The sequence below is a fragment of the Eublepharis macularius genome, chromosome 1 (genome assembly GCF_028583425.1).
Source record: "Eublepharis macularius isolate TG4126 chromosome 1, MPM_Emac_v1.0, whole genome shotgun sequence".
In the NCBI taxonomy this organism is placed as follows: domain Eukaryota; kingdom Metazoa; phylum Chordata; class Lepidosauria; order Squamata; family Eublepharidae; genus Eublepharis; species Eublepharis macularius.
Genome location: NC_072790.1, coordinates 197,487,768 through 197,631,946, shown reverse-complemented (window position 1 = coordinate 197,631,946; position 144,179 = coordinate 197,487,768).

The window sequence follows — 144,179 nt, the reverse complement described above, 5'->3', positions numbered from 1 at the left end:
GGCGGAGGGGCGCTCCTCCCTTCAAACAATAACGGCAGCAAACCAGCCCATCGCAGACCTCTTCTGCCCTGCCACTCAATCGTGGCCCATCGGCTGAGTCCAAGCTGGGACCCCATCTGTGTCCTCTTCGCTTGGTGTGCTGCCCAGAAGACCATACTATGGCCACATATGAGGATCTGAACCCTCTCCCGCCATGCCACAGCACCTGAAAAAGAGACAATGTCAACACAATTGGCCTCCCAACAGAGGCATAACATATGATTTATAAGCAGCAGAGCGCCATCATCCAACCCTCTGAATCTCAACACCCAAATACCCCATAGCTGCGGCTGTGGAAGCTGCGCCTATCCGAAAAGAGCGGGTTCCAAATTTTACCCCACCCAAACCCAACTTCGCAAGCGCTCTGCCCGTGACAGTCCAAAATTGGTATTTTGTCAACGGGGAACCATTAACAAGGCAGAACAATGCCCCAGGCACTGCACCATGAACCTCCAAATATTTTTTCAAGGCAACTACTGGGCACAGCTCACTGATGTCACAGCGGCCGATCTCCAGGTCCATCCCTTTTTGCCGCTGATCAGTCTTGGAGCACCTAATCGGAATAACCACATGATCCCCATGAAATTTAACATCATTCGCCGAAATGGCACGGCCAGAATCATCCTTAAGGGATTGGGTGACCAACTCGCTAACTCTAAGCGCTCCAAAAAATGCTATCAAGGAAGCGGCATGGAATAACAACTCTTCAAAGGGTGAACTACAAACCAGAGGCTACATGGCGTTCAGACCCTGCAAGATACTTGGGGAAATGGGTTGCCTAGCATCCCCTGGGGCAGCAGCCTCCCTAGACCAACCTTCCAGCATTTTTTTAATGTGGAAGTCTCTGGTGGGGTCAACCAGGCCCCGGGCCTTTGAAGCGAACTCCAAAGCCGCCAGTTGGCTGCGAATATACTTTACCCGGTGCCCCTTACCTTTTTGAGTGACACAAAAATGTGCCAAGTGTCCCACCAGGATAGGCCACAGCTGGGGGAGACCCACCTCCTGCCTGAACTCAGCGAAGTGCCTTACCGCCCTGTCGTAGGCTTGCCTGGTACTAGGAGCCAGTGCTAACTGGATGGCCCTGAAGGCCTCGGATTCCCAATCCTCCATAGCTCCTGAGGAACCTGGGCAGGCAGCAAATCTGCCTCTGGGGCAAGTTGTCAAAACCAGTCCATCTGAAGATGAGACAGGGTGTCTGCCACCTCATTGTTTACCCCAGGTATATGCCTGGCAGAAAACAATATATTAAGGTACAGGCACCTTAACGTAAAAGCTCGGACCGGTCTCATTACCCTAGGCAATTTAGAAGAGAGTGAGTTCACCACCTGCACCACCGCCATATTATCACACCAAAAGTGCACTGAGTGGTTTGCCAGTTCCTCACCCCATAGGTAAACTGCTACTAAGATTGGAAAAAATTCCAGGAACGTTAAGTCCCTGCACAGGCCAGCTTCAACCCACTCGGTGGGCCATTCAACCGCACACCAGTGCCCCCTGAAATAAATCCCATACCCCACCGAGCCGGATGCGTTGGAGGAAACTTGCAGTTCCCCCTCCAGCAACAGCTCCGGTCTCCAAAATGAGACCCCATTAAAGCCGCACAGGAACCTGCGCCAAACTTCCAGGTCCTCACGCATCCCCGGAGAAATACGCATCCTGTGATGTGGGAGCCTAAGGGTCCCCATTGCCTCACAGAGACGCCTTAAGAAGGCCCTGCCCGGTGCCACAACCTTGCACGCAAAGTTCAGATGGCCTACCACCTGCTGCAGCTCCAATAATAAAACCTTCCATTTTCCCAAGAGGGTCCACAAACGCGCCCTCAAATCATGGAGCTTCTCAGCAGGCAACCTAGAGGTTTGCTGTTCAGTATCCACCTCAATACCGAGGAAGGTCAGGACCATCGCCGGGCCCTCCGTCTTTTCATGTGCCAGAGGGACCCCCAACTCTTCAGCCAAACATATGAAATCCTTCAAAAGCTGGACACATTGGCTGGTATGCAGGGGCCCCACCAGGATAAAGTCATCTAAATAATGGGCAGTGTCACGGCAACGCTGCCTGCGACGTAGGGCCCATTCCAAGAACGTACTGAAACGCTCAAAAACCATGCATGAAATAGAGTACCCCATCGGGAGGGCTCTATCCATGTAAAATTGACCCTCAAAAGCAAACCCGAGGAGTTCAAAATCCTCTGGGTGTACTGGGAGAAGGTGGAATGCCGACTTAATATTGCATTTCGCCATCTCAGCTCCCGGGCCACAATGCTTAACTACTTTGACCGCTTGGTCAAAGGACGTATAACGCACCGAACATAAATGCTTGGGAATTGCGTCATTAACTGAGCCACCCCTGGGGTAAGACAGATGGTGAATCAAATGAAATTCACCTGCGGCCTTCTTAGGTACCACCCCCAGGGGGGAAACCCGCAAACAAGGAATGGGAGGGGAGGGAAAAGGGCCTAAACCCCTACCCTCTGCACATTTCTTGGATATTTTCACCCACACCACGTCCTCCATGCCAACCACAGAACGTAAATTGGATGACATGAAGGCCGACCTAGGACCTTGAAACAGAATCCTAAAACCTAACAAAAAACCCTGTAACAAGAACTGGGCATCAGCCCTATTGGGGTAATCAGCCAGCATGGCTTCAAGTACCCTCACTTTTATTGGGCTGGGGCCCTTTACTAGGCCTTTGTTGCCCTTCCTTCCAAATGGCTGCTTCTTCTTGCAGGCATTGAGTGGATGTGGCCCTCTGCATGTCGGACACTCGTGGCCAAAACGGCAGTTCTTACGGCTGCAGACCCCTTTTGAGGTAAACTCGAAGCAAAGCAGTCGAGGCTGAACCGACTGCCCCGCAGGGGTGCGGGAGCCATAAGTAGCCTGGGGGAATCCCCAAGAAGCCGGCGATGAACACTGGACGATATGGCCACTATCCGAACAGTCACCACCGGTAGACTTAGCCGGGGTCATCAGCTGTAACCACAAGTGTTGGTGAACCTGATCCCAAGGTAGCGACGGGTTAAGTGTGGCCCGCATACGGAATTCTTCGTCATATTGCAGCCAAGCTGCCCCTGCAAATTCCGAACGAGCCCTGTATATAATATCCATATACTGGAAGAGCGGGGCAGCACGCCAGGGCTGTGCCCACGTTATAACTCCAGCATAAATCAGGAAACCCGGCAGCCAATTCGCCCAGGTCCTGTCTATCTTACGGCGTTTGAGGCGCTCCTTATCGCGATCCTCCAGGTCCTCTTTATCCTTCTTCTCCAGTTCCCTGAAGAGAAGGGTAAAGGCATCCACATATTCCCCGCACAAAATCTTTCCCCTTGTAGCTGGGGTGAGGTGATCGCCCAACGGCATGGCCGTATCCCCCACTGGAAGAGCCCTGTAAGGCACCGTTCCATAATTAGACCAGGGAACACTGAAATAAGTACCCCAAGGAGGCACTAGCCCCATCCCTAGTTGTGTCTGGGCCGAGGGAGTAGTCCAGCCATGCGAACCCGGCATCTGGCCAGGTACTGGTGGCTGGCCCCAATGGCCCCAATCAGAAGCCATCCCGTCCCCAGGAGTACCTGCAGGGGCCCCAGGCTGTGAACATGTAGTGTGCTGTGAAGGCTGACTCGTTTGGCCCCAGGGCCATGCACCCTGTTGAGGCCAGGAACACTTACCCTCATTGTCTGGGGGCTGAACTACCAGGGCCACTTGGCCAGCATCCTGAGGCCACAGCCCTTCCATCTCAGACGCCGTGGGATCCACCGCTTCCTCCTCCATAGCTTGACTACTGGCTGAAGTCGATGGAGCCGTGGCACCTTCCGCGGATGTTCCAAAGCGGCCAAACGAGACAGAATATCATTAATGGATGCAACCTTGGAAGCCGCCCTAGCTGGTCTTTTACTAGCAGTCCCTGCTTGTGTGGGGGCGGATGGCCTAGCCTGTTCCAAAGCCACAATCCTAGCCAAAATATCATGCCTTAGCGAGCCCCCATCTTCCTCATCCGAGGACAAAGCAACAGCAGGGCGTTTGGGAGGGCGCCGAGCAGGCTGCTTGCCCTTAGTGGTGCCAACACCCTTCTTTGGACCCATCCTGCTCCAACTATATACTAAGGTACTACCGATACTAAATGGGTGACTTTTCAATAAGAAGCCCAAGGAAATTGCCGAAAGGCCACTAGGGGAACAAGGCAACGAGTGCTGATTTGCACCCCAACTACTTAACCACTATACCCAAGTAGCCACCCGCAGAAAGGTGTTAACAGCCAATAAGACCACTCCACACCCGCCCAGGTCCCCCAAGCCACCGATAGAGGAGCGGGGGGAAAGCCGGGTTCCAGGAAAATGAGAACAAAAAATGGCCACCGCCACCCAACACCTAAGATGGCCACCACCCCATGGGACCCTACTAAATGCTAATAATGGCCCGAAGGTCCACGGGGCTTTTCTTTTTCTTTCCTTTCTTTATTATTATTATTATTATTATTATTATTATTATTATTATTATTATTATTATTATGTTCTTATTTAAGCTGGTGCCAACAGAGGGCTACTCAATGCCCCTGTGACGAGAGGGTGTAGTGAGGCAGCCTGGTACAATGCAGCTACCTGCTGTGTAATGCACAAAACCAGCAGCGTGACGCAACGCACGCAGAAAATAGCCGTGCTGGAGCCTCTAATAGGGTGTCCGGCCAGGCAGCCACGCACTCAGCCATGCTCACAAACCCCTGCAAACCGAAACTGTGGGGATGCGGTGAGGCTGGAACGAAAGCGGCGCGGCTGACTGAAAGACAGCAGCGCGGCTAAGGGTCCCCCCAAAGCCGGCTCCAATAGTGGAGCGCGCAACGCTGCCCGGCCGGACAGTCAACCACACTCCCCAATCCACCCCAAGCCAGCAAACTCCACAGAAAAAAGTGGCACGGCTGAAAAGTGGTGCGGTTGGAGCGCGAGCGCACGGCTGGCTGGGGAGAAAGTGGGTGGCTAAAGGGGGGCCCACCAAAAAAGGCCGGCTCCAGTAACAGAGCACCGCACTACCCCCAACACCGCCAGGCCCGCCCCCGCTCCCAAGAAATCCCCGGCAGGCAGACTCCTGGCTCCCCGCGGAGGGCAAACCTGAGGCGGGGGACGCTGCTAGAAATACTCTGTCTCCGACTGGCAACGCTGCAGCCTGTGAGCTGGGAAGACTGCACTCCCTCCCTTCACCTTGACAAAGCTGTCTGCCTGGCCCAGGCCTTGTGCAAGGGAAGCAAGCAACACGTCCTGCTTCAACCGAGCACGAGGCGAGACTGGAGCCTCGGGGGCGGAGGAACAGCCAACGCAGCAAGACTCCGCCCCCTAAGCTAAGCTTGTATGTCGGGCCAATCACCTGTCTCCCTCCTTCCAGGGTGGCAAACTGCTGCCTCCCGCCTAAGCAGCCGATGCCACTGGCTTGGAGGCAGGATTCATGAAGGAAGAAGAACTCTGTTGGCTCAAACGGTGAAAATGTCTCTTCTTTTCTAAGCCAAATGCAGAGCTAAATGCATGATACATTTATTTATTTATTTTTATTTACATTGTTCATAGTCCACCTTTCTCTCTGATACTCAAGACAAATTACTCAGTGTATGTCAATATGATCTGTGACGGGGGCATTCAATAAACAATGTAATAGTGTAAGGGTAGCAGAAATTTGAAAACAGACAAATCTGATACAGAGCTGGAAAAAATGCTGAAACAAAGCATAAGCAGATTAATGACATACTAAGCAATGTGCAGGGTCAGCATGCCCATTGAGGACAGGTAGGCGGTTGCCTTAGGGCACAGACGCTGGGGGGGGGGCACCAGAGGAGGTGCTGGGGGCGGGAATGTGTGCCATGGAGCTGCAGCCTCCCAGCCCTCCCACCCTGTGCTGCCGCCGCCGCCAGCACACGCCCCCTGCCATGTGCAGCAGCTGTGGGCAGGCGTCTGGGGTTGTGCAGGGCAACTGAGTGAGAGAGCTGGGAGGCCACCCGCAAGGCGTCCCAGCCGCCTGCTGCAGCAATCGGGCTGGTTCGTGCGCACACCTCTGATGATATCACACGTGATGTCATCATGCAGGCTGAAGTGTGTGCGCGTGCGTGCATGCATGCATGCACACACCCGGCCGGCGGACCATGGGCGCCGGAAATCCTAGCACTGCTCCTGGCAATGCGGAACTATTCAGTAGGATGATACTTGCAGCAATAGGCAGTATACAGTAGTATATTATGGAAAGTACACAATCGTATACTTTTACCAACCTTTCTCTACGAACAATTTCTTATAGCTCTCTCTGAATCATTTCCTTACAACTTAGCCCTATTACTTGGGTATAATTGAATCCCCAAATATTTTTTTTTAAATGTAAAGGAACTTGAGGAGGATGCATGGGGGTGCTGCTTTTTTCCCCACATGCACAGAGTATTTCATGTGGAGCAAGAAAAAAAGGAAAACAAACCTACCTCCTGTGCTATTTTGACATGGGGGAACAGCTTGTGGGGGGAAGGAAGAGCCCTTCCCCCACAGAAGCATTCTGAGGCCATTTGGGCTCACCTTTTTTTTTTTCCTAACAGCCATTCCCCAAAGCTGCTGCATGGCTGCATGGTTCCCCAGACCCAACTCTTTAAAAACCTGCATATCTAGTTTGCCCCTTTTAATCAGATGTTCAATGGGAGTTTTGCACCTCTCATATTCACATGAACTCATTTATCCTCACAACCAGGGCTCATTTCAAGGGGGAATGCACCGGAACACCATTCCGGTAGTTCCCCCTAGTCAGGTGGCCCCGCCCACCTGTCTTTCAAACATTTTGGGCCATTTAGGCCTTGATTGGGTCCAAAATGGCTGCAATCGGGGCAAAAACAGCCCGGATTGGGTTGGTGCCAGGCGGGGGAAGCATCTCCCGCCTGGCACCGACCCGATGCCGGCCGTTTTGGCCCTGATCTAGGAAGAAATAGGTGGAAAATGGCCATTTGGAGCCATTTGGAGCCTATTCTGGGGCCAAAATGGACTGGATCAGGGCCAAAATGGCCAGGATAGGGTCGGTGCCGGGCAGGGGGCCATTTTGGTCATTTTGGCCTGGATTGGGCCCATTTCGGCCCGGATCTGGGCCAAAACAGCCCAAATTGGATCGGTGCCAGGTGGGGAAAGCCTCCCCCTCCCGGCATGGATATGGTCACGGACGTTTCGGTCCCCATCCTGGACGAAATAGGCCCCAAAATGGCCATTTTGGACCCATTTTGGCCCAGATTGAGGCCAAAAGGGCCTGGATCAGGTCGGTGCTGGGCAGGGGAACCATCCCCCGCCCAGCACCATCCCATTCCCGGCCTTTTAGGCCCCAATTTGGGCTCAAATGGCCCCCAAATGGCCATTTTGGCACTTTGGGGCCCCTTTGGGCCCGGATCTGGGCCAAAACAGCCTTGGTCGGGTCAGTCCTGGGCAGGGGAGGGTTTCCCCTCTTGGATCCGACCAGATTTGATCCTTTTCGGCCCTGATCCTGGCCCAAAAGTCCCAAAATGGCCACTTTCAGCCATTTGGGCCTTTTTCTGCCGGGATCGGGGCTAGAACTGCCAGGATCTGGTCAGTGCCAGGTGGGGGAACCCTCCCCTGCCCAGCACTGATCTGGTCCAGGCTGTTTCAGCCATGATCCGGGTCGAAACAGTGCCCAAATGGCCATTTGGGGCCCTTTTCGGCTGGGATCAGGACCCAAACCACCAGGATTGGGTCAGTCCCCTGCCCTGCCTGGCACCAACCCAATTTGGGCCATTTTGGGCCTGATCCAGGCCAAAACATGCCCAAAATGGCCATTTTGAGCCATTTTGGGCCTTTTGGCCTGGATTGGGGCAAAACAGCTTTGATCAGGCCACTGCCAGGTGAGGGAACACTCTCCCATCTGGGACAGCTGAATCTTGGCTGTTTTGGCCCAATCAAGGGGTGTGGCATATGTTAATGAGTTATGCTAATGAGTTCCTGTAGTTCTTTTTCTACGAAATGACCCCTGCTCACAACCAAGGTGCATGAGCAGAAAAGGCTGCATCCTTTCTCTGGGTATTATTTTCTCCTCTTCAAAGTGCCCTATGGAGCCACTATTTGCTCTGTTCGAAAACTTATATGCAGCTACATAAGTAGTGTGATTTCACAAATGGATCCACGGTTGAGGTTTTTGGTTAAGAGCAAAACTGCCCCACAGCCTCATTTCCCTACTCCCCTGAATAGAAAAGTTTGCACATGTGCCACCAACACTCATATTTCCCAATAGAGATGGGCACAAACAGCAATACGAACAAAAAAAAGTCATGAACAGCCCAATCTGCTGTTCGCGAACAAACTGTTTGTGAGGCGCCATTCTAAACAAACAAGTGGCCGTTGCAAGCCTCATTCATTGCGTTCGTCAGCTGTTCGTCAAGCCAGACAGTATGGCACCTGCAGTCAATTCCCTTCACAATTTAGGCAGGGATTGTCTGAACTCTGTCTGGACTCCTGCTGTTGTCCTGGAAACCCCAATTTAAGCCCAATTTAGCTTGATAGGCAGGTCTTCCTTCCAAGTGTGGTGCTCCAAATTTGTTACAAGGGAGCAAAGAGCAGGGGGGAGGGGTCTTCTGTAGCCATGGGAACACCAATCTCATCCCTCCAAACCCTGTTAGGCAGTTCTGACTGCCAACCACAGACCTCCTGTTTTGCTCTATGGTACTGCTGGTTATAAAAGGCACCATGCTCCCAGCTCTGGCTTTCAGATTCAGCAGACAGTGGAGTGGGAGACAGCTGCTGTTGACATTTTGAGAGAGAGACAGGGAGAGTACATTGGAGCTTGAGTTTTTTTGTGTGTGGTGGGATAGGGATCTACCCCTTCAGGTTCCAGTGCTGCTGCCAGGCTCTGGAGCCAAGCTATTATTTATTATTGGTACCGTTCCTGGTGCCTGCTCAGGTCAGGTTTCTGGGAGTGGTGCAGTAGGTATCTTGACCAAACTTGGATGATGGTTGGAGGAGAGTTTGCTGGCCCCCACGAACATCCAACCACGAACATGTTCGTGAACACGTCATGTTTGTAAATGTTCATGAGTCCCCGTTTGTGGATGGCAATGAACAACAAACATCATGTTCGGGTTTTTTTTCTGTTCGTGCCCATCTCTATTTCCCAAGAATTCTTTGGGGTCTGGAAACACCAAACTCCATTGTTGTATGAGCTCTCAAACTCAGTGGGTTGATGGTTTAGAGGAAGGACCATGTTCTTGGAAGGTTTAGTAAGTAAGTAAGTAATTTATTATTACAGCACTTGGCCAGTACGTTAACCATAAAATTTAAGTGCACATTTTACAACCATTTGAAACATGAAGCATATAAGTATATACAATTTAAAAACATAATTTCCTAATATCTATCAAAATTTGTAAAAACCAGGAAGTCAGCATAGTTCTAAGCAAGCAACTGAAATGGAGGCCTAGGCTCTAATGGGCTTAACGACCAGAGCACAAAATTTCGCTATCTGGTGTAATACAGTAAAATCGGAGTTTGACAGTAGTTTCTCTAATTTTTTCTTATCCGAATGTTCAGAGATACCATCCAGAAAGGGAATAATAAATCTCATACGTGCTTCCTTATAGAAAGGGCATCTCAGGAAAACATGTTCCTGGGTTTCGACCTCCCCAAGTATGCAAGGACATAGTCTCTCATTCCAAGGAATCTTGTTAAATCTGCCATCCAGAACAGCAGAGGGTAAGGCAGAACATCTGGCCAAAGTAAGCGCTCTCCTGAGATTATTTACCTCCAGAATGGATAAATAAGAAGCAGGTGCAGAAATATATCTGTTACTAGGAGGAGCTATAAAAGCAGGAGTGCCTTGTAAGTCGGATTGTCGTTCAATATCATCTATCCTTTGCCTAACCATTTGCCTTGCTTGATCGCTTCCCATCATGAGAAGTACTTGAGGGGAAAATCCTATTGCCCTGATTTTCTGTCTAGTGGCAATCATCCACTTGGACTGAAAATCATCAGTTAAGATTAGGGGTAATAAACCACAAGGATTTAAATTTATCCTTATCCATAGGAAGATGGAATGCAGGGTGATCTTTGCTTCAACTTTCTGCATGCCAGTCTCAAGGCGAACCATTGCATTAGAAACACACTTTGGAACTTGAAGGAGCGCTCTCAAAAATTTCGATTGAACTAACTCTAAAGGTGCAAAACAAGAAGTTGGTGGTCCAAGAAGTGACCCGTATAACATCTGAGTTAGTGATTTGGCCCTAAACAATTTTAAGGCTGCCGGCACAAAATATCCCCCTGAAGTGCGGAAGAACTTCAGTATACTTTGAGCAGATCTATCTCCCACACATGCTGATGCATGACTATGCGCGACCTTGGATCCTGAAGCTTGGATAATCATTCCGAGATAACGATAATGAGTAACCTGCTCAAGAATATGGCCATTTATACTCCAATTTCTACTTCGAGGTCTCTTACCGAAGGCCATCACCTTCGTCTTTTGATAATTAATGTCCAGTTTGTAGGTATTACAATAACTGGCAAATCTCTTGAGTGTTCTCCTTAAACCAATAGGAGTTCTAGAGAAAATGACCGCATCATCCGCGTACAGGAGAATGGAAATGGGACGCTGTGCCAATTTAGGTGAGTGGAGATCAGCCCCATTTAGATGGTCCACCACATCATTGAGATAAAAGTTAAAAAGAACTGGGGCTAACATACACCCCTGCCTAACTCCTTTAAAAGTGGGGATTTTATCTGTTAAATGTCCCTGACCAGTACATCTCACCCTCAATGAGGTTTGTTCATGAAGAACACGTATAAGAGCTAAGAGCCTCCTGTCTATAGTAGAGGCTTCTAATTTGTTCCAAAGAATAGATCTGGAGATGGAATCAAAGGCCGCTTTAAGATCAATAAAAGCTGCATACAGGGAGGATGGTCCCTTACCAGAATATTTTTCAGTGAGGTGCTGGAGTATGAGACAATGGTCCATTGTAGATCTACCCTGCCTAAACCCAGCTTGTTCCTGGACCATTATATCATCCTGCTCCAACCACGATGTAAATTTTTCCAGGAGATGTTTGGCATAAAGCTTGCTGATGACACTTAGTAAACTTATAGGCCTATAATTTGCGGGGTCTTTTCTACTGCCTTTTTTATAAAAAGGAACTACCACAGCCATTCCCCAATCATTTGGGATCCTTCCCGTTGCATCAATATAAGTAAACAAGTGTGCTAAAAAAGGGGCCCACCAATCGATATTTTCTTTCAAAAATTCAGGAGAAATACCATCAAAACCCGGCGCCTTGCCCCTTTTAAGCTGGCTAATAAGCGATGACACCTCTTTTGGCGAAACCGCAGGCCACAGAGGTAAATCATTGAATACTGTGGACACGAGAAGGGGAGGGGGAGTATCATTATACATATTTTGAAAGAAAGAGACCCAACTATCCGGTGAGATGAATGATTCCATGAAGGAGCTCTTATTCCACCCTTGACCTGAGACCATACTCCAAAATAAAGCTGAATTTTTTTCTTTGGCCGCTAGAATTAAAGCCTTCCAAGATTCCCTAACATATTCCTTCTTTTTTAGATTGATTAAGTACTTATAAGTTCTTTTCTTTTCTATTAGAGTTAGGTAAGAATTTGAATCCTTCCCATCATATTGGCTAACATAGTTGACAAATGCTTGGGAAAGCACCTTTTTTGCCTCCAAGCAATCTCTATCAAACCAAGGTTTTGACTTGAAGGGCTTTTTGCCACTCTGGTCTCGCTCCTTTAGCAAAAGGGGTATAAACTTCCTAACAAGGTCTGCATATAAGGTAAGTGGGTCCTCATTTGAGCTTAGATTTGTAAAAGCAACTACATAACTTTGAAGATCCTCTGCTGCCAGAATTTCTTTTAACTGACTATCCAAACAGCTTGACCACCTAACACGGCATCTCTGTTGTTCTAAACCGGTCACCTGAATTGGATAGTGGGTGTCAAGATATAACTCCTGAGAGAAAGCCGATATATGCAGACATAAAGGAAGATGGTCTCCATCCAAATGGGGTAAAATTTTAAAACTCTTAACCCTAGGTAAAAGGGACGTACATACTAACATATAGTCTAGAATACTGGCTGAACCCCCCGACATATAAGTAAATCTACCGGGGTAATCATCTATAGTAGAGCCGTTTAGAACTTGTAGGTTCGTTTTAAATATTAATTTGGCCAAACAAGACCCTGCATAGTTTGATCGTCTATCTTTGAAAGATCTGGGTAACAGTAAATTATCAGACCTCTCCTCTTGATCTCTATAAGATAGTTTAAATTTAGCATTTAAGGAGGGATCATCAGGTCCCATACGAGCATTTAGATCACCCAACAATAAAATCATTGCTTGAGGGGTTGCTTCAACTACCGATAAAACATACTCCTCCAATGCAGCCCAATTTCTATCAATATCCACTTTCTTTTTTGAAGGTGGTAAATAGCTGTTTATTAAGATCAGGCAACTTCCCTCCCAACGGAGGGTTATTGTCATAGCGAGGTGTTCAAGGGGCTGCAACTCCATACACGAAACCTTTAGGGCTGTTGAAATCAGAATGCCCAGGCCTCCCTTCATCCTCCCTCGTCCCTTTCCCATAACAGCCTTCATACTGAATGAAAGAAAACCATCCAAATCCAGGGATGAATCTGTCTAGGTTTCTTGAACAGCCAAAACATCTACTGATTGATGATGACAAAGGATCTTAGGGCATCTAGATAGCCATTGAGACCAACCCGCTATGTTCCAAGAGATCATTTCCAGAACCTTGGATGGCTTCCGATAGTGGCTGTCTAAGGCCAGTCATGCTGGGGCCACGTTGGTATATGAAACAGGGGACATGATGTTATTAGACCCCTGTGCCAAGGCCTGTGTATCTGACCTCAAGACTGGATTGGTTTCTGATAATGCCAAATGATCCCCATTCAATGTCGCTTCGCCAGCCCTCTCTGATGACTTCTCTGGAGTAAGGAGGATAGCAGTTTCCTTTTCGGGAGATCCCTGGCACTCTTCCACACAGGTGGTCTCCCATTCTTGTACTCCTATCTCTAGCAACTCCTGAGCCAGAGATTTGTTGGTACTTTGCTCTTGAGACTCCTGATAGGAAAGAGCGCGAAGAAGAACTTGTGAGTCCCAGTCATAATCATTTCTATTGCTAAATTTAGGGGATGACACCAAAACTTGCTCTGATGCTTTTACTTGCTCTTCTCCTGGTTGACCATCTTGAGGTATTTCTGATTCATGCTCCGTCAGCTCTATGAGTGCATCGGCTGAGGCCTTTGGCTCCAAACTCACATCCATTGAGGAGTTGTGAGAAGATTCTAGATCTGGCATGGAACCATACGTGGTTGAGTTCACTACCTGTGGCTCCGATGATGAATCAAGTACTATCAGTTCCACTTCTCCGTTGTCACCATGTGGATCTGGAGACTGAGTGTGAGTTGGGTTTGATGGCTTAAAGGAATTTCTGAAGTTTTGCTTCGGCCTCTGCCTTGTGATGTATTGACTTAAGGTTCCATGGCAGTGATGAGTGCCTTTAGACTGAACTAAGGAGTTTCTTCCCTTATCCCCAGCTTCGCCGACCACCCGAGGTTCACTTCTAGAGTGTGTAGGGTTAGAGTTTCTCCTGCATAGAGGGTGACATTCTGTGTCAGCAAACATTCTCATTGGGAAGATCAAAAATTTTTCTAGATGACCACGTCTTTTTAAGAGCAGTGAGGGAAATTTATCTGACCCAAAGGAGATGACAATTCTTTTCAAAAAACTCATGCTTGGCAGCCAATAGAGATCTTCAATATCGAGGTCAGTACATTTGCAATTCAAGATCTGGCTAAGAGAGAGTTTAACTGCCCTTTTATTACTCCATCTGCCAAAATTTGCTTTCTGATTTCCTAGCAGTATAGCCACTTTCCTTGGTTGAAGACATCGAGAAGGTTTGCAAAAGGATTCCTGAGGGATTAAAGGCTTCTTTTGAAACTTTTGTGCTGTGAGAGAGCTCTTCATGACTTCAGAGTAGAGCTTCCTTGCTATTATACAGGGCGCTTTAGCATCACCTGTATCTTTCTTCTGGGTCTTAACTTGCATTTCCTTACTATCATGCCTTGGGGAATTAATAAGCAGCTTCTTTGAGAGACGATTTAATGTTGTTTTAAAAGAGTCAAGTTTTCCATTTATTTGCTCCAGTTTACTGAAGAAGTTTGCAACCGTCTCAGTAATTAATGAGGTCTGCTTAGCTAAAAGTTCCAACACGTTTACTTTATCTTTTGAGCCTAAAACCTCCTTCCTTGAGGAGGGCTCAACACTTGTTGGAGATAATTCCACAGCAGACAACTGCCGAGCTATTTCTTCCTTGTCTGGCCGGGAGAGTTCTTGTTCGCAAAGATATTCTTGGTATTTCATGTTCTTGGAAGGTTTAGTAGAAGAACTGTGATTTTGGTGCCATTGACTATAAAAACAACTGTCCAAAGAGCCTGGATGCCCTCATTGCAAAGAATGGGGCCAAAACTCAAGATAATGGTGGGGGAAACCAACCCGAGTTATGATGTAACACTGATGTACACATTGGACTTTAACTCTGAAACAAAGAGAGAAACACCTCCACTATGCTGTCCTATCATGCTTCAAAGGGTAACAGAATAGCCATGACATGGCTGAGACTACAAAGCTCTTCACAATTCCTCCTCCCACAGTAAGTGGCATGTGGTACTCATTTGGTATGCCCTCTTCTACTATAGAAGAAAAGTTCCACATTTTTATGCAAACATTTGCCATTGCCATATGTTGGTCCACCCAACGCTGTAAGGAGTAAGGTAGGATCAGCTGGTCAGTTAATGCAACCAAGCAGGAATTTGTGTGTGTGGGGGGGAGGGGTTTGACTGAATTGGCAGGCTCTTTTTTCTTGCCTGCTTCACATTGTTCATAGTGTTAGGTTGAAATGTACCAAGGCGCCTCTATGCCATAATGAGGGTGGCAGGAATACTGCAGGTTTTCAGAGTATTTGGAGAGTACTTGATGTATCTATGACTGAAGAACCATTTCCAAGCCTCCTATCACTTTCATTGTGCCTTCTTCATAATATGGGAAGAAAATAAGACGCTCAAATATTTTCTCCACTGAACAGTAAAACACTTGGAACATTTTTAACCTTACACTTGCAAAATTACGGTATGACAACAATACTATCTAACATAAAACAAAACATCTAAAATAGTGGACTGTAGAACTTCATTAAAATCAGCAGAAAGAAAGAGGCATTATAATTAAAACAAACATTAAACAAGATAGAACAGCTATTGGGAACTGGAAACAGAAAGCTGAAGTAAAGAACAAACTATAAGCAACATCCTAAGAGGGGAAAACAAATCAAAATAAAATTTAAACCCCCCACTAATCTTCAGTTTAGCAGGCAGAAAAAAACAGGCATTTCATGGAGCCCCTGGTAGACTGCCATACATAGCTGTGGCCTGCATTTGGCTTGGTAGGTGACAAGCTGCGCATGAACCAGAAAGCTGGGTGGATACTAGAAACAAATCAAACCAAATGTTCTCTGCTGAGCAAATCATTCAACTTCCTCAGTCATATACAAACTATGGATGAATAGAGTAATGGGCATGATTGAAGAATTCCAATACACCCTCTCTTATTGTAATATGAACCACAGCATCATCCAGCTTCTGATTCTCAGTGTTTATTGGCTCCTTTCTGCTGCTTTTGATCTAGGCATGTTTAGAATCTGTCAAAGGACATTTCACCACATGGTCCCTGTATGTATACAGGGGTTGGTTGGGCAATTCATTTGCTTCCACAATAATATTTCAGCTCTCTGCCATTCTTGGTCCATATTCCATTGAGAACTACATTTAATTTCAGCTGACACCAGACTTCAGTCCAATAACAAAACATTGGGAGGTTTTGCAAAATGTTAAGAAAAGTCTAAGCCTTCTCCTATGATGGAGACAGCGGTTTCCTGCACATACACAAATGATGTCCCATCCTGGCTTTTCTGAAGCACCTCCTGTTCTGATGAAGCAGAAGGAAGTCAGGATTCACTCTCTGCTCAAAAGAGGAAGCAAATTATCACCCAGGAATATATTGGCGGGCACCATGCTACCCATGGGCACCACAATGGGGATCAGTGAGTTAGAGTGCCAAATAAGGATTAGAGACTTAAGGTCAAATATGTACTCTTGCATGAAGCTCATTTGCTGATGTCAGACCAATCTTTCTATCCTGTTTGGAAGGATGGGGGTGGGGGAGGCATTTATGCCACCCTGAGCAGGAGGAATGATGGGATAAAAATAAAAAAATCTATATACTAGTTGAAGCTCATTTATATTTGCAGTGTGCAAATACTCTGGATATACTTTCCTGCAGCTGTCCACATGGAAGATGAGTTGAATGCATGCAAGAGGAGTTAACCTGGGCAGGCCTGAAATAGGCTCAAAGCTGATCAAAACTGGACAGATCATGTGGTAATTCCTGCCCTATAGCCCAACACCAGTCTGGGCTTGCTCTGTTGAACCATCTGTTTCACATACCACCTAACGTCAACTTGCTTTTTTAAAAGCTTACTCACACACCACATTGCAAAGCCTAAGTACAAACTTGTGTTGTGTTATTATAGGTTTCAAACACGTAGGGTATCATTTTCTTTATTGCATGATTCTCTTAAGATACACTACACTGTGAAATTCAGATGGAGAGGCATGTCCACAGCTTTAGGCTTGTTCCCAGAGTTCGGATGCCAGCAGTGGTTTTACTATTCTCATTCAAGTGCTGGGAGGACCCAGAGTGATGTTTCAGTTTACAGCAGTGTTTTGAGCACTGCTACATTTGGGGCCAGGCTAGGCATTTGGTGGCAGACACGTGGCTGGGAATCTCAGTTACTGCCAATAGCTGCTGGGGATTTAGGACTAAAGGAGAAATGGGGATGGGCAAGGAGACGAAGCTGAAGTTGGTTCCCAGTTCCCAGTTCCTTATTCGCAGTTCCTAGTTCCTTATTCGCAAAGCCAAAGAAAAATCTTGGGGGGAAATTGAAAAGCTCTGAACCCCAAAATGAAGTTTGCAGGGGCACATATTATACACCTCCAGATTCAGAAGTCTCAGCACTCTAAGTGGACCTATACTGGGTCATCCTACAAAACCCAGATCTTGAGTAAACAGCTTCAAAATAGAATGCCCCCAGAACAATTCAATAAGAAGAAAGGGGCGGCAGCTGCAGCAGAAAAAAACTTTGGATCACCCCAAATCACACACCCCTGTACTCCAGAGACTGTCCCCTACAAGAGGACATGTGCTAGTACTGATCCAGTCTCTGGTTCTGGACCTAAGGCCTCCTATGTGGCCCAGCTAGAAAAACCTTGTATTAGACATTGCTGTGAATAAGGAAGTGGGGAAGTATGAGCCCTCTGAAACCCAAAACAATCTTTGGATCACCCCAAACCACACACCCCTGAACTCCAGAGACTGTCCCCTACAAGAGGACATGTGCTGGTTCTGATCCAGTCTCTGGTTCTGGACCTAAGGCCTCGAATGTGGCCTCCCTCCAAGCACCCTGTATTAGACATGGCTTTGAATAAGGAAGTGGTGAAAATATAAGCCCTCTGAAACCCAAAACGATCTTTGGATCACCCCAAATCACACACCCCTGAACTCCAGAGACTGTCCCCTACAAAAGGACATGTGCTGGTTTTGATCCAGTCTCTGGTTCTGGACCTAAGTCCTCAAATGTGGCCTGCCTGCAAGAACCTTGTATTAGACATTGCTTTGAATAAGGAAGTGGGGAAAATATAAGCCCTCTGCCCCACAAAACAATCTTTGGATCAAATCACACACCCCTGAACTCCAGAGACTGTCCCCTACAAGAGGACATGTGCTGGGTCTTTTCCAGTCTCTAGTTCTGGACCTAAGGCCCCCTATGTTGCCTGCCTGCAAGAACCTTGTATTAGACACTGCTTTGAATAAGGAAGTGGGGGAAATATAAGCCCTCTGCCCCACAAAGTGGTTCTGGAGCTGTGACCTCCTTTTTCGGCTGCCTACAAGAAGCTTGTATTGGAAACAGTTTCTCTCTCAAAGCAGCCCTGGTCTCGGGTCTGCTCAGATTTGGAGCCAGGACTAGAATGTTAATTTGTATCCCCTTTCCTATTATTCTCAGTCAGATATACTGTAAAACCAGCACATGTCCTTTTGTAGGGGACAGTCTCTGGAGTTCAGGGGTGCGTGAGGGTGATCCAAAGATTATTTTGGGGTGCAGAGGGCTTATATTTTCCCCACTTCCTTATTCAAAGCAATGTCTAATACAAGGTTCTTGGATGCAAGCCAAATAGGATGCCTTAGCTCCAGTACCAGAAACTGGATCAGAACCAGCAGATGTCCTCTTGTAGGGGACAGTCTCTGGAGCACATGTGTAATTTGGAGTTATCCAAAGATTGTTCTGCGGTGCAGAGAGCTCATATTTTCCCCAGTTCCGTAATCACAGCAATGTCTAATACAAGGTCTTAAGTCCAAAACTAGAGACTGGATCAGAACCAGCACGTCCTCTTGTAGGGGACAGTCTCTGGAGTTCAGTGCTGTTTTGGGTTTCAGAGGGCTTATACTTCCCCACTTCCTTATTCACAGCGATTGTTTCGGGGTTCAGAGGATTTATATTTTCCCCACTTCCTTATGCACAGCAATGTCTAATACAAGGTTCCTGCAGGCAGGCCACATAGGAGGCCTTACTCCAGAACCAGAGACTGGATCAGAACCAGCACATGTCCTCTTGTAGGGGACAGTCTCTGGAGTTCAGAGCTGTGAGATTTGGGGTGATCCAAAGATTATTTGGGGGTGCAGAGGGCTCTTATGTTTCCCAGTTCCTTATTCACAGCAATGTCTTATACAAGGTTCTCGGAGATAGGTGAAATAGTAGGCCTCAGCTCCAGAAGTAGAGACTGGATCAGAAACAGCACATGTCCTCTTGCAGAGGGCAGTCTCTGAAATTCAGGTCTGTGTGAGTTGAGGTGATCCAAAGATTGTATTGATGCATAGAGGGCTTTTATTTTCCCCAGTTCCTTATTCACAGCAATGTCTGATAGAAGGTTCTGGGAGGCAGGCCAAATAGGAGGCCTCAGCTCCGGAAACAAAGATTGGATCAGCACCAGCACATGTCCTGTTGTGAGGGACAGTCTCTGGAACTCAGGTCTGTTTGATTTGTGGTGATCCAAAGATTATTTGGGGGTGCAGAGGGCTCTTATATTTCTGAGATCCTTATTCACAGCAATGTAAAGTACAAGGTTCTGATAGAAAGGTGAAATAGTAGGCCTCAACTCTGGAACCAGAGACTGGATCAGAACCAGCACATGTCCTCTTGTAGGGGACAGTCTCTGGAGTTCAGAGCTGTGAGATTTGGGGTGATCCAAAGATTATTTGGGGGTGCAGAGGGCTCTTATGTTTCCCAGTTCCTTATTCACAGCAATGTCTTATACAAGGTTCTCGGAGATAGGTGAAATAGTAGGCCTGAGCTCCAGAAGTAGAGACTGGATCAGAAACAGCACATGTCCTCTTGCAGAGGGCAGTCTCTGAAATTCAGGTCTGTGTGAGTTGAGGTGATCCAAAGATTGTATTGATGCATAGAGGGCTTTTATTTTCCCCAGTTCCTTATTCACAGCAATGTCTGATAGAAGGTTCTGGGAGGCAGGCCAAATAGGAGGCCTCAGCTCCGGAAACAGAGATTGGATCAGCACCAGCACATGTCCTGTTGTGAGGGACAGTCTCTGGAACTCAGGTCTGTTTGATTTGTGGTGATCCAAAGATTATTTGGGGGTGCAGAGGGCTCTTATATTTCTGAGATCCTTATTCACAGCAATGTAAAGTACAAGGTTCTGATAGAAAGGTGAAATAGTAGGCCTCAGCTCTGGAACCAGAGACTGGATCAGAACCAGCACATGTCCTCTTGTAGGGGACAGTCTCTGGAGTTCAGAGCTGTGAGATTTGGGGTGATCCAAAGATTATTTGGGGGTGCAGAGGGCTCTTATGTTTCCCAGTTCCTTATTCACAGCAATGTCTTATACAAGGTTCTCGGAGATAGGTGAAATAGTAGGCCTGAGCTCCAGAAGTAGAGACTGGATCAGAAACAGCACATGTCCTCTTGCAGAGGGCAGTCTCTGAAATTCAGGTCTGTGTGAGTTGAGGTGATCCAAAGATTGTATTGATGCATAGAGGGCTTTTATTTTCCCCAGTTCCTTATTCACAGCAATGTCTGATAGAAGGTTCTGGGAGGCAGGCCAAATAGGAGGCCTCAGCTCCGGAAACAGAGATTGGATCAGCACCAGCACATGTCCTGTTGTGAGGGACAGTCTCTGGAACTCAGGTCTGTTTGATTTGTGGTGATCCAAAGATTATTTGGGGGTGCAGAGGGCTCTTATATTTCTGAGATCCTTATTCACAGCAATGTAAAGTACAAGGTTCTGATAGAAAGGTGAAATAGTAGGCCTCAACTCTGGAACCAGAGACTGGATCAGAACCAGCACATGTCCTTTTGTAGGGGACAGTCTCTGGAGTTCAGGGGTGTGTGATTTGGGGTGATCCAAAGATTATTTTGGGGTGCAGGGGGCTTATATTTTCTCGACTTCCTTATTCAAAGCAATGTCTAATACAAGGTTCTTGGACTGTCGCCCGAAGGCAGCTGGGCCAGACTACTAGACCCTTCCCGCTTCAAACCACAAGAAGAGCGAGATCGAGGCTCTGAGAGGAACAAGCCATTTTATTGAAGCAATAGAATTACACAGGCCTGTGGGTGCCAAAGAGGAACCCAGAGGCTTCCTGAACAAGGATTTTTATAGACTGTAAATCATCACTGATAATTGACAGATTTCAAGCATCCTATCCTCGTCCGCAATTTCCCTCTCCCTTTCCCCATTGGCTGAGGTACTTGGGAGTTACACCTTTCCGGTCTTCGCCTAAAACTCCGCCATGGGCCAAATTCACACTACCTTCGTTCTGGTGGCAGTTTTTCGCTTCCGCAGCACCATTCCTTAATCTGTTCACACGCGTCGTCTCCGAAGCCGTCATTAAATCGGCACGGTGTCGCCACAGCCCATTGCACTTTTGTTGCAGGTTATCTTGTGACGAATAACCGCCCTCTGTTAATTTCCTAGCCTCTCTTGACCCGCCTCCAAATTAAGGAGCAATTCCCTGCCCTGCCTTTGTTCCCACCCCTTTTTTTAAAAAATAAAAAAGTACCATGTCGAAATGTCGACATCTCATCATATTACTTTCATTTCAATCTAGCGGACAGACCTCAAATATCAGAGGAACAGTTTAATATGTTTATTAAATTCAGTAATGTTTAGTAATCCTTGTGACACTGCAATCATGGCTCTTGAGACGGACGACACGGACTGTGCTGCCGAGCTAGGCATAGCTGTCAAGTTTCCAAAGACAAAATGAAGCTCTGCCCTGGGATGCTGCTGCAGGTCATCGTGACCGATCACCCATCCCATGCTGATTTCACCTGGCAAGCAGGCTGTGAAGTTCCTCGCGTTCATCAGTACCATCAGTACAATTTTAAAGCTGTTCAAATTTTGCTGCCTCCACGGGGATCCAATAACTGACCATTTCAGAGGCCGAAAATTAACCAATGACAGGCAAGGGAGGGAACCCGGCTTCGTTGATTCAAGATGATTACACGTCGATATAGCGTCAATTTGTCCTTTTTAAAAAAAAAAACAAAAAAACGTGGGGCCATTCGGGTTTCTCCCGCCCCTTTACCCGTCTTTTTGAAAGGGGATGTGATCAACGGATTGCGCAGGAGAAGCACTATTCAAAGGGTGATGTGGACAAATGAGCGAAGAACGCGCAATAACAGATGGAGCAATCATTGCACAAGAAAAGTGGGAGCTAAGGTAGTGTGGAATCGGCCTTAGTTTACACCTCCCATTACTCTGACGGCAAAACCCCCTACTCATATTTCTTTTATACCATACATAGTTTGTCACACATTAGCGCACACACACATGTCTGCAAGTCTAACCACAAAGGTCATAGCCCTTAGTGCATCTGCTACCTTACTTCCTATTTTATATAGCTGAGCGCAAGTATCTGCTACTTACTTCCTATTTTCCATGGCTGAATACAGCTATATTTATCTTGCAAAAACCCACACACCTTTCCTGTTTCAATGAGACAGAAAACAGCTATGTATAAACTTCTTTATAATCTATAGGTAAGAAAAAGGTCATAGCGGGCAAGCAAATGGTTACTTTATCTAACCCCTTGCATATATATAATTGTAGCTGAACCTGTGAGCAGGGCAGGGGTCTGAGATATATCTAGGGTTTGCAGGCAGGGTGAGGGCCTGAGACAGGAGGGGGGCAATTATGGATTTTCTCTTTTTGGTGCTGGCTTACAGGTTTTCCCCCCTTTGCTCTCCTTCTGGATCAGGCCTCTCTGTGTACCTTCCTGCCTCATTTAAGAGGTTCAGCAGCTGAACTTGTTTGGGCAGAAATGCATTTATAGTCATTAGAGCTGCAAGGGGAATGGAGCTCCCTTTTTGAAGTGGTTGTGCCAGAGTTGCAACCATAGTCATGTTTGAGACAGTACTTTGTATCAATCGAGTTATGCAAGGGATACAGCATGGGAGCAGAATGATTCCAGCTAGGGCTAATGATTTAGGGGTTACTTCTGATGCTACCTACGGCCATTGTTCACTCATAAGGGGTTTCTCACACACCCAGCAATTGGAAACATTTAGGGAGGCAGCAATCTGTTTTGCTAACGTTAGAAAGAGATTTCTTCCTGGGACCGGGACAGGTTATTCCAGCCTTAGAACCTGTTGTGGTCACACTATGATGTATTGCTTACCGGTGTGCTGACAAAGAGCTGGGTTTTTTTGGTAACACCGGTCATTAACAGAGGCAACTGTCTGGAATACTCGGAGATTTCAACGGAAGCCATAACAGTGGGAACAGGAATCCCAATAAAAAAAAGAAGGCATGAGGATGCTGAAGCATGCAAGGACTATCATAAGTGTGGCCATAGTTGCACAACCAGGCAATGAACAATTCTACACAGAGATAGAAGATAAACAACAGCATTAAATGCAGTTCTTAGGCGCTGGGATCAGGATCCTTTTGGAACAACAGTTTGAGTCCATCAGTAGGATCTCCGTCAACTTGGCGCACTGTCCATTTTTCGTGTGCAGGGACCTTTTTGAGTCACGAGTGGTGGATCCAGGACTTGAATTCCTCGACCTTGGCGGCTGTGTTAGTGGTTAGCAGGACTCAGGCGGGTGCCGTCTACCAGGCCTGGAGGGGCTTGGTGTCCCAGATTTTGACTGCGACCCAGTCATCAGCGGCAAAGTCATGTATGGGCCCATCAAGGCTGAAGGAGTGCTTAAGCAGTGCTGCAGAACAAAGAACAGACAGGGTGCGAGACAACGACTGGACATGCGCTAGTAAAACTCTATTCCCGATGTGGACTTCCCCCCTTTGGCCTATAACAAGGGGCCAGGGGTGCCCAAAAACCCTTTCAAAAGGAGACAGCTTGAGTTTACCCCTGGGGGCTGAACAGAGGATGCTAAGTGCATGTGGGAGTGCGTGTGGCCATTTTAGACCTGTTTCCTGTCCTATTTTGGCTAGCAGTCCCTTCAGACAGCCATTTAGCCTTTCGACCATTGGCTTGCAGATGATATGGGGAATGAAATTTTCACTGGATCCCCAGAGCCTGACTAACTTGAGCTAAGACTTTAGAAGTGAAATGGGGCTCCTTGATTACTATCTATCCCCTTGGGGGACCCCCCATTTTGGCTCAAGGTTTTGGAGCAGCCACTTGGTGACTTCACGTGTTTTGGCTGTTCGGGTTGCAAAAGCTTCTGGCCAACCAGATAATTTACAAATGAACACGAGAAGATATCGGTACCCTTTTGTTTTTGGCAACTCAGCAAAGTCCACTTGCCAAAATTGTCCTGGGTACAGTGAAGGGTTGTGCAGATGCTTTGGGGGTCCTGGTCCTTCTGGTCAGTTTGAGGGGTTGTTGGCTTGGCAAATGGTGCAGGACCGGACCTCTGAGGCAAAGAATGCATGCACTGGTTCTACAGTGTGGAAGTATTGCTTCCACAGAGTGAGGAGGGATTCCTCTCCTAAATGGTTCTTCGAGTGGATGCGCTGGAGCAGAGGGTGGACCAGTGCTTTGGGGATCAGGATCTGGCTTTGCATGTCCGGTAGGATAGCCCATCCCTCAGTATCAAAGGTGCATGCTAAGTCAATGGCATACTGGGATTCAGTAGCGGAGTTTTTGGGATGGCTTGGAAGTTCAATGCTAGCTAGGCACACCTCTGCTTCTGGAATGAGTAAGAGAGCCACCTGGCGGGTGGTGGCATCTGCCGCATGATTTCCGGTGGCAACTTCTGAACCTCCCCTCTGGTGTCCACGACAGTGTATAATAGCTAGGGCACTGGGCAAATAGATGGCACTCAACAAACACCCGATATCAGGCCCATGCTTCACTGGGGACCCAGATGCCGTGAGGAGGCCCCTTTCTTGCCACAACTTCCCATGGGCATGGGCAATACTCCAGAGATATTTGCTGTCTCTATACAGAGTGAGTGACTGTCCTGAAGAGAGCTCAAGGGCTTGGATTCCTGCTCTGAGTTCAGCCCACTGGGTGGAGAAGCTTGGGGGCAGGGCCCCAGCCTTGACTGTTTCCCCAGCTAAAGTAACCACTGCCCAGCCCGTGTGACGAACTCCCTCAGAGACAAAACTGGAACCATCAGAGAATCAGACATTCTGCAGATCTACCAAGGGCTCATCTTGGAGGTTTGGTCGGGCTTTGGTCTGGGTGTCTACTACATCTAAACAGTCATGTAACAGCCAGACCTCGTGTGGGTCCTCAGTTGGAGGCAACAGAGTGGCTGGGTTCCATCGCTCTGAACGAACCACAGAAACCTAAGGGCTTTGAAACAGAAGGTCTTGAATCTTGAGAAGCCAGCCAGCAGTTATCTAGATGGATCCTCTGGCATCTAGTAGGGTCTGGATATTGTGTGGGGACACTACTTCCAATGTGCCCCCCAAGGTGAGCTTGATAGCTTCTGGGACCAGAAGTGCTGCTGCTGCCACTATCCTGAGACAAGGGGGCCATCCTTTGGCAGTCATGTCTAGTGGCCATCTGAAACAGTGACCGGAGAAAGTTTATAACCTCTTGGGGTTTCTTGGAGAAGCCTCCAGACATCTTCTTAAATTTGGCAAAGTCCATTGGACTCCAGGGATGGTGGTTTCACAGAGACACTGGTGGGTTGGCCCCCCTGGGGAACAACAACTTGCGGATTCATATGTAGTGGGTACATTGAAGCTGAAGGTGTACTTGATGCTGCTGTCTGCGAATTTGGAGGTGGGGGTCCCCCTTTATCTGGGCCAGAGCTATCTATCTGTGAAAGTCCAGGATATACTCGGGGTGGCCCCGGAGGAGTGGACTTGACTAGTGCCAGGGCCTGACCTCGAGTCTGTGGTGAGGGGGCGCAGGGCAGGAAAGCATAACATCCCTCGCCACCTGATGGAAAGATTTCCATATATCTAGCCCCTTCAAATTTCCCTACATTAAGCATCCAGACATACCATGGGTTGATCAGGGTAAGACGGAAAGATCCGCTGGCATCCCACTGATCATAGTCATCTACCTTATATTGTGGCCAGATTTCTGTACAGTATCTGATCATCTTTTTCTTTCTCATGTCCCTGTCGGCTACCAGATCCCAATACTTAAGGACACACTCTAAAGGGGTTTCTCTACCAGGGATCTTGGAACTGGAGCTTCTCATCCCTCACTCAAGAGGTTTTTGTCGGTCGTCACCGAGTACTTAGATGGGACTGAGCTTTTCTTACTGATATCTAGCTGTGGAACGGGGGCCCCTTTCTTTCAATGCCGGCTTCACATCAACACACACACAGACTCTCGCTGTGAGGTGGGGTTTTTGCCAGTGAAACGCTGCTGAATCCGATGTGTCAGGAGCAAAGCTCGCCTGACCCTACAGTCATCGCCCGGCAGGGCTCGTATAGGTGTCGTGTTGCCCCTTCGTTTGCACTGACAGCAGAGGCCCTGGGCACCCCCGGGATAATTAGAGGGAAACACACGTGTCAGTTTCAACCGGCCAACCAACAACTCAGTCACACAAGATATTTACCAAAGATGCAGCAGTGGCCTCGGGAGTAGCAGTTCCCCAGGCACTAGGAAAGTGAGTTGTCCCTCTCAGTCTGCCAGTCTCTCCGCCTCAGGGTCCGGTTCAACAGACGAGCGGTCGAGGCGCCCATGAAGCAAGGGGTCGTGTGCCGGCTGGCGAGTCGTCCGTGGGTCTCACTGTAGGTCAAGAGTCGGGAGGGTGGCTGATGGCCTCAGAGTGGGAGAGCAGTGAGGTCCCCAGGAAGAGAGTTTCCCGGGCATTGGCACCAGAAAGCTGTTGCCTGAAGGCAGCTGGGCCAGATGACTAGACCCTTCCCGCTTCAAACCACAAGAAGAGAGAGATCGAGGCTCTGAGAGGAACAAGCCGTTTTATTGAAGCAATAGAATTATACAGGCCTGTAGGTGCCAAAGAGGAACCCAGAGGCTTCCTGAACAAGGATTTTTATAGACTGTAAATCATCACTGATAATTGACAGATTTCAAACATCCTATCCTCGTCCGCAATTTCCCTCTCCCTTTCCCCATTGGCTGAGGTACTTGGGAGTTACACCTTTCCGGTCTTCGCCTAAAACTCTGCCTTAGTTTACATCTCCCATTACTCTGATGGTGAAACCCCCTACTCATATTTGTTTCATATTTGTTTCTTGGGACATTTCAGCAGTAATACTACTGACAAGAGTTTGTCTCTCTCTTTTTCCCTCCTGCAATGTATCAATTGTGTCTGTTGCTAAGATACCTAGGGGCTTGTCTTTTGCTCCCCTGGCTTCAACTTTTAGAAAATCATCGGAGTCAGTGCATATTTGAATTCTTGCTTTTGCTCCCATTACATCTCTTCCCAATATTACTTGTATTTTCTGTTCTTTAATAACTGCTACAGGAAAATATCCTTCCTTTCCTTTCCAGTTAATTTCTAGCTGGACTAGTGGCACTCTTTTAGAATTTCCCCACACACCTTGCAAGGATATTTGCTTATCTGGAATCCGGTTTTTCTTATCAACCAAATCCTCCTTGACCAGTGTTACTGAGGCTCCTGTGTCTAGAATGGCTAAAGCATTTCACCCATTTATTTGTACCACCTCTCTCAGTTCAGTATCCTGTGCAACCTTATCTATCTTTACCCCACACAAATAAACTGTTTCTTCAGTGTTTATGGGTAAGGCAGTGTTCTTACTAGATGTTTTGTTTGGTTTGTTGAGCTTTTGGAGTCTCTAGGTTCTTTAATCTGATCATCTGAGTCAGTTCTAGTGACCCTCCATACATGCTCAAGTGTTGTTGGCCTGGATTGGTTCTTTAGACATTTGTAAGCTAAATGCCCTTTCAGATCACATACAAAACATCTTCTATAATTCCAGTATCCATCTTGGTTTCTTTCTGTATTTTTATCCTGACTTGTGTTCCTTTCCTTTCTCCCTCTTGTCCTTTACTTGATTTAAACTCTGCTTTATAACAATAGTCTTTCTTTTCATGGCGATCCCAACCTCCTCTATTAAGTGTTAATTTATCTGCTCATTCTGATGCTTGGTTGACATTCTCTAGAAGTTTATCTTTAACCAGAAGTCTGGTCTCTGAAGGAAGTTGAAATAAAAACTGATCCAAAATCATTAGATCCCTTATTCCCTCTTTAGAGTTAGCTTTGGCAGATGAAATCCACTTATCAAAATAGTCTGTCAGTTTGGCACTAAAAAACTTAAATGACTTCTCTTTCTGAGGCACTAGACTTCTAAACTACTTTCTGAAGTAATCAGCACCTAGCCTAAATCTGTCATATACTGCCTCTTTGTATTCAGCATAAAAAACAGGTTTATCTGAGGGAAATGTGTTGTAGATCTCAGCCAATTCCCCTCTAATTAAACTGGCTAAATACTTCATCTATTGAGTCTCTGGCATTCCTCAGTTCTGAGCAGACCTTTCAAAAGTGGATAGGAAAATTTGTGGATCTTCTCCTGACACATACACCATAAAATCTTTTGGGGTAACTCAAGGTAAATCCGCTCTGGGTTCAAAGTTTCCCTCCTTTTTGTCCCCATTCTTAAGTCTCTCCCTTTCTAATTGTAATCTTTCTGCTTTCAAACTAGTTTGTCTTTCCATCTCTTGAACTCTAAGTTCCATTTCAGCTTTCCACTTTTCCCTCTCAAACTGTTTTTGTTCTATTTCTTGAGTTCTAAGTTCTGCTTGAGTGTTCAATTTTTCCTTTTCAATCTGCTTTTGTTCATTCCACTTTTCCCTCTCAAACTGTTTTTGTTCTCTTTCAACGTTCAACTTTTCCCTCAGAAACTCTAAATATTCTGGACTACGGTTGTGCAGTCCCTCAGGGTCTCTCTCCTCTGCCATTCTATTAGGCTCCACATTGCTTTGTATCAGTATAACTCTCAGTTCTTCGACACTATTCCCCTTATGAGGTAAATTTAACTCTTTGCACTTCTGAATCAGAGCCTCCTTTTTCATACCCAGAAACTCTAATGAAGCTGAAGTTGGTTCCCAGTTCCCAGTTCCTTATTCGCAGTTCCTTATTCCTTATTCATTATTCGTAAAGCGGCAAAGCCAAAGAAAAATATTGTGGGAAAACTGAAAAGCTCTAAACTCCAAAAAGAAGTTTGCAGGGGCACATATTATATACCTCCAGATTCAGAAGACTCAGAACTCTAAGTGGACCTATATTGGGTCATCCTACAAAACCCAGATCTTGAGTAAACAGCTTCAAAATAGGATTCCCCCAGAACATTACAATAAGAGGAAACGGGCGGCAGCTGCAGCAGAAAAATACTTTGGATCAGCCCAAATCACAAAGTTCTGAACTCGAGAGATTGTCCCCTACAAGAGGACATGTGCTGTTGCTGATCCAGTCTCTGGTTCTGGACCTAAGGCCTCCTATGTGGCCTCCCTCCAAGCACCCTGTATAAGACATGGCTTTGAATAAGCAAGTGGTGAAAATATAAGCCCTCTGAAACCCCAAACAATCTTTGGATCACCCCAAATCACACACCCCTGAACTCCAGAGACTGGCCCCTACAAGAGGACATGTGCTGGTGCTGATCCAGTCTCTGGTTCTGGACCTAAGGCCTCGAATGTGGCTTGTCTCCAAGCACCCTGTATTAGACATGGCTTTGAATAAGGAAGTGGTGAAAATATAAGCCCTCTGAAACCCCAAACAATCTTTGGATCACCCCAAATCAAACACCCCTGAACTCCAGAGACTGTCCCCTACAAGAGGACATGTGCTGGTGCTGATCCAGTCTCTGGTTCTGGACCTAAGGCCTCGAATGTGGCCTCCCTCCAAGCACCCTGTATTAGACATGGCTTTGAATACGGAAGTGGTGAAAATATAAGCCCTCTGAAACACAAAACAATCTTTGGATCACTCCAAATCACACAGATCTGAACTCCAGAGACTGTCCCCTACAAGAGGACATGTGCTGGTGCTGATCCATTCTCTGGTTCTGGATGTAAGACCTTGAATGTGGCCTCCCTCCAAGCACCCTGTATTAGACATGGCTTTGAATAAGGAAGTGGTGAAAATATAAGCCCTCTGAAACCCAAAACAATCTTTGGATCACCCCAAATCACACACCCCTGAACTCCAGAGACTGTCCCCTACAAGAGGACATGTGGTGGTGCTGATCCAGTCTCTGGTTCTGGCCCTAAGGCCTCGAATGTGGCCTCCCTCCATGCACCCTGTATTAGACTTGGCTTTGAATAAGGAAGTGGTGAAAATATAAGCCCCCTGAAACCCCAAGTTGGCAACTACTGTAAGGAGGTGCTTCAGACACTCAGTTGCCAATACCCAATACCACCATTGTCTCCAATTTAGGTAAAATAGGACATATGGAGTTCAGCTGAAATGGAAGGAGATCTCCAGGTACGGTAATCATAATATGGAGGGTCCTCAGTGGGGTATAATTTGTAACTCTCGGAGTTCTCTAGGTGGGTTGGCATCAATTGTCAGGTAGTACCTATGTGGGGTATAATTCCACATAGGCCAGCCTAAGAAGCCTCCATGTCTCGGAGAATGTTAAAACCTGTCATTTGGAGATCAGTTGTAATTTGTGGGGATCTCCAGGAGGGTTGGCAACCACAGTGTCATCAAGCCAGGCGGCCTTAGCATGGACCTGCCTGCCTGGTAAGGGCAGAGGCATGGACCAAGCACAGGAGCGCATGCCTGGCAGCCCACGGCCTTCCCCCTGCTGAGGAAATGTCAGGAGAGCCAGTACAGGATCTGATCTACTCCTCCTGAGTAGCAGAGATGAGCCAGCTTGGAGCAAGAAGCTTAATGAACCCAGCCTCACCTGCAGGAGAAACTCCCTTTATAAGGCCGCAGCTAGCATGGGATTAGCTAGTCACAATTGTGGTATTCTGGACTTGGCTGTTGGTGAGCTCTTTGGTTCTGGCTGCCTGAGCCTTGGTGGGTCACAGTCTTTGATTTGGGAATCTGTTACTTGACCATGGAGTTTGACCTGAGAATCTTTGTTGTTGGCCCTGTTGTCGTCAGAACTTGCCTCCAACCTGGTGAGCAGGATACTTTTAATCCTTCTGTTTCTATTTGTTGCTCTCCATTATACTCTTAGATTATGTTGCTGCTGTTTCTGTGGGTTTGTCATGAAAATATGGTTTAGAGCACATTATACTAAGTGATACATGTGTATTCTAATGAACTTTGTTTTAGAATTTCATTAGGCTGTCTTGGTTTGGGGCATAAATTGAGCCAAATGTGAAAGTTTGGTTTTCTATAGTGCCTTTAGTAAATATGAATCTGCCTTTTGGATCTCTTAGTGTTTCTTTACGTTGGAAGGGTAAATATTTTTACTTTACCCTTCCAACATAAATTTTAAATTTCAGGCATGGGAGAGACGGAGCTCTTTCAATGTGCTCTTTCAATTCTCTTCAACACCGACACCACACCCTCCGCTTTTCTCCATTTCTCAGCTTCTTCTGGTGGTAGCTAGGATAATTCACCCCATGAAGTAGGTTCAGGTATTTCTGCTGTTCTTAGTGCAGAGGTAGTCAAGTCAAGTTTATTATTACAGTCTGCGACCAGTACATATAAAACCATTTGCAAATCAGTTTAAAAACAGTCGAGACTGGATACTGGGGAAGAACGATGAATAAATATAAGAGTAAAAAAATAAGATCATCATAAATTAGTAGTTTAAGCTGCCTTATGCGATTTACGTTGCTTGTAGACCTGGGCCCAGAATAAGAAGAAAGGGGCGGCAGCTGCAGCAGAAAAAAACTTTTGATCACCCCAAATCACACAGATCTGAACTCCAGAGACTGCCCCCTACAAGAGGACATGTGCTGGTGCTGATCCAGTCTCTGGTTCTGGACCTAAGCCCTCCTATGTGGCCTGTCTCCAAGCACCCAGTATTAGACATGGCTTTGAATAAGGAAGTGGTGAAAATATAAGCCCTCTGAAACCCCAAACAATCTTTGGATCACCCCAAATCACACACCCCTGAACTCCAGAGACTGTCCCCTACAAGAGGACATGTGCTGGTGCTGATCCAGTCTCTGGTTCTGGACCTAAAGCCTCGATTTTGTGGCCTGTCTCCAAGCACCCTGTACTAGACATGGCTTTGAATACGGAAGTGGTGAAAATATAAGCCCTCTGAAAACCAAATAATCTTTGGATCACCCCAAATCACACACCCCTGAACTCTAGAGACTGTCCTCTACAAGAGGACATGTGCTGGTGCTGATCCAGTCTCTGGTTCTGGCCCTAAGGCGTCGAATGTGGCCTCCCTCCAAGCACCCTGTATTAGACATGGCTTTGAATAAGGAAGTGGTGAAAATATAAGCCCTCTGAAACCCCAAACAATCTTTGGATCACCCCAAATCACACACCCCTGAACTCCAGAGACTGTCCCCTACAAGAGTGATGGATATAGATTTGAAGAAAAAGGATTATATATATTACTTTTATATATCACTTATATGCCTTGCACTTTCTTCCTATGCTCAGGAGCCAATGTAATACTTGTAATGCAACCTGTAAGAATATGACACTTGTGTCAGGGCTTGCCGCCACTGCCGCTGGGCGTGGCACTGGGCGGTCTGCTCCTGACGTCACAGGGGGGCCAGGGAATCTGCAGGACCCTGCTCTGTGGAAGGAGGGGCGGTATACCTCACCCAGACTCCCTCTCAGTCCACTCGCTGGCCTGCTCAACCTGGCCTGCTTACCCTCTGCATCCTCCTTCATGTCCTCCTTCCAGGACTCTCCTCCAAGCCTCCACCCTTGCATCTTACTGCTCTCACTCCACATCATCACTCCTCACTCACACCCACCACCCCAGGGCTCTTCCCAGCCAGCTTTTATAGGGCTTCCTTCTACTGCCCCACCCCTCTTCCAGCCTGGCCTTTGGCTGCACCAAGCAGTTGCAGCTGGGGTAGCTGATCTGGCCCCACTGACCAGCACCAGCTGTGCCTTGTTCTCTGGCTGCCAAGCCTCCCTGCCTTGGCTGATTGCTGAAGGCATGTCCAGCTGCAGTCCCCTGGCTAGCAGCCCGGCCTCCCTGGCTGAGCTGATGGCTGAAGGTGGGTCCAGCTGCGGCTCCTTGGCTGGTTGCCCAGGGCTTCCTGCAGAGTGCCTCCAATAGCCCCACCTGGAGTGGCTTGGCTTTTGGCAACTCCTGGGCCAGGCTACTATTTTCTAGCTGGGGTGTGGCTTTGGGTTGTTGGGGCTGCTGCTGCTTCTCCTCCTCAGGTAAGGTCTTTGGGTGGGTGACTGCTGGGCTTCCAATCCCTCTGCCCTTGCCCCCTTCCACCTTGCCTAGCCCCCTTTCCCTCCCTAGGGGAGTGGGACTCGCTGGCCTCTCTCTGTCTCCCCCTGCCTCCTGAGGCCCTGGGCTTTTGCCCCTTGCCCCTGGCACCGGCAGGTTCTGGCTCCATTTGCCTGTGGGAGGGGCTGACCTGCTGTCCCCCAGCTGCCCCCTCTGCCTGCCAGTCAGACTACGTTGGAAGGGTAAATATTTTTACTTTACCCTTCCAACATAAATTTTAAATTTCAGGCATGGGAGAGACAGAGCTCTTTCAATGTGCTCTTTCAATTCTCTTCAACACCGACACCACACCCTCCACTTTTCTCCATTTCTCAGCTTCTTCTGGTGGTAGCTAGGATAATTCACCCCATGAAGTAGGTTCAGGTATTTCTGCTGTTCTTAGTGCAGAGGTAGTCAAGTCAAGTTTATTATTACAGTCTGTGACCAGTACATATAAAACCATTTGCAAATCAGTTTAAAAACAGTCGAGACTGGATACAGGGGAAGAACGATGAATAAATATAAGAGTAAAAAAATAAGATCATCATAAATTAGTAGTTTAAGCTGCCTTATGCGATTTACGTTGCTTGTAGACCTGGGCACAGAATCTTGCTACTTGATGTGGTGTCTGGCGATTCCGATCAGACAAAAGATAATCAAGTTTGATTTTATTTGAACTTCCAAGGAATCTTTCTACTAATGGACTGATGGTTTCCGCTCTAATTTTACTATGACTTGGGCAGTTGAAGAAGATATGCTCCATTGAGTCAATTTCTCTTAGGGGATAGGAGCAAAGCCTAAGAGAGTAATGGACAGCTTTAAACTTTCCTTCCAGGATGGCAGAGGGTAGAGTTGAACTTCTAGCTAAAGCAAATGCCCTTCTGGAGTTAATGGATTCAAGAAAGTAAAAATAGGCTGCAGGAGCGGCAATATATTTAGTAGTATCTGAAGAAATAAAACCTGGTGCTCTAAGAAAATGTTTGTCTTTCAATGTCTGTCACTCTCTGCTTAATGAGTGATTTTGCTCGGTCTAACCCCATGACTCGCAAACTTTGAGGGGAAAGACCCAATTTTCCCAGGGATTTCAGAGTCGCCTTTTGCCAATTAGATTGAAATTTGTCTTGGAATAACAGAGGAAGCAGACGTTGTGGGTTTAGATGTCCTGACAGCCTTTTGAAAATTGAAAGGATGGTGATTCTGGCCTCTACCCTTAACATTCCTGTTTCCAGTCTAACCCATGAGTTAGGCATGCATTTGGGCACTTGTAATAGGGCTCTAAGGAATTTGGACTGCACTCTCTCAAGTTGAGAGAAAGAGGAGGATGGCAGCCCCAAGAATGATATAGTAATTGGGCCAATGGTTTGGCTTTAAACAATCTGAGTGCAGCCGGTACATACTGCCCCCCTTGTGATCGATAGAATTTCAGTATACCGTGTGCTGTTTTTTCTCCCACATCAGCAATGAAGCTGCTATGTGTTGTTTTGGTACCTGAGGCTTGCAAAACTACACCCAAATATTTGAAGCTGGTAAGTTGTTCTAACTGATGCCCCTGAAGCTCCCATCGTCTGATCTTTGGATTTTTACCGAAAGCCAGGATCTTAGTTTTTTGGTAATTAGTTAGAAGGTGTTCAGTATCACAGAATTGGGAGAATTTTTTTAGAGCTCATTTCAGCCCTATGGGGGTCCTAGAAAGTAATACAGCATCATCTGCATAGAGCAGAATGTGCCTATTTGCTAATTTGGGAGGGTGCAATCCAGGGTCATTCAAAAGGTTTACCAAATTGTTGATGTAGAAGATAAACAGAAAGGGGGCTAGAAGGCACACCTGCCTGTAAGTTTGAATGGGGTCAGTCAAATGCCCAATTCGGCTGCACCTTACTCAAGGCAGTTTGCTTGTGCATAGCCCCCCAAAGGAACAGCAGTCGCCTATCAGTAGAGGAGGCCTGCAGTTTCCTCCAAAGTCTATTTCTAGAGACTGTGTCAAAAGCTGCTTTTAAATCAACAAATGCCCGGTAAAGTGATGCTTGGTCTCCTGTAGCGTATTTCTCTACAAGGTGTTGCATTACTAGGCAGTGATCTATTGTTGACCTGCCAGCTCTAAACCCAGCTTGCTCATCAGCAATTATATCCTCCTGTTCTAGCCAGTCTAAAAATTTCTCCAGCAGATGTTTTGTAGACAACTTGCTAATGCTTAGTAAGCTGATTGGTCTATAATTGGATGGATCCTCCTTCTTTCCCTTCTTATGGAAGGGGACTACTATAGCCATTCCCCAATCATTGGGGATGTAGCCGGTTTCATCAATATAAGTAAATAGGGAGGCTAGGAAAGTTGCCCACCAGTCTTTATTTGTTTTTAGTAATTCTGGAGATATTCCATCAAGCCCAGGGGGTTTTGCATTCTTTAACTGGCTAATATAAGCTTTTACCTCTTCGGCATGAACTGGGGGGCATTTGGCCAGATTTTCTATTGTTAGGGCAGGAGGGGGTTGAATAAGATCATCATACATTTTTTGGAGAAAAAGTCCATTTATCTGGGGGGATACAGGAAGCCAAGGGGGAGGCGGCTGTGGAGGCGCGGTTTGACACTAGTTTCCAGAACACCACTGAGTTTTTGCTCGTAGCTGCTTCAATTATATTGGCCCACAGTTTTCTGGTATGTTCTTTCTTACAGCGGGCAACCAGTGATTTATATTTCTTTTTTAAAAATGAAAGAGAACGATATGCATCCTGTCTGGTCTTTTCATCAGCTCTCAGTGCTAACTTATAGGCATAGATTAAAGCATTTTTAGCACAAATACAGCTTTGATCAAACCAAGGTTTAGATGACAAATTGGTCTTGACCAGTTTTCCCTCTCGAGCACCTACCAAAAGTGGCCTTAAGGATTGGACGAGGTCATCATAACTCTTTAAAGGATTTTCAGATTTTGAGGAAACCTTAAAAGCTTGACTATATAGTTGTAGGTTCTAGTGCAGAGGTATTTTTCCCTGCGCTTGTTCCTCTGCAGCAAGTATGCTCTGCGCATTGCTACAGCAGAATTTCCCTACTTTTCTCCCTTTTATTGCAGTCATGAAGCTGACTTTCTGCCCATTTCTTTCCAGACACAGCAGAATAGCTGTGAAGATTTTAGTGTTTTCCACTCTGCCTCTTCTCTTGGTGTTGCTGGGATACAGTTTGCTCTATGAAGTGGGTTTTTTTCTTCACTCTGGAGGCAGTTTCCCACCTTTTCCCTTTTGTTTTCCTTCTCACTTCTTGCTTGGCTTCCTCAAGTTGCTGAAGTTTCTTTTTGTAGCATTGGAAGCTATTTCCCCACCTTTTTCCTGGCTGGCACAACAGAGTGTCTTCTACTCCCACCCCCTTCTCATGTTTGCTGTGAGACAATGAGAGAGAGAATTATGTTGTACTTGAAAAGGAGATACTTTTGTATGCAGTTACTTAGTTTGTTTGCTTTCTTCTTTTTAGCTGGCTCTCTGGAGAGCTAAAAAGGAGTAGTTTCAGTAAGGATTGTTCCTCTCATGTTGACTGAGACTTCTGAGATAACTTTGAGTCTCCTAGACTATTTTGAGATGCAGCAATGACTGGCAGTATTATCTGAAAGCGGGATGATATAACTCATAAGGTTTGCCTTTTTCGAGAGTTAATGATCTCATATTGCCTATCCAAAGCCATACCATACTGCTGTTATTCAAAGAACAATATTCATTAATCGCTAGCATCTTTTTCACCTTAATAATTACTTCAACTGGTCCACTTTGTTGGGGGGGAAAGTTAAAAAATAGCTTTTCTTCAGAGGTGCAATGGATCTTGAATCAATAGAGAGTCAGCACACGAGTTTAGCTTTTAAAATCATTTACTTCTAAAGGAAAAAAGGTTAACAGGATTGCCTACAAAATAACAAATGCCTGGAGCTACATTCTCACTACTGGTTACAAACAAAGAGCTGTGATAACTGAATGGAGAATCTTCTTCTTCCTCTGTCTTCTTGACCCTGAAAGAAAATCACCTGACCTGTTGACCAATAACAGTTTACAAACACTCTCAAGTTTCCCGGGCTTGCAGATTATTGGCTTTGAGCCAGGTTCCCCTTCCAGGTCAATCTAAACAATAGCATGGTAGGTAAACACATTAACCCCATAATGACTGAATCTCAGACCTTGTAACACACATATATTCCAACACATTTATGGTACAGATTTCTCCTATTTGTTTTACATATTGGGAAATGTCTTGTTGGGGTAGTGGTGCTCATTCGAGAGTCTTTCTCCATCAGGCTGCTCCCCTTGCCAAAGATTGCTGGCATTGGTTGTTGTGGGTTTTCCGGGCTGTATTGCCGTGGTCTTGGCATTGTAGTTCCTGATGTTTCGCCAGCAGCTGTGGCTGGCATCTTCAGAGGTGTAGCACCAAAAGACAGAGATATCTCAGTGTCACAGTGTGGAAAAGATGTAGGTCATTTGTATCTACTCAGGAGGGGTGGGGCTGAGCTGAGTCATCCTGTAAGAGTTTCCCAGGGTGTGGAATGCTAATGGCGGGAGGCTTCACTGTATCCTGAGGAGGTTCTTTTGCATATGGATTGGTACTTGATGTGCTAATCTTCTCTGCAGGGCTATTGTCGGGGATAGCATGTTTTGTTAGCCTGGTGTTTTTCAGAACTGGAAACCATGCTCTGTTCATTCTTAAGGTTTCTTCTTTCCTGTTGAAGTTTTGCTTATGCTTGTGAATTTCAATGGCTTCCCTGTGCAGTCTGACAAAGTAGTTGGAAGTGTTGTCCAGTATTTTGGTGTCCTGGAATAAGATACTGTGCCCTGTTTGAGTTAGGCTATGTTCAGCCACTGCTGATTTTTCAGGTTGTCCAAGTCTGCAGTGTCTTTCATGTTCTTTTATTCTTGTCTGGATGCTACACTTTGTGGTCCCGATGTAAACTTGACCACAGCTGCAGGGTATACGGTATACTCCTGCAGAGGTGAGGGGGTCTCTACTGTCTTTTGCTGATCATAGCATCTGTTGTATTTTTCGGGTGGGTCTGAATACTGCTTGAAGGTTATGCTTTTTCATAAGCTTTCCCATCTGATCAGTAATTCCTTTGATATATGGCAAAAACACTTTTCCTGTAGGAGACTGTTTTTCCTTGGTTGTTTGATTCATCCTGGGTTTGGTTGCTCTTCGGATTTCATTTCTGGAGTAGCCATTTGCCTGAAGTGCGTGGTTTAGATGATTCATTTCCTCATTGAGAAAGTGCGGCTCACATATCCGTCTTGCACGATCCACTAATGTTTTCATTATGCCTCTTTTCTGTCGGGGGTGGTGACTGGAGTTTTTGTGTAAGTACCGATCAGTGTGAGTTGGTTTCCTGTAGACCTTGTGACCTAACTGAAAGTTTGCTTTGCGGATGACCAAGGTATCCAGGAATGGGAGTTTTCCCTCGATTTCTTTCTCCATTGTGAATTGTATGTTCAGGTGGATGTTGTTGAGATGATTCAAAAACCCCATCAATTCTTCCTCCCCATGGCTCCAAATGATAAATGTATCATCCACAAACCGGAACCATACACTAGGTTTGTGGGGTGCTGATTCTAGAGCTGTTTTTTCAAAATGTTCCATGTAGAAGTTTGCTATAACTGGGCTGAGTGGGCTCCCCATGGCCACCCCATCCATCTGTTCATAGAATTCGTTGTCCCATTGGAAGTAACTGGTTGTCAGACAATGGTGGAATAAGGCTGTTACATCCTCTGGGAAAATCTGATTAATAAGTGCAATAGTGTCTTTTACTGGAACCTTGGTAAACAGGGATACAACATCAAAACTGACAAGTATGTCTTGTGGATTGAGTTTCAGAGGACTGATTTTGTTGATGAGCTTCCCACCAGCAATATAACACACAAGGAGAGAAATGCCATCAAGACCCTCAATGCAGATCCAGACATCATCATTCTACCAGCTGATAAAGGCAATGCTACAGTGATCATGAAAACAGAGGAATACAAAAAGAAGATTAAGGAACTCCTGGACCCCTCCACCTACAAAAAACTAAAATGAGATCCCACTTGCAAAATCACCAGGCTAACAAATGCGCTGATCAAGAATTCCTCACTACATCCCGACACGCACAGAAAACTATGCAAGACTGAAGCACAGCCACCTAGACTATATGGACTCCCCAAAATACATAAGGATTCAGTCCCACTCCGACCCATTGTGAGTGCCATTGGTTCACCGACATATGAATTAGCTAGACATCTGGCAGATCTCCTGCAGGACCACATCGGGAAAACCTCGTCTTACATCAAAGATTCAGCAGATTTCATCAACAAAATCAGTTCTCTGAAACTCAATCCACAAGACATACTTGTCAGTTTTGATGTTGTATCCCTGTTTACCAAGGTTCCAGTAAAAGACACTATTGTACTTATTAATCAGATTTTCCCAGAGGATGTAACAGCCTTATTCCACCATTGTCTGACAACCAGTTACTTCCAATGGGACAACGAATTCTATGAACAGATGGATGGGGTGGCCATGGGGAGCCCACTCAGCCCAGTTATAGCAAACTTCTACATGGAACATTTTGAAAAAACAGCTCTAGAATCAGCACCCCACAAACCTAGTGTATGGTTCCGGTTTGTGGATGATACATTTATCATTTGGAGCCATGGGGAGGAAGAATTGATGGGGTTTTTGAATCATCTCAACAACATCCACCTGAACATACAATTCACAATGGAGAAAGAAATCGAGGGAAAACTCCCATTCCTGGATACCTTGGTCATCCGCAAAGCAAACTTTCAGTTAGGTCACAAGGTCTACAGGAAACCAACTCACACTGATCGGTACTTACACAAAAACTCCAGTCACCACCCCCGACAGAAAAGAGGCATAATGAAAACATTAGTGGATCGTGCAAGACGGATATGTGAGCCGCACTTTCTCAATGAGGAAATGAATCATCTAAACCACGCACTTCAGGCAAATGGCTACTCCAGAAATGAAATCCGAAGAGCAACCAAACCCAGGATGAATCAAACAACCAAGGAAAAACAGTCTCCTACAGGAAAAGTGTTTTTGCCATATATCAAAGGAATTACTGATCAGATGGGAAAGCTTATGAAAAAGCATAACCTTCAAGCAGTATTCAGACCCACCCGAAAAATACAACAGATGCTATGATCAGCAAAAGACAGTAGAGACCCCCTCACCTCTGCAGGAGTATACCGTATACCCTGCAGCTGTGGACAAGTTTACATCGGGACCACAAAGTGTAGCATCCAGACAAGAATAAAAGAACATGAAAGACACTGCAGACTTGGACAACCTGAAAAATCAGCAGTGGCTGAACATAGCCTAACTCAAACAGGGCACAGTATCTTATTCCAGGACACCAAAATACTGGACAACACTTCCAACTACTTTGTCAGACTGCACAGGGAAGCCATTGAAATTCACAAGCATAAGCAAAACTTCAACAGGAAAGAAGAAACCTTAAGAATGAACAGAGCATGGTTTCCAGTTCTGAAAAACACCAGGCTAACAAAACATGCTATCCCCGACAATAGCCCTGCAGAGAAGATTAGCACATCAAGTACCAATCCATATGCAAAAGAACCTCCTCAGGATACAGTGAAGCCTCCCGCCATTAGCATTCCACACCCTGGGAAACTCTTACAGGATGACTCAGCTCAGCCCCACCCCTCCTGAGTAGATACAAATGACCTACATCTTTTCCACACTGTGACACTGAGATATCTCTGTCTTTTGGTGCTACACCTCTGAAGATGCCAGCCACAGCTGCTGGTGAAACGTCAGGAACTACAATGCCAAGACCACGGCAATACAGCCCGGAAAACCCACAACAACCATCGTTCTCTGGCCGTGAAAGCCTTCGACAATACATTGCTGGCATTGATTATCTGGGCCTGGTGTGGGATGTCGAGGAGAGTATAGCCATCTGTCTGGTGTACCGATCGCCCAGCGCACCAGCAGATGCTGTGCCTGGCCTGTTAGAGGCGGTGGCTGGCTGGGCCTTGGAGTACCCCAGGCTTCTGGTCTTAGGGGACATCAATGTCCATGCCGATGATGCTACCTCCTCACAGGCCATGGACATGATAGCCTCCATGGCAGCATTAGGACTCTCCCAGTTTGTATCAATGCCCACACATCGAGCAGGACACACACAGGATTTGATCTTTGGGTTCGGGATACAGGTGGATCTGGATGAAGCTATAGCAGTGCCATGGTCAGACCACCTCATCCTGAGGGCTTGTCTGGGCACCATGACCCCCTCCTGCTTGGGCGATGAGCTGATTTATGCTCGCCCATGGAGTCAAATGGATCCAATTGAATTGCAGAACGCTCTGCAGGATCCGATGCCCCCTGGTGGCTCATTGGATGAGCTGATAGAGGACTGGAATGCCCGTTTCTCTGAAGCTATTGATGAGATTGCTCTCTCCGCTCCCGAACTAGAGTAGCTCCTTGGTATACTGATGAGCTACGACAAATCAAATGGGAGCTGAGACGGCTAGAGCGAGTGTGGCGGCGACTCCATGATGAAGTGACAAGAACATCTTATAGGACGTTTATGAAGGCCTATGAGATGGCACTGAAAGCTGCAGAGACTACTATGCAGCTTCCACTGCGTCCACTAGTTCTCGCCCAGCACAACTTTCCAGAGTGATTTGGTCTTTAATGTCCCTCACACATGGGACAAATAAAAATGTAAATTAGGTAATAAGCTGTGAGGCTTTTGGAGACTATTTTGCAGATATCTTGTCACTCCGCCAGGATCTGTCCACCACAGTTGATGCAGTATGTGTACTGGAGGCCCCTTGGTCGTCCTCAGGGTTGACATTAGATCAATTCAGGCCACTCTCCCAGGAGGAGGTGGGCAGGGTCCTGCATGCTGTGAAACCTACCACGTGCCCACTGGACCCGTGCCCATCATGGCTGGTGAAAAGTGGTGGTGATGGGATTTGGGCACCATTAGCTGACATCATTAATCTTTCTCTGAGTTCTGGTTTTTTTCCAGACTCACTGAAAGAGGCAGTGGTGCAGTCCTTATTAAAGAAACCATGACTGGATCCTGCTGATCTAGCCAATTATCACCCAGTTTCGAATATTCCGTTCCTGGGTAAGGTAATTGAGAGGGCGGTAGCAGAACAGCTGCAGGTATACCTGGGTGATGCCTCTATCCTGGATCTATTCCAGTCCAGCTTCAGGCCTGGCCATGGTACAGAGACGGTTCTGGTTGCCCGCACAGATGATCTGCGGCGACACCTGGACCTGAGTGGTTCGGCACTGCTGATACTTTTAGATCTTACAGCAGCATTTGACATGGTCAGTCATAATCTTCTGACCCACTGCCTTGCTGATGTGGGGATTCGTGGAACAGCCCTGCAATGGCCGAACTCCTTCCTTCACAGTCTAGGACTGAGGATGGCACTCGAGGAACAGATGTCTGCTTACCATTCTTTGGTATGTGGCATCCCTCAGGGGGCGATTCTTTCCCCGATGCTATTTAACATCTATATGTGCCCCCTTGCCTGGTTAGCCCGCAGCTTTGGGCTAGGTTGTCACCAGTATGCGGATGACACTCAGCTCTATCTGCTGATGGATGGTGTTATGACCTTTCTTTAGGGTAGATTTTTCTTTTAATCTATCCCTTAACTCTCTGGGTAGTCTGCTGCCACCAGGAATATTTTATTCCAAGATATTTTATTTAAATTTTCCCTTTGGTAACGTTCCTAAGCGTCAGGCTCCTTCGTGGTTCTATGTGGCCCTGAAGATAGGAATGGGATATAGCAATGACAGCTACACTGGGATATAGCAAAACAAAAATAAACTTTTATTTAGTCGAGAAGCGTATCGGTTTCATAAACGTAGTTCTCGGTTCTTAAAGTTACTTCATTTACTCTCATTCACACAGCTGGCCTCTCTTTCCCTGACTGAGTGTCCTTTCACAAACATGCTCAGTTCAGGTTCCACACAGGTTATATTTCTCTCATAAACACTTCAACATATTCAGGCAGCACACAGCTAGCCTGCTTTCTTCTGACTAAAAATTTTCTCTCTACTCTCAGTCTCAGACTGCATTCACTCCACCCACCCTCTCAGTCCTCAACCAATCATATTGTCAGAAACTGTTTTAACCTAAGTAATGCCATATTTAATCGTGTAGTGTTTAGACTTCTTTCCCTCCAGGCAACACCTGCAAGGAGCCAATTCCATGGGAAAGGATCCTGTCTTATCTGCTGTTCCAGGCAACACCTGCAAGGAGCCAATTCCATGGGAAAGGATCCTGTCTTATCTGCTGTTTCGACCTTGGCCAGCTCAGCGCACCTCTGAGAAGTTTTGCTGTATGAACTCGGGGGGGAGGCTGGGCTCCAGGAGTGTGAAATGTAACAACCTTTACTCTATGTTTCATTCCTAGCAACGCTTTGCTCGGCCAGGATCTCTAATCCTGGAATATGCACATCTGGGCTTGAATGCTGTCTTTCACAATAAACCTTTCGAAATCAAAAGACCTCGTCTTCTTGCAGAAGGGAGTGAAACAAACTATCAAGTCTGGAATGCCATAGCCTGACACATATCAGTCACTCATCGATCTCCTTCACCCCCCCCCCACTCTTCACCTATCTCATCAAGCATTTAAAGATACATGCACACATTTACTTGGAATCATTACAGATGGCCAGTCCGATCTTGCTTTGGATTCCTTGGTCAAGGGTCTTGAGGCTGTGACGGTATGGTTACATCAGAGTCGCCTGAAATTGAATCCCCTGAAGACAGAGGTTTTGTGTCTGGATCATGGGGCAATCGAGCTGGGAACCGGCTCCCAGCCATTGATGGGGTACAATTGAAACCTTCCCTGATGGTGAGGAGTCTGGGTGTGACCTTGGATGCTACACTTTCAATGGAGGCCCAGGTCATGACTGTTGCCAGGTCTGCCTTTTTCCATCTTTGACAGGGCAGGCAACTGGCGCCCTATCTTTCACCACAGGACCTGGCCACAGTAATCCATGCAACGGTCACCTCCAGGCTAGACTACTGCAACTCACTCTATCCTGGACTGCCCTTGGGCCTGACCTGGAAGTTACAGCTGATCCAGAATGCAGCGGCACGCATCCTTACCAGAATGCCCATCCAAGCGCACATTCATCATGTGCTGTGCCAGCTGCACTGGCTTCCAGTGGAGTTCCAGATCTGGTTCAAGGTGTTAACCTTGGTATTTAAAGCCCTTCATGGACTGGGACCTCCATACCTGCGGGACCGCCTCTTCCATTACGTCCCCTGCAGGGTGTTGTGCTCTGCAGACAAGCAACTCCTGGTGGTCCCTGGCCCAAAGGACATCCATCTGGCCTCAACCAGGGCGAGTGCTTTTTCTGTCCTGGCCCTGGCCTGGTGGAATGCTCTCCTGCTGGAGATCTGTACCCTGTGGGATCTGTTACAGTTTTGCAGGGCTTGTAAAACGGAGATGTTCTGCTGGGCCTTTGGCTGAGTGCCAGTGAGTGTCCTTCTTCTTCCATCTAAGACCACCATTTCTTCCGGAGCTGCCCTCAGCCATCTGCCATGCCTGTATACAGACTCCCAATATTTGTTTAAATAGCCTGCTCCTGGGCTATTTTAATCATTTTTAAAAAATATTATTGATTTTATGTTTCTGTGATTTTAATGTATTTTTTAATGTTGTTAGCCACCCTTAGCCCATCTGTGGGGAGGGCAGGGTATACATCAAATAAATAAATAAAGTTACGGTGATGGTTGTTGGGGGTTTTCCGGGCTGTATTGCCGTGGTCTTGGCATTGTAGTTCCTGACGTTTCGCCAGCAGCTGTGGCTGGCATCTTCAGAGGTGTAGCACCAAAAGACAGAGATCTCTCAGTGTCACAGTGTGGAAAAGATGACGGTGAGCTTTTGAGCTGCTTGATGTCTGTGGACAGGACCATTTAGGGGGTGCTCAATGGGTTTTCTCAGTTGCATTTTTTTCAAGAAAGTAATCTGTATAAAACTATGCCCCTCTTGAGGTCTGTGCCTAAGGCGGCTGCCTAGTTGGTCTAATGGTAGCACCGGCCCTGTCTATAATTATGGCAAACAGAAATGGGGAAACGGGACAGCTTTGTCTAGTTCCCCTTGCTATATGGATATCTATCGAATGTACATTGTTAATCCTAACTGTAGCTTTTGGAGAAAGATAAAGAGCATTAATGGCATTTTAGAATTGGTCGCCAAAACCCATTTTTTGAAGTAAAAGTTTTAGATATGGTATTTCCACTTAATCAAATGCCTTATCTATATCAAAGGTCAGAAGTAATGCAGGGGTTTTGTATGCTACACAGAAATTAATTATAGTTAAAGGGTTACGTGTATTGTCAAAAAGATTCCTTATTGGCATAAAGCCAGTCTGGTCAAGGTGAATGTAGTTGGTTATTTAAATTTAGACAATGTTTTGGCAAATATGCTTGTAAAGATCTTTTGGTCTTGATTCAGTAAGGGTATTGATTGAGAAGATTTAGTATTTGTAATATCGTTGTCCTTTTTTGGAGTAACTACTATTTCAGCCTCTGACCAAGATAGAGGGATGCTACCTCCTATCATAACAGAGCTGCATGTGGCAGTTAGTGGAGTTGAAAGTAGGTGAATGTATTTTTTTGTAAAAATTGGGCAGGGAATCCATCCCTGTCTGAAGCTTTGTTATTTTTTTCAAGGATTTGATAGTGACTGTAACATCTTCTGTTGTGACTGGCTGGTCCAGATATTGTTTGTTCTTGTGAGTTTTTTTCGAAATTTCCTGTGATGATAAAAAAATTAAAATATAATTAGTGTCAGGATTGTCTGATGAACAAATGGTTTGGTAGTATTCAGCAAATACATCGGCTAATTTTACAGAATTAGTTTGAGTTTTTCCTGGGTGCCTTTAATAGCTTGTATAGAATGTGAGGAGGTTTTTCCCTCTAATTTTATGCAAGTAAGTTTATAGATTGGGTGGCCTTTTTTGTGTTCATATTCTAGTTTTCTTATTCTAGATATCATTTCATTTCTAATGTTTTCTTTTTGCTCTTCATGACAGGAGGCAATGGAGATCAATTTCCCTCTAAGTACCACTTCCATAGCATCCTACACATGGATTTGAGGAATGCCACATAGTTTGTTTCTATTGTTTAATTTCTAAAGAGACTTCAGAAGAAATTTATTTGTTAAATAAAAGTGATTTATTTAGTTTCCAATTTGTTTGATGCCATTTATTCTCAGTGTACATTCTGTCCAAGCATAGTCTGTCCACAACTTGTCACCAATCCTTGATGTAAGAGTTTGACTAATTAATTTAGGAGATAAGGATATGTCATTTAAATATGTAATTTAGAAGATAAGAATATGTAATCAATCCTTGTGTATATATTGTGGATAGAAGAGAAGTATGTATAGTCTGTTACCAGTGGGTTTTGAAGATGTCACTAGATCAATAGATAAAGCCTAAGAGCCATTAATTGATCTTAGCAGCTTAGTAACTGTATTGTTAATTTTAATTGCTTTGACACGATAGGCAGTAAAATTTAAAAGGTCATTCAGAGAGGAGTGATACAAATGTTTACTGCTGACACATTGATTTACCCATGCTGAACGAAAGCAGAATTGAAAGCCAAGAGAATCAAGGGCACTCTACATGAAGACAGCTCGCCAGGTTGTTTTGATCTACAAGCAGCTCTCCACACTGAAAGCAGTGAAAGCAGCTTTCTCAGTAATCATGCTTTGCGGTATTATCCAATACAATTTTTAAAGTTTGTATATGTACACTCACCCATTATGCAATGCATTTATATTTTGTATCACTTTCATATTTATCAAAATACTTAATTTCACAGGTCAAGGGATGGTGTCATGGAAATATAAATAATAATAATAACTGTGCTTATATACCGCTCTTTTACACATATTAGCGCCTCACCCAGAGCAGTGAACAAGTTAGTGTTATTCTTATCCCCACAATGGAGCTGGGGCTGAGAGGAGTGGCTGACCCAAGGCCACTCATGTCAGTAGTGGGATTCAAACCAGTAGACTGCTGATCATGGTTTAGAACACATACTTAGTGAAACATATGCATTCTAAATAACGCTGTATGAACTTCACTGTAGTTCTTTTTCTAGTATGGGGTATAACTGGTGCTTCTTTATCTTTGACAGCCAATTAAAAATAGTGAACAGTATCAAATACATGTTCTTTAATTGTTAGCAGAGACCAAGGATGATCTGGTCATGTAACTTTTCCTGTCATTTTTACTATCCATATCTCTTATCTTGCAGCTGGGCATAGTTGTACTTTTGGCTAGGTAGAATGTCACATGATTGGAAATAGTAAATAGTGGTTTGATATTTATCTATGTTATCATATGAAAAGATGTTAGATTTCTGCATAAGATAATATATAAAAATGGTAATCCAAATAGCAGATCAGAGTTTTGGCCAAAAGAAATCTCATGAAGATCTAGGCAGGAAACTTACCCTTGTAATATGTGCTACGGTAACTTGAATGCATTTCATCTTTAATCTGACTGAGTTAGATTTCATTAAGAAATGTTAGGAAACTTAATTCTTGTTGTGTTCATCTGTTCTATTTTTCTGTTTCATTTAAATGATGATTTATATTTTGATACCTCACTTAATGAAAACAGCTAGTGTTTGTTAATGAAAGAAGCCATTAAACTCTTAGGAGGAGTCTGTCTCCTGCTTGGGAGAGTGCAACAAAAACATACATCCCATTTATTTTGTACTGAAAAACGGTTTCTCTAAAACAGAGAAACGTGTTTTCACTTCTTACTTGAAGGTTTCAAGCTGCTCAGGATTTAAGATAAAACCTTCAACCCATCTTTACCGAGTATTTAATACTTTTTACTTAATGTTTAAAAGTTATGTTTAATATTTATGCCTAATATGATTATAGAAGCAATACTGTTAGAATTACCTATATACTTATTTGAGATGGATTGTTAGTAAATTTACAATTTTATGAAATTTTTAGCATTTTATAACATTACAACTTTGTGCCACAAAAGTTTTGCTTGTAGAAGAGGCTGCCAAAAATAAAATCCCCCATCCCGGGCGGAGGGCGGAGGGCGGAGGGCGGAGGGCGGAGGGCGGAGGGCGGAGGACAGGGACAGGGACAGGGACAGGGACAAGGGACAAGGGACAAGGGACAAAAGACAGCCGGGCCCCCGGGGGTCGCGGCTGCGCCGCTCCCCCCGACGCCCCCCGCCCCGCCTCCGGCGGGCCGGGGGCCCCCGGGGGTCGCGGCTGCGCCGCTCCCCCCGACGCCCCCGCCCCGCCTCCGGCGGGCCGGGGGCCCCCGGGGGTCGCGGCTGCGCCGCTCCCCCCGACGCCCCCCGCCCCGCCTCCGGCGGGCCGGGGGCCCCCGGGGGTCGCGGCTGTGCCGCTCCCCCCGACGCCCCCCGCCCCGCCTCTGGCTACAAAGTGCCGGGCAGGAGCCTGGCTGTGCGGGCGTGGTGGTGTCATGCGGCTTCCTGGTGCCCAGCGGCGGGACCGGTCTGGTCCAGCCACCATTTCGGTTGGCCGAAATGTAATCTGGAGGGGAGGGATAAAAGACGGTGGCTCTAGAAGCCAGGACTGATGAGGAGAAGTGCAGAGAAGGGTGAACGAGAGAGAGAGACAAACAAGCTGTGCTGAGAAGGTGGCTGAGGCAATCCAGCTCATGCCCCTTTTATTCTGAGGCCCATTAGGGCAGAGCCCCTGCCGGCCTTTGGGCAGGAAGGGAAGCGGCCGACAGGGCGGCCAGCGTCAGGAAGGAGGCGGACCTTTTTGGGGCGGTCAGGACGGCCACCCCACCTCCGGCCGTGCAAGCACCCCCGTCGAAACCTGACACCTTTTTCTTAAACAATTCTTGAAACCTGGGACAAGTACAGAATTAAATTAGTACCAACTATTTCACGCTTTGCTACTATTTTTTTCAAAAGAGGGACCTCCAAGTTTCTCTTTGATTAACAAATCAGGAAACAGAGATCAACTTAATAATCTCCGCCTAATACATATTGCATCTAAGACGGGTCTAAAGGAGAAGCATAAGTTGGAAGAAACTATAGGAAAAAATATACCTTGGTTTCTTTACTTTCAATTAGTTTATTTTGTTAAAGATATTAAATTAAAAGTATTAATGAGTAAACAGAAAACTGATTTTGAATAGCTTTGGATACACAAGGATTTGTGCGTAAGGGTCTAATGTCTAAGATCTATAATCTACTACTTCATGCATTAGACACTAAAGGCCCAAGTCCACACTTAAGATGGCAGAAAGAATGCAATATTAATATTTCAGAAAGCGATTGGAAACAAATTTGGAACTCAAGATTATTTAATTCTAAGGCTATTAATACTATGCTTCAATCTTACAAAATTGTTAATTTTTGGTACCTTACACCCCAGAAACTATCTAAAATTTACTCAAAACAGTCCCCTTTATGTTGGAAACAATGTGGGGATATAGGTAGCTATTCAAATTGTTGGTGGGAGTGCAAATGTGTTGAAGAATTTCGGAACAAGATCCTAAATCAGATACAGCTTATTACTACATATGAAATACCTCTAAAACCAGAAACTATTTTTTTAGAAATCTGGAATGATCAAAGTATACCTTCCATTAGAAGAGACCTAATTTTCACATTGCTTCAAGCAGTGAAAACCTCATTAGCCCTATACTAGAAATCAAAAGAAATCCCTACGATCAACATGTGGTTTAACAAAATTTGGGATCTACTTTTAATGGAAAAAATCACAGAAAAATTGTATCTCCAAATTAATCCCACGGGTATCTCAGACTTCTATACTAAATGGGAACCTTTTTTAGAATTCCTTTCTAAAAAAGACCTTTTGTTAACAAAATTGCCCTATTAAGATATCCTAGATATGGAGATGTGAGGTTTGTGGTAGTCTTACCCAGATAAAGTTCTATTTAATATTGCTTTTGCTATAATAACATTGCTAATTTAATGTAAGTTTTTTTTTTTTTTTTTGAAAAATTTTTATTGGGTTAGAATCCATTATTTCCACATTTACATTCAATTTTCCCCAATTTTTTCATCTCTAACCCCCTCCCTTCCCCCCCCCTTTTTGTTGACTTCCAACAGCTTTTCCAACCCTTTGTCCCCTTTCCCTTACTTTTATTAGCTTCCTCTATCTAAAACAAATATATATTCTCCATTATTCTAAGCAGTACATCCTTAACTATTTTTAACATTATATGCCCAAACTGTAAGCCTTTGTTTCTATCTTAGATAAACAATTTATCCCAATTTTTCAATTTCAGGTATTTCTATATATCATAAACCATATAGATCATACATTCGTTTATATCAAACAATTTGACTTATTCTCTATATATATTACTCATTCTATCTTTTTATAATAGTTCTATATATCTCTCCTCACGTAGTCAATCAATTTGACCCATCTATATCTTCAGACATTCAGTTTGGTACAAAACTTGTCAGAAAAAAAAGAAAATATTGTTAGTTAATCGCTCCTTATATTTAGTCCTTATAATTAATTATTTTCTCTATGTTCTGTTTGTTAACCTATATATATCTATATATATGTCAATCTATTAATCTGACTGCTTATTAATTCACATTTATCTCTTCTCCCCCCGGTAAAGTCTCCCCCCTCTACTTCAATACTTCAGTAGTTCTCAAACTGCCACAGTTTTCCTCCCACCTCCCATTTCTTCTCCAGGTATTGTTTCAGCTTCTCCCAGTCTGTGTTGAACTGCCCTGAGTCCAGATCTCTCAATTTTCTTGTCATCTTGTCCATTTCAGCCATATACAGCAATTTGTAAGTCCAATCTTCCATAGTTGGCACTTCTTGTACTTTCCATTTTTGCGCATACAAAAGTCTAGCTGCTGCTGTCATATAAAATATCAACGTCCTGTGTTGGGCTGGAATTCCCTCCATTCCCAAGTTCAGTAGCAGGAGTTCTGGGTTCTTATTAATTTGAAATTGTAAAATTTCACTCATTTCTCTTATTATTTCCCCCCAGTACTGCCTGGCTACCTCACACGACCACCACATATGATAGAGGGAGCCCTCATGCTTCTTACATTTCCAGCATTTATTAGAAGTATTCAAATTCCCTAGCGCAATCTTCTTTGGTGTCATGTACCAACGATAGATCATTTTATGAATGTTCTCTTTGATATTAATACATGTCGTTGTCTTCATTGTAGTTTTCCACAAGTATTCCCATGCTTCCATTGTTATTTCTTTATTAAAGTTTATAGCCCATTTCACCATTTGTGTTTTAACTATCTCATCCTCGGTATACCACTTCAACAGTACTTGGTATACCTTGGATATTCTTTTCTTATCTTCTTTAAGAAGGGTCTGCTCTAGTTCCGAATTCTCTATTCGTATACCTCCCTTTACAGAGTCCGAATTATATAAGTCTCTGATCTGTCTATACTGGAACCAATCGTAGTTAGGTGATAGTTCCTCTTGTGTCTTTATTCTAAGTTTGGATGCTTCAGTTTTAGTTATTTCTTTATACGTTAAACATTGTTGTTCATTATCAACAGCTCTCGGGTCTATCACCTCATATGGAACCACCCACAAAGGGGTTCCTTCTTGTAGATAAATTCTGTACTTCTTCCAGATTATATATAGACTTCTCCGAACAAAGTGATGCAGGAACATCGAGTTGACCTTTACTTTGTCATGCCATAAATATGCGTGCCATCCAAATATTTTTTTATATCCCTCTAGGGCTAATAGTTTCTTGTTCTTTAATGTCATCCATTCTTTCAACCAAACTAGGCAGATTGCATCATGATAAAGTCTCAGATTGGGCAGTTGCATTCCGCCTCTTTCCTTTGCATCTTGTAAAACTTTCACTTTCACTCGAGGCTTCTTGCCTGCCCAAACAAAATCTGATATTTTCCTCTGCCATTTTTCAAATTGTTTGGAGTCTCTGATGATTGGTATTGTCTGTAGCAAAAACATTACTCTTGGTAACACATTCATCTTAACTGCTGCAATCCTACCCAACCACGACAAATTCAATCTATTCCATTTAATCAAGTCTCTCTCTATCTGAGTCCATAGTTTTTCATAATTGTTTTTGAATAGATCTATGTTCTTTGCAGTTAATTCGACTCCCAAATATTTCACTTTACTTGTTACTTCACAATCCGTTGTTTCCATTAACAATTGTTGTTTCTGCTTAGTCATATTTTTGCATAATATCTTTGACTTCTTTTTGTTAATGAAGAAACCTGCCAAGTCTCCAAACTCCTTGATCTTATCTATCACTCTTGGCATGTTCTCCAATGGGTCCTCTACAATTAACATTATGTCATCCGCAAATGCTCTGACCTTGTATGAATAGTCCTTTATTTTTATTCCACGAATTTCATCATCTTGACGTATTTGTATCATCAGAATCTCCAATACTAAAATGAACAACAATGGAGATAACGGGCAACCTTGTCTTGTTCCTTTACTTATCGTCAATTTCTTGGTCAATTCATCATTCACCACAATTGCTGCAGTCTGGTCTCTATAAATTTCCTTAATTGCTCTGATGAATCTTTCTCCCAATTGTAGCTTTTCCATAGTGGCAAACATAAAGTCCCAGTTTAAATTGTCAAACGCTTTTTCAGCGTCAACAAAGAAGAAACCAACCTCTTTGTCACAACGCTTGTCATAATATTCAATAGCATTGATCACTGTCCTTAAGTTGTCTCTTATTTGTCTGTCTGGCAAAAAGCCTTCTTGTTCCTCCTCTATGACTTCCGAGAGCCACCCCTTCAATCTCTCCGCCAATATCTTCGCAAAAATTTTGTAGTCATTGTTGAGTAGCGATATAGGTCTATAATTTTTCACATTAGTCAGATCTTGGCCCTCTTTTGGGATCAATGATATATTCGCTTCACTCCAAGTTTCTGGAATCCTTTGATCCCTTAAAACCCCATTCATCACCTCTTTTAGGAATGGTGCCAGTTCATTAGCCATTGTCTTATAGAATTTAGCCGTAAGTCCATCTGGCCCTGGCGCCTTTCCTAGATTTGCAAATTGTATTGCCTTACTTATTTCCTCGTCAGTTACTTCACTATTCAACTTATTTCTCCAAGCTTCCGAGATTTCTGGAAGTTTGGTTTTCTCCAAATATGACGCTATTGATTCTTTGTTTACTTCTTTTTTATTATACAGCTTAGCGTAAAATTTATAAAAGGCTCTACTAATGGTAGCCTGCTCCAAATACGTTTTGTTATCTTCGCAAATTTTATTTATTATCTTCTTTTCCCTTTTCTTCTTCAATTGCCATGCCAGGTACTTCCCAGGTTTATTAGCACCCTCAAACGCTTTTTGATTCAGTCTTTTGAGATTCCACTCCAATTCTTTATTGCTCATTGCTGTTAGCTGTTCTTGAAGTATTTTAATTTCCTGGTATACCTTCTTTTTCCCTGGTCTCTTTTTTAGCTGTGTTTCTTTGGCTTTTATTTTCTCCTCAATCTCTTGTCTTTTCTCCTCTTTCTTCTTTCTTGCTCTACCATTTAAGTCCATTAGTATGCCCCTTACAACCGCCTTGTAAGCATCCCAAACTTTATTGGTTGGTACTTCTTTATTCACGTTGTATTGTATAAAAAACTTTGTCTCTCTTCTCAGTATTTCCATATTCTCTCTTTCCTGTAACAAGTCCTCATTTATTCTCCATGCTTTCCTTTTTCTCTTTTTTCCAAATTTCCACATAATTGGGTTGTGATCTGAGCCTACCATAGGCATTATTTCTACCTCCTTAGTCCATAATGCTAAGTCTTTTGAGGCCCAGATCATATCAATTCTTGATAATGTAGAATGCCTTGCAGAATAAAAAGTAAACTGTCTGCTTTTAGGATATTCTCTCCTCCATACATCTTCAAGAGTCTCTTGTTGAATCAACTCAAAAAAAAGCTTTGGTAATAGTCCTCTTTTCTTTTGTGCCGTTGTAGTCTTTTTGTCTAGTTCCAAGTCTGTCACTCCATTGAAGTCTCCAGCAAGAATTATCTGGTCGTATGCAAGATCGTCTAAATGCTTCCTTAAATCCTCAAAGAAGCTTTCTTTTGCACCGTTAGGTGCATAAAGTCCGACTACCAACACTCTCTTTAAATTCCAAATACATTCCACTGCTACAAATCTAGCTTCCACATCTCTCATAACAAATTTTGGCTGTAGCTCCTCTTTTATGTACAACACCACTCCTCTTTTTTTCTTGTTGGAGGCCGCTACATATTCTTTGCCCAATTTTCCAGATTTTAAATATTTTACATCCTGCTTTCTGATATGGGTCTCTTGCAAACAAACAATGTCACATTTTTGTTTTAGTAGCCAGTGAAAAGTATTTTTCCTCTTATTCGGTGAGTTTAGTCCATTTACATTCCAAGATAATACTTTACACTCCATACTCATGATCTTGTTGGTAAGTCTTTTTCATTGTCCTTAATAAATCGCTCCATCTCTCGCTCAGATCTGATGCGTTTTTTGGCCCCTCCAAACTCAAAGGACACTCCTTCCGGTAACTCCCATCTGTACCTGATTTTCATGTCCTTCAAAATCTGAATTAGCACTTTATATTTTTTCCGGTCCAGTAACACTGATCTGGGCAGTTCCTTCATTATAATAATCGTCTTGCCATCAATCTCCAATGGATCTTGAAACTGTTTTGTCACAATCCTCTCTTTCATATTTCGTGTTGTAAACTGCACAATCACATCTCTTGGTAGTTTCCTCTGGGTTGCTATTCTCGAATTCACACGGTATGCCACATCTAGGATAGCCACAACTTCCTCCTCCTCCTTCCCCAGGTACTCAGCCAACACCTCAGTCATCTGTTCTTGCGCTGACTTTCCTTCCACTTCTGGCAAGCCACGAAAACGTAGCTGCTTCTCCATATGTTTAGTTTCTGCAACTGACATTCTCCCCTTCACCAATCTCATCTCTGTTTGTTGCGTGTCTGCTAAATTCTCCATCGCGTCTTCTACTGTTTTAACTCTCTGCTGCGTTCCTTGTAATTCACTTCGTATTGTTTCCATACCTTTTTTCACTTCTGACAGCTCCGATTTTACTGTCTGTGTAACCTCTTTAACCTCTTTTATCAGCTCCAATTTCGTGTCCTTAAGTTCTTTAATCATATCTAAAAGTTTTTTGTCCAGGTTTTTATCCAGGTTTTCTATTGCCGATTGCCACTCTTTTTTTGACATCGTGGGGCTTGCTTTAGCTCGCTCCCACGAATCCGCTCTCTTCCTTAACTCCGTGGCGTAAAATTTAACGTTTTTCTATTTTAAATGTCCCGGTCTTCTTATAGAAATTAAGTTTTAAAGAGTCCAAAATGTCGGGCGTCTTTTCTCTATGGTTTCTCTATGATTTTGTAATCCAAGATGGCCTACTTCCTCTTCCGCTGAAGCCGCGACCCTTCCCCTTTCAAAAATGGCGATTCCCTACTTCCTGCCCTCCAGCAAGGGCCGCTTCTCTCCAGCCACTCTATTGTTATTACGCACTTCCTGTCTCCCGTCTTCCCACAGCAGATCTCGCGATGGTGTCTTTTTCTCACAGCTCCAAAGCCACAGGTATTCAAAACAATAGTCCCATTTCTTTAATAACTTCTTTAAACTTAGTCTCTTTTTAAATTCGATTCCTGCCGAGTCTTCCCCTCCTTTTCACTAGTCTGTTGCAGTTTAAAAATCTACTTTTTTTCCTCTCTGTTTTTATCAATCTGTCCCGTCTCAGAAGATAATGATCTTTACCTTCTCTTCACTTTTCTCGGGTTGTAATCGCTGTTTCGATTTTAAGTTCTCCTCTCAGCTTCTTCCCCCAATCGATGCTTGGGTATGTAGGTCTTATGCCAGCCGAATTGGCCCCAAAACTGCCGCAGAGATTATAGCCGACCCGTCGCAAGGTGGGACCTCAAGGATCGGGGGGAGACTCGCTGTGTAGAGCCCCCCCTCGTCCGAGATCTAGCTCACCCTAGGGTCTTGAGCGTTCTTTGCCTGCTCCCCGCCTGAGAGCAGTCGGCCGCGGGCTATTTTCACCCCGCCGGCCGGTTAAAACGGCAGTCCGGTCAGCTCCGCAAGTGGAGCTGCGTTAGACCTCCATGGATCCCAAACAGGAAGTCCACTAATTTAATGTAAGTTAATAACTCATAATATGGTTACAACGAACTGTTTTAAATATCATTCGAAGTTTGTTAATGTTATGTTTTGTGCGTTATATGTTGTAAACTAATTCAAAATTAATAAAAAATTAAAAAAGAAAAAGAAAAGAAAAAGAAAATGTCTTGGAAAACTAGACTGTCAGATTCATTTTTTGAGGTCAAAATCATTGGTGTGTTCATAGAATATCATACTTATCTACAGAAAGGAGATTATCGAAAGCCCACATCCATTTGGAGACAATTTGCAAGTAAGCTATATGCCACATAGGAGGCCTCAGCTCCAAAACTAGAGACTGGATCAGAACCAGCACATTTCCTCTTGTACGGGACAGTTTCTGGAGTTCAGGGGTGTGTGATTTGGGGTGATCCAAAGATTATTTCGGGTTGCATGGGGCTTATATTTTCACCACTTCCTTATTCAAAGCCATGTCTAATACAGGGTGCTTAGAGACAGTCCACATTTGAGGACTTAGGTCCAGAACCAGAGACTGGATCAGCACCAGCACATGTCCTCTTGTAGGGGACAGTCTCTGGAGTTCAGGGGTGTGTGATTTGGGGTGATCCAAAGATTAGTTGGAGTTTCAGAGGGCTTATATTTTCACCACTTCCTTATTAAAAGCCATGTCTAATACAGGGTGCTTGGAGGGAGGCCACATTCAAGGACTTAGGTCCACAACCAGAGATTGGATCAGCACCAGACCATGTCCTCTTGTAGGGGACAGTCTCTGGAGTTCAGGGGTGTGTGATTTGGGGGGGTCCAAAGATTGTTTGGGGTTTCAGAGGGCTTATATTTTCACCACTTCCTTATTCAAAGCTATGTCTAATACAGGGTGCTTGGAGAGAGGCCACATTTGAGGACTTAGGTCCAGAACCAGAGACTGGATCAGCAGCAGCACATGTCCTCTTGTAGGGGACACTCTCTGGAGTTCAAGGGTGTGTGATTTGGAGTGATCCAAAGATTATTTGGGGTTTCAGAGGGCTTATATTTTCACCACTTCCTTATTCAAAGCCATGTCTAATACAGGGAGCTTGGAGGGACGCCACATTTGAGGACTTAGGTCCAGAACCAGAGACTGGATCAGCACCAGCACATGTCCTCTTGTAGGGGACAGTCTCAGGAGTTCAGGGGTGTGTGATTTGGGGTTATCCAAAGATTGTTTGGGGTTTCAGAGGGCTTATATTTTCACCACTTCCTTATTCAAAGCCATGTCTAATACAGGGTGCTTAGAGACAGTCCACATTCGAGGATCTAGGTCCAGAACCAGAGACTGGATCAGCACCAGCACATGTCCTCTTGTAGGGGACAGTCTCTGGAGTTCAGGGGTGTGTGATTTGGGGTGATCCAAAGATTATTTCGGGTTGCAGGGGGCTTATATTTTCACCACTTCCTTATTCAAAGCCATGTCTAATACAGGGTGCTTAGAAACAGTCCACATTTGAGGACTTAGGTCCAGAACCAGAGACTGGATCAGCACCAGCACATGTCCTCTTGTAGGGGCCAGTCTCTGGAGTTCAGGGGTGTGTGATTTGGGGTGATCCAAAGATTGTTTGGGGTTTCAGAGGGCTTATATTTTCACCACTTCCTTATTAAAAGCCATGTCTAATACAGGGTGCTTGGAGAGAGGCCACATTTGAGGACTTAGGTCCAGAACCAGAGACTGGATCAGCACCAGCACATGTCCTCTTGTAGGGGACAGTCTCTGGAGTTCAGGGGTGTGTGATTAGGAGTGATCCAAAGATTGTTTTGTGTTTCAGAGGGCTTATATTTTCACCACTTCCTTATTCAAAGCCATGTCTAATACAGGGAGCTTGGAGAGAGGCCACGTTCGAGGACTTAGGTCCAGAACCAGAGACTGGATCAGCACCAGCACATGTCCTCTTGTAGGGGACAGTCTCTGGAGTTCAAGGGTGTGTGATTTGGGGTGATCCAAAGATTATTTGGGGTTTCAGAGGACTTATATTTTCACCACTTCCTTATTCAAAGCCATGTCTAATACAGGGAGCTTGGAGGGAGGCCACATTCGAGGACTTAGGTCCAGAACCAGAGACTGGATCAGCACCAGCACGTCCTCTTGTAGGGGACAGTCTCTGGAGTTCAGGGGTGTGTGATTTGGGGTGATCCAAAGATTGTTTGGGGTTTCAGAGGGCTTATATTTTCACCACTTCCTTATTAAAAGCCATGTCTAATACAGGGTGCTTGGAGGGAGGCCACATTCAAGGACTTAGGTCCAGAACCAGAGATTGGATCAGCACCAGCACATGTCCTCTTGTAGGGGACAGTCTCTGGAGTTCAGGGGTGTGTGATTAGGAGTGATCCAAAGATTGTTTTGTGTTTCAGAGGGCTTATATTTTCACCACTTCCTTATTCAAAGCCATGTCTAATACAGGGAGCTTGGAGAGAGGCCACGTTCGAGGACTTAGGTCCAGAACCAGAGACTGGATCAGCACCAGCACATGTCCTCTTGTAGGGGACAGTCTCTGGAGTTCAAGGGTGTGTGATTTGGGGGGGTCCAAAGATTGTTTGGGGTTTCAGAGGGCTTATATTTTCACCACTTCCTTATTCAAAGCTATGTCTAATACAGGGTGCTTGGAGAGAGGCCACATTTGAGGACTTAGGTCCAGAACCAGAGACTGGATCAGCACCAGCACATGTCCTCTTGTAGGGGACACTCTCTGGAGTTCAAGGGTGTGTGATTTGGAGTGATCCAAAGATTATTTGGGGTTTCAGAGGGCTTATATTTTCACCACTTCCTTATTCAAAGCCATGTCTAATACAGGGAGCTTGGAGGGACGCCACATTAGAGGACTTAGGTCCAGAACCAGAGACTGGATCAGCACCAGCACATGTCCTCTTGTAGGGGACAGTCTCAGGAGTTCAGGGGTGTGTGATTTGGGGTTATCCAAAGATTGTTTGGGGTTTCAGAGGGCTTATATTTTCACCACTTCCTTATTCAAAGCCATGTCTAATACAGGGTGCTTAGAGACAGTCCACATTCGAGGACCTAGGTCCAGAACCAGAGACTGGATCAGCACCAGCACATGTCCTCTTGTAGGGGACAGTCTCTGGAGTTCAGGGGTGTGTGATTTGGGGTGATCCAAAGATTATTTCGGGTTGCAGGGGGCTTATATTTTCACCACTTCCTTATTCAAAGCCATGTCTAATACAGGGTGCTTAGAGACAGTCCACATTTGAGGACTTAGGTCCAGAACCAGAGACTGGATCAGCACCAGCACATGTCCTCTTGTAGGGGCCAGTCTCTGGAGTTCAGGGGTGTGTGATTTGGGGTGATCCAAAGATTGTTTGGGGTTTCAGAGGGCTTATATTTTCACCACTTCCTTATTAAAAGCCATGTCTAGTACAGGGTGCTTGGAGGGAGGCCACATTCAAGGAATTAGGTCCAGAACCAGAGATTGGATCAGCACCAGTATATGTCCTCTTTTAGGGGACAGTCTCTGGAGTTCATTGGTGTGTGATTTGGGGGGATCCAAAGATTATTTGGGGTTTCAGAGGGCTTATATTTTCACCACTTCCTTATTCAAAGCCATGTCTAATACAGGGTGCTTGGAGAGAGGCCACATTTGAGGACTTAGGTCCAGAACCAGAGACTGGATCAGCACCAGCACATGTCCTCTTGTAGGGGACAGTCTCTGGAGTTCAGGGGTGTGTGATTAGGAGTGATCCAAAGATTGTTTTGTGTTTCAGAGGGCTTATATTTTCACCACTTCCTTATTCAAAGCCATGTCTAATACAGGGAGCTTGGAGGGAGGCCACATTCGAGGACTTAGGTCCAGAACCAGAGACTGGATCAGCACCAGCACATGTCCTCTTGTAGGGGACAGTCTCTGGAGTTCAGGGGTGTTTGATTTGGGGTGATCCAAAGATTGTTTGGGGTTTCAGAGGGCTTATATTTTCACCACTTCCTTATTCAAAGCCATGTCTAATACAGGGTGCTTGGAGACAAGCCACATTCGAGGCCTTAGGTCCAGAACCAGAGACTGGATCAGCACCAGCACATGTCCTCTTGTAGGGGACAGTCTCTGGAGTTCAGGGGTGTGTGATTTGGGGTGATCCAAAGATTGTTTGGGGTTTCAGAGGGCTTATATTTTCACCACTTGCTTATTCAAAGCCATGTCTTATACAGGGTGCTTGGAGGGAGGCCACATAGGAGGCCTTAGGTCCAGAACCAGAGACTGGATCAGCAACAGCACATGTCCTCTTGTAGGGGACAATCTCTCGAGTTCAGAACTTTGTGATTTGGGCTGATCCAAAGTATTTTTCTGCTGCAGCTGCCGCCCGTTTCCTCTTATTGTAATGTTCTGGGGGAATCCTATTTTGAAGCTGTTTACTCAAGATCTGGGTTTTGTAGGATGACCCAGTATAGGTCCCCTTAGAGTGCTGAGTCTTATGAATATGGAGGTGTATAATATGTGCCCCTGCAAACTTTATTTTGGAGTTATAGCTTTTCAGTTTTTCCCACAATATTTTTCTTTGGCTTTGCGAATAACGAATAAGGAATAAGGAACTGCAAATAAGGAACTGGGAACTGGGAACCAACTTCAGCTTCATGGCAAGGAGGTACTTAACTTTTTGCCCATCTGCTCTTTTTCCAATCAAAGCTTCTCTATCACTGGGATCAATTCCTCATCAAATGATTCAAGCAAGCCTCTAAATTCTGAATGTGCACCAGCAGCAGCTACCAGGCAAGACCCGATGGTGACTGCTGCCATTGTGCTGATCCGAAACAATGTGAAAAGCTGCTTGTTTTGAATTGCGAGCAAATAACTGAGGTAATGTCACAGAACAGACATTTGAATCTTTATTGCATTTGTGCGAGTTCACAGCACCCCTGATTGCTTGTAAAAAAAACCCTATGTGATTATAGTGTACAAGTGGATCAGTTTTTCTTTGGGGTCATATCTTACCAACGTGCAAGAGGATATATGTGCATGATAAAAAAAAGCAGGCAAAAGAGATCTTGGTGCTGTTATACAAACACAGCAAGGTTACTTTCTCAGTTTTTCTTTCAGTGCTCTGGTAATACAGAATATGTGGGGCACGATGCAAATGAGCTGAAACAACTTAAAATGATGACAAAATGGTTAGTGAGTCAGTCACAATTTTTGTTATGATTCAGTCATCATAACTACTCAGAGTAAAGGAGGAATGCAACAAAGCACTGAGACAAATTCCAGAGCAATAAAAGAACAGAGCAGGAGTGGTCCACTCATTTTTACTATATGGCATGATTTCTAGTTTACAGAAGTGTACAGGAGAAGGCTTTACTCAGAATTCTGCACATACTTAACAGTCACTGGATCAGGCCATCATGAGAAAATTTGCTGTATGAGCCAGTTTGAATGGGACAGTCTGCATGGTGTATGGTTGTTTCTGATGAGCTAAGCATTAATGAATAATGCACAAAATTGGAAAGCCTTTTCAGGTTGCCACATCCTTGTCCTCCCATAAAGTATCACTTTGACGCCCTTTGTTACAGGAGTTCCCTGCCACTTTCACACACTGTAAAGCAAAAGAGTATTTACAGATGCAATTAGCATTAAATAAATGTCTGGAGAAATCCTCTTGGGTTTAGCAATTAGTGGAAAGCCTGGTGCGCTATTGTAGTTGCCACTCAGGAGGAAGACTGCTCAGTGCCTACCCCTTTTCTCCAAGTGCATACCAGCACAACCACAGCATTGTCAAGGAAGGTCTAGGCTGGACATAGCTTCTCTTCCCCCCCCCTTCTTCTCCCAACTGTTAATTAAACAGAAAGTTCCTAGGATTATCTAGTGGGTTAGATCTCGGAACAGGATAGCATTTCACATTGATTATTAAACCATTGCCTTTGTGAAACAAATCCCCATATTCAAAGAAAACTTTGATATTTAAAGCTGCCTTACTAACTTCAAAATCTGGGGCTGATTTTATAGAGGCCTATAAATAGCCATTTGACCAGTAACAGAAGAACCTTCAGCCTTTTCATTTCCTACTCCCAAGTTTACGACATGTGAAACAGTGAATACCAGCGACAAAAAGATGCAAATGTTGCCCTTAAGAAGAGAAGGGGAAACAATCCCTCAGGGTCCTTTTATTAAAAAAAAATCTCTGATGAAGGAAAATGAATTTTATTTGTCTGTGAAACTCTTAAGGGATTGGTAAATATGCACCAAAGGCAAAGAAGAGTTGGCCTCTTTGATGTGCACACATGCTCTTATCAACTTTACTGTTTGAACAGCTGGTGTGGTGTTGATTTTAAGACAGATAAAGGGGGTTTACAGACAGACACTTCATGGGTAATGTTTTAACTAACATTGAGGTACCCATGGCGGTAGCTTTATCTGTCGAATTTCTTCATGTCATGAAGCTGTTACCCACCATGCCACAGTAGGACCAGGGTTACGCACATTCAGCTACCACTCAACCAAGACCTTGGCTGTTTCTCAACCTAACTTATTGCACTTAGGTTGTTAAGGGTAGAAAATGAGAAAGTGGAGAACCAGGTATATCACTCTGGTTGTCAGAATAAAGCAATGCCATGACAGGGGGATGTGTAGATGTTGGCATCAAGGTTTCTTCTCATCAGTAGCCCTTAACAATGACACAGAGGTTCCTTGACTAGATCTGTTTTCTCTGTCTAGAGCACAATTCACTGTAATTTTTATTTATTTTATTTATTTATTTTTTCAATTTATATACCGCCCATCCCCAGGGGCTCTGGGCGGTGAACAGTTAAAATCGATAAAAACAAAAACTAAAATCAATATACAAATAATAAAACAAATTGACAAGGTGCAGTGGTGGGGAGAACCTTCCCCACCCCAAAGGTGGGAGGCCGACATGGCACCGCCCCTTCAATCACCAAACGCCTGGCGGAACAGCTCTGTCTTACAGGCCCGGCGGAACGATAATATGTCCCGCTGGGCCCGGGTTTCCATTGACAGAGCGTTCCACCAGGCTGGGGCCAGGACTGAAAAGGCCCTGGCCCTGGTTGAAGCAAGCTGGGCTTCCTTAGGGCCGGGGACCACAAGTAAATATTTATTCGTTGATCGAAGCGATCTCCGGGGAACGTACAGGGAGAGGCGGTCCCGAAGATATGCTGGTCCCAACCCACTCAGGGCTTTAAAGGTAAGAACCAACACTTTGAACCTGATTCGGAATTCAACCGGAAGCCAGTGCAGCTGGCGCAGGACAGGTGTGATGTGTGACTGGTAAGGTATACCAGTCAGGACCCATGCCGCCACATTCTGGACCAGTTGTAGTTTCCGGATCAGGCCCAGGGGTAGCCCAGCGTAGAGTGAGTTACAGTAATCTAGCCTGGAGGTGACCGTTGTATGGATCACTGTAGCCAGGTCCTAGGGCATCAGGTAGGGGGCAAGTTGCCTGATCTGACAAAGATGGAAAAATGCAGACTTGGCAACCGCTGTGACCTGGGCCTCCATCGATAGGGAGGCATCCAGGAGCACACCCAGACTCTTTACCACTGGCAAAGTTGCCAGTGGTGTCCCATCCAGGGCAGGGAGCTGGATCCCAACATCTGGCAGCCCCCGTCCCAGCTGCAGGACCTCCGTCTTCACTGGGTTCAATTTCAGCCTGCTCTGTTTCAACCATGCCGTCACAGCCTCCAAAGCTCTGGCCAGATTGTCTGGGGCCGTGTCTGGCCGTCCGTCCATCAACAGAAAAAGTTGGGTGTCGTCCGCGTATTGATGACAACCCAGCCCAAACCTCCGCACCAACTGGGCGAGGGGGCGCATATAGATGTTAAATAACATCAGGGAGAGTATCGCCCCTTGGGGAACCCCGCACACCAAAGGGTGACGGGGCGATAGATCTCCCCCGAGCGCCACCCTCTGTCCCCGACCCTGGAGAAAGGATTACAATTCACTGTAATCATGTTAGAAAAGTAGTCGTATTATAGCTCCACTCTCCAGACCAATTCATATTACAGATTGATTCACACTGACATTTTAGCATTTGTTTTCCTTTTACACTGAAGTGGTCACATGAATGCTCCACCATCAATGCTTAGAGCAAAACAAGGGATATAGAAAGTAAATCAATGACCTTGAACAGGTGATGAAGTATTCAGCATGACAAATCACATTATATTCCCTTAAACAGGGCAGGGAAAATCACACTTGTGGGGAAAGACTTTGTCTCCAATCATAGGGCAAATAGAGTGGAAGCTTGGGAAATGAAGGGGGCAGATAGAGGAACAGGAAGAGGCTTTGTAAGTCTAAAAGGTGAAAGGTTTGTAAGTCTAAAAGCTGTAATTGGGTGGTTCTAGGAGAATTTTCATGGTCAAACTTGGGCACAAGTGTGAAACACAAAAGAGTTGGCTGACCCAAATATGGGTAAAGGAACTACATGATAAGAGTGAAGCACTATGTTGTGGCAAAAGGACAGCAGATCAGATTTTGAGTTCTTGATTAATGGTCTGAATGCTACAAACTACCTAGACATTCATATCAGGATGTTTGTATCAAGTATGGTCCTACTGCCTCCATTCTATCTCTGCTATTTCTGTGCTGAGTCCTTTTTACTGGGTTCTAATGCAAAACACAGAAGAAAATGGGTCTTAAGCACCAAGATGGGCAAAATGGAAGCTGTGATGGAACATGTGATGGAAAACTCTTGGTATATTTGTTGTTTATATGGTCAGCACTGGGCTTGATGGACCAACAGTCCAACTCAGCATATTGCAGTTCCTTGAATCTTCTCTGTGCAAAGCACAGTCATTGACTTGTCCTTCAAGACCTAGTATGAGGGGCCCAAACAAAAAAGGAATCCTATTCCTACCACATAAGAAACCCAATTCCCTGAACATTTACTATTAGAAAAATCCACTGCCACAAGGGAGTGCCGTATACCATATCTACAGTTAGCCCTATGGGAGAGCCAATGTAGTAAAGCAAGTTAGACTGGGATGTGAGAGCCTTTGGTTCATATTTCCACACAGCCATGAAGCTTGCTAGGTGACTTCAGGTCAGTTATACTGCCACAGCCTCTTACTAACACACATGATTTTTGGTGTGGGGAAGTGGGAACTGTGCCGGTCACTCTAGGATTCTTAGAGGAAGGGTATGGTAAAAATATATTAGATGGATAGCCCTACTTCTTCCCTGTTGCCAGTAGAGCACAACAAACAGTCTGAAGTTTAAAGTTACCAAGAGACTAATACTATAGAGTACACTGCTGTAAGTTATAACTTATAAGCCAAAGTAAGGCTGTAATTGGTGAGAGTATGACTAACTGACACACAAATAGGTGATTTCAGATTATGGGACATTGCTAGTGCAATAACTCACGGTTACAATGCTGATATTTTTCAGCCTAACAAAAAGCAATGTGTGCAAAGGGGCTAGGCTGAGAAATAAGTTCAAGTTTTGATGTGGAAAACTGGATTTAAGGAAAGAGAGATGTACAAATCTGTCCAACTACATTTTATTTCAGAAAACATAAAAATATGGCACCATATCAGTTTCTTTCTGTTACTTTGGCTTCTCCAGGAAGACGGGTTTTCCTTTATGGCCCTAATTAAAGAAGCATGTCCATGTAATAGAGGCTGTAATTGCAACCAGCTCTGATCACTGGTTAGCTTGACTTTTGACAATTTGTTTGAAAGTATAGACTCTCTTGCAAACATTGGGACATTTGGCTTTTGCAAGGTAGTGGGATATTGAGCCAGCTCAGCAAAAAAGTGCTTGGAAGCACTTTGAATACAATGATTGATTGAACGAGTAATCTCTTTAAATTTGCATGTGCACATTTAATTCTCATCTTCCTTTCTTAGTTTGCATCTTAGTTTTTCCTCCTCCTCTCCACCCTCTTTTGGTCCAGCTCAGGGCTACTTTGCACATTTCTGATGTGGGACTAAATACTCATCTGGGAAAATTTAATGTATAAGCTGAATGAATACTTGAGTGATTGTTTGCTTGGGTACACAGTTGGGAATCTTTTGACAAAAATATGCTAGATAATGAAAGAATCTCCCATGAAAAAGGTATTTATCCAGCAACTGACAATGACATATTCGCTCTGGGGGCATTAAGGCACACAGACAGCTCAGATGTACACGTTGCTCTGTTGTCGTCAAACTGTGGAAACCTTTGTGCATGGAGTGGCCTTGTGCATGCAGAGAATTCACCAGCACAGAAGAGAACCCACTAAACCTTGTTTGCTTGAAGCTTCATACATGCACTGGAACACTATGGAGCTTTGAATGGCAGCCATTAACATTTTTGATGCTTTTCCCAGTACATGTATCCTTTTGAGAAATGAAATTACTTGCTGTCAGCTTTTCTTTGTGATTTTTTAAAAAATAATAATAAATAGCTGATATCAATTTTGGTATTAAATTGCCAAATATCCAGTATTTGGTATGAGCTCTGTCATCTGGATGAGTTGTACAATTAATCAAACAGAGCATCAAGATATCTAGGCATAGTTAAAGTGGATGGTTATGGCTTATTCTCAATCTCAGGTTGATGGTGCCACCTTCTTGTCAAACATGATAGTAGCAATTTCAGAAAGAAAAAGAATTTCACAATGAACCCTTGTATCTGGGTTGTTGTTGTTTTTTAGTTCAGCATAGATTTCTGGAAGACAGAGAGCAATTTCATCAGAACCATGAAGCTGAGGGGCCCAGATCCCACATCCCAAGTTTCTCTTACTAGCTGTCTTCCTAAATTTCCTAAGTTCTAATACAATGATGTTTCTGTGATAGCCTATGCTCTTTATACAAACATCTCCTGCACAGGAAGAGAGAGAGAGAGCGCGCACATACGAAGATGATACTTTTAATTCTGAGGCATGATTTCCATCTAATACAATCATGCAAGCTGCAAAAGAACACCCACCCTCCTATGCCATAGTTTTTCATCCTTTAAAATAGGGGCTGTATATTTGAAAGTTAGGACGCTTGGCTTTTCTGAGTTACTTCTTTCTATACGCACAGTTTTAGTTGGTCAGTAAGGGAATGAAACATCATGATTAATTTTTAAATAGACATTGCATAGTTAAGAAAGCCCATGCTATTTTTATTTTGGAAAGCAAATTTAATAGCTCTTGTTTACTGGTTTTGTTTTTTAAAAGCAGCTATTTAAGAGTTCTGTAGTATTTTGCAATGTGCACAAAAAGGCTAATGCTCTCAAATGTACCATAAATAAATTGGAGATTGGGAGGAAGACAACCTAGATTTGCCATCTCTGAACAGCTAAGTAATCAAGAAAAACAGTTAGACCATGGCATATGCTGGGCTAATGAGACAAATGGTGGCAACTTGGCCTAAGAAGTGACATAGTATGTTTTTCAACTTGCCCATGTGCTGCAAGTCTTAGAAATAAGAGATACAAGTTTTACTAACTGGAAGAGTAAACAGATTTCAGCTTTTAAGTTCTTGTCAAGGCGCACACAAATATGTACACCAAGTTAGTCCTCCTTCACAAAGTGCCCAGTCTAATACATAACTAAAGAAGGATTAGTTTGTAGCTACTTGGGATAGTTACAACGAGGAATGAGCCCACTTAGCAAAAATTAAGTGAGAGACAGCATTGTGTATCACTATAGTCATACTTGACCGGAGCAGAAAATACCTGTGCATTATTTGGGGGGCTGGGTGTGGGCTTTCACAGCATCTGATCATCATTCACCAAATGTGTTCATACTAGAGGGGATATTGAAAATGTTGGCAAGAGCGCTATCATCAGGGGAACTCACCTTGACATGCAAGACAAGCTCCTAAGCAGATCATCTGGATGCTTTCTGTTGAGCATCAAGCTGAATGCCTTTGTGTTTACAAAGCAGCTGCTTGTGCAGCAGGGCCAGGTGTTCTCCTCATTTGCTATGAAAGTCACTTGCTGGGGTTGACGTAAGTTGGCTGCAACTTGATGGCACATGCCTACATATGCACTTTAGTGCTGGTCTCTGATGGTAATAAATAATTGAATTCAACATACATTCACAAAATGGCTTCACTGTGTAAATACAGCCAATCTTCATCTATCTGACTTTGTGAGGAAGCACTTCTGTTAGCAGTAGAACTTGCCTTCACATTAACAGGGAAGACTATGAATATGGCTCTAAGCCCCTCTCCTCAGAAACACTCCTCAGAAACACTGATGAGGCAGGAAATGGCTGCCAACCCCTGGCCAGGAGTTGGAAAATTACTAACATGTGAGTCATGAAGCGAGACTGTCTACTCCACACCCCTGGAGATGTACAAAGATAAGACAATAGGGTCTTCCAGGAGTTCCTAAATTAATACCCCACACCCTGCCGATCTTTCCTTATCCGCTTTTCCCATCTGGGCTATTCATGATTTAATAAGCCCTAACTGTCCACATGGTACATTCCACAGTATAATTGGGCTACCCTCTGCCACAGTTCTCTCTGTGTGTTCTTTGGATTCAACACTCACCTTCAGACGTGTGTCTGAGCCTCTCATTTCCTGTTGTGAAGTGCTGGTCGCTCAAAGCTCCTCTGTTATGGACGCCCCTTCTCTTCTGGACTTGCAATTATCACTCAACCCAGCATTCTTCTCCCTCTTTCCTTCCTGTTTTTCTAGTTAGCTCTGTGTATATGTTGTGTGCTATTTACCGTATGTTTGCTTTGCTACCTCTTCAATAAAAAGTATGAACATCTGCTTGTTTTTATTAAGTTATCTAGAGGAACGATCCCTGTATACATTGGTGGAAGAATCTTGCTCATCACCCCCTCACACTGCCTCTCCTCGCACACTAATTCCCCCAACTCATAAGGAGACCCCCCCCCCCATTTAGGGTAACACTTCTAGGTAATAAACATGCTTTCAGAAATGTTTTTATCTTGGCTCATCTCATTTTAAAAATAAAGAATAGGCAGTTGACTCATTTCCAGCTGCCCTCCCCCCCATTATCTCTAGTTTACTGGTGGAAATACCCCGGAAAAGTATTTCAACCAGTCAACGGGTATCAGTGAAGCCAATCTAATATTTTAGCTGCTTTTAATGTTGCCTGAATAACAACTGCTTCCAATATGATTAGTTAAAAAACGGGAAAATACTGTTCCCCAATCATAAGGTTCTCAACAAAGCATAAGTGTGCATGACTGGCTATTTCTTCACATCTGCTTTTCATTTTAATAATAGGAAAATGGTCCAATTTCCATGACAAAAACCGGATTCTGGTGTTGTGTATTCATTTGTGTCAGATGTCCCCTTGGAAGCATTATGATCTTGATTTCTCTTGTCTCTATAAAATAATTTATGAATTATTGCTTCTTGACAAATATAAGCAAATAAGAGCCATCTATAAATAAACCACAGCTCTTGAAATTCCTTTCCTCATTCTTACAGGGGCTGAGGGGAGCAGGGAGGAACAGCACTATCATTGGTTTGGATTTTTATCTATAGGACCACAGTTTTAAGACAAGGAGGTTGCAGTTACTTTAATAAATTAATAAACTTTTGTATCCCACTTCAAACTCCAGAAAAAAGGATTTTTAAAATAGCACCAATGAGACCACATAATTTAAAAGCAATTAAACCATTACTGTAAATGGGATTTCTATCCGATATTTTTAAAATAGCAGTTAAAACTATTGGCTTGTATGATATTTATACAGACCCAGGAAATGTATTCCAGGAAAGTCTGGCTGTATTAGAACATTTTTTTAGTAAAATAAGGTTCTATGAGGCCTGGCCAAGCTACACATGACGAATGACACTTGAACAGCAAGTGTATTTCTCCCTGTTCACTTGCCCTCCACTCAATCCACTTGCCGTTCAAGTGTCATTCGTCATGTGTAGCTTGGCCCTCAGACATTTTACAGATGAACCAAGGGATATGCTTGTACAACTATCATTCTCCTACCAAGGTTCACAGTCCTTGGGATTTGCTCTGCCTGCTCTACGTAGCATGCATTTGCTCTGCAATAGCCTACCTTTCTCAGATTTAAGAGACAAAAAAGGCATTAATTTGAGTAGGGGTTAACAACACATTGGAAAAACATAATTACCATAGAATAATGTCCTCAACAATTCAAAATATACCTCAGCAACTGGAGTGCATGAAAAGTTTGCGCTGAAAAAAATTGTTATAATTTCATATCTGGAGTTCAAGGAAAATTGTTTACTGTGATTCCTTATGCTCATGTAGAACATTATCAGTTTGAGAATCAAATCTCTGTAGTTTGTTTAGGTTCAGTAGAATCTGGAATACTAGAAAATATGGAGAAAGTTTCTAAACACCATCACCTGCTTGTTGTTCCTGTTGCCAACCTCCCCCTTCTGAATCATGGACTATGTTACCTGTGCCTGCCTCCTGCCTCCTGAATTATAGACTATGTTATTCGTGCCTGTTTTCTTCCCTCCTGGATTATGGACTCTGTCTCTCTTACTTGCCCTGAGACCCACTGCATCTCTTGTGCTGGGCATGAACTGTACCTTGGGACAAGAACCTGGCAGCTAGCAATGACATGCAAGAAGGAAGGGTTCTCTGTGAAACGGACTAGGCGCCCCCTGGCCCGCCTTCCACAGGGAAGCCACTGCAGAACAGCCCTGGGCCTGCCATATGCCCATATAAGCACACTAGCGAACCCATGAACGCACAGAAGCAAACCAGAGGGCAGCCATGTTCTCAGGCAACAGGCAGTTACTATGGATGGTTCTCCCTGAGTCCACCATTTTACCGCAAGGCTCCTGTCATGTCCGAAGCTATGCCTCACCCTGATATGCAGATCGCTTGCAGCAGCCCAGGGACGGGAGTGACATGCCAACTGTGCAGGGCGGACAATGGACACTTATCAATACGCCCATTGAACATCAACATTCCAAGCCAATCCCATCAAGTGCAACCTGGCGTCCTGTCAGATTCAATCAACCCGCCCTGCACTCCTTCCCTTCCTTTTGTCCTGTCCCCAAGGGTGTGACTATCACACAATTAGATTCTAAAGTGGCCCATCAAATTCCTGATATGAACCCATCATATCTCTTGTTAGCCCATTATATATCTTTTGTGGAAAACATCCTGAGAGCCATCATGAGGCACCCCCAAAGAGCTCCCGCCTCAGGGCACATTTCGGCTATTTAAGCAGACTCTGCCTGACACTAGACACTCAGTGCTTGGTGCTCGGCAATGTGCCTGGTGCCCAGCGCCATGCTCAGCCAGGTGCTGCGCACCATCCCCGACCCAGATGGACCCTCTGCGTGTACAATGCGGGCACTGTACATCGCCCACCACCAACCTCACTGCTGGAATCTCTGCTTCTCGCCGTGATCAGGTACATATTGCCTCTCTGCCATTGATCTCAAGTGGGAACCTGCTAATGCAAATGTCTCTGTAACTCTTTCCAGCCTTTATTTCTGAGTTCTTGTATGTCTGCTGTATGTAAGTGTTGTGTCAGGCATACGCAACACTTTTAGTAAACATTATTTATTTGAATATTAGCCTCCCCTTTCTTGTCTAAGTAATCTGAAAGACTGACTCTGGTATACATTGGCTAAAGATCCACGCTAGCTCAAGCTGAACTGCTTGCTAATTTCCCCTATAAAAATAGCAGTTCTGGTAACATTCCCCTCCTAGCTACTGAAGGTTATGCAAATAATGGTCTCACACAGGGCCCAGAAAGACCAACATGGACAATATTGATGGGTTTCTTTTAAAGCCTGCCTTAGTCAGTTCCTACTAGTTGTGAAGGTATATTAGCTCAATTTGATAATTTGAGAGGCAATTTAAGACAATTATCTAATTCTGCACATTATTCTGTCTTTCTCATTAATTTTCTATTCTGCCTTTTGCCTTTCTCTTCTTTCTTTTTCCTTCGTCACCCAGGCTTTCATGCTGTACTCATTTTATCTTCACAATATTTCTACTCAGATCATCTCTACTGTATCCTGCATTTCTAAATATGACACCAGAAACATCCAGAAGAATTTGACCATCATTCAACTGGCACACTTTCACTTTCCATACTGTTAGCTTTTAGTCCATGCATTTAGTATTCTCTATCATGATCACTTCCCTCATTTTTGCTGTCCTGCAACAGCTATTGCTGTTTTCCTTCTCCCACTCTCACTTGTTCTCTTCCACCACAGTTCTTTTGACATCTGAAACAGTCTCTTCTCCTGTATAGGTTATTACCAGTGGAAGCCTGGCAGAGTGGCATTCAACAAGAATTGCCCATGGGCTTGGAAGGGTTTGACTCTGCCTGGGGTTGCACTGCAAAACATTTTTCTTTCCATCTTCATGTCTGGGCTCTGCCCACTTTTGAGGACTCTGTTGGACTGCATTATTTCTGATGAAGTCTCCACTTGTGAGGAACCATCTGATTGGCAGCTGAATTTGAGTCCAGTGGCACCTTAGAGACCAATAAGATTTTCAGAGTGTAAGCTTTTGAGAGTCAGAGCGCCCTTTTTCAGATGTCTGAAGAATGGAGCTCTGATTCTCAAAAGCTTATACTCTGAAAATCTTGTTGGTCTATAAGGTGCCACTAGACTCAAATCCTGCTGTTCCACCACAGACCAACGTGACAACCCACCTAAAATCACCCAATTGGCAAGGAGACAATGCAATTGCCCGGGCAGTGACAGGGGAAAAAAATGCACTTATGTACGTTGTGAAGATTCCGCCTTCCCGCCAACAGAGTTAATTAATAATGTAAGGACTCTCTCTCCTTGGAATCTGACTGGTAAATGATGTTAAGGAAAACAAGGTGCTGCCAGGTGGGCCCAGTGCCTGCCTGCTTCTGCTGCCACTGCCAGGTAAGATCCAAAACAAAACAAAACACACCAACTTTTGAGTGGGTAGGTATAGTTACAGTTTGGCTTCCAAGATTTGGTTCACCATTCCAGAGGCTGCTTTAAAGAAATGAAACAGCAAATTCCAGGTGTGTTTATGGCTTGTTTGCACACCCCTACTATCTATTCTACTTAGCAGCAACTCTTAGGTCTTTCCAGGCCCTGCTAAGTTTCCAGGCCCTCTTAATTGGTAATGCAGACCTGGGATCATCTGCATGCACTAAATTGCAGATCTTTAGATGACATATAAAAACAGTTGATGTGCTTCTACCAATTGTTAATGCTGACCCTATTTATAGTTTCCTTGTGTTGACTGATTTCCTTCTGTGCAGCAATAAATAAAGAAATCTCTCCACCCTGTCCCCACTCCAGATATCTTCTTGCATTGTCAAACCCAAACAATTACATTTTGGAAAACAAAATGATGTGATCTAGGATGCTTTTTTTTGAGCACCTCAAATTTCATAAGCTGCTTAGAAATAGGAAGACAAACGGTGACTTTTTTTAACAGAAGAAATGTTCCCTGTGCCTCTGGAGCAAAGTGAGGTGACCAAGAGTATAACCTAGTGTACTAATTCCAGTTCAAGATTTTTATTTATTGGTTTTCTGATAAACATGCATTTAGTGAGGGAAAAGAGGATATTTTTAAGTCTACAAAAACTCTCCCTGATGAGCAAATATTCATAATAGTAATTGTTTTTATTTCACTCTATTTATGAGTTTAGGAGTATTCATTGGCCCTGAGCTTTCAATTGGAGTTGGGGACAATCATAATAAAAATTCTGGCATGCAGCTTAGAGTCTCTCTGCGCCAGATATCTGGGTGCATGTTCATCAAGTGCTGGGAGATGCAATGTTAGCCAGGAAGCATAGTTTTAAATGATAGCCGGTGGAGATTGCTCTGGAGGGGATGGATTTTCTCACAGCTCTCCACCACCTCTGGCATGTCAGACTGTCTCCCCTTCCAGAGCTGTTGCCCTGTTGAGGCTCAGTTAATTCAAAGTTTAAGCAGCAAGGGTGGCAGGGCAAAGGCTCCAGAAGAGGAGACAGTCCAGCACGCCAGAGGTGGCAGAAGGTTATGAGAGAATCCATTCCCTCCGGAGCAATCTCCACTAGCTCTGTCTTTTAAAACTGCGCTTCCTGGCTAACATTGCATCTCCCAGCACTTGATGAACATGCACCCAGATATCTGGCGCAGAGAGACTCTTAGTCAATGAAACATGAGTTATGATTCTAGCAAAGAGACAGAGACAGAGGGAAACAAATAGCCTCATAATTAGAGATGGGCATAAACAGGAAAAAACCTGAACCATGGATTCGGTTTCGTTTTCCCGGCCATGTCGGATGTTCCTCTCCGCAGGTCCGGGGGGAACTGTCTGAGCAGCCTGACTGGGCGGTTGACCCGTGAGGGTTAACCTCCAGGACTCCCAGTGAGGGAGCCTGGATCCGGGGCGCCGCGGGAAGAACCCTCTGGAAGTAATGCAGGGGGTAAATTGCCCGCTTGCTCCAACGGAGGCCGGCAGACTTGCGCAGCACCGCGTGTGCTGCCAGGCCATGGAGAACGGCAATAAGCAGATTTAAGGTGAAAGCCTGTAAGTAAGCGAATCCCTTCTGATTCTTAAGCGTATGCGAAGTATTGGTGGGAGCTGAAGCTAAGAAGGCGCGGATTTCTTCCCCCTTTAACGAGTTTCGGAACTCAGTTGGCGTCCCCCCCCCCAAGATGGCGATGAAAAAGCAGAGCCCAGCAATGAGTAAATCGGTGATGGCAACGCTACAGGGGAAGGGGGAAACTTTGGAAGAGTTGGTGAGACGAGCAGTTTTCGATGCTGTGCAGCCCTTTGTAGCGAAACTGAATGAAATGGGGCAAAAGGTTGATTCAGTGGAGAGTGAGGTGAAAGCCATTAAAGAAACAGCGACCGGAGCAGAGCAGTCTGCGCATGAGAATGCAGTACTCATGAAAGCAACAAGTAAGGAAGTGAAGCTTTTGGAGAATCAATTAATAGGATTGCAAGTGGACCGTGCCCAAACGGTACTGCATCTTCAGAATGTAAAAGAGGAGGAAAATGAAAATTTATAAGATGTGGTGTCTGGACTTTTGGCAACATTCGCAGAGGCAACTAAAGAAGAGTTAAAAAGCGACATCTTGGAGGTCCGGCGGACATCTTCAAAGTATGTAATGAAGCGGCAGCTGCCTCGCGAGATTATTATTGACTTTTCATCTAGGAAGACTCGGGACACCATCTTATATAATTCATACAATGTGGACTTGAATTATTTGGGCAACAAGGTTAAAATTTTGAAGGATGTTCCATTTTTGGCTCGTAAAAGAAGATTCAAGTATAAAGGACTTGCGGCTTTCTTGAGGAAATGTGATGTGAAATATAAATGGTTGTTTCCAGAAGGCGTTTTGTTTAGTTATAAGGATCAAACTTATAAGATTACATCGGAAGCCCAGCTGACAGACTTTTTGTTCAATCATCAGGAGTTCCATCAAGACAAACGTCCAAAGTCTGAAGGGGAAGGGTGGGGGGGAGGAGAGAGCGGGCACAGCTGCTCGAGCTGCGCAGAGAGAATTGAGACCGAGACGCAAGGGGGGGGGGAAGAAGATCTGATCCTGAATATGGCTTGTACTGTATAAGATCTACTAATCTGATCGCATGTTAGAAAGTTAACTTTTAAGAAAAATTGCAGCATGAAGGGAATACAAGAGATGTAGTGTAGTGTTTATTGTTTGTATGTTGCTCTTCCCCCTTTCTCAGCCCCCTCCCCTTTTTCCCCTTTTTTCTTTCCCTTGTATTTTTGTAGTTTTTTGTAGTTTTCTATGTTAGATATTAAAAAATAAAAATTTTCAAAAAAAAAAAAAGAAAAAGAAAAAACCTGAACCATGTGGTTCGTGGTTTGTCAAATTTCATGAACCACGAACTTTCATGGACCTGTTCCTGGTTCGTGAACCCGTTCATTTGGTTTGTGAAAACGTCACATCTGGGTCAGAAAATTGTCTCTTCTGGGTCAGCAGAAGATCACTTCCGGGCCAACAGAAGGTCTGCAGGAAGACCATCCCCTGTTGTCTAGGAAACTGATTGATTGGCACCAGGCTGTCTGCAGTGATGAACTAAAAAATGAACCAAACGAACCAGCCTAAAAGTTCATGGCAGTTTGTCATAAATGGGATCTGATGAACCGTGGTTCGCGAACCATGAACCAGCCTGGTTTGTGCTTAATTTTGTTTGGAATTTGGTTTGTGCTCATCTCTACTCATATAATCTCTGCAGTTTCAGAAAGTTCATTATATAAAGGTAGAACTGCATTACAAGGCAAACATGCTTTTACTCTCAGGTGAATGTAGAGGTGAAAGGGGATTCCTGGAAGGGAATTTAATGGGTATGAATGGGTCTGCTGATTCTCCCCTGCATATGAATGCTTCCCAACTACATTTTATCAGTTTCCCCCAAATGGACTTCTAAACAGCAAGAGAGCTCAGAGAAGTATCTGGGGGAACAGCTACCAGGGGAAGGGGGCATCTTTAGGGGAATAAGATGTGTCAAGCATCTTTCTCAACCACCATTTCTTCCCTTCAAATGTTTCCCTCACCTGTGTTTGTACTACCTCACAGCAAACATGGGTTTGGGAATCCATGTTTGCTGAAGTAATGAGTTCTATCCTACAAACAAATCCTATGAGAGGCTGTGGCGAGGCTGTGGCAGTGCTGCAATCACTACATTAGAGGGGGATGCACTTCCCTAGCTACGATTTAAGAAGGCCTCAAGGAAGAACAGAAAGCAGTTCTAACCAGGTCTGCTCAGAAATAAACCCCATAACTTCCTGCTAGGAGTGCTAGCAGCCTCAACATCACACTGTACAATGAACTGTATATACTACATACACTAGCTGAGGGAACTTTCCATGCAAGTAGAACATGCCTTACTAAATGCTTGTAAAGTTCCTTGGGGGTATGTCAGGCTCCTCATGAATTCCAGCATGGGAATGAGCACGGGAGATCTGGTGGAAGTCAGCTCAAATGGCTGTCAAACAGGGAGGAAGACTGGATCCTGACTATTTGGTTCAGAGGTGCTGAAGAGGGGAGCAGATCCTCTGGCTGGAACACAGTTGTTTTTTTTTTTTGCTTTGTGAAGAGAAGGGTGTGAAAGCAACAAGCAAATTCCTTCTGGCATCAATGAGGTGGTAGGAGGGTAGGTTCCGTTCCACAACAATGGCCCTTTTCACACTACTCACCGGCTTCCGAAATGCCGCGAGATGTAGCACAAAAAACGCGGAAGATAGCATCTTCTCGTGCGAGTTTTGTGCGATGTCTCACAAAACTTGCATGAGAAGATGCTATCTTCTGCATTCTTTGCGCTACATCTCGTGACGTTTTGGAAGCCGGTGAGTAGTGTGAAAAGGGCCAACGTGATGTCTTCATGACTGTTATTTGTCATAGTGTGAAACAGACTGGTGCAGAGATTTCACTGGGAAAGGGGAATCTAGTTAGCAATAGGAATAATCTGCCCTAACCTGTAAAGACCAGGCTAGCCTGATCTCATCAGATCTCGGAAACTAAGCAGCATCAGCCTTGGTTAGTAACTGGATGAGAGACCTCCAAAGAAGAACAGGGTCACTATGAAAAGGCAGGCAATGGCAAACCACATCTGTTAGGGTCTTGCCTTGAAAACCTGATTAGGGGTTGCCATAAATTGGCCATGACTTGATGACACTTTCCACCATCACCAGAAATACTCCACTGTGCACCCAGGGGTGCTATCTGTCTGCTTTTGGTGGGCAAACTCCACCAAAGCAGCCCTGTTTTGTGATTGTGCTTAAATGAGTGGTGGGAGAAAGTGGAGAAGGATGTCATCAATGTATCAATGTCACTACCAGGTAAACCTGGAAGTGACATCAACTATGATCTTGGGTTTTGCTAATCTCTATGGCTTTAGCACAAAGGTAGAGACAGTGATGTCCCTTAGGGATTTTAGTTGGAAGTGCCACTAACAACTTCCCCCTCATGCCCTACCCCCCAAAGTCTCCTGGGAATTACAGGCATGTACCTGGAAACCCGATGTGCACCACTTCCATTTAGTATCTTTATCTGAGTCCCTTTGCTAAGCAAATTTCTCTTCCATAAACCCAGAACCAGAGGATATTTCCCTTTTTACAACATATCCCTCAGGCACCAAAAAAAATCACATCATGAGAATTTAAAGAGTAATTTCAGTAAAGATCACCAGAAGTTGCTAGTACAGTTTTGGAGTCTCACCTGAAGAGGACATAGGATTCCCAAGCACTTTCTTAATTGTTGCATACACCTAGTATACAATCTGGCACAACAAGTGGGCTGGGTGTGTGTCTTATAAGGGCTGGTGGGAAGGACTAAGAGGTGGAGCTCATGGATTTTATCAAGGTCCACCTAACTTTCCTTCTATAATTCAAATATTGCACAGGGGCTCACATGATCTGCCATACAAGCACTAGCGCAGGCAAATGGCTGCATGTTTCCGTTATTAGCACTGGAATCCAAACCAGCCTCTATGTGGGCCTTTTGTCTGTACGTACAACCTCCTTTCCAGAAGAATCAGATCTTCAATATTATGTCAAAATAGAGTTAAATGGCATCACCAGTATTCTCATCTGATAAGTGCTTATTATAGCTGTTCTGAGCAATGAACTAATGTTTACTGCCTCTGCCATACTGCCACCAAGAGGGCAAAATATATTAAGACTATTGAAGCTGCTGGCTTGACTGGAGAACTACATTTTTTCATCATTAGCAATCCTTCCTGAGCCCTTAAGCAGAACTGCAGAGTCCAGTTCATTGACTCTAGGCTGTTCATTTTCTGGACAAATACTGCTGCCAGAGGTCAACTATTTCTGATTGTTTTAACACACTCATAATTTTTATTTCAAAAATTTGTGCAACTCTAGGCTTATTCTGAACTAGTTTTCTTTAACAAACCTCTCTCCTCCTCTTTCACCTCTTCCCAGAGAGTAGCAGAAGAGTGGCAGATCTCACAGTGGGTGGACCACTGCTGCAAGCCAGGGCAGGCGGGCGTCTCCACACCTCAGGGCAGGAGGGTAAAACAATCAAGATGATAATCTATATCCCTGCCTAGATTTGGGTTTTGAAAGAGCCTTTGACTCTTTCATGTTTCTTGTCTGTGAGTTAAACGATCAGAATTACTATGAAAGCTTCCGTGCATTTTTTTCTTTTTGTAAATATCAGCCACATAGGGTCTCATTTCTAGGGGTTAAGCCCTGTCTTTGGACCACAGCTCCAGACTGAGTCAGGCCATTGCACAGATGCAGCCCCCTCCCTTTAAACCAGCGTTTCTCCAAGTTTGAATGTTAAGTCTAATTTTATGGCAAACTGATGCAAAGGGTGCAGCACCATATTTTCTGATGTTGCTAGAAGGAGGGGAAAATTCAGTGTAGAACTGATAGTTTCATGCTCTTAGGTTTATCTAACAACAATCAATCTGATCTAGTATGTAGCAGAGGTGTAGAGTTGTGAGGTTTTCCTTACCTTCCTGTCAGGGTTGCGGGGAGAGGGAGGGAACTGGCACTTACCTGTAGGGCATCCTCACCTGTTTTGTCCTCTCCTCTTTCCAGAGGCAGTCTTAACCACTGGACACCCAGGGGAGTTCTCTCAGGCTGAGCAGGCCCCCAATTACCCACTGCCTCCTCTCCAGAGAGGAAGAAGCAGCCTTCCGTGGCTCAGGTGACCAGCTTGGCTGCTGATTGCCATCTTCAGAGTTTGGGCAGATGCTAGCCAATGCACACACACAGTGACTTGGGGAGCAGCTGGCTGGTATGCATGCCTACCACCACCTCAGGAACTCAGGCAGTGGCTGATAACCACATGCACCTGCCTGCCACCTCAGGGGATTAGACAGTGGCTGTCATAGGTTCCTGCCCACCCACCCACTGAACAGTTTGGACAGCAATCAGCTTGAGTACCTGCCTGCCTTGCTGAGCCTGGGGTGGCCCAGGGTCAGATGCATCTGACAAAGAGAGCTGCGGTTCTCGAAAGATTATGTTGGTTAAATAAAGTTGGTTAGTCTTAAAGGTGCTACTGGACTTTTTACTACTTTCTTGTAGTATGATCTCTCTGGGCAGCTTTGTATGATCAGTTTCATAGTAAGAAAGAATATCAGCTAGATATATGCCCTGGGAAGATTCTGGAGAGTGTAGGATATACAACTTTTAAATCAATACATACAAATAAAAAGTATATGCAAATATACAGGTACAGCAGATGGAAAAAGAAGACTGTTCCAAAACCTTGTCTCTTTCTCTGCACCACTGTCATTTTCTTCAAATCAAAGTCTAAACTTGTTTCAGCTATTATAAGAGAGGGAGATACTGCATTCCATGCTGGTCCCTGTAACATTAATCTCTAGTAGTGACTAATACTGTAATCTTAAACAGCGTCAAATCTAGCAGGATAGCCTAGCCCTGGCCCGGTTATGTTTGCTTCACAAAAGGAGCGAGGGACACTGGCTGCTATAGTTATTCTATGCAACATTACAGCTATAAATAAGTGACTCAGAAAATAAAGATAGGCTTAACAGCATCTAGTTAAATGTTTTGACTTCTGCCTTCATCAGCTTCGGCTGAATTTCACCTTGACAGTGACTGTCAAGGTGACAGTTCTAGGAATGCTAAGGACAGAAAACATTCAGGAAGGATTCATGATATGAGTGCAAAACAGTTTTTAGAAAGTATTAAAGGCATAAGTTGTACTAGAAGTTCTCCCTTGCCTCTAGAGTCTCAAGATTTAATTTTTTATTTCTCTTAGCCATCATGGAACCGTTTGACAAAATGTTCCTCGGAGGTTTTTTTATCAATAAGATTGCTGACATGTAAGTTCTGAAATAGTGATGAAGGTCTATAGTTCCCACTGAGAGATCCTCCGAAATGTCCCCAAATGCAGTGCTTTATTTTTCACAATAGGAGTGAATACTTGCTATTAACTTGTATGGGATAAAACAATAGGATTCTTTTGAGGTCCCATCATGGCTGTGAGATACACTTGTTCCTGATAGTCCAGTCAGGAGAATCAGGCCTGCCTCTTATCTGCATAGCTTGGTCCTCCTGGGTCCTATCTCTTGGTCACATTAGAGTGTGACAGATGGCTGGAACTTAAGACACTGACAAAACAGTGGGCTTAATAGGCTTAAAATATTCTGATGTTGTCTTCATTAGTGACATTAAGCTATTAGATCTCAAAACAAATAATTCTCAGGGTAATACAATAAGGTGCAAGCATGCAGCACCATCAGTGTGCGTGTTCCAGTTCTACATGCCAGGAGATAACTCTTAAACAAGTTTGGGTTTTTTTCCCCCCTGAACACTACACCAGTTTGGTGTAGTGGTTAAGAATGATGGGACTCTAATCTGCAGAACTGGGTTTGATTCCCCACTCCTCCACTTGAAGCCAGCTGGTTGACTTTGGGTCAGTCACAGCTCTCTCAGGGCTTCTCAGAGCTTTCTCAGCTCCACCCACCTCACAGGGTGATTGTTGTGGGGATAATAATAACATACTTTGTAAACCACTCTGAGTGGACGTTATGTGGTCCTGAAGGGTGGTATATAAATCAAATGTTATGATGTTATTATAATTACCAAGCCATTTTTTTCTGAATTGAGCCAAGGAATGTTCACTCATCACTATAAGATTTAAAAAATATATGCAAAGGTTTGTATATATTATCCCCCTAAGTTAAAGTACAGATTGTTTATCCAGAAGTTCTTCCTTGCTTATAACTCTCAGCACTCCATGTTTATTTCTTTTGAAAATTTCCAAGCCTAGAAGGCTGTAGTCATTTAAATTTAATTAGTCAAATTTGTTGAGATTTCTCGATAATGATTACTGAAATGCATACGAAGAGCTGTAATTTTTTTTTAACATAGTGTCTATGATGTCCCTAACCTGGATAGTCCAGGGGAGCCTGATCTTGTCAGATCTCAGAAGCTAAGCAGGGTCGGCCTTGGTTAGTAATTGGATGGGAGACCTCCAACGAAGACCAGGGTTGCGGAGGCAGGCAACAGAAAACCACCTCTGATAGTTTCTTGCTATGTAAACCCACCAGGGGTCACCATAAGTCAACTCTGACTTGAGGGCACCACACACACACACATGCCTATGATGTCCAGGGTACTTGCATTCTATGTGTCTGTCTGTCAAACATTATTGGACTTGTGGGTGATTTTATGTTCAGTGTAATAAATCTTGCCAGCCATTCTGTCAAGTCTACCATTTATTCTAGTCAAGGCCCCTAGCTACTAAGGAAATACCCCAAATACTAAATTTGTAGATTCTGGGAAACTGTGATCAAGCCCAGGGAAACTTCAGAGCTATGGGAAGGGTAAAAAAAAAAAAAAGCTTTGCAACTCCTGAACTTGTCCAGCCATGTGGAAACCTTCTTAGCACAATAGACAATGGATTATAAAAAGTCCTCCTGCATATTCTTTGCTTGCCCAATGTCCTCAGTCCCATGAAGCTAAGGAAATTCATACAAAGAGACAATCCCAGATTTTACCAGCACCATTACTTCTTTATTAGTGTCTTCCTCCTTTTGTGGAGGAGGGAGTTTCTGAATAAGTTCAGCAATGTTACAGTCAATATGTGCAGAGGTGGTGCTCTTGAAGCCTGTGAGTTTTTTTCTCCTGCCCCCACTCACACTGCCCCCCCCCAGGAGGAAGAAACATGTCTCTGGGTCAGAAGCCCAGGGGCCCCTCAAAAATATAAGCAGTACCTTTACTCACACACTCACACCAGTGAAATGTGACTAAGGAGCATGGAGTATCCTTGGCACACTAACTTGCTCATATACACACAACTGACCTGTCTGTGACATCTATAAAACCGGCTTATTAGCTGTGATTTTAAATTGATTGCCCATTTCAGTATATTTACTATTTGATAGCAATGGGGGAATGACCCACTCTCAGTCTACAGAGTCTGTTTGCTTCCTGAACAGCAGATGTAAGGCTTCTTTTACAGGCCATTCTTTGCATTAGCAAAGATTGTGTAACTTTTTAATAGTTTGCTGACTGAAATGTAGGTTTATTTATGTTCTTGCGTTTGGATTAGACAAAAGTTCAGACAAAGTTCCACCGCAACAATTAGTCAACACGGTTGTCACCAGGGCGAGGAAAAAGGGAAAGCAGGGCGATGCCCTTAGAACTTGTACATGAAATGCATTTCAAGATAGATTTGTTTTTGTAGAGTCTGTTAGAGGCCAATGATAAATGTTGTGGTGCCTTTGCTGCACTGCACATAAGGCTGTTGAGCAGTTAGTTCACCAGCCACCTGGATTACTTCTATCATCAGCAAATAATTCAAGGACTTCTTCCTAGCTGAGCTTGCAAGTCACTGGAGACCATATTGGGAGACAAGTTAAGAGAAGGGGCATGCACATTTAAGGCAGAAAACTTCGGATTCTCTTGAGAGAAAGCTCTAAATAATAAAAATTGAAAGCATTCAGATCATGCTGACTCCAGGATCTTTAAGGTGACAGGTAGAATCTTTGGGTTAGCAGGTGGTAAACTTGGCTGCAAGGGCATTTACAGTAAGAGTTTTAATACAAATGAAAAACATAGGACTGGAGAGGCCATGATGCACCTGTTCAGAATATGAGCACCATTCTGAATTCCAGGAGAGGAAGGGCAATATTTGGGTCAGGTTTTGATATACTCGAAATTAAACTGCAAATCTCACAAGCATTTTGAAAGCATACAGAATAAGAGGCAGGGCAGGGAATAACTTGCCTGGGAACCAGCATCCCTGCCAACCAGCTACATCAGTACTTTGTCACCTCATTCCACCTAGACCAGGCCTCAAGGGTTGGGAAAGACATTTTACTGCTTACAACCCTGCAGAGCCTCTGCCATTGCAGTCTCTAAGCCTTCTTCTACAACTTATGAGGGTCCTCCTGTGCACTTAAGTTTGCCATGCCAGGTCCCCTTACCTTCCCCCTGGAAGGGAAAGGACCCAACATTCATCTTTTTGGATGTCTTCATCGCACCAGGATGGTGTGATGACATCACTTCTGGGAAGTTACATCATCACGTAGGGGCTGGGAATGCTCCTGGCTTCACAGTGAGCTAATATGGGTCTCCAACAGGTTCAAATAAGATCCCCTGCCCCCATTAGGGGAATAGGATCCCTAGTGGTGGTTGGTGGCAGAAGGTGGGAGCAGGGGATCCCCCACCCTTCACGGGGGGACCTGGAATCCCTACATGCACTTAAGACAAGCTGTCTTAACAGTATTAAAAACTGGAAAAGAATATCTCTAAATTATAAACGTTACGACTAAAATATATGCATATGCCTCTTTTAGCAGATCATCGGGACCATTATCTATGGAGGATAGAGGGGTATCGCTGTCTACCACCCTGAATTTCATGTGACTATGCCTCAGGAAGGTTACTTTAAGTCAAGTTATTCTACACACAGAGGGGCTATTGTTATTTTTAAAAAAATTGAACTAACATGACACTGGGATTGCAATGTACAGAGCTGTCAAGATTACCCCACCCCCTCTCTTTTATAAAAACAGGCACACAGAAAAGATCCTGATTTGGATTGAGACTATGACATGTAGCTTTGCCAGTCCAAAGCCAGCAGACTGTTAGCATTTAGCTCACAGCTGGGAGCATTTAGGGGGCAGGAACTTGTGTGCCAGCAGCATGCTGGTACACTGACATCACTTCTGGTGAAAACTGGAAGAGATGTTATGAAATGCTCTAGGAGTTGCGAAGCTTTTTGCAAACTATAAAGTTCTTGCAACTCCTACAGTGTCCCATGATGTCATTTCTGTTTCTCACTAGAAGAGTCTTCAATATGCTGATGTGATGCCAGCATGTAGCCCCACGTCCCCACCCTTCATTTTCCCCTGCCGGTGCTTCCGGTGCTGGTTGGGAACAAACTGGGGTGCTGCTGAGAGGTATTCTGCTCCAGATCCAGAAGAGATGTCATAGTGTCGTCAACAATGATTTTTCTAGTCACTGCCCCCATTTTGCTCACAGGAGTGTCAGCCAGGGACAGGCAACCCTAATATATCATGAGAATAGCACAATAATGGACACTGCTGTGCTAAACTATAAAGTGATTATTAACCAAAGAAACTATTTACAAGTTACAAACAAAACTTATTACGTGTAAAGAAAAACAAACACCAATGTCCACCTTGATTTGGGGCCTTGCACACTCCTGAATATAGTAAACTTAGGTAGATTATGATTGGGAGGATGTGCCAGTGCTTAGATCTCATGGTCCTTTCTATGTCACCAGGGTAATGCCAATCAACACTTCAGGGTCAGAATAGGGTTCCCTGGTGCCTGCTGGTGGTGGGCAAACTCCCAAGGATTTGTCCTCTCATCTGCCGATTGCCCAGCAATTGGTGGGAGGGAGCAAGCTCCCAGAGGTTGCCCACCACTGGCAGGCACCTCAGGAATGTGCACTGCACGTGCGCTCCCAACCAGCACGGCAACATCACTTCTGGAAGTGATGTTGTTGCACCCCCATGGAAGCACTCCTGTGCTTTGTTTGGGGCCGATTTGGGCAAATTGGCCCCGTACAGAGTGCAGGAGCACTTGCACAACTGGCACAATGACATCACTACTGGAAGTGACATCATTGTGTCAGCCCTGGGGCGAAGAGGATCCTCATGAGCAGCACAAGATCAGTGCCAGCTCTCCCTACCTCCCGGTGAGAGGTGAGAGGGATCTGGCAACCCTAGGTCAGGAAGGAATTTTCCTCCAGGTCACATTGCCCCTTGAAGGTTTTTTTGCCTTCTTTTGGGCATAGAGCAGGAGTCAAGGAAGGACTGGTGTGTGTGTGTGTGTAAATTTCCTGCATTGTGCACGGGTCCCTTCCAGCTCTATGTTTCTATGATTCTATGAAAAGATTATAGCAAACTTTATGAAATTCTCATGACTTTCAGCATTTTAAACTGCTGCAAAGCTGCTGCAAGGCCAACATAAAGCAACTGCTGGAAATACAGTAAAGTGCAAGAAAATCCACTACAGCATCTGCTGGGAAGCAATCATAGGCAAAGAACATTGCCATATGCTTGACCATGTGGAACAAGCCTTCTGGATGAGATTTTTCAAAAACAATTGCGCAAGATTTTACTGCAAGCCATGGGCACGGGTATCAGATGATGATCCCATATACAAAAGAGACTCTGGATTGTAAGTTGTGCTTAATATTGAAAAAGAAAGCTATATAATGCAAATTCTCCATGGGACTCCTGTTGCACAAAAGGTCAGCAGAGCAAAGGACTAACTTCATGCTAGTAAGGTTTCTTTTCAGTCAGAAAGGAGCCATGCAGTTACAATGGTTAGTGCTGGGCTTTTTCATTTGACCATAAAAAATTCATAAGTACTGCAACCTGTAAACAAAAGAAATCCATTGTGAGAATATTTAGGCTAAACATATAGAAAGAAAAGCAATCTTCCCAGTCTGAAATGCTTGTTTAGAACTTGGAAAATCTTTGATTTAAAAAAGATGAAGGTCTTTAAATCCTTAGTTTCACAAAGGTCTTTAAATTCTTAGTTTCATGAAGGCACTTATAAGCAATTTTTTTAAAATTAAAAAGACTGTTACAAATATTTGGAATTAATACAAGCAGGCTTTGCAGAAGTGATATGGTTTTGGCCTGGTTTGGATGATACATTCCTAGTGAAATTGTCATCCAAACCAGGCCAAAACGGTATTGCTTCTGATGTTTTTTACCTATGATGGTAGAAAACATTTATGTGTACTGGTAGATGGAAGAAATCCACATATAAACGTTTATACAGGATTTGGAAGTGCAAAATGCCTTTTTTATTAAGAACATGACTTACTGAGTCCTGCAGAAGAACAGCATTTTCAGAGAAGGGTGGGGGGAGCTCTGTTGGTGGCAATTTCAAAGGCAGGAGTTGAGGGTTTATTCATGGGATTGGTTGGAGAAGATCACTGATCACTAAGGAACAGGAATGTGAGAATAACCAAGAAAATAATGGCTCAGAAAACTTAACAAGGTCTTTGAGACTTGGAATATTTGACCTGATGTAAGTATATGATCTCCAAAGATTCTAAGCCAGTTTCTCACTGCAATAGCAGCAGGCTTCCACACTACTGTACCGTCTGCTTCCATCTGTACCTTCTGCTTCTTCCATTCCAATTTACCAAGAACCAGAAGGAAGAGTATGAGGTGCCAGGATAAAAGCACCACTTGAAACACCACCAAACTGAACACCACTCCAAAGGACACAAATCTACTAGAATCCTCATTTCATTAGTGTCTACAGGTTTGCTGCACAAATATTTGCATACAGTGGATGTGTATTTGCACATATCTAATTAGAATCAAACCATCAGTGTTGGAAGTTCTTCATTAGCTAAATTTCTGCTGTGTCCTAATGTAAAGAACAACAACAACATTCAATTTATATACTGTCCTTCAGAACAACTTAACACCCACTCAGAGTGGTTTACCAAGTGTGTTATTATTATCCCCATGACAATCACCCTGTGAGGTGTGTGGGGCTTAGAGAGCTCCAAGACCCAAGGTCACCCAGCTGGCTTCAAGCAGAGGAGTGGGGAATCAAACCCAGTTCTCCAGCTTAGAGTTCTGCCTCTCTTAACCACTACACCAAACTGGCTCTCAGAGAATAGAAAAGCAGCTATATATGGAGCCAGACAATATTCCATGCCATTCAGTATTATTATCTCTAGAAATTATTAAGAGGCACTGCAAACTCATTTTATTTGCCAGGGCTTTTAATGAGGTTTAGATTGCAGGCATTTTTTAAAGATGGGGGATTTATTTGAGGTTTTATTCTGTGTGCTTTAAATTGTGATTTGTAAGTGCCTTGAGCCAAAAAGAAAGGTAGGATATAAATATTTAAATGCATGAATCGGTGAGAACTAGTTGTGGCTTCCAAGGATCTCAGGTAAAGATCCTTCCTAGCTTTGAAGTGGGAGATCCTTCAACTGGTGGTATTAAGGTTTGAATTCTGGAAATCTTCATAGCTATTGCCCTTCTCCAAACAAAGCCTGCATTCATTCAAAATACGTTGTTTTGGATGCACCCCAGGACATTTGTGCAAATGACTTTGCATCTTGTTCAGAAAGATAGAAAATCATCTTGCTGCATTAATTCCCAGATTTATTTAAAGCAGATTTTTTTAAAAAGACTAGAAAACAAATGCACATTCTACATGTCTATGTGGGTGTGGGTTGTATATAAAATATATCCAGTAAAATATGAAAGCAGTTCTGTAATAATAAGTACAATTTGAATACGTTTACATGGATGTGAGTCCCATCGCAACCAATGGGTTCTACTTCCAAGATAACGAAATTAGAGGAAAGTCACCACATTCTTCACTTACACATTCACATTACTGAATATTCTACCATAATTCATTGTGTTAATGAGAGTTCATAAAATTTGAATTTAAATTTCTTGACTTTTGTTTGGGTGTTATTTTGCTTCAGCATAGGTAGGTTTACATTAAGAAACTATTTAATATTATTCCCTTTGGGTTCATTAAGTAGGACAATTTGAATATGTATAAATCCTGGGAGTTTTACTGCTTGATTTAAAACATCTTCCCATTCCATATGCTGTTGGGAAACTCATTTCTCCAAGGGTTAATTAACAACCTTTACATGTTCCGTATTTAGCTCAGGGTACAAAGCCAAAAACATAAATAATGTCTCAAGCGGAAACAGGAGATGCAGATGGTTTTTAGCTTTGGGTCATAGTTCATTGAAACTGGCCAGAAATATGTATTGCAGCCAACTGAAAGTATGTCTTAATATCTAGACTGAAGTATGGTTACATTTAAAATAATTTTTATTACCTCTTTTGCAATTATTAATGATCTCTTTAATTTGTGTTGCTGTTATCAATGCTGACAACTGAGTTTTTGGAACTCATCAGGGAGGGAGTTATGCTCTAGGGTTTTCTAACATTGAAGGGTAGCAATGGTCTGTATGAAATCAGGCTGGTGTCTACCAAATAACTCCTCCTCCTCACATTGAGAAGGTAATTCCAGGAGTTCTGGCTCACTGTGAGAAGAATCCTGACTTTGGCTCTCAAGCCAGGACATTGGAGCAATGCTGGCGTAGTGAGGTTCTGCAGCATGAACATCTTCCACCCATCCCCAGAGCTCAGCTGTAACTTTCACACACACGCCAGATGCACACCCATACCTTCATAGTACCACTCAGATGCAGCTGGATTAATTGGCTACTTGTAATAGGGAATAGGGTTATTTAGGTTAGGTTTTTATTTTTCTTCCACTACTACAAACATGCAAGTGGAAAGGACCTGTACTGCAGTGGATTTTGTTCTGTGAATGAGATTTGAGTAGGAGACCTCAAAAATGCAAAGGGATGTTTGGGGACAACAAATGTTCTTTGAGTTGTTGGTGGCGTGGTGGTAGTGATAATATTGTTACATCTTAGGGTCATTCAAAACATTACTTCCTTCATGAGTTCTCCACAGACCCAACCCAGGCTCATGCAGGCACACAGCAGCTTTGGATAATATCTTGCATAAAAAAGGAGAGCCCAAATGGGCTCGGAAAGCTGCCTTATGGGGAGAGACCTGTTCCCCCCACCCGTGCAAAAAGAGGGTGTGTGGGGGAGAGTTTCCTGTTTCAGCTGCTCCACGTGGAGGTATTTTGTGCACGTGAGGCAGCAGAAATGGGAAAACTGCCCTCTCCTCACTGTTTTTGCACAGGGGATAGGGGGAAGCTTGGGAGAAAAGCTTGAGCATTCCTTCCTCTGGTGGCAGCTTTCAAAGCCCATTTGGGCTATCCTTTTTTTATGCAAAACATTCCCTAAAGCTGTTGTGTGTCTTCTGCACTAGCCTGGGTTGGCTTTGTGGAGAAGGAAGTAACATATAGAGTGACCCTTACAGGCATGCTGTAAGGTAACCTTGCACAACAAGTTGTGACCCACTAATTTGATCTCCAGCAATTTATTCTCAGCAGTAGAGCATCTGCTTTGCATTCCAAAGGTTCTCCTGGCATCTCTACGGCACGTAGACGATTGATCCTGAAACCCTGGAAAACCAGTGCTAGTAACAATATTGACCTTGTCACTTAGCTTTTATGAAGGTTTCTAAATCCTAAATGCCCCATTAAGTCCACTTTATATATTAACAATAAATACTAGTAGAAATATTCATATTTATTTATATCTTTATTTCCTTTCATTGCTTCAAGAAGCCAAAAGACAATTTTTTTACTAACCATTTTGCTTACTGATTTGTTGGTGGATAGCCAGCTTTGCCTGCAATATGATGTCTGATGGAGCCTTTCCAAGACAAATATATGGCATTTATTTAAGATAATAATACAGGCATTTCCACAAAGAAACACCCTTAATTTTAGGGTTTGCTAACACTAACCACCAAACCTTGTTCATTAACTGAACCCTGCAAATAACAGCTTGTTTAAACTGCTGTTTTAGAGGAAAAGCTGGAATTACAAAATTACTAAGCAGGGTCAGCTTTAGGCTAAGGAATTCAAAATTGCTGATTTTCAGTGCTTTTATTCTCAGGTAATTTAAACAGATGCAGCATAATAATAGCTAACTTCTCACTACAAATAGTCTTAAGATTTAATTTCAAATATAGTATAGTGCTGATCGCCGATTTTCCATCTGATTTAAGGGGGGGAGGACACACAACTATTTTCTATGTTTCTAGATCCAGTTACATAAGTTTCTTAGATTCAGTGCAACTGAACATCTTGTGCAGTCTGATTTCAGGGTTCAAATCATGATCCCCCCCCCCCCCCGGCCAGGTTGGGGTTGTGATGTGAACAGAGGGAGTTATAGAGGCTTATGGAAGGAAATAACTTTTCCTCTGTTGACAAACAAGTATTTACTGGCAAACGCTCCTCATGTACACTTACATGGAAATAAACCCCATTGAACACAATGGGTCTTAGTTCTGCATAAATGTGCTTAGAAACAGAATGTATAAGGCAATAACTTTTTGATGGGGAACATAAAGAAAAGTTGCACATTTCTTGTGACAAAAAGTAAGAAAACAGTAATACAAACAATGTTTGAAGAAGGGTGTTATGGTAGGAAGGGAGAAAAGGAGGCTTTTCTTGCTGGGAAACTTCCTTGGACAAAGGATTCCCTGGAAAGCAATCTAGCAACTGACTACCATCACTCAGGGACCTCCTGGAAACATCTAGGTTGACCCACTGAGAATTGGCATTGATAACCATAGTGTGAGTCTGTGACCACTGTAACATATAGTTTGGTCCTGAGGGATGACATGTAAGAGGTTTATAAAATTATACATCTGATAGAGAGAGTGGACAGAGATAACTTTTTCTCCCTCCACCAAAGTACTGGAACTCGTGCTCATCCAATGAAGTGGATGGGCAGTAGATTCAGGATGGACAAAAGGAAATGCTTCTTTACTCAACAAACATTTAAAATGTGGAATTTGCTGCCTGAGGATGTTATGATGGGCAGCCACCGGCATAGACAGCTCTAAAAGGGAATTTTGAGAGATTCATGGAGGACAGGTCTATCAGTAGCAACTAGCCATGGTGACTAAAGGGAACCTCCACATTCAGAAGTAATAAACTTCTGAATACCAGTGTCAGGAGGGAACATCAGGGAAAGGCCTCAGCCTCTATGCCCTGTTGTTGGACCTTGACAGCAACTGGTTGGCCACTGTCTGATAGTGGATGCTGGGTGGAGCACTGGTATGATCCAGCAGGCTTCTTCTTATGTTCTTACTTTATCTTATGTAGCTGCATGTCATTCTGTCTGCTTTCTTGGCCCCTTGAGCTTGGCTCAAATAAGCCGAATGAGACATCATTATAAAAATGGAAGACTTCTGCTGACATCATTAGGCCCTGGATCAGATCTTCTGATAATCCAAATCTATTATTTTTGTAACATAGAGTCAGGATGTATGGGAGTCACCTGTGACCAAGTCTTTTGTAATTTGAGAAACAGTGCAATGCAATGGTTAAAGTGTCAGATTAGGATTGGGGAGACCCAGGTTTGAATCCCAATCTACCATTGAAGCTTGCTGGGCAACCTTGGGCCAGTCATACACTTTCAGTCTAACCTACTTCACAAGATTGTTGGGAAATAAAATGGAGGAGAGGAGGTGGAGGATGTAAGTCACTTTGGGTCTCATTTGGAAGAAAGACTGGTATAAATGAAGTAAATAAAAATAAAATAATTTCTATCTCCCTGTTAAAAATTCATTTATTATACATTGTGCAATCCTCTTCCTGTTTGCTAAATTACACCTTTCTCTTCTCGTGAGAATCTAAAGCCCTGCTTAATTCTACCATAAGGAAATACTTTGTTTGTGTGGGTTTTTAAAAAAAAAATGTTTGGGACATTATGAATTTGAACTCTGGTGAAAAATAAATAAAAGACATCTGTGGAGTGGTGGAAATATTGTTTAAGCAAGCTTTTGGTCTGAAGTCTTGGGATGAGACCCAAAAGAAAATAAGATTTTGCATCTGAATCCTTTATTTTAAAAAATAATAATAAATTGAAAAAAAAGGACATAATAGACAGCATTATACTTTTTGGCTTGCTCATGGAAAAATAAACAAAAAACAGCTCTTCCAGTCAAGTGGCTGTTATGTGCTCATCCTAACTTAATTTGGTTTGCCAAGAACATTTTCTACTATACAATGCTCTTACTATGTTTAACCATATTCCTTTTCTAGACATGCTATCACAGCATCATACAAAGAGGGAAAACAATAGCCAAAAATCATCTCCCCACAAACTGGCACTATGGCAAATTCTTTCAGGCTTGCAAGGTTGTTGATGGGGAGCAGTCTAAGGGCCAAGCTAGGAAGATGCAGGAGGAAGATGGCAGCCTAGTCGCCCCTCTCCACACTGCCCGCCCTGCCTCCCTTTGCCCATGCTAGTACTGAATCCGCATGTGGAGAGGGGAGAGCTCAGACAAGGGTTCAGTGACACTTCTTTGCAGAGGGGGCAGGGAGAGGGAGGACAGATGTGCTGGGCTTCAGTGGGCACAAGGAACTGAAGTAATCTATTTCCCCTCATCCCGTCTCCTTCCAGTTTGGAAAGTTCCCAGAGTCCATCACTGTCAGCGTTCACGGGGTCTGCAAGACGAGCAGAATCTTTCCCTTCATTTGGTCACTTTCACAATGTCCCCCTCGCTTCCAGGATAGTTATGTGCTCATGATGAGTCACTCTGTGCTGTTCCTGAGGAACACTTTGGCCTTGCTTTTCAAAAGAAATACAAGGCAGCTCCTAATATAAAATCTTCCATTTTTGTACAAAGTGAGGATGGACAAGTGATACCCCCAGACACAGCAAACAGCCCAGCAATCTCTTGCACTTTGAACATGTTGGGTGAGTAGTGAACAGCAGGGAGACAGCCAAGGGACTCAGCCAGGTCACCGTCTTCCTCCTACATCTTCCTCAGGCGAGCTGGTCGGCCCAGGAAGCTCATTCAACTAGGGCTGTCCCTCTGTGTGCCTGTTTTGAAGGGGGCCTTGCAGCTTTGTGTTAAAAACCAATTAAAAATGGAATCAGTAGACATGGGTTTAAACCCAGAGAAGGCATTACGTCTAGCTTGGCCCTAAGTATATGTAGAATTGCATAGTTATCAACAAAATGCTGCTGAAGGGTGCCTCTGTTGGTTGTGTGAAACCACATGACAGGCAATTGTGACATTATAATAATTACCCTCATGCAACCAGGGAGCCTGTCAGGAACTGGGGGTGTGGTTGGAAATCCCACCTTGGCATCCAAAATGTCTCTCTACAGGGCTTTCTAACTTCTCAGGAACTAGAGCAGACTGATTTTTCTCACCCTGCCCCAGTTTTGTCTTTATAGCTGCTCGGCTTCTGTCACAGTTCCATCTCTTTTGTGGTATTTTAAAGTTTTCTTTTAACTAATTTACAAAATCATAATTTCTTGTGTAACCAAGAGTCCCACAGGTATTAGAAAAAGCCCTACATTGTCTGTGGGTGGTCTGGTTTTTCTGTTTTCATCATCTGTACAGAGGCTGGATATTTCATTATTGGATATAGTGACAACACGTTCAAACCTCACAATGCTTCACATACATTATCTTCTTGTGGTCTTTACAACAACCCCATGTGGTAGCTGGGAGTTTTTACCCTTGTATTGGGTCAGGGGGAATGTCTTACCAAAGGCTATGATGTGAATCTATGGCAGAAGTGACATTCAAATGGAGAATATCATTCATTCATTCATTCAGTGTTTCTCCTCAGGGGGGAACCAATGCACCAATGCACCAATGCACATCTTATATATATATATATATATATATATATATATATATATATATATATATATATATATATATATATATATATATATATATAATTAATTAATTATATCCCCTACACTCATCATCTGACTTTTTAAAGCTGGAGAGTGAACCTGGGATCTTCTGCAGGCAAAGAAGATGCCCTACCACTATATTCACAACTAGAGATGGGCACGATCCAAATTACGATCCAAAAAAACCCACGATAATGGCGATCACGCGATCGTGACTCAGCAGATCATGATCGGCAACAGCCAACGATCCAGCGATCCGGAGGGGACTGGATCGGGGCTGGATCATGCTCGGATCGGGAAGCCAGACACTCAGGTGCCAGTAATCTATTCCCGGGGCAACGGAGCCAGGGGAATGCCTGAGCTGTGTTTCCCCTCCTTCCGTCGCCCCGGAAACCTGAATGAAAGCCAAGCTTTCCTTGATCAGCAGGGCTTCCTTCCAACCACGGAGCAGCAAAGCAGTCACCAGTTGGGAGAAGACACCCAGGGGAGGGAGGGGGAAGGGGGTGTTCTGTAGCCATGGGCACTCCAATCTCATCCCTGCAAACCCTGATAGGCAGCTCTGACGGCCAAACACAGAAGGCCAAAGACAAACACAGATGCCACCGGCATCACCCACCGTTCTTTTCTCACCAGTGCGCTCCCTTTTGGCCTGGTGGGCGGGCACATAGGGGTTGCCGCCGGTGAGCGGCCAGACCCCCTGCCCTGAGGGGAGGCAGCTCGTCCCCGTCTCCCCGTGCCCGGTGGCCGCCGCCAACACTCACCTTCCCACATAGATGGGAATAGCAGCATGCCCTGCTTTGGCCTCCATGATCCACGATCCATGGATCGGGAACGGGAGATGATCAGTGTGGATCGTGTAGTCGGGATCGTCACCGGCACCGATCCACGATCAGCTGGATTGGCAATTTTTTTTGGATCGTGCCCATCTCTATTCACAACTCCAATAAAAAAAGAAAAGAATTCACACTGGCCCCAAACCATAATACCAGTGTGCTTATATGCTGCAGTGAACAAAGTCAGTGCAATTATTATCCCCTCAACACAGCTGAGGAGTTGGAACTGAGTTCATGGCAGTCATGGGAGTTGAACCAGCAGGGTACTGATTCAAAGCCCAGCCACTCAACCACTATGCTACAGCATATTTCAACTAGAATTTGAATGTTTAGGATTTGAGTTGGGCTTTTTAATATTTTGAATTTACTAGTTACCTCGAAATAGGACTGTGCCACATACGTTCAGCTACACAAGTGTAGCGCTTTAAGCACAGATATCTTTCAGACTGGCTTTTCCTAATGTAGGAGAGGTCTGATTCCTTTTGTTGTTATGGCAACAGTCTCCAGTCTAATATCATTGACTGTTATGGCTTATGCCTCTTGGCATTCTCTCTCCATTTCTCCTGGGAGTATATTCAGAACAAAGGATAAGATACCTGCAAAAATGTTCTCATAAGTTTTGCAATATGGCACATACAAAGGGCAAGTAATATCCCTTCTGATCTATGTAAAAATATGTTTATTTATTCCCACAATGACATTTTTCAGCCTTTAAACAGCTAGCTTGTGAAATGTATGCCAAAGAAGACAGAAGATGGAAAGACAATTAAAAACACACAAAAACATATAGTAAGAATATGAGGGGACACACCTATCAGCTCTTTCATTTCCTATACCTACAAATGCTTTTCTATTTTTTCTATCAATTTGGAAGCATTTGTGGCTTTTCCAAAAAAAGCTAGGGAAGAAGGCGTCCTGCATCTTTTGGACAGGTCTCAAGGGTCAATGGCTATGTTTATGAGAATCTTATCCCTAAAATGTTGGTTGTAATAAGAAGGTAAGAGAGATACAGCTAATAGAATGATCCACTGAACTTTAAACATTGTGTTTAGGTGGCTTCTTGTGGTATTGAGTGTATAGGTTATTCTTGCACACCAAGAGGAGGAAAATGTCTTCTCAAAGGGATGCGAGAGATTGGCAATGGCATACAAGCTGTCCTCAGTTTTAGGTGGATATCCATGTTGGTATGCAGTAGGACAGTGGGGTTTCAGTCCAGTGGCACGTGAGAGACCAACAAAATTTTCAGAGTGTAAGCTTTCAAGAGTCAGAGCTCCCTTGTTCAGACACAAGTAGGATCAAGATCTCTAAGCCTTTATATCACATTCAAAGGTGGGAGGAGTGTTACAAGGGAGGGCATCAGGATGCAAAGATATAATACAGTTTGATTACAGCAGAAATTAGCATCTGTAGTGAGATAAGAATCCTAAGTCTCTGTTCAGCAGGGGAGGGTGTCCATTTTTCTGAATTGGTGAATAGACTCCATTTCAGCAATCTTACATTGTCCCTTTGTTCCATTGTCCCTTTGTCCCTTTCCCTCCCTGGTGAATTTACTGTGAGAGTGGTTTGAGGTGGGTTGGTGGATAGAAGAAAGCTTTCTTGGGGGGAAGGCACCTTTCTAAGAGAAGCAGCCATTCTTGAAGAGGAGCAGACATGCTTGAGATTTCATGGAGAGAAGGAGAATGAAGGAACAAAATCCCCTGAACACATAGGCTCTTGAGGGTCCCTGAAGCTGGAATCGTCTTGCATTCAGCAAATGCATTTTGTAAACTTTTCATGCAGTTCTGGTCTCAGCCATGAGGGGCAGAGCAATCAGACAGAGCAGAGCAAATATCCAAGTTAGTGCTATTTGCTGCCAACTTATAAAGCCAGCGAAGTTTTCAGAAAGCTCCCCAAGGCCTGCAAAGTGCAAGGAGGCTGAAGCGAGATTGGATTTGCTAAGTCCATCACCCAGCTTTGTATGTCTTCATTCCTCTCTATCCACTTTTAATTCTCTTTTTGTCCTCCTCCCTCCCCTAGGTTTGCCATGTGTCCGGTTTTCACCCAGACAGTGCAGAGTTTTTTGGACTGCCCAGGGAATTTAAAAAGTTCTACTGACATCCTGGTATAAATAGAAATGCAAAAAAACCCCCCAACCCTCTAAATGCAACCCCCCAACCCTCTATTTATCTGTTGTGGCAACCCCAAAAAGGAATCTAGTGCCACCATTAAAAAAAACTGATGTATTGGCATTCCAACTTTCATGGTTAGACTCTATTTCATCAGATGCATGAACTGAATTCTCAGCTTGCAGATACTGTCTTAACATGATGTCCAAATGTTGCTGACACAAATCCCCTCTTGTGGTTTGAAGTTGAACAGCCCACGTGTGGAATGATCACTTCATTAACAAGAAATAGGCTTAAATTTAGATAATAATCTGAATTTTACATAGCAAACTCAATAATGCTCCTAGGTCAACCATTTCCCCTTAAAATGAAGGCCTTCCATGGTAAAACCCTCTGTAATTTGTACTTTGGATTTGCTTATACAGAAGTCAAACTAATTTGACATACTTGAAATTGCTTACTGGATTGTCATCTTTGTCTTTGTGCTTTCCTAACAAAGAAAACAGTACTTATATAATTCAATTTGTCAAAGGTGGGAAAATATCCTGACTTTATCCCATTTAACAATACTGACATAAGTTAAAAGGCCTTTAAAATTAGATAGGCAGGGTTTGAAATTTTCTTTCTTTGACGCAATGTAAAATTCAGATATAATTTTCAGAATCAGAAAAAACGAGTCTTACAAGTATTCAATAGATGGAATGTGGAGGTAATTGCTACCTACAGCAGATTCATTTGCACTAACAATAGGGTTGAAGGTACTTTGTCTCCCTGTATCTCTCCATAGGTAATTGTACAATCACGCTACTAATCAATACATGGACATAATCTTCCATCATAAAATGACATTATGGTATCACTTATTATACTGTAGAGACATCTAAGATGCATGTTTAATTAGCAGAATCAAAGATGTTTGTTCTGAGAAAAATCAGTGATAATTTTAGTAAAATACAGCTGCATATTTCTGGGAAAGGTATTACACCTCTCAGTGTCCATCAAAATAGGCAGAAGCTTTTCATATCAGTTTATGTCTATGTCAGGAAATACATTTTACATACTAGATTTTTGCCTCTCATACAACTCTTAAAAGCAAAAAGCCCTGGTAAAAAAGCTGACAACCTCATAAAGAAGGACATATGGCACTCATAGTCTTAATGTCAACAGTACACAGCAGTGCCTTTGAACTGCCAAGTTTTCAGCAGTCATCATAGGAAGCTCCACCCACCATGTTGAGCCATTTTTAAAGCTCTTGGTATCTGGACCTGTGTTTCCCAGAAGGAAAATCAGGTAAAGATCAATATGTTTGACAAATCAGATTAGAAGGAACATGTATTACTCTAGTATATGTGTCTCTACAGTCAATCTCACACCCTGCAGCCAACCCCCAACCTGAGCCTTAATTAAGCTCTATTCCTTGCTGGGTTGGTCAGTGAAATACCCTCAAAGGGTTCAGATAAAATATTCAGCACAATGTTTTAGAGTAAGCTGTGGTTTTGCCAGTTCTGAAGCATAATATAGTGTTTGGGGTATGTGCCAGATTTGAAACTGTAGATCCATGATTTCTCATGAGTGAGAAATTTTGGGAGCTGGAACCAGATCTAGATAGCAGCCAATGGTGATTTTGGAAATGTTATGGAAATTTGGCACTAGTGACTTACAGCGGAAAACTTCAAAATTTTCAGATAGTTAAGGAACAAGATGTGGCTAAAAGATGGCTACTGCTGGCAAATCAGCTGAGGTGATGATCAGTGAGTCTGAAGGAAAAGTATTTGTCAGTTAAGATGCTGAAGTTTTTTTAGGAGCCTTGGCCTCTAGAATTGCACAGGGGACTTCAGGAGAAGGAGAATATTAGTGGGTTGGGCTACAGAGATCTCTGGGGTGCTGGAAAGCTGGTATCTGTTTATGTCAGACATAATATTAATGTTGAAACAGAGTTTTAGGCCTCATTGTTCATAGTCACTTGCGGGTTGTTTTTAAAAGGCCAGTTGTCCTGGTATCATTATTTACAATACTTTGGATTAGAAAGTTGCTGGCTCATTAAAGATTGGATGTTTTGGGTCAAGCCCTGCAATCTAGAGATCTGGCTTTATCCTCTTTGGAAGTGATCCTCATGATCTGGAAGTCAAAGACATCACAGAGGAAGGGAGAAACATGCTGTGCTTTGTGCTTCTGCCAATGTCCAGCTTTGTCAGGCGCAAGCTCAGATAAATTTAGTGGAAAAAAGGGAAAATAGCTCTGGCTGTTTCAGCATTGTGATGGTTTGCTTTTGAAAGAATACTGTTTTTTTCACAGATATTTGGTTGGCATTGTCCCACATAAGGTGCTAGTATGCAAGTTTGGTACACACTGGTCTAGAATGGGTGCAGCTTCTATTCGAGCACTTTTAGAGTTTCCAAGCAAGGTATTCATAGGGCCAAGAGATAGTGATCTGTCAACTTTAAGATGTATATTCAATGAAAAAGTGACATTCTTTTCATAGCAGATATGTGCTTATCAAGGAATTCAGTTAAAGTACTAATTCTAGGTCCTTCCTCTGTCTTCTGGGCAGAAAGTCAAAAACTCCACTTTCAGGATCTAGTTGGGTCCTGCTTCTATGGCCAGCATCAGTTGGTGTGGGTATAGAGAAATGCTGTGAAGCCAACTGCTCCCTTTGTTTCTCCTATTGCTGAAAGAAGGCCTTTATCCCATATTACAAATCACCCAGTTGAGTGAGAATAATCTAGTGCAAACCTCTGGTTTGACAATCAACTCACTGCAACATAGGAGTAGTCAACAGACTAGGGAGTTTTGCCTAAGCACTGTCCTTCTTTGGTCCGAGCTTCTGCAAAAGAGAGTTTAGAGAGGGGCTTTTAAGCTTACACACATTGAGCTGGCCAAGTACAAGCTGAATCAGGATCTGAAGAAGGCAGATGGAGGGACAGGCTGCCTGTATCCCCTGCCTGGACATCTAATTTGATGTGCAGCATATGTACAAGAGGGATGGCATTCACTTCTCTGATGAAGGCTGTGACAGGTTTGGTTGATCTACATAAAAAACTTGCATGATGTTATATTTATCAGCTGGGACAAGGGGTGTTAATCTACCTTCTGAGACATCTAAAGATGAAGGGTCATTCCCAAGATAGATCATCACTGGCTTGAGTGGCTGGGAGAGGGGGGACTTCTGGTGCAGCAGCATCTCCAAGATGTTTGAGTGGTGTGTTGGGAAAGGCATAATCAACACAGCTGGCTGTGCACACTAGAGGAAGCAATCTGGTGATAACACTGGCCAGATTTGGAACTAGGGTGGAATTGCTCAAATTCTGTCATCCTGAGAGACTTGCTTGGGACAGCTGACAAAAAAAAAGAGCACAATAACCTTGCATACCCATATGCAAGCACTTGCAACCGGCAACTGTCATAACAAGAGCATAAACCAACAATTATCATTTTAAAACGATACTCATAAAACAGCCCATGAGCTAGAAGCAGACCATAAAAACAGCATAAAAATTTTGGCATGTCAATCTGTTTTATTGGGCAACAGATTCTAGATATGCAGGGCTATGTTCCACGTTTCCACCAACTAAACCCTTTGTCTAGATGAAATTTGTAAGCAATCCCTGCTTCTGATAGAATCTCTGTGCTTTCTAAGGCACATAGAGCCCGGCCATTATCACTGCATTGAAATCAATCCTTGATATGTGGACTAATATTTATACATAGATCTCCACAGCTCTGTCATAAGTAGAGAAGGGCATGATCTGGATTACGATCAACCCCCCCCCCCCACAATAATGGCAATCTCCCAATCGTGACCTGGTGGATCATTGTCTTCCACGGCAAACGATCCAGCAGTCAGGACTCCGGGGCGATCGTGATAGGACCGGGACGCCAACAATCTGTTCCCCTGGCAATGGAGGCAGGGAAATGCCTGAGCTCTGTTTGAAACTTGATAATATTTCCCCTAGCAAGGAAAAGCAAACAGTTGAGTGAAAAGGTGGCTTCCTGAGAAAAATATAAGCAAAGTGATTGGGAGAGGAATGGGTTAAGAGAAAGAGAAAACTTTGAGTGCAGCTATCATCAGCAGAAGCTGTTTTGCGCTCCTCCTGAGTTCATTCAGTGTCATTGAAAGAGTTAAGAAGAGATCTCTTCTCAGTGTTAACTCTTTCAAAAACCCCTTGCTTTGAGAGCAGCTATCAAGCTGTTTTGCTCTCCTCTCCTGAGTTCATTCAGTGCTGAAAGAGTTAACTGAAAAGAGATATCTCTCTCCTCCTGGCTTCTCAGCCCAGTGCCTGCTTTTTGCAAGAAGTTGGTATGTGATTTGATGATTCATTTGTGTTTTTCCTATTTAAAAAACCATAGGATCTGCGAGGATCCATGTGGATCCTGGTTTTACTTCCTTCGCATTTAAAATATGCTTTTGGAAGACTGGCTGCTTGTTTTTAAAATTGGGTGGGATGGAGGATTCTATCCTTGCTTTTTAAAAAAAGTTGGCTGAAACTTGTTGACGGGGTGTGTGTCTCTCTCTCTATTTGGAGAGGCAGGGACGTGTTAAAAACTTTCCCTCCCTCTGCTCTAAGTGTGTGTGTGTGTGTGTGTGTGTGTGTGTGAGAAAACGCCAGGTTAAAAACTCCCCCCCTCTGCTCTAAGTGCGTGCGTGTGTGTGTGTGAGAGAGAGAGAACGTCCCCTCGTCACAGGGTAAAAAACTCCCCCCCCCTCTGCTCTAAGTGCGTGCATATGTGTGTGTGAGAAAACGTCCCCTCCCTGAGGGGAGGCAGCTCATCGCCGGGTTAAAAACTTTTTTCCTCATCTGCTCTAAGTGTGTGTGTGTGGGGGGGGGGGGCTCCAATCCCAGATCGGAAACGGGACTTGATCGGAGTGAATTGGTGACCTGGGGTCGTCACCAGTGTGGATCCACGAACAGCTTGATTGTTTTTTTTTTTTTGGATCGTGCCCTTGTCTAGTCATAAGTATAAAGAGCAGTGCAAAATAATAACATTTGATTTATATCCTGCCCTTCAGGATGACTTAACACCCAGAGCAGTCTACAAAGTATGGTATTATTATCCCCACAACAAAACACCCTGTGAGGTGGGTGGGGCTGAGAGAGCTAGAAGCTGTGACTGACCCAAGGTCACCCAGCTAGCTTTAAGTGGAGGAGTGAGGATTCGGAATCAAACTTGGTTTCCAGATTAGAGTACTGCGCTGAAACCAGAGACTTTTCTGTTGGGAATAATGGACAGCCAGTTGAAAAAAGTTTTAGAACACTGTTTTTATACTTTATTACAGCAGCAAGAGTACTTTATGCACAAAAGTGGGAAACTACAACATTGCCTACAGTGGAGGAATGGTTGACAGAAGTTTTGGAGTTTGCATTAATGGCAAAACTTACTGCATTAATTAGAGCAAGGACATTAGTTAACTTCTTGACTGAATGGAAACCGTTAATAGACTTTTTGCATGAAATGGATAACAAGGATTTGATGTCATCTGGATTTATAGATTAAGAAACAGGAACAATAGAAAAAAGAGGGGTTTTGTGACTAACTTAGAATAAGTGGGACTCTAGAAATGATACATACTTGTTGCGGAGAAAACCAGAACTCAACTTGTGTAATTTAGGGGGGGTTGTTTTCTTTTTTCTTTTCGTCTTAATTTTATAGATATATGTATTGTTAGTGTGTTATGTTTAGAATTGTGTTTTTTTCTTGTTCTCTATGTTTGTTGTTTATTGTGTTGTGGTGTGTAGTTTATAGTTTAAATAATTTTTTTAAATACCAGATTAGAGTCCCACGCTCTTAACCACTACACCAAACTGGCATGGAAACCTTACAGAACAATGCAAAACCTTTCACTGATGAAAGGCCAGTGGTTGAAAGGCATTTCTTTTCAATGGCATCAGATCAAATATGATATGAGTAATAATGTTTACCTGCTGTACACTTGCACCCTTTACAGTACCCTCTTATTTTCATTTAAAAATATTGACAGCAGATAGAAATGCAATTACCAGCACAGGATACAAGTAGACATGGCAGCTTGCTTAACAATGTTTGTTTTTGCAGCCCGCTGGCAGTTGGCCATCTCTAATAAATACCAGTCTTTAAATTAATTACAACTTATTTTGGCTAGTCAGATATTTTTGATATGGCAGCTGCCATCCAATCATAGTCTTAGGATTCAGAAACAGCAGTAAATCCATTTTATACTAAAGCAATCTTTAAAGGGGTTGCCATGTTCAACACAAGACACTGTGAAGAAATGATTGTTTCAATGAAGGCCTATTGAAGCTTGTTCAAACTCAGGATTGGGAGGGGGGCATGATGACTGTGTCCTTACAGAAAAGCTAAAATCTTAACTCCTTGGGTCCTTTCCAAAAGGTGCTTGAGTAAAGTTCCCCTGTATTTTCAAACTGCCTGCCATTTGTGGTTCACCACTAATTGAATCATTGTAGAATTGTTTTAACACTTTTCTAGACAGAACTAGTATATGAAAGAATGCAGTAAGAAATGCATGACTTAGATTAGAGGACCACTGGTCCTCTGGGACTATGGATAAGCGGATGCGGCCATTTCTGTTTCTTAGTGATTTCATATGTTATCATGGTCATTGGTTGTCATTTTTGTTGCTGACTCTGATTATTCATTATTAGACATGGGCACGAACAGAAAAAAACCCCGAACATGGTGTTCGTTGTTCAAACAATGAACATTGACAAACATGATCCTGTTCATGAACATGTCCATTGTTCATTGTTCGTGGGGGGCCAGCAGGCTCTCCTCCAGCCATCAAGATCCCTACCACACCACTCCCAGAAACCCTACCTGAGCAGCAGCAGGAAAGGTACCAATAATAAATAATAGCTTGGCCCCAGAGCATGGCAGCAGCCCTGGAACCTGAAGGGGTAGATCCCTATCTCACCACACACAAAGAAAATTCAAGTTCCAATGCACTCACCCTCTCTCTCTAACAGCAGCTGTCTCTCCCTGAAAGCCAGAACTAGGAGCCCCCCTACCCCCTGGTCTTTTCCTCTTAAGAACATAAGAACATAAGCAAAGCCATGTTGGATCAGGCCAGTGGCCCATCCAGTCCAACATTCTGTCACACACAGTGGCTAGAAATCCAGTGCCATCTAAAGGACTGTCAGTGAGGCCAGGACACCAGAAGCCCTCCCACTGCCTTCCTTCCAGCACCAAGACAACAGAGCACCACCTCCCCACAAAGAGAATACCATCTATCTCCTGTGGCTAATAGCCACTGATGGACCTCTGCTCCATATATTTGTCCAGTCCCCTCTTGAAGCTGGCAATGCTTGTAGCTGCCACCACCTCCTGTGGCAACGAATTCCATGTGTTTATCACCCTTTGTGTAAAGTAGTATTTTCTTCTATCTGTTCTAACCCGACTGCTCAATAATTTCACAGAGTGCCCACGAGTTCTTGTATTGTGAGAAAGGGAGAAAAACACATCTTTCTCGACCTTCTCTAACCCGTGCATTATCTTGTAAACCTCTATCATGTCTCCCCTCAGTCGTCTTTCTCCAGGCTAAAGAGCCCCAAGCGCCTCAATCTTTCCTCATAGGGAAAGTGTTCCAACCCTTTAATCATTTTAGTTGCCCTTCTCTGTACTTTTTCCAGTGCTATGATATCTTTTTTAAGGTGTGGCGACCAGAACTGTACACAGTACTCCAAATGAGGCCTCACCATCGATTTATACAGAGGCATTATGATACCGGCTGATTTGTTTTCAATCCCTTTCCTAATAACCCCTAGCTTAGCATTAGCTTTTTTTATGGCAGTCGCACACTGTGCTGACGTTTTTAGTGAGTTATCTATCATGACTCCAAGATCTCTCTCTTGGTCAGTCTCTGCCAGTTCAGACCCCATCAACTTGTATTTATATTTTGGATTTTTGGTTCCAATGTGCATTACTTTGCACTTGGCTACATTGAACCTCATTTGCCACATGGATGCCCACTCTTCTAGCCTCGACAGATCCCTTTGGAGTGCCTCACAATCCTCTTGTAACAAATTCGGAGCACCAGTCCACACTTGGAAGGAAGATCTGCCTATCAAGCTAAATTGGGCTTAGATTGGGGTTTTCAGGGCAACAGCAGGAGTTCAGTTCAGACAATCCCTGCCAAAGTTGCCATGGGAATTGATTGCAGGTGCCAGACTGTCTGGCTTGACGAACAGCAACGAACAGCAACAAACAAGGCTTGCAATGACCACCTGTTCGTTTAGAATGGGGCCTCATGAACAGCTTGTTCGCGAACAGCAGATTGGGCTGTTCATGGGTCTTTTTAGTTCGTATTGCTGTTCGTGCCCATCTCTATTCATTATACTTTTTAATGCCATACATCTGCTGTATACCATTTAAACACAATCAATATGGCCACAACGTGAAATATCATCACAATGAAAGAGAAACTGGTGCAAGGATAAAGACATAGGAAAGAATGCCAGAAGAAATAACGATGTTGCAGAGCTGAGAAACAAAATAAAAATGGGGATATTAAAACTGAACTCAACAACTTAGAAAACAGCTACCATTTGTGGAATTGCAAAGCAGGACTTTCCCATTTCTCTTCTTACCAGGGCTTTTTTTCTGGGAAAAGAGGTGGTGGATCTCAGTGGTGGAACTCAGGACCACACAATGACATCACTTTGGGTCAGCTGGGACAAGGGGGGAGTTTTTAAAAGTTTAAATCACCCTCGACGGAAATGGTCACATGGCCAGTGGCCCCGCCCCCTGATCTCCAGACAGAAAGGAGTTTAGATTGCCCTCCATGCCAGTGGCACAGAGGGCAATCTAAACTCCTCTCTGTCTAGAGATCAGCGGGTGGGGCAACCGTCCATGTGACCATTTTCAAGAGGTGCCAGAACTCCATTCCACCGTGTTCCAGCTGAAAAAAAGCCCTGCTTCTTACAAGAACAGCATAAAGGCAAAGGGGGAGTCTGCAGTGAGAAGGGAAAGTTGCAGAAACTGCCACCTTCCTTTCCACAAACTAAATACTTAGCTACATATTTGGCTACATGCTTCTGTATCAGCTGTATCTGTGATTTCAAGTTCCTAGACCTCTCCTCTGTCCAAGCAAAAAACTGAAATCCAGAGGAAGTTTTTGAACCCAGTTTTCCTTGTGGCCCTTCCTTATAATCCAGAGACTATATTGGATCTATGCTAGGGGTGTGCATAATGAAAATGCACACAGGAATCACCAGTTTGGCTCGTTAAAGCAGCTTCCGGAATGCTGAACCAAATTCAGGAAAAGAGGCTGTAACTACTCTCCCCTGATGAAAGGTTTGTGTGTTTCATTTTGATTCTTACTGCTCAGAGGCCATGCATGTAGGCCAGGCAGTGGGGAGAGCCCAGCCCTCCAGCAGCATCTTGTTTTCCTTAATTGCAAGTCTATCTATAGTTATCATGTGACCAATTAGCTCCAAAGGGGAGAGATTGAGCCCTTAGTGTTAACTTGGTTGGCGGGAAGGGGTTGTGTGCTGCACTCATGAGTAGACATGGGCACGAACCAAACAAATTTAATGAATCAGTGGTTTGCAGTTCGGTGCCGACGACAATCCTGAGGTCGCGAACCACAACAAACATTTTCCGTTGCCGAACTGGTTCATGGTTCATGGCTCCCGTGGCACTTAGAAAGACCATATTCCCAGAGAGTCTTTTGCAGGCTCTCCTACACCCATCATCCAAGTTTGAACAAGATTGCAAAATGGATCTTGGAGTTATACCCTCTCCAATCCAAGGCCCCCAGGAAACTCCCACTTGATATAATTAGAGCCACTGGTTGACGTTGGCCCAGTGTACAGAAGGTGGGTGCTGATGGCAGCCGCCGGGCCTGGTGGGCATGGGGAGGCGGCAGTGAGCTGCCTCCCCTCAGAGGGCAGGAGATCTGGCTGCTCACCAGCAGCACCCCCAATGTGCCTGCCCGCCAGGCCAAAAAGGAGCGTGCTGGTATTCCCAGCTATGTAGGAAGGTGGGTACCGGTGGTGGCCGCCGAGCCTGCTGGTCACGGGGAGGCAATGTCGAGCCACCTCCCCTCAGGTGGTGGGGGGGTCTGGCTGCTCGCCAGCAGCACCCCCATGTGCCGGGCCGCCAGGCCAAGGAGGAGCGTGCTGGTATTCTCAGCTATGTAGGAAGGTGGGTATTGGGGGTGGCCGCTGGGCCTGGACGGCATGGGGAGGCAGCATCAAGCACCTCCTCTCAGCAGGCGGGGGGTCTGGCCACTCCCCAGTGGCACCCCCCATGTGCCCGCCCACCAGACCAAAAAGAGGCATGCTGGTATTCCCAGCGACGTAGGAAAGTAGGTACCGGCAGCCACCACTGGGCCTGGCAGGCACAGGGAGGTGGCATCGAGCTGCCTCCCCTCAGGGGGCAGGGGGTCTGGACGCTCGCCGGCAGCACCACCCATGTGCCCGCCAGGCCAAGGAGGAGCACGCTGGTATTCCTGGCATGGGTGGGAGATGACATCACATTTGGATGGGGGCCTGAACCCCCAGCGACTGCGGGTCCTCACCTCAGGGTCCCACTAAGGAAAATTTCAACAGCAGCTGACAGTACCGACCTTCCTGCCTTGCCAGAAAGGATGGGAGGGAGAGGACATGTCATGTGGGGGTAAGTGGGAAGATCCCCCTGCAACCGCCAGGCCAAAGAGGAGCGTGCTGGTATTCCTGGCGTGGGAGGGAGAGGACGTATCATTTGGACCGGGGGCCTGATCCCCCAGCCACCGCAGGTCCTCACCCGAGGGTCCCACTGAGGAACAGTGCAGTGGCAGCCACCTCCTGAGCCATCAGCCTCGAGGTTGTAAGCACTGCTGTCCCAGACCCTGAGGGGACAACCTCCACCAGCATGGCCTGCCGGAGCGCTCTGCTCTCACCAGCATCACCCTCAGGGCAAAGTGATCCTCCCACTGACCCCCACTCAGAAGAGCTGGTGGCCTCCTTTCTCCCCCCAATGGATGTTTCACTGGGTGAGGAGGGAGACAGGCTCGGGTGGTGCCTCTTCAGGTGCTGAGTCAGGGCCGTCGAAGACAGGTGCTTTGAATTTTTGCCCCTGTGCACCAGGACATCACAGGAACAGCACTGCACCACACGGGGGTCATCAGGAAGGGCCCGAAAGTGCCTCCATACAGAGGCATTGTAATGCCGGCCGCTAACTGTCCCAGGGGAAGGAGGACGAATGGTTACAGGCTGCACTGCGGGGCTGGACACGGACGATGGGGTGAGGGGTGGACTGTGGGAGGGGACACCACCGAGAGTTTGGGATGGGATGGGAGGGATCTTTCATAACACACATACCATTCCTCCAGGGATCCATCGCCCGCCCACCCCTCCTCAAAATGTTGAGAGAGATTCTCTCCCCCCCTGCACAAAGACCTCTTTGGCCCCCTCCACAGACCACACAGGTGAATTGGGGGGAGCGGGAGGACTCTCTGTGGCCCCAAGCCACACCCAATACTGCTTTCCACAACTGAACTGGAGTTCTGCCATCGCACTTCACCTGACAACCACCCTTGGCGGCCAGCACAAGAGGAAGACTCATTGTGCCACCAAACTAGAATTAAGGAGGACAGGAAAGGAGATGACTCTTTGTACCCTATGCCGCGGTGCCCACTGAGCTTGGCCCCAGGGCCTGGCAGCAGCCCTAGATCCAGAGGCTGAGGCTAGAGCCCTAGCCCAGCACACCAAGATGCCTGATCACCAGATCAGGCACTGGAAATAATACTGTGAGCCCTCAGCCCAGGTGCCCACTGAGCTTGGCCCCAGAGCCAGGCAGCAGCCCTAGCACCAGAGGGAGGGAGGGACTAGAGCCCTAGCGCACCAAGCCGTAGCCCAACACACCAAGATGCCTGGATAGAACAGGCACAGAGATTAAGAATAATAATAGTAATAATAAAAATCATAATTAAAATGATAATGATTGTGATAATACTAAGAATCATTTGGTGAGCCCTCAGCCCAGGTGCCCACCGAGCTTGGCCCCAGGGCCCGGCAGCAGCCCTGGCACCAGAGGGAGGGAGGGACTAGAGCCCTAGCCCACCACTCCCACAGACCTGAACAGATCAGGAACTAATGTGAAACCTCAGACGAGGTACCAACTGAGCTTGGCCCCAGGGCCTGGCAGAAGTCCTGGCACCAGAGGGAAGGAGGGACTAGAGTCCTAGCCCACCACTCCCACAGACCTGAACAGATCAGACACTTATGTGAGCCCTCAGCCGAGGTGCCCACTGAGCTTGTCCCCAGGGCCTGGTAGCAGCCCTGGCACCAGAGGGAAGGAGGGACTAGAGCCCTAGCCCACCACTCCCACAGACCTGACCCGATCAGGCACTGATCAATAATCAATGTGAGCCCTCAGCCGAGGTGCCCACTGAGCTTGGCCCCAGAGTCAGGCTCTGGAACCAGAGGATCCCTATCCCCCAAATCCAAGCTGAATTATACTCTCAGTCTCTCTCCCCAAAGGCTAGCAAGTGGCAAGCAAGAGCTCTGTCCCACTCCACTGCTCACTGAAAGTGAAACCCAGCCTGGGAGCCCATGGCTATTTATAAGCACAGGTCACATTGAGCAATGCAGGAGGTCTGTGTTTGGTGTCAGAGCTGCCTATCAGGGTTTGCAGGGATGAGATTGGAGTGCCCGTGGCTACAGGACACCCCCTTCCCCCTCCCTCCCCTGGGTGTCTTCTCCTAACTTGTAACCGCTTTGCAGCTCCGTGGTTGGATGGAAGACCTGCCGATCAAGGTAAGCTGGGCTTCCATTTGGGTTTCCAGGGCGACAGAAGGAGCACAGACAGAGTTCAGGCATTCCCCTGGCTCCATTGCCTGGCGAATTAATTGCTGGCATCTGACTGCTGCCTTCTCGAACGCTGTGCTGGCACTCCATGCTGGCACCACTTTGCCAGTAAGATTCCCACCATTGTTTTTGTATCCGCCAACACTCACCTTCTTTGGAGTCCATTGTCGTTTGAGTTTTCATGTGCTTGAGGAGAAATTCAGTGGATCAAAGGGGTTTTGGATGATGTGGTTTTAGGCTGAGCACGAATAGAGCCTCATTTGCCCTCCACAGTCGGAAAGAAGAGACAGACACAGCTTCGTTAAGCAGCAAGGGAAACGGATTCATTTGATTAAAAGAAGCAGCAATTACAACCCAAGAAAAGACATTTAAGAAGGTAAAGATTGCTATCTCTCAAACCGGGACAGATTTAAGCAAGTAATAAAGTTTAAAACTGGACTTAAAAACTGCAACAGACTGATTAAGTGAAGGGGAAGATTCCGGCAAGGGAAAATCTAAAAAGCGACATTTTAAACAGTAGTTAAGGTGGAAAATTGGATTTTGTTTACATACCTGAGGTGGGAAGAGATACTGGACTGTGGGAAAGCTTGAATATCGCGAGAACTGCTGCAAACATTAAAGAAACAGGAAGTACGTCAGGACCATAAAGAGACTGGCAAGAGGCGCTCTGTGTTAATACAGGAAGTGGAAGTTCGCCATTTCGGAGAAGGGCAAAGTTTTGGCTTCAAGGAAACAGGAAGTAGGACATCTTGGAAGAAGGTAAGGGCATTTGCTTCAAGTTAAAACCATAGAGAAAAAACGCCCGACATTTTGGACTGAGCAAAACAACTTTTAACAAAAACTGAGTAAATTGGGACTTTTTAAAGCAATTGGAAGTAATAAATCAGCACTACGGATTTAAGGAAAAGGGCAGACTCGTGGGAGCGTGGTAAATCTAGCCCCACAATGTCAAAGAAGGAGTGGCAAGCTACGATGGAGAATCTGGATAAAAAAGTTTCTGAAGTTACAGAAGGCAATAAAGAGCTCAAAGGTATGATAAAGGAGATGGCAAAAGACTTTAGAGACTTTAAAGAGACACTTAAATTGGAAATGGCAGAGCTGGTAAAAGACGTATCAGATACGCAGCAGAGAGTGAAGGTAGTAGAAAACACGATGGATCTGCAGAGGACAGAGATGAGAGGACTGAAAGCGAGAGTGACCATCGCGGAAAGTAAACAAATGGAAAAACAGCTAAGATTTCGTTCGATCCCGGAAACAGAGGAAAAGACCGCCCGAGAGCAGATTACAGAAATTTTGGCAGAGTACCTGGGGAAGGAGGAAGAGGAAATTGCAGCTCTCCTAGACGTGGTGTACAGAATTAATTCAAAATTTGCGTCTCAGAGGAAGTTACCAAGGGATATGATTGTGCAATTTACGACAAGAAATACAAGAGAACTAATTGTGACCAAAGTTTCAGGATCCACTAGAAGTTGATGGAAAGGCGGTAAGAATTATGAAGGAACTGCCCAGATCGGTGTTGTTGGAAAGAAAGAAATACAGAGAGCTAGTCCAGATGTTAAAAGAAATGAAAGTAAAATACCGATGGGAAATACCAGAGGGACTGACATTTGAGTTTGGTGGAGTAAGAAAGAGCATCAGATCTGGCCAGGAAATGGAGGATTTTATTAGTAAAAATGAAAAGGACTTACCAAAACCCACAAAACCTTGATCATGGAGTGTAAAATTATATCTTGGAATGTAAATGGACTAAACTCACCTTGTAAACGTAAGGTTATTTTCCACTGGCTTGTAAAACAGAAATGTAAAATTGTATGCCTACAAGAGACACATATTAGAAAGCAAGATGTAAAATATTTGAAAATGGCGAAACTTGGAAAAGAATTTATAGCTGCCTCCAAACAGAAAAAGAGGGGTGTTGTGTTGTATATAAAGGAGGAACTACAGCCTAAAGTAATAGACCCGAGAACTGTCGAGAACGAACAGCAACGTTTAACTTATAAGGAGATAACACAAATACAATATTCAACATTAAGAATAAAGTCACAAGAAGAATTGTCTCCTTGCTATAGTTGGTTTCGATACAGACAGATAAGGGATCTTTATAAATCGGACTGTTCAAGGGGAGGAATAAGAATGGAAAATACAGAATTGGAAGAAGTAATGCTACAAGAAGGCAAGAAACAGATCTCAAAGATCTATAAGATACTTCTAAAATGGTACACTGAGGATGAAACAGTGAAAGTACAGATGGTGAAGTGGGCAATAAATTTTCATAAAGAAATAGCAATGGAGGCATGGGAGCACTTGTGGAAGAATACAATTAAGATTACAACGTGTACGAATATTAAAGAAAATGTATACAAGATGATATACAGATGGTACCTAACACCGAAGAAAATTGCGCTGGGGAACGCTAAAATGTCAGATAAGTGCTGGAAATGCAAAAAGCACGAAGGATCATTATACCATATGTGGTGGACTTGTGAAGTAGCGAAGCAGTACTGGGGAGATATAATAGAAGTAATTAATGAGGTGTTACAAACCCAAATAAATAAGAACCCAGAACTGCTGCTACTAAATTTGGGAATGGAGAATGTTCCAGTGCAAAATAGAACATTGTTATTTTATATGACAGCTGCAGCAAGATTACTGTACGCGCAGAAATGGAAAGTGCAAGAAGTACCTACTGTAGAGGACTGGATTTACAAATTGCTGTACATGGCAGAGATGGATAAGATGACAAGAAAACTTAAAGACCTAGAGCCGGGACAGTATTTGGCGGACTGGGCGAAACTGAAACAATTTTTGGAAAAAAAATGGGATGTGAAAGGAGAACTGTGGCAGTTTGAGAACTTTTGAAATAAGACATTTTAAACAGAAGAGAGAAGTGACTTTACCATTAAGAATTTATATCTATTTTAATCTAAGCTTGGATTATAATAAAGCAGAAGAGGGATGAAATTTAGAACTGATTTTTTAAAGAATAAGATAGGGAGGTTATGATAAGTAATACCTTTATCAGAGTATATGAATAAGGGAATAGTTAAACAAATATACTGATGGGGCATACTATATATACTATAATGTTGGTAGATTAGATTGTATATTATATAATGAATGTGCAGTATGGTGCTGTGTGCGGTGCCACATTGGTGGCAGGGTGCACAGTAGGGGTGTTAATACATATTATAATGACAATACTGCCATTCCAGCCGGGGGCGTAAGCCCCCTCGGGCTGGTGGCAGCCTTTGCCTCCCTGGCTGGATGAAGGCCAGACTTAAACAACCCTGCTTACTGGGCTTAGCTGCAGGGAGGGCGGAGCTTCGGGGCAGCAGTCTGCCACTCCGCCCTCTCTCAGTGCAGTCTCGCCTCGTGCTCGGGTGAGGCAGGACGTGTGCCTGGCTTTCCCAGCACGAGGCCTTAGCGGGCAGCAGAGGGCGGAGCGGCGTCGACTAGACGACGAGGCCGACAGGCGCTGGCTTTAGCCTTCTGCCCCGGCGATTCCCCGTGTCGCGGACGCTCGTGGGGTTGCGGTTTGCCCCCAATTCCGCCATTGCTCTTCGGTGGGGAAGGGAGGGCGTGGTCGGGTTGTGCAGGGGCCTTCGGCCAGCGGTAGGCAGCGGCGCGGCGCGCACCTTTGACGCCAATAAGCCTTCCGCTCAGCGCTGCGGCGCCGCCGGGCTTTTGCCCAGCCGCTTTAGTGGGGGTGTGTTCCTTGTTCCTGGCCCGCGCCCGTAGGCGCCTTTACCGGGAGCGTTTGCGCTTCTTGCGGCCGCGCAACCCCTTCTCCCGGCAGCCACGTCAGCCGCGCCATTCGGGGCTTTGGTGCCTTAACAAGCCGCCCTCACCCGGTGCCGCGGCGGCACTGTTAGGTGCTTTGGCGCCTTAACAGGCCACGCCCCCGTCGCCCGGTGCCGCACCAGGCAGGTCCTCCTCCTAACTGCGCGGTGCTTCCACCCGTTCCCCGCCGCATTTGGGTGGCGGCGGGGTCTTGGTGTGGGTTGTGGGTTGTGGGCTGCGGAGGTGGCAGGGTCTCCTTGATTAAAAAAAAAAAAGGAGGGAAGCGTTGCGTTTGCACGAGTCGTCTGTTACACCGTCTGCACTCCCCCTCCCCTGGCGGTTTTTTAGAGGCCCGGAGGTTGGGGCAGCCATTAGCAGCCATTTTGAGACACTGGGGAGGGCAGCCATTTTGTGGGGTGCTTTTTGATAAGAGTCCCCAGGGCCATAAGGCCGTATATTTTATTCCCTAGCCCCTCGAGCCCACCCATCAGTTCAGGGGCTAATTGGGGGAAGCAGACTCTGCCGGGGGTTGGCCCTATATTTTATTAACCAGCTCCTTGCGCCCATTGGTTAATTCAGGGGCTAATTGGGGAAGCAGCCTCTGCAGGCGAGTGGCTATAGCTACAACAGCTACGACAGCGGTATGGGCCCAAAGAAAGGAGCAGGTGTTCCCAAGGGCAAGCAGCCTGCCCCGCGCACTGCTTCCCGCCCGCCCAAGAGACTGGCGGTTGCTTTGTCTTCCGATGAGGAGGACGAGGGTTCAATGCATCGGAGCATCATGGCGCGGATTGCAGCTCTGGAACAAGCCAGGGCCCCGCACGCGGGGATTCCGGGAAAGTCGGGTAAGGGGCCTGTGAGGACGGCCACTAGATCCGCTTCCTTTGCTGATATCATGTCTCGTTTGTCTGCCCTGGAGGGAACTTCTGGAGACGGTGTGGCAGTTCCCTCGGCTTCTGCTGGTAGCCAGACCACTGAGGAAGGAACGGTCGAGGCAGCCGCGACTGAGATCCAGGCGAGCTGGCCGGAAGAGGCGGGGCAGTTGGCGCTGGTGGTGCAGCCCCCGGAAGCAGAGGGTAAGTGCTCCTGGCCCCAGCAGGCTAGTAAGTGGCCCTGGAGCCCGGTGGCCCATACAACGCATCACACTGAGTTCCCAAAAGGTGACCCTCAGGCAGGTACCCAGGTGGCTGGCGCTACTCCTGATTGGTCCCAGTGGACCCAGCCCCCCGTTCCATATCAGAGGCCTGGGTTCTCAGGCTGGCCTGTAGCCGCCGCCCAGCCCCCGGGGGGGGTAGGGCTGGGCTCCTCCTGGGGCAGTTATGTGGGAAGCCCGTGGCCTAACTACGGAACAGTGCCCTACCGGGCTTTGCCGGTGGGCGACACTGCCATGCCATTGGAGGATAACCTCACCCCAGCGATGCGGGAGAGGATCCTGCGCGGAGAGTACGTGGACGTCTTTGCCCTTCTCTTCAGGGACCTGGAGAAGAGGGACAAAGAGGACCTCAAGGACAGGGATAAGGAGCGCCTTAAGCGCCGCAAGATCGACTGGACCTGGGCCAATTGGCTCCCAGGTTTCTTTATATATGCGGGAGTGATTGCAAGGGTTCAGCCATGGAGGGCGGCCCCGCTCATCCAATACATGGACATAATATACAGAGCACATTCTGACTTCGGCGGTGCAGCCTGGCTGCAATACGACGAAGAGTTTAGAATGCGGGCAGCTCTTAATCCCTCGCTACCATGGGACCAGGTACACCACCACCTGTGGATCCAGGTTATGACCCCAACTAAGTTTGGTTCGGGGGAAAGGTCCGATAGTGGCCATATCGTTCAGCGATCCGGTTCCGGATCAGCTGGCCCTGTTGCGTCTAGTTCTGGCCCCCACGTGTTTGCAGGGCAGTCGGTTCAGCCCCGGCTGCTCTGTTTTGAGTTTACTTCGCGGGGGATCTGCAACAGGAAGAACTGCCGTTACGGGCACGAATGCCCCATCTACCGAGGGCCGCATGCCATTAGTGCATGCAAGAAGCAGAAGCCCTTTGGAAAAAAGGGCGGCGGCCCCGGTGGGCAGCAAGGTTATGGAAAAGGGCCCCAGCCCAATAAAGGTGAGGGTACTTAAGGTCATGCTGACCGATTACCCCAGGCGGGCTGACGCCCAATTTTTGTTGGAGGGTTTCTCTATAGGTTTTCGGATCCCTTTTCAGGAACCGCGTTCCTCCTTCATGTCCACCAACTTGCGTTCTGTGGTGGGCCTGGAGGACGTTGTTAGGGCTAAAATAGCCAAGGAATGCGCTGAGGGCCGGGTTTTGGGCCCCTTTCCCGCCCCACCAGTGCCCAAGTTGAGGGTTTCCCCCTTGGGGGTAGTCCCCAAAAAGACTCCTGGTGAATTCCGGCTAATTCACCATTTGTCTTATCCCAGGGGTGGGTCTGTCAATGACACGATACCTGAGCACTTGTGCTCGGTGCATTACACATCATTTGACCAAGCCGTTAAGGTGGTCAGGCGTTGTGGCCGGGGAGCTGAGATGGCAAAATGCGACATCAAGTCCGCATTCCGCCTTCTCCCTGTGCATCCAGAGGATTTTGAGCTCCTCGGGTTTGCCTTTGAGGGTCAATACTATATGGACAGGGCCCTTCCCATGGGTTGCTCTATCTCCTGCGCAGTATTTGAGCGCTTTAGCACCTTTTTGGAGTGGGCACTACGTCATAGGCAGCATTGCCTATGACTCCACCCACTATTTGGATGACTTTATCCTGGTTGGGCCCCCGGGGACGGGGCAATGTGCGTGCCTTTTGGCTGACTTCGTCAGCCTGACGGAAGAGCTGGGTGTTCCACTGGCGCACGAGAAAACAGAGGGCCCGTCTACTGTCCTGACCTTCTTAGGCATTGAATTGGATACGGTTCAACAGACTTCTAGGCTTCCAGTTGAGAAGCTCTTGGACCTGAAGGCGCGATTGCGCACCATGCTGGGGAAACGGAAAGTTTCCTTATTAGAGCTCCAGCAGGTAGTTGGCCATCTTAACTTTGCCTGCAAGGCGGTGGCCCCAGGTAGAGCCTTTCTGCGGTGCCTTTGTGATGCCATGGGGACCCTCTGGCTCCTGCATCATAAGATGCGCCTGTCTGAGGGTATGCGGGAGGATCTAGGGGTCTGGCTCCAATTTTTCAGGGTTTTAATGGAGTGTCCTTTTGGAGACAGGAGCTCCTTTTAGAAGGGGAGCTACAAGTGGCTTCGGACACTTCAGGGTCCATCGGTCTGGGGATTTATTTCCGGCGACACTGGTGTGCCGCCACCTGGCCTGAAGAGTGGGTTCAGGAAGGGCGGTGTAGGGATTTAACCTATCTTGAGTTCTTCCCAATCTTGGTGGCGGTTTACTTGTGAGGTGAAGAGCTTGCCAACCACTCCATGCACTTTTGGTGCGATAATATGGCAGTGGTTCAGGTGGTGAATTCCCTTTCATCTAAATCGCCCAGGGTCATGACGTTGGTCCGCGCCTTTACCTTAAGGTGCTTGCACCTTAATATATTGATTTCGGCCAGGCATATACCTGGTGTAAACAATGAGGTGGCAGATGCCTTCTCTCGTCTGCAGATGGACCGGTTTCAACAGCTTGCCCCCGAGGCCGATTTGGTGCCGGCTCTGGTGCCGCAGGAGCTGTGGACGATTGGCAAGTGGAAGCCTCCAGGGCCATCCAATTAGCCATTGCCCCTAGCACCGGTAGGACATACGACAGGGCAGTAAGGATCTTTGATGCCTTTAGACAGGCTGTAGGCCTCCGCCGGATCTGGCCCCTCCCAGTCGAGCATCTGCCGCATTTTTGCGTAGCTCAGAGAGGTAAGGGGCACAAGGTGAAATACATCCGGAGCCAGATTGCGGCTCTAGCCTTTGCTGCAAAGGCTCGTGGGTTTACAGATACCACGGGAGATTTCCGCATTCGGAAAATGCTGGAGGGGTGGGCAAGGGAGTCTGCTGCTCCCAGGGATGATAGGCAACCCATCTCTCCGGGCATCCTTCAAGGATTGCAGGCTGTGTGGTCACAGGTTTGCAGCTCTCAGTTTGAGGAGCTGCTGTTTCATGCAGCGTTGTTGATAGCCTTCTTCGGTGCTCTTAGAGTTAGTGAGCTGGTTCAACAGTCCCTTAAGGACAACTCTGGACGTGCCCTCTCTGCGGAGGACGTTGAATTCAGGGGCGAGCAGCTGGTCCTTAGAATTAGAAGGTCCAAAACTGACCAGCATCAAAAAGGGGTGGACCTGACCCTTGGCAGATGTTCCATCACTGAGTTATGCCCCATAGCAGCCGTGGGCCGCTATTTGGAGGTATGGGGTGATCGTTTGGGGGTTCTTTTTTGCCACAGTGATGGCGCCCCATTGATCAAGTACCAATTTTGGACGGTCACGGGCAGAGCCCTTCGTGAGTTAGGTCTGGATGGGGTCAAATTTAGGACCCACTCATTTCGTATTGGGGCAGCATCCACTGCCGCTGCCATGGGCTTCTCGGGCCCAGACATCCAGAGGGTAGGACGTTGGCGTTCAGGGGCTTATGCGTCATACGTCAGGCCGCTTGGTAGGGGTAAATCATGTTGAATTGTTTTTTGCAGGCGCTGTGAGTCGTCAGGAGAGGGTACGGATCCTCATCTGTGGCCACAGTATGACCTTCTGGGCTGCGCACCAAGCGAGAAGGTCCTGGATCGGGTCCCAGCTTGGACTCAGCCGGTGGGCTACCATCGAGTGGCAAGGCAGAAGAGGCCTACGTTGGGCGGGGCTGCTGCCACTCCTCTTTGAGGGGAGGTCTGCCCCTCCTCCTCACATTTTAGTGGTGCATTTAGGGGGCAATGACCTGGGGCTAATGAAAGGGGTAGCCCTATCTTGGCAGGCGCGGGACGACTTCCTGGAGATCAGGAGGAGATGGCCTGGCGTTCTGATATTTTGGTCAGCCATGCTTCCGCGCCGGGTGTGGCGGGAGGCATTGGACCACAGAGCTATCGAAAGGGCTAGGCGGATGACCAACAGAGCCCTTTTTAAAATAATGACAGGTGGGTTGGGGATTTATTTGCCCCATCCGCAGATTCGGGCCGAGTCTGTTGCCCTCTACAGAGGGGATGGGGTGCACCTCTCTTACAGGGGCAACAGCATTTTTCTCGATGACATACGGCAAGGGCTTAGGTTGGCTTTAAGCCATGTGTGGGGCGCTGAGGCCTAAGCAGAGGCTTGGCCTCTGCGGTGGCAGGATTTAGTTAGGGTTTTATATGTGGCAGGCCGGTGAGCACCCTTGGCACCTCCCCATTGGTGGGGAACAGGGGTCTTTCAGGAGCAGCAGGCTGCCGTTCGGCCCAGCTGCGAGGTCAGACGCCCTTGGGTGCGGAACCCCTGGACAAGCCAGTCTCCCCCCGCTGCCGTTCGGCCGGGTGGGGGAGCTCTCCAGGGGTGATACACTCCGCCTGGCCAGGACGGGTCTCAGCCATTCATGGATGGATCGCACCCGGTGGCAGTGGGTGCTCGCCCAGACAGGTCAGGGTGGGGTCCCAGTGAATGACCCCAGGGCCTGACCTGTACCGCTAGTTAGGCTCCTTGCCGTAATTGTTGCTTTGCTGTTTCCTTTAATAAAGCGGCCCATTTTACCCAAACCTTTGTGTCTGACTCTCATTCCGACTAGGGGGGCAATAGTATATTTGACAGAATATAGGTTTAAAAGAAATAGAATATGTTTAAACTAAGACTTTTGTTATATATTATATTATATTATATTATATTATATTATATTATATTATATTATATTATATTATATTATATTATATTATATTATATTATATTATATTATATTATATTATATTATATTATATTATACTGGTCTATATTGAGGGGTATAAGATTTATATTATATTGATAGTATAATTGATAGATGTATATTATACTGATAGAATATTTGATAGTATAATTGATAGAAGCATGTTATATTGATAGGATATTTGATATATATGATAGAATACCTGGAAAAAAAATAGAATGTGCTTAGACTAAGGGAATTATCAAGTAATAAGAGGGGGTAAGGGTTGGAAAGCTGTTGGAAGTCGATAGAGAGGGGGGAGGAAAAGGGTGGGGGATAGGGTTAATTAGATATTGAGGGAATGTATGTATTGAATTTGAAAAGTATACTCACCAATAAAAATTTTCTAAAAAAAAAAGAGACAGACACAATAGTTGGAACTAAGGGCCGCTTTATTAACATTAACATCAACAGTAAACTGCGGCAAGGCCAACTAGAGGTACAGGTCAAGCCACGGGGTCCAATCAGGACCTCCGCCTTGACCTACCTGGGCGAGCCCCACTGCCCCGGGTTTGAGCCATTCAAAGAATGGCCTGGACCCAGCCGGCCAGGCAAAGGGTTCCCCCCATCAAGCTCCTACAGCCTCAGCCATACAGCATGAGGGAAGGACTTGCACCCGGGGTTCCCTGGAGGCGGTCTGGACAGGTGGTGGCAGCCCTGAAGCATACCCTCCTTCCTGACAGACCCCTTTCCCCACCTATGGGGAATTGCCAAAGGGGTGCTCACCGGCCTGCTCCCTACTCCCCACCTTTCTCCTGCCAGTGACACCTACTAAGCACCACCCTACAATTGCCACTCTCCCTGCTACAGTACAAGGTAGGCGAAAAACCCAAGCCCATTTGCCAATTAGGGAATGTGAAAAAATTCCTACCTGGCTCCGACGGCAGCCGGCTAATCCTGCACTGAAACAGGGCGAGGCGGGTGGGCCGATCACGCTGTGGGACTGAAGCTGGAGGGTGGAGACGCCTACTAAGGCTCCTGTCTCCGCCCCCCAGCTGAATACCCAGATGCCCAGGAAGAGCTGTCTGTCCTCTCCCCCATCTGCGGGGGCAAATCATGGCCCCCAGCTTAGGCTGCAAGGCAGCTGCTGGGAGTGCCGTATTCCCCAACTCCCCCCTGAAAAGAACAGTGTGCTCAGCTTAACACGCACCAGGCATTCCTCGGGGTCCATAAACATGGAGCCCTGCTCTCAAACTTGGTGGGTCAACAGTTTAGAGGTAGGACTGTATTCTGTGCAATTTTGGTACAGTTGCATACAAAAACAGCTGCCCGCGAGTCTATTTCTCCTCCCCTCTGAAAATAATAGCATGCATTTACGCATATGTGACCAACATGTACAAAAGGGGCTGAAACTCATAAAAACAAAAAATCCTCAAATGGTTAGTTCTGAGCTGGCACTGATGGACCTGGAACAAATCAGTAATGGGACAGAATTATTCCAAAACTCCCTGGAACCAAAACTGAAATGGAAACATTCTTGGTGCACACTCCTAATCCATATGTCTTTGCATATTTTTCTATTTTAAATATTCAGTTTGTTCAGTGATTAGAAAATGCAATATCCAGTGACCTGTGGATTTCACTTCTCCCTTATAAGGCTCAAACCTACATGCTTGTATTTGTGTGCCATTTTCTGTTTCCTCACAGTGAATTTTCCCCACTAACTGTATCCAGTTTTAAAGTTACTGTTGCATCAGTTGCATATAATTTCTGTGTAAATGGAATATGATGAGTGTGTGTGTTATAGAGGAATGTGGGGAAATGTGCCTTGAAATAATACAACCTTGTTTGTGAGACTATGGGCAATTTAGAAATCCACAAGTCATTCCAAATGGGGGAAGAGAGAGACGATTTGAGAGTGACAGATTGGCTAAGAAATAGGATGGGCTCTGGGGCATTCTAGTCACTATTTGGCCAAACTGGAAAGAGCCAGGATAGAAGGCTTTTGGTTTCCAACTCAGGCACCCTCAAATTCCTTATGACCTTGGACTGATTCTTCAGCATCAGCTTGGCAGAAAGCATTGCAGAGGGTGCACAAAAAGTCTGATTGGGTCGACAATGACACTCCCAGGCTACAGACCAACGGTTAAAATTGCCAGCTTGGTTTGGCAATGTGCTCCAAAGGAGAAAAGTCTATATGTAAGTAATGAAGGCTGTGCCAAGATCAGGGGAACAGTCGTTGTAAATCTTCAAATAACTTGTGTCCATTTCTAGGAGAGAAATGCCTACTTAATATATTTGGAAATCTAGGATTAGCTAGTAATTCCTTTTTTGTTGTTGCTTCTTACTAGTAATCTGCAGTGTGCAATTTACTAGTAATCTAGCAGTGTTCGGATTAATTCCCATACAGCTGTGTTTTGGGTTATGTTAAGATTTATGCTTAGGTATTAAATATCTTTTCTCTTAAAGATCCTTGGTGTGCTCTGACTGCTATTAACTTTCACCCAAATTTCCTGGTCGCTTTACTACACAATACAAAGAGGCTATCTCGGTCATAGGCACTTAAAATCTACAGGAGAAAACTCCACCAAATTCAGTTCTTAATGTGCCCTGTGGGCTTGCCAGTATGTAAATCACCCATTTCGATATACTTCCTCAAGAGCTATTAACACAATTGACAAGGCAAAATGTTAGTCACAGACATAACTGCATTGGTTGGAGGCCGATGGACAAAATACTTAAGAACTGAATTTGGTGAAGGCAATCTCTATTCTGTGTTGGAGTTGCAGATTGTATGACAGGTTGTGGTTGGATACAAATTCCTATAAAAGATAAAGGAGAGAGTACATCATTGTCTAGCAGACATCATCAATTTATTCTAACGTACCTTAGACACAAGAACCAGTTGGACTAATAGATCCAATGAAATATTTCCTTTTGGAAAAGGAATATGATTCCTTTTGGAATCATATGATCAACTCATATTTATTGTATGGGGACATTATCTGGGAGCATTATTGGAACACATTTCACTCCCCCCCCCAATACACAGTTGGATCCTGTGATCTCATTCTATTAATTGCGGAGTCTTCGGCCTCAAATAAGGGAACCTCCACATCCAAAGGCAGTAAACCTATGCATAGTGGTAGAAGAACAGGGGGTGGGAGGAGACCTTGGCCCTCCAGAGCTGTAGAATGGAATTATATGATCAACTCATGTTTTAAAAAACTTTTTTTCTTTTTTTTTAAATATTTTTTATTTTTTTATTAACTACATGGACTAACAATACAAAGGGAGAGAAGGGGGGCAGGGGAAGGAAAGAAAAAAAACAGCAACATATAACAACACTACACTACACATAATGCTTTCCCTTCATACTGCCATTATTAAAAAATTAAAACTTTGTATAATATTGATGGAGTGGCTGACCTTGCAAAATACAAATTACAATTCAAATTAAGTCTTCCTCCCCCCCCTGGGCCTTGGACGCAATTCTCTCTGAGCAACTGCAGCCGCAGTGCTCGTTCCCTCCCCTCCCCCTTCAGACTTCGCCTTTTCTTCTTGCTTGGTGTCTTGCTGAAATTCTTGATTTTTGTCCTCAAAATCCCTTAATTGATCTTCTGATGTTATCTTGTAAGCTTGATCTTTGAAACTGAACCAAATACCTTCCGGAAATAGCCATTTGTACTTTATTCCACGTTCCCTCAGAAGAGCTGCGAGCTTTTTATACTTAAATCTTCTTTTCCGAACTAAAAATGGAACGTCCTTCAGTATCTTGACTTTATTACCCAGAAAATCCAGATCCGCATTATATGAGTTGTATAGGATAGTGTCTCGGATCCTTTTAGATGAAAACTCGGTGATGATCTCGCGAGGCAGCTGACGCTTCGTTGCATATTTTGAAGAAGCCCGACGGACTTCCAAAATGGCGCTTTTTACCTCTTCTTTAGTTGCCCTCGTGGGTGTCGCCAATAGTTCCGAGGCCAGACCCCATAAATCCTCATTGTCCTCCTCTTTCACGTTCTGGAGGCGCAAAATTGTCTGTGTTTGTTCCGCTTGTAGCCCGATGAGCTGGTTTTCCACCAGCTTTAACTCTTTATTCATTGCCCTCACGAGTGACGCATTTTCCCGGGCAGACTTCTCTGCCCCACCCCCGCTGCTTCCTTGATGGTTTTCACTTCGCTCTCAATTAAGCCCACCCTTTGATCTGTTTCGTTCAGCTTGTCAACAAAGGGCTTTATGGCTTCGATAACCGACCTTTTCACCAAGTCTTCGAGCGACTCTCCTTTTGCCTGCAGGGCAGCCGAAATTGACTTGCCCAAAGCGGGACTCTGCTTTTTCGCTGCCATTTTGGGGGGGGGACCGCCAACCAAATTCTGAAACTCAGCGAGGGGGAAGAGCGAGCCTTCTTAGCTTCAGATCCCACCACTCCTTCACGTGCGCTTGTAATAACAGAAGGGATTCGCTTACTTACAGGCTTCCGCCTAGTTCTGCTCTTTGCCGTTTTCCATGGCCCGGCAGCACTCAAGGTGCCGCGCACGTCTGCCGGCCTCCATAGGGACAAATGGGCAATTTACCCCCTGCATCGATTTCAGGGGGCTCTTCCCGCCGCGTCCCGGATCCTGCCTCCCTCACTGGGAGTCCTGGGGGCTAATCTTCGCAGATCAGCCGCCCGGTCAGGCTGCTCGGGCGCTTCCTCTCGGACCTGCGGAGAGGAGCGTCTGACATGGCCAAGAAAACGAAACCGAATCCAACTTTCCCCCCCTTCTTTACATAAAAGAAAAGGTTTTAAAACATGAGTTTTATCTTTACTCTTTTTTCCACAATTGATAAAACTTGGTCATTTGTTTTCATCTGGTTTTCTCCTATCCCAAACTACAGTAATCCAGGAATGCTGAAAGTACTGCATCTTCCCACATACATGTAATATAGTAAATGTAAGTTAAAACAATATAACAGACTTTCTTATTCCCATTTTTTCTATTGATGTTATGACTTTACTTCTGTAGGTTTTTTTTTTTTGCAAAAATTCAGCGTTCAATTTCCCTTAATAAATTTCTTAACACCTTTCTTTTTTTTAATCTCCCCTCCCCTTGTTTATTGGAAATTGCTTCAAAAACTACAGAATAGATTTCTTTTTTAAAAAAAAAATCAAGGAGGCAATAAAATCAGCATTTTAAAAACTTCGTCTTGCAACAGCCTTTCCTCTGTTTCATTGAAGGAAATAATGAAATTGGGCTTTTTTGCTTTGAATGTACTTTCCAAGAAGGAAAAGTATCATTAAAAAGAAATTACTGCTGCCGGGAATGATTCTGGAAGGTGCATCAATGCCTTTTAATGTGATCATGCCAGGATAAAGTCTTATTTCTTGTTTAGATTCCCACTGACATTGAAACTGAAAGGAAGGGCAACAGATTCATGCTGTGTTCTGAACTCACCAGTGCTAGTCTGGGCAAGCAAATGCAGCTTTTTCTTAAGAATAACATTGGACATTTTCCAACAGAACGCTTGCAGATCATGATGGTACAGCTTTATGAATGCATTGTGACATCTTCATTCCTGTCCAATATAAAAGTTTCTGTCCAAATTCCATGATAAAAATCCAATCACCCAGACAAAACTATATATTAGGTAAGAATGTAATTTGCATAGGGATAAAATGGAGTCTGATAATGTCAGTTGCATAAAACACATAACAATATAACACAAAACATGGAAGACTGAGTTGTGTAGGGCATCTAAGTGGAGGAGCACATGCAATTTAAAGGTAGAAAAACCTCATCCCGAGACCCTAGAAAGTTGCTGCTCATCAGAGTAGACAATAATGGATTAGAAAGATCAATAATTGTTTGGTATAAGAAAACTTTATTTGTTCACATAACCTCAAAGGGTCACTTCATACATTACATTTGGGGGTCATGGATCAAGGGTAGACAGAATGCTTTGTGTGCCTATAGAAGGTCTGTGGTGGATCCCTAATTTTAAAAAAAATGAGGTAGCAGATGTTGGGAAAGACCTTTCTCTGCCTGAGATTCTAAAGAGAGAACCTGAATGTCCCAGCCCCATTTTCTTGTTCAAAATGAGGCATAGGACAGGATAGTCAGGGCTAGAGACCAGTCATCAAATTGAAGGGGCATGGGGGGAAGTACTTAAGGGAGCTCTTTCCCTCTCGTGGAGGAGGGTATGGGGGTGGGCAGGATCAAGTCACCAGCCCTGGGCCGATTCCGCACGGCTTACCTGAAGCTGGGACATTGCGGAACATGCCGGCAAAACTGCGAAAGATCGCGTTTTCTCGCATGAGTTTTGTGCGACATCGCTCAAACCTTGCATGAGAAAACATGATCTCCAGACCTTAGATACCAGTTTCTTTAGAGGTACTAACCTACTGTGTGCACGCAGAGAGTATGAGCTTTCCAGAGCTCCTCCTTTGCAGAGAAATCCTGGTGCTCAATGAAACTAAGGAGAGTGAAAACCATGTCTTTGGAGGCAGTTTTCAAAACAAGAGAAAGGAAGGAGTCACAGTGCATGTGTGCACACTGAAGATGAGCTGGGTGAAAATTATCTCCAAAGGGGCAGGTTTCACTCACCTCCATTCCATTGTGCACCAGGATTCCTCTGTAAAGTGGGAGTGAGGGAGCACATGTACATGCTTCTTCCCATCCCTGTACCCCGTCCCTCACTGGCCAGGTGAGTGAAGTCAGAAGATGGCAGGTGAGGGTGGGGGTTGCCCCATCCTGGGCAGGGATAGCAAGCCTATGCTCTGTATGGCAGGGGTGGTGTCAAGTGTTCTGACTCTGAGCCTTCCTAGCCACCCTTTGATGAGGAGTCCACTCCTGGGTCTGATTTTGGCCCAGAAGGGAGCCTGAAAAGAAAGCATGTATTACCAGACTCACTTGGCCCATTACTTTCCACCAGGAATCTAATTCCACCACATAATGTCAGAGGATGATGCCCCATTTATACTGCTATAGCAGGCACCTGGAAGCAGTGGAGAGCATGAGGCAGCCATTTTTGATGCTTCCTCTAGTGCTTCTCTGATTAGTAAATTGGAGCTTGTCTCAGGAGCCTCTGACAGAATTTTTCATTTATTGCTGTGGCTAGTGCAGTGTAGCGGTTACAGTGCTAGACTAGGATCTGGGAGATCCAGGTTCACATCCCCTCTGTTCCTTGGAAGCTTACTGGGTCACCTTGGGCCAGACATACCCTCTCAGCCCAACCTATTTTACAGGGTTGGTGTGAGAATAAAATGTAGGAGGGAAGAATGAAGTAAGCAGCTTTAGCTCCCCACTGGGGAGAGAGGTGGGGTATAAAAGAAAGAAAGAAATGTGGAGGATAAGAAATTGTAGAGTGACTCTCTAACCTTTAAGCTCTGTCAGCACTAGCATGACCAAAGAAGTACGAGTGAATTACATTCTCCTCCCTTTTCCAAGGAGACTGTGTGTTTGTGCATGTATACGTATTCATGATGACTACTTGGTCAACAGGTCACTTGACAGTATCTTACCTAGGATGCTCCACACCTGGAGCCAGTTGTGTACTTACAGTGAAATGTCTTATGCATTTTGCAATCTCAGCAGAATTCTTTGTCACACCAGCCTTCTTTCAGGGAAACCAGGGAAACCTATGTTTTTTTTCTTCTGAGTGTAGAACTGATTCCTTTTTGATATGACAAATATGCTTTCTGGACTCAAAATCTAACCTGGCAATCACCAAGAGGCTAACATTTACTTGAATTATGCTGGCCAATAGTAATGTTCCTCAGTTCACAGTTTGTTCATTAAGTTCCAGTCTCTTACAAAGGTTGAGGCCAAGAAGGAGGAGCCACATCAGAGCAGAAGAATTTGTGTCCTGACACTTCATCTTCATTCTCAACTGACAAACAGTCAGTAACTGTTGTTGGCTTTGGGTCCTGGAATGATATTTGTTTTTGCCAGTGAGGGGTCCTCCTCCTCTGTTGTGTTTCTTCTGTCATTTTTGTCTTTTTCTTTGAAGGATCGATCTTTTCTACCTGGGTGTGCTCCATGTACTTGCACTCATATAGTTCTTTTCCCTCTGATGCATTCATAATTCCTTTTCCAACCAGAAAGTTATTAGTGGTTGGGACAGACATTTGCCAAATTCTAGTGCAAGACAAAAACTTTGGCTTTCAACTCTGTCTGTCTGTCTCTCTCTGCCTTCTCTCCCTAGGATATTTTAATGTGTCAAAGGACTATATGTGATTTATTCCATAATGTATAAAGCAGCTGCTTCAAAGTAGTCATATTCACTTCAATATTCTTACCCTAGAGTAAATGGTTTGAAGCTAGTGCTTGTGGGTGGAAACACGATATGTTATGAAAAAGAGAGACCAGCATTTGAAAGAGAAAGTATGGAAACAAGCACATACTTATTCTTTTAAAATCATATATGTATGATTTATGGGGCGAGGACTGTTCTGTAGTGGTTGAATTAGCCTGAACTTCATTTCTAAGTCAATAAAATTCTGATTGAAGCTGACTTTGAAATGAAATTCTATGGGATTTAATTCTCACAAACTAAAAAAAAAGGAAGTGGTTCCAAATCTTGCAATGAGTTAATCTTATGCATAACTCAGCATATATGAGATTGTGGTTTATCCTTGCTGTGTAATTATTAGGGAAGGGCTTTGAAATGGTTTTTTAAAACTGCTTAATTTTTCAGTTTGTATTTTTTTTCAGCCAAGAGCATGAGCTGAAGGAGTGACATACAGAACTGTACAAAAGTCTGTTCTCACGGTCCTCTGGAGCTGGCAGACGCAGGAGACCACTGTAATCATTATAAGAACATCTGATCTGACAACATTTCCAGTCCAATTTCCAAACCAAAGTGGTTTGGTAGAAAATCCTGGCTTTGGGGAACTAGTTATGGTTGAATAGCATCCGGACCTTCTGAGGCTTACCAGTCTATGTATCTGTTTGAGTAGTTATTTGAAATTGAAGCAAGGGATGAAGGAAAGCTTTTCACACAACCTCAAAAGATGATTTCAGACAGCCAGGTCAATCTGGATCAGGGCTCTATTTGAAAGCTGGGGAGCGTTGACAGCTGTGGCAGGTCTGGAGCTAGCAAGGGAATGTTACATTTCTTTAGCAGGAGGGTCCAAATGGCATGCTCATCTTTGAATGTGCTCCACTCCACACTCCCGAACGTGTTCAAAGTTCAAGAGGCAGTGTATGGGAGAACAACGGCAGGAAGCAAAGCAGCATGCTGGAGATGCAGGCAGATTAAAGGATGCAGGCAGGGAAAAAACCTGTTAGAAATTTAGGGAGGCTGAAGGGTCCAGTAAGAGCTACTAGTGGGACAGGAAGGCAGGTGTGAGTTGCTGGGTAAAGACAAGGTGGGATCCATAAGAATGGCGCACTGCATTCTGGCTGCACAGAGAGACAGTTTTGTGTAGTGGTTAAGAGTGGCAGGACTCTAATCCAGAGAAATAAGTTTGATTCCCCACTCCTCCACTTGAAGCCAGCTGGGTGACCTTGGGCTAGTCACAGTTCTCTGGAGCTCTCTCAGCCCCACCCACCTCACAGGGTGATTATTGTGGGGATAATAATAATAACACACTTTGTAAACTGCTCTGAGTGGGTGTTAAGTTGTCCTGAAAGGCGGTATATAAATCAAATGTGATTATTATAATTACATTCATGCAAGCAGCCAGTTTTATATGGAATAAGGCTGACAAAAGTATTCTTCATGTTTATGAATCTCTAAGTGGCAGAGATAGCCAAATATTTAGGGCACATCTGCACCATTCATCACCATTGCAGCAGAACAACTGTGTATTGGTCCACCAAGAGATCAACAGATCCAGAGGAGTTAGCCGTGTTAGTCTATAGTAGCAAAATAGTAAAGAGTCCAGTAGCACCTTTAAGACTAACCACTTTTATTATAGCATAAGCTTTTGAGAACCACGTCTCTCTCTCTCTTTTTGCTGCAGGCAGGGAAGGTAGCCAAACACTCACCAGGGCACTATGTATGAATGATGTATTCATCTTGATAGATCACATGTTGTATCATGGTATTGCAAAGAGTGTCTTGCAAGCTGTTCCTCTGTATCCAGGTATAGCCGGTTTGTGAGGCAGAGGGCTGAACTCTATCAGGTGTCTGCTTATCAGTATTCATCAGTATTTTCATCAGATTAGCCCATACCAAAAAGGCTATGGTATATATGTGTATGGAGTTAACTGCTGATGATCTGAACTTCTGGACAGCTTTCATTAGGCACATGCTTTCGATACTTATAGCTGCTTCAGGTTTCAAATGAAAATATTTGGTCACATTGATTAACTGTGAGCTCCAAGCTGGCAACACTAAGTATAAAAGGCCTTTTAAAAAACTGAAAGTGTATCCTTGTGTGAGTTTACTACTGATGGAGTCCAGATGGAAATGTGACTCTTAAGGTCATGTTGGTTTTGACCTGGACTCTTCTTTAAAAGACCCATTTCTAAGCATCAACACCATATTGCAGCAGACTACCATAACACCAAAGAAAGAGCTGAATTCTCTACGTAGTTCTCTAGGAAATAACACTGAGAATTCATTTCCTTGTAGTGTTTTTCTCTGAGACTCAAAATGGCAGTGGTTTTTGGGAGCTCCATTCCCTTAGCAGGAAATGGACTCTCCTTTTTCATTTTAAGTGCTCCCACGCCTGCTATTGATTGATAGATTTTTGTTTTGCTTGACTTGACAGGATGAGGTTGATCACACTTGCATTCCCTGGATCTTGCTGACTGGAATGGGCTGCAGACGCTTGTGCTTGTTGCTTGCTGTATAAATAACCTTTAACTGCAGTGTGAAACTTAGGAGAGAGAGAGGGGGGAAGAAAGAAAGAAAGAAAGAAAGAAAGAAAGAAAGAAAGAAAGAAAGAAAGAAAGAAAGAAAGAAAGAAAGAAAGAAAGAAAGAAAGGCCAGCGATTTTCCTGGTATCTCTCAGATGCCAGGCAGAAGTCACAGACCTCCTGTAGGATGAAAGCACAGGAATTGCTTGGTGGTCACGGATTAACAATTTGGAAGATAAATGTAAGATGTTTTAAGGTGTTTGGAAATAAATTTAAAATGTTTTCTTTTCATTGCTTGGTAGTGGCACACTCAAAAGTGTCAATATGAGCTGCTCTGCTCAAATTGTTTACCGCATCAGTACTTCTGGAAACCACATGGAACAATTTAAAATGGCCTGCATGGAAGGTCATCCTATACAGATCAGTCTTGAAGTCCTTGTGCTATGATGAACGCAGCCTGAGACAAGCTTCCAGGTACTTGATCATTCACCTGTTTTTGCTGTCCCAGGGAAGAGGTTTATCAGTCCCCCAGTAGGTCACCACCATACATGTCTGGTGGACTGTGTTTTTATTTAATGGGTCACAGGTTGTGCTAGAGTGACTTACAGTGCAATCCTAAGCAGAGTTACTCCTGCATTGACTTCAATGGGTTTAGACTGGAGTAAGTGCATTGACTTCAACAGGTTTAGACTGGAGTATGTTTAGGATTGCACCATTAGAGTCTGACTAGTTTGGGCCACAGGAACTAAATCAGCTCAAGGTTGAGGACTGCTGTCATCCTGGCCCTTGGCAAAAATGGCAGATTCCGAATCTCTCTATACATTCCCTCTCACTGAAAAAACGAACAAGCCACCATTGAGAAAAGCATATAATCTGCAGCACAACTAAGAATGAAAATCAACAGTTAGAGTGACTGTGACAACCTCAACATATGCCTGTGGACTTGAACTTTGCTCAAGATATGCCTGTGGCCATCTCTATGCACATCTCTATCTGAAACTCGTTGACCTTTGCCACAATTACAGAAAACAGAGCCTTAGGCTTCACACGTTGTCTCTTCCAGTGCTTAAATGAAAGCTTGAAATAACACCCTTTCAAACGTCTTCACCCTGCCTTCATACTCTGAAAAGCCAAGACCGATTCATGAATTCACTGTCCCTGTGGCAGCTGCATGTATGGGCAGCTCACTGGTGCCCTTAACACTAGTAAAAAGTCCAGTAGCACCTTTAAGACTATCCAACTTTATTGAGGCATAAGCTTTCAAGAACCACCGCTCAGATGCATCTGATGAAGAGAGCTGTGGTTCTTAAAAGCTTATGCCTCAATAAAGTTGGTTAGTCTTAAAGGTGCTACTAGACTTTTTACTATTTTGCAACTGCAGACTAACATGGTTAACTTCTCTGGATCTTAACACTAGTGTTGAAGGATTTGGCCACACCATCACAACTGTTATTTGAGTGACACCAGCAGGATTAACTAAGCCATGGAACAAATGGAACAGTCACTCTGTACGAGTTTGCCTGCCTTTCGAAATCTGAAGGAAATTTCTTGATTAGCATTCTTGCTATTGGTTAGGGAACATTAAATCTGGGACACACCATAGGAGGGCAGGAACATATACTGTTGTAAAATGTGAATGTGACAAATAGATTTTAAAAATCCATACCTTCAGTGAGTTGGAACGGACTTTCATGTGAAATGCATGTGGAATTCATGTGAATTAGATCTAAAACAATTTTTGCTCACATAATGCATGCATTTGGTTTCTAATTATGATATTTGCCAATTCATTAAAATCAGCAGATTTTTTGCAATTTATTTCAATGAATGTGATCCATTGGACCCATAGCCGTGCATACAGGACATAAGCACATCTGCACTGTGTGCATGGACTAGTTGTCAACATCAAGTGTGTGGTGAAGGTTTAGCATCTATAGGAGCTTGATGTGTTCATTGGCGTCCTAGGGACCTTTAGATGAGGAGAATGTTTATTTTAAAAGGGAAAAAACATGGAAAAAATCTGATGAAGTTGCATGACAGGGCATTGAAAATTATGGATTCTGAAGTTTAGCATATGGTATTTAGTATTTGTGGCAGTTCACAGGGAATCACTGTTGTTCCTGCCTCATTGCCTAGTTTTGACATTTGTTACAAATATTAAGACTTGACCAAATGTGCCCAATGTTTCCAAAATATTTTTGCTGAATTTGTGCAGAGTTTTCATAAAACATCGGCCAAATTTCAACTCAAATAAACACAGCCTGACGTCTGAGTCAACTGGGATCTATATTTAGTGTTGATAGGAAATGCCTTTCTTAAGAGTTACAACCTGCTGGTTTAGGGTAAAAATGCCTGTGATTTTGCTTGAACTAAAGAGAACACAAAGTTAGTTAGGGTCAGGATTTGACTGAATTCTACCAAACAAGGATCAGTTCTCTTTGTTCTGCTCTTTCGCATTATGCACTTGAAAGTAAATATATTTTTGTCATATCCTTTTCCAGTACTGATCATTGGCAAGCAATACCTATATGGTATGCATGGTACTCTAAGAAAAGAGAGGTTAATATTCCTTTCCTATAAAGGACATTTCATTTCATAGTAGGGTTCTGCAGTCAAATGTAACTGTCGCTAAAAGTTGTCCGACTTCCCCAGCATCAGAGTGGGTAGGCTATATCTGAGGCAGTCAAAGTCTTCCTAGAACAACACCTGGATCTCTGAACATTGTGATTTAATAGTTGGGAATATAATGGAGCCTGCCTGTCCTTTAAAAAAAATGTTTCTCCCCATCCCTCAAGCATTTAGCCCTGGGATAAATCATGTGGGTTGCCTTGGCCAATTGTACAATTTCTCTGGGAGTGGAGGGACATTTGAAATGGCAGCAATCCATTATGTTGGCTATTTTGCGCCACATGTGTGCTTCACTTGCTGCTCTTTGTGATTTGGGAGAGACACCTTGCTTGAATTATGCTAGACCCCAGCTGGACAGCTCCTGTCCGAACAGCACTTCTCAACTGACTGGTCTGATAAGTTTATTATTACGACTAGCTAGCCCTCCATCTTTTTCCCCTGGGGGAGAGTTAGTAAGGAGGGGGGCATATTTGGTCACTGCGGGAGGTATTATCTTTGTTGTTGCTTTGGGTTCTGTGAGATTTGATATTTGGTTTATTTTAAACTTTTACCTTTGCTTTTACGTGTTTCTAAGGAGTTTGTTTCTTGTTTTTCATGGTGTTTTTTTTTCTTAACTTGTTTGACCGCCTTCAGTTAGTGGGTTACCTGTTTCCCACAATTTTGCAGGTTAATTAATTATTTTGGGTAACATCACATTTTTAATTACTTAGGGGTTTTTTTTTTAAAAAAAACATTTTTAATTACTTAGGCTTGTATAGGTAGAGCCCTCTTCTTTTTGTAGGTTACTTTACAAAGAGAAAACATGTGGTCTGCCCCCCACATGCATTCCCAATGAACCAATTGCAATGCAACATGAACTTGCCTAAATTTTTAAAAAGCTGCTATTTCTCTACAACATGATTGGCAGGGCGGAAGGATGCCTTACTAGACAGACACTCTGAAAGGTCTATTTTTATTCACAGCTATTACGTTTGTTGTTAAAAAAATGCCTCTCCACGAAACCAACCACCATTTCCACACCTTATTCCACTACAATGAAAGGATGGCTGAAGACACCTCATTCAAGGGACTGTAAAATCAGACTCCTTTGTCCACTCCACTTGGAAAGAAGGAACTCTTTAGAAGAAAGGGTGGGACTAGTTTTTCTGATATTTTGATACAATTTGTTCAAAAAATATCTGATCAGGAAAATATGCCATTTTCTGTAAATGGAAAACAATGGGCTGACATCTTTCAATAGAAGGGAATTTTGAGGTTCTTCTATTAGCCCACGAGGTCCCCCTTTGCCAAGAGGGCAATTTATTGAAGCCAGCCCATTGGAAGCCAGCCCACATGGAAGCAAGAGCTAATGCTCTTCTTTATTTATTTTATTTATTTATTTTTTATTTTTATTCCGCCCTCCCCACATTTCCAGCAGGCTCAGGATGGAAACCCCTAAAGCTCAAACACTTATTAGTGAGCTACAGGACAGACAGAATACAGTGCACACACCATCAATTTTGGTTAAGTTATTAGATTTTTTTTACACCAGCCTTTACTTGTAAACCATCGAGAACTCAATCATCTCACTGCTCATGGTTCAACAATGAATGTAAGAAAATGAAAAAAACTTACTCAAAGTAAACATCGAAGATTCAGAGATTATCGTAACCCTCTATTGCTTCAAGAGTTTCTTCAAACAAAAAAGAAATATAAAGCCATGATCCATAGGAAAAAAATGTGAAACTATTTATAGTGGATGGAATGCTTTAATTAATGCTTCAAGGAATAGTAATTCTAAACAATTTTGGACATTACTTTCCTCTATTCAACCCACAGCTAAACTAATGACTTTCTGCATCCCCACCCCACCCCGCCACCCAGTATGGGAACAATATTTCTTGGCATTATATTCATCCAATAGGCTGACATCTGATCCAATCTTAATGAAAATGGAAATGGAACCCAATTGGTCTTCATGATACAACAACATTTTCAAGAATTTTTAAATCTGATATACCTTTCGTTTCTTAAATTATGATACAGAATTTTAGAAAATTATTTTTCCAAATCACACCGCTACTTCATAGTACTGAGTCCCAGGGTGAAAATTAATTCCCCCCTCTCCAGAGTACATAGTTGGAGGGTTCTCCTTTGAGTTGTGTAACTTCCTTATGTGACCTGTCAAATAGACCAAACTGAGATTTGCTAGATCTCCATAAAACAGTGACAAATAGTTCATGATTCATTCTCAAACATTTATAGAAACCAAACCGTATGGTACTGCAAGAGCAATTTCCATAGGATAGTAAAAAAGTCATTGGACATCTGCAACCTTTTTGAGTCTGCAGGCACCTTCGGAATTCTCACATAGGATTGTGGGCACAGCCACAATATGGCTGTCACAATAGGCACAGCAAACCACAAAATGGCGAAAAGGCAGACCTACCCTCAAAATGCCAGGTATCATAGCTTCATAGCATGCATTTTAATAGGAATTACAGTTGCTTTTCTTTCTTACTAATTTTCCATATGTGTAGCAATATCTGTAGGCTGAGAATTCACTTCATGAATCTGATGAAATAAGTTCTAACCATGAAAGCTGGAACTCCAGTATGTCTGTTAATTTTTATAGTCTCACTAGAGATTTCTTTTTAGTTTTGTCAGAACAGACTGACATGGCTACTCCTTTAGAATTTAGGTGAGCAGCTGTGTTGGTCTGCGGTAGAATAGTAGGATTTGAATCCAGTGGCACCTTAGAGACCAATAAGATTTCCAGGGTGTAAACGTTCAAGAGTCTGAGCTCCCTTCTTCAAACTGAACGTCTGAAAGGAGCTCTGATTACTGAAAGCTTACATTCTGAAAATCTTGTTGGTCTCTAGGGTGACACTGGACTGAAATCCTGCTCTGCTAGAATTTATGTCTTCTAATTGCAGCATCAGAGGAGCAATTTAAATTATTAGCACGGAAGGAAAAAACTAAATGCCCCTTTCCTCCATCCAGTAACCCTTCCTAATCTTCAAAGCAACCATGTAGGACAGTTGATTACCTTTTTGAAAAAAATCCATGAGTGATCCTAATATTCGGGTCATGTCCCAGGTCTTCTGTTTAAAAGGGACAAATTCACAATCATCTTGCTGGTGGTGTGATACATGAAGGTAGGAGGCAAGGAGTATGAAAAGCCAATAAAGACAAGGCAAGGCATTAATTGTTGTGATTCACTACGGCAGGGGAAATAATTTCGACTTTATAAATGTCATTAGAATTTACACATCATAGACAAGAGGCCAAACACACAGGCAAAATCCATAAGACTGAATCCCTGTGGGTAATCAAAGCAATGGAATCTGCTGCATACAGATTAATTAGAATTAGCATTGTGAGCTCCTTCAGTGGCTTATGCCTTTTGCAAAATGAAATCTAGCTAGGATTTAGGAATTACAGTGTGATTTCTAGCCCTCACTCACAACAGCCTTGAGTGAGTGACTTGCCTAACAGAAGATAGCTAATGCTGTCTTAAGTTTCGTGATGGACATGCTAAGTTTCCCCATCTGAACAATTCATGCTTTCAGTCCCCAGCTTCATCAACATACGTTGAACGAGTTTCTCAAAGTTTATTTCCAAGGCTTTAGCTACAGGACATCATGTGACTCCTGAGTCATTTTCTTCCAGCTGAGGGTACATTTTATCTTGCCAGACATTTCCATCGTTTGTGCAAGTCTGGTTCAGCCAGCTACACATGATGTGGCTGTCTGCTTGTCTGAGACCTGGAGGGGGGAAGGTTTCAGGTTTCATTTTCCTCTTCACACTGTGCTTTTTAAGTTTCCAAAACAGTCCTTAAGTACTAAACATATGCTCGTTGTGCTCATTTCTGGAAAACGGCATTGAGCAGGCTAGAAGTGGTTTGTTGATCTATAATAAAATATATCACAAGTCTTCAAAGTGGGGGGGGGGGTTAATGAATTTTGCAAGTATGAAGGAAGGAAGAAAGGTACATTTCTCAAGGTACAATTTTTGGGTGCCTAGTAAAAATAAGGGTTTGACAGCATAATTTTGTGTGAGGGTTCATGGAGTATGGAATGTACTTATCTAGCTCCATATTAAATAGGATTTATTGCACACATCCAGCTGTAATAAGATCAAATGCATACGGTAAGTTCTGTCAACCAACTAAAATAAATAACCAAGAAAAATACACATTCCAAACAAATAGAACTAGAAACTTAGTGCTGAATTGAAGCTATTTACAGAATTACAGTAGACTTTTGTTAATGCTGAAACCTGAATAACTGAAGTTGCTAAATCATTAGTAATTTGAGAAGTAGTTAGCTGATATATTTATTTCCAATAGGCTCCATTGTGATTAGTGATTCTGGTTTGTGGAGCCATAGCTCACTGATTGAGCATCTGCTTTACATATAGAAGGTCCTAGGTTCAACCCTAGGCATCTTCAGTTAAAAGGATCAGCTAATAGTTGATGTCAAAAACTTCTGCCTCGGAACATGGACAGCCATTGCTGGTCAGAGTAGCAAATACTGACTTGATAGATCAGTGGTCTGACTCATATAAGAGGTGTATATGTGCAACCCTGGCAAGAGAAGGAGAAATGAAGCAGCACCTTCACCAGCAGATAGGGTTCCCAGGTGCTTGCCAGTGGCAGGTGAACACCCAGGGATTTGCCCCCTCATCTGCCAGAGGTTGCCCGCCACCAGCAGGCACTTCAGGAATGCGTGCTGCATGCACACTCCCAACAAACACAGCAACATCACTTCCAGAAGTGATATTGTGCTGGCTGCAGGAACATCCCTATGCTTTGTTTGGGGCCGATTTGGGCCTCAAACAGGCTGAATTGGCCCCACGCAGAGTGCAGGATGGGTCATGAGGCCAGCACACTGTTGTCACTTCTGGAAGTGATGTCATCATGCCGGCTGTAGGAACATTCTGCTCTTTGTTTGGGGTGCTCAAGAGGGCTTGTGTGGCCAGTGTGGTGTTGTCACTTCTGGAAGTGATGTAATCTTGTCAGTCACAGGGCACACGCAAGTGAAGGTCCTCATGCCCGGCACAAGGTAAGTGCTGACTCTACCCTCCTGTCAGGAGGGTAGAGGGAAGTGACAACCCTACTGGTAGAGCCACTCCCACCTTCAAGATGGAGGCCAGTTGCTGACACTGATGGCAGCAACAATAACAGTTGAAGATGGAGCCTGTTCCAGACAGGGACCAGTGGTGGCTGGAAGAAGGATACAATGGCTCAAAAGTGGCCTGAAGATAGGGTTGCCAGGTGTCCAGTTTTTCATTGGACAGTCTTGTATTTTTTTGGAGTGTCCAGGGGAAATGAAATTAAAATACTGGACATATAAATGTCTGGTATTTTTATGCATGGGAGGAATGGCTGGCTGAGGCAAGCTGGCAGTAGTGCCAGGCCAGCTGCTTCTGTGACTGGGCAGGACTCAGGACTAGACATGGGCACGAACCGCATTACAAATGTAAAAAACCCACGAACCGCCCGATTTTCCATTTGCGATTCGGCGGTTTGTGATTGTCCATGGCCAACGAACCAGCGTTGGTTAGAGGCATGGTTCGGTGCATTCTTCCGTGGTTCGTGAAGCCAGACAGTCAGGCACCATCAATCAATTCCTTTGGAAATGGAGCCGGGGGAATGCCTGAACTCTGTCTGCACTCCTTCTGTTGCCCTGGAAACCTGAATGGAAGCCCAGCTTACCTTGATCGGCAGGTCTTCTTTCCAACCATGGAGCTGCAAAGAGGTTACAACCTGGGAGAAGACACCCGGGGGAGGGAGGGGGAAGGGGTGTTCTGTAGCCATGGGCACTCCAATCTCATCCCTGCAAACCCTGATAGGCAGCTCTGACGGCCAACCACAGACCTCCTGCATTGCTCAATGGGACCTCAGCTTATAAAAAGCACTGGGCTCCCAGGCTGGGTTTCACTTTCAGCGAGCAGCGGAGTGTGACAGAGCTGTTGCTTGCTACTTGCTAGCCTTTGGGGAGAGAGACAAAGAGAGTTTAATTGAGCTTGGATTTTGTACACTGGGCCAATGTCAACTGGTGGCTCTAATTGTATTGAGTAGGAGTTTCCTGAGGGCCTCAGATTTCAGAGGGTATAACTCCAAGATCCCTATTGCAATCTTGACCAAACTTGGGTAATGGCTGGAGGAGAGCTTGTTAAAGACTCCCTGGGAATATGGGCTTTCTAATTCCAATGGAAGCCATTCTGATGCCCATGAACCACGAACCTCGAACCGGTTCGGCAATGGGAAAAGTTCATTGCGGTTCTCTGGTTTGGGTTTGTCGTTGGCACCGAGCCACGAACCGCCGCTTCATTAATTTTTTTTGGTTCATGCCCATGTCTACTCAGGACTCAGGTTCATGTACTGACTCTGCTTCCTCCAACTTTCCCTGCTTCCAGACAGCACAGCTATTGAATCAGCACAAGCCTTGAGGAGGGCGGGGACTCACACTCTGCCTCCCTGCCTCCTCCCTGTGTCTCCAGGGTGCTCCTCCCCATGATGACTGTACGAGATGGAAGTTCCAGCCTGGAAGCACTTGGCATGGACAAGGTGGAGGTGGAGAAGATCCTCTCGCTGCTCTCATGCTTTCTCTCCTGGGGCCTCTTGGCAGAGGAGAAAACCTGTGTTCCCTCTGACCCAGCCAGGCTGGAATCCTGCTTATTCCCCTGCTTCATGGCTCTGGGACTTGTGGGCGGCTTGATGACATCACTTACAGAAGATATATCCTGGCAATCCTACTTGCAGAGCAACAGGGCCAGTAGCTAGTTAGGATGGGGAGGGAGGCCTATATATTACAAGCCTATATAAGAAGGATTTTATAAAGAGTTCAAAAGGCAATGCAGGAAGCAAGTTATGACCTGAGGTTGCAAAAAGGAGTACAGGTCAAGGTGATACAACCCTCTTCCCTCCCTGTTCTGAGGTCTTGCTTACCTTTCCACCCTCCAACAGCAATGAGATAGCTCAAGGAGGATGCAACAGGCTGCCCCGCACCAACATATTTGAAGTTATAACAGTTACATTTCAAAGCAGTGAGAAAGAGCTGTGGCTCAGTGATGATAATTCACATGGTTTGTACGTTGAGATTCCTGAAACAGTTCCTGGAATCATCAGCTGTAGGTAGCTGATGGTAGGAAAGACCTTTCTCTGTATCAGACCTTGAAGAGCTGCTGCCAGTCAGAAGGTTAATACTGAGTTAGCTGCACCATTGATTTGACTCACTGTAAGGCAGTTTCAGATGCTTGACTTTGAAGTTTCTCTGCAAAGTAGACTAGTTGACCCAATTCTCATGTTATTTCACAAGATGGCATAATCACAAGATTTTGCTACCTCATGTGATCCAGATTTCTTTTGAATGCCCCGTTATATGTTGAGACCTCATATTTGCTACATGAAGCAAAAGCTGATGAGGAAAACTCAGCATGGGTTCTGTAAGGGAAGATCTTGTCTCACCAATCTGTTAGAGTTCTTTGAGGGAGTGAACAAACAAGTGGACAAGGGAGACCCGATAGATATTGTTTATCTTGACTTCCAGAAAGCTTTTGACAAAGTTCCTCATCAAAGGCTCCTAAGTAAGCTCAGTAGCTATGGGATAAAGGGCCAAGTCCTCTTGTGGATCGAAAACTGGCTAATTAATAGGAAACAGAGAGTGAGTATAAACGGGCACTTCTCACAGTGGAGGGTGGTGAGCAGTGGGGTGCCACAGGGGTCGGTATTGGGTCCAATGCTTTTTAACTTGTTTATTAATGATTTGGAATTGGGATTAAGCAGTGAAGTGGCTAAATTTGCAGATGACACGAAATTGTTCAGGGTGGTGAAAGCCAGAGAGGATTGTGAGGCACTCCAAAGGGATCTGTCGAGGCTAGAAGAGTGGGCATCCATGTGGCAAATGAGGTTCAATGTAGCCAAGTGCAAAGTAATGCACATTGGAACCAAAAATCCAAAATATAAATACAAGTTGATGGGGTCTGAACTGGCGGAGACTGACCAAGAGAGAGATCTTGGAGTCATGATAGATAACTCACTAAAAACGTCAGCACAGTGTGCGACTGCCATAAAAAAAGCTAATGCTATGCTAGGGGTTATTAGGAAAGGGATTGAAAACAAATCAGCCGGTATCATAATGCCTCTGTATAAATCGATGGTGAGGCCTCATTTGGAGTACTGTGTACAGTTCTGGTCGCCACACCTTAAAAAAGATATCATAGCACTGGAAAAAGTACAGAGAAGGGCAACTAAAATGATTAAAGGGTTGGAACACTTTCCCTATGAGGAAAGATTGAGGCGCTTGGGGCTCTTTAGCCTGGAGAAAAGACGACTGAGGGGAGACATGATAGAGGTTTACAAGATAATGCACGGGTTAGAGAAGGTCGAGAAAGATGTGTTTTTCTCCCTTTCTCACAAAACAAGAACTCGTGGGCACTCTATGAAATTATTGAGCAGTCGGGTTAGAACAGATAGAAGAAAATACTACTTTACACAAAGGGTGATAAACACATGGAATTCGTTGCCACAGGAGGTGGTGGCAGCTACAAGCATTGCCAGCTTCAAGAGGGGACTGGACAAATATATGGAGCAGAGGTCCATCAGTGGCTATTAGCCACAGGAGATAGATGGTATTCTCTTTGTGGGGAGGTGGTGCTCTGTTGTCTTGGTGCTGGAAGGAAGGAAGTGGGAGGGCTTCTGGTGTCCTGGCCTCACTGACAGTCCTTTAGATGGCACTGGATTTCTAGCCACTGTGTGTGACAGAATGTTGGACTGGATGGGCCACTGGCCTGATCCAACATGGCTTTGCTTATGTTCTTATGTTCTTATGTTCTTAGCCTCTGCTTAAGGACCAGTATCCTGCGCTGCCCCCCTCCCTCAAAAAAACACAAGAACAGACTAGACTGCAGGAGATAAGGAACACTTAATCTAGTCGTTTCCGAAAAAAAATCCATCTCCAATGGGAAAATACATTTCACAAAAGCTAGGCCTTTCCCTCCTTCGGCAACTCTCATGATAATAGCCCCAAAGCCCAAAGGATACAATGATTGGCTACATGTCTGATTTTTTGTAATTTATATACTATCAATAGACATGCATACATACATCCTTAAGCACAGCTGTCATATCAAGAGGGCTTTCTTTTATGGCACAAAGATACTGACGAAACATACCGAGAAAGTGAGCGGTGGTCTGTAGTGTATATGAACCAAGGCATCATGAAACCATTTCTGGGAATGGAACTTCTGCTGGATCAAGACAATTGACTTTGTGCAGTCCCTTTTCTGGTATTTTTATACTGTGGGCCAAATCATTGTTTGGTGTTATCTTATACTTTGTTCAAAATAGTTTTGAAATGTCTCGAGCTATACAGTTTCTACCATTTCCCATCAGAGGCTTCTCAGTCATCAAACATAACTCTTGTCAGAGGATGCTTTTCATTATGATCTCCATATTTCTACCATTTTGCTAGCATGACGACTCCCTTTTCCCTAGTGTGGAAAATCATTCAAGCTATATTGCTTTCACCCTTTCCCTGGAGAGGTCGTTCATTCAAAGGCAACAAGTTGTCAAGGATGCTTTCTTAGAGCCTTGCTACAAGTGACATTTTACACGTGAAGGATAAAGGATCATTTTCGCAAGTCTTTCTGGGAACTGAAGTTCCTCTCCCCCACCCCTTTTCCTTCTGTTCCTTCCCCTCACTGCCTGAAGAGACAGAGAGAGCCTACGGCAACATCAGCTTTTGCAAATTGTCTTGCTGGGGGGGGGGATGCTCTGGAGAAAGCTGAGAAAGTTGCAGCTGCCTGCCCCAAAGATCATTGAGAGCAGGCTTGTGACTGGAGGAACGATTTGCAAAAGTTGCTGTTGCCACAGGCTTTCTCTGTCTCTTCAGGCAGCGAGGGGAAGGAACAAAAGGAAAAGGGGTGGGGGAGAGGAACTTCAGTTCCCAGAAAGACTTGCGAAAATGATCCTTTATCCTTCATGTGTAAAATGTCACTTGTAGCAAGGCTCTTAGACATTCGTTGTAAGTTCTACCTTTCCTCATGTTGTTTTTTTCATGCTTCTCCTTTTCCCTTCTTTAAAAAGTTGTTTTTCAAAAGAAACGTCATTAAAAACATGTCTACCAACAAAAGCAAAGCCCGTTACACAAGCAATAAAACTTCATTTCTGAAAGCAGTGCTGGTTGCTGCTTCTAACGAAGAATGAGATTGCATTTATTTTACAAAGCTACTATGGAAGAAGGCAATCTCTGTCATTACTGGACAGAGATTGATGAAGTTCAAAACTCAGTCTTCTCCCAACAATTGTTCTTCCCAAACCATGCAATATTCCTAAAAGGTCAGAGAGGGTTTTTTTAACCATTTAAGACTACAATATAAATGTCACACAATCCAACAAAAGTTAGTTGTGCCCAAGACTCACCGATAGCAACGGTTGGGTCTCCTTCTCCAGCAGGAACCACTGTGAGTTTGCATGTGCAAAACTTGTACTTGGATTTTGGTTCATTTTTCTTATTAAAATGTTTGGACAGTAACATGAAGACTTCTGTGTCATATATGATCATGATCATTATCATGTTCTGGTGTCATTTACAATATATTAAAATTCCTTTTGAATTTTGGATCCAGGATTCAGGGTACCAAATTTTTTCATCATCATCAAATTTCTGGGTGTCTTGTTACTGTTCCAGGCTTTCATTCTGTTATTTATATATTTAAAAACAGATTCTGGAATTATTTCAGGACCATTATTTGCTGCAGGGATCTGGGGCAGGTTTCTTTAAGCTACTGGAACCATTTTTTTACTGCACAGTCTTCCCTCTACACTAAAGACCCCCCTCCCCGTTTCACAGGAATTGGACAAAGGTATCTAGTTTTATGAATCCCTGAAGAAAGTGCCTTCCCCCCTACATCCTGGTCTCCATGATGTGCTTCCTATGTTAGTTTAAAGTTTAAAAGGAAAGAAAGAACCTAACCCCGCCCAGAAATACCTGGCCATTATCATTCCCTCCTGTGACTCCAGGACCCCATTGCAGTCCATCCTCCTGGTAATACTGTCCCTCCCACCAGCATCAGAGGATGCAGACCCTGCTCTAGCACCCAGAAAATGGTGGGAAGGCCAGTGAGTTGTTTCCTGGAATCCCACAAAGGCTTGGCTGCCCACATAACAAACCCCCTCCTACAAAAATGGACAAAAGAGAAAAACAGACCAGTGAATCACTCACCTGGGCCCGCACAGAAATAAAGGGGGGGGGGACCTGTGCCACAATGCAAGGAACAGAAGCAAATTGGGGGTGGGTGTAAAATCATGC